This window comes from Arvicola amphibius, chromosome 6, assembly GCF_903992535.2.
Source record: "Arvicola amphibius chromosome 6, mArvAmp1.2, whole genome shotgun sequence".
Classification (NCBI taxonomy): domain Eukaryota; kingdom Metazoa; phylum Chordata; class Mammalia; order Rodentia; family Cricetidae; genus Arvicola; species Arvicola amphibius.
The window spans coordinates 129,930,989-130,064,112 of NC_052052.2; the positions used below are offsets into that span (position 1 = coordinate 129,930,989).

At 43.2% G+C, this 133,124-nt stretch overlaps 1 protein-coding gene across 4 annotated transcripts; it reads left to right on the top strand.

Moving 5' to 3' along the window:
- Positions 1-64,357: 64,357 nt before the first annotated feature.
- On the top strand, positions 64,358-120,570 carry Dusp22 (dual specificity phosphatase 22). 4 transcript variants are annotated; one of them, XM_038335387.1, is made up of 8 exons: positions 64,358-64,427; positions 73,559-73,592; positions 77,115-77,197; positions 101,140-101,189; positions 114,318-114,392; positions 117,118-117,289; positions 118,082-118,154; positions 118,243-120,570. In XM_038335387.1, the coding sequence occupies exons 1-8, from the start codon at positions 64,407-64,409 to the stop codon at positions 118,374-118,376; spliced, it is 642 nt and encodes a 213-aa protein (XP_038191315.1). In that variant the 5' UTR covers positions 64,358-64,406; the 3' UTR covers positions 118,377-120,570. The 4 variants fall into 4 exon arrangements, with proteins under 4 accessions (XP_038191315.1, XP_038191318.1, XP_038191316.1 ...); XM_038335390.1 differs by having other exon boundaries at positions 120,054-120,570; XM_038335388.1 differs by having other exon boundaries at positions 118,082-120,570.
- The last annotated feature ends 12,554 nt before the right edge of the window (positions 120,571-133,124 follow it).

Genomic DNA, 133,124 nt, shown 5'->3' on the forward strand with positions numbered 1-133,124 from the left:
AGAATTTTTTTTCCATCCATTTGCCTGAAAATTCCAAGACGTTATTGATTTTTACCATTGAGTAGTATTCCATTGCATAAATGTACCACATTTTCTTTATCCAATCTTCGGTTGAGGGACTTTGAGGTTGTTTTCAGGTTCCAGCTATTACAAATAATGATGCTGTGAATGTAGTTGAGCAAATGTTCTTGTGGTATGAATGTGCATCCTTTGGGTATGTGCCTAAGAGTGGTATTGTTGGGTCTTGAAGTAGACTGATTCCCACCCAATATTCTGGGAAACTGCCATACTGATTTCCAAAGTGGCTGTGTAAATTTACACTCCCACTAGCAATAGTGGGTTGTTCCCCTTACTCCACATCCTCTCCAGCATAAGCTAACATCAGTGTTTTTGATATTAGTAGTTCTAACAGGTATAAGATGGTATCTCAGAGTCATTTTGATTTGCATTTCCCTGATGGCTAAGAGTAGTGAGCAATTTCTTACATGCCGTTTGCCCATTTGAATTTTTTTCTGTTGAGAATTCTCTATTTAGATCTGTGCCCCATTTTTTCAATTGAATTATTTGGTATTTTGATGCCTAGTTTCTTGAGTTCTTTATATATTTTGGAGATCAGCCTTCTGTCAGATGTGGGGTTGATGTGGGGTTTATTTAGAAGTTGTTTTTATTTTTATACCAACCACAGTTCCCCTCCCTACCCTCCTCCCGCTCCCCAACTTCACAGCTTTGACCCACCCAAGCCCTCATCCACTCCTCAGAGAAGATGAGGCCTCCCATGGGAAGTCAATGCAGTCTGGCATATCAAATTGAGCCAGGACCAAAACCCTCTCTCTTGTACTGTGACTGAGCAAGGTATCCTACCATAGGGAATGTGCTCCAAAAAGCCAGTTCCTGTACTGGCAAAAAATTCTGGTCCCACTGTCAGTGGTCCCACAGACTGCCCAAGCCACACAACTGTCACCCACATTCAGAGGGTCTAGTTTGGTCCTATGCAGGTTCCCAGCTGTCAGTCCATAGTGCATAAACTCCCACCAGCCAGGGTCAGCTGTCTTCTCCCATTCTATAGGCTGCCAATTTGTCTTATTGACCATGTTCTTGGCCTTACAGAATCTTCTCAGTTTCAGAGGGTCCCATTTATTAATTGTTGCTCTCAGTGTCTGTGCTACTGGTGTTATATTTAGGAAGTAGTCTCCTGTGCTAGTGTGTTCAAGGTTACTTCCCACTTTCTCTTCTATCAGGTTCTGTGTAACTGGATTTATGTTGAGGTCTTTGTTCCACTTGGCCTTGACTTTTGTGAATGGTGATAGGTAAAGATCTAACTGCATATTTTTTATGTGTTGATATCCAGTTATGCCAGCACCATTTGTTGAAGACAGACACTTTCTTTTTTTTTCCATTGTACCATTTTGGCTTCTTTCTCAAAAATCATTCATAAGGCCGGGCGGTGGTGGCGCATGCCTTTAATCCCAGCACTCGGGAGGCAGAGGCAGGCGGATCTCTGTGAGTTCGAGGCCAGCCTGGTCTACAAGAGCTAGTTCCAGGACAGGCTCTAAAAAAGCTGCAGAGAAACCCTGTCTCGAAAAACCAAAAAAAAAAAAAAATCATTCATAGGCATGTGGGTTAATGTCAGGGTCTTCAATTTGAGTCCATTGATCCACATGTCTAATTTTCTGCCAATACCAAGATGTTTTTATTACTATAACTATATAGCAGAGCTTGAAGTCAGGGATGGTAATGCCTTTGCAGGTTCCTTTATTGTATAGGTTTGTTTTGGCTATCCTGGGTTTTTTGTTTTTTAATATGAAGTTGGGTAATATTATTTTGAGATCTGTGGAGAATTCTTATGGGATTTTGATGGGGATTGCATTGAATCTATAGATTGCTTTTGGTAAGATTGCCATTTTTACTAGGTTGATCCTTCCTATCCAAGAGCATGGGAGATTTTCCATTTTCTGACATCTTCTTCAATTTCTCTCTTCAGAGACTTAAAGTTCTTGTTAAACAGGTCTTTCTTTCACTTGTTTAGTTACCCTAAGATATTTTATGTATTTATGGCTATTGTAAAGGACTGGGCTCTCAGTAGTCACATAGCAACTAATAACCTCCTGTAAATTCCAGTTTTGGGGGATCTGACACCTTCTTTTGGCCTTTGCAGGTATGGAATGCATGTAATGCACAGACATACAAGCAGACAAAACACCTGTACATGTAATATGAAAATAAATAAATCTAAAGTCCAAAAGAACTGGCTGCAATCTTGAAGATCTAGTTAACTCAGCTCTCCTTACTAGTCAGCAAAAACAACCGAAGGCCAGAGATGTGGAGGGACATGTGAAATAACCTTTCTGGTGTTTGTATTTCACAATTATCTCTGTAGTGATGTCTCATTTGTATTGTAATAAATAAAGCTTGCCTGAAGTTCAGAGAGTAAAACAGCCCCACTGGTCAGCCTTACAGACCAGGCAGTGGTGGCACACACCTTTAATCCCAGTAGTCACACTAGTTTGCCATAGAAACTGGGGAGTGTGGTGCATGCCTTTAATCCCAGTACCAGAGAGGAATATAAGATGGGAAGAGACCGCTCACACACACAGTCTCATTCTGAGATTCCTGGAGGCAGGATCGCCATTTCGGACTGAGGTAGAGATAAGAGCCAGCGTTCTTTGCTTTTCTGACCTTTGGGGTGAATCCCAGTTTCTATCTCCGGGTTTTTATTAATCGTGCTACATATCTCCTCTCACATAAGTATAAAAAAGTATGTTAATTTAAAAGCTCTGCCCCACTTCTTGCCAACCTGAGAAAAGAATCAATATATGTCCCTGGTGTTTGAACCTTTTAAAAGTAATTTGTGAGCCTGGCTACACAGATAAAGTCAGTCTCTAAAAACCAAAGTAAATAAATAAATAATAAGCAAACAAACAAACAAACAAAGTGATCTGTGAACAAGCAAGTGAAGTAACTTGATTAGAGCAGTCTGCCAGAGCTCTATCCCACGGCGGCGGCAGGAAACTCAGGACTTCATTTTCCACACTACTCATTTGAAAGTCCACTGTGTTTTTAAACAACCATAAAATTCCCCCCAAGTCCAGCTGAAATTCAACCCCCACCCCGTAATGAAGGAAATATAAACTGGTAACTCACCAGTGTGAACGAACAACATCACACTTTAAAAGTAGAGAGACACTTAATTGAAATGATTTTAAAATGTCAAGATCAGAAACTGATATTTAAGAAAATTGCAAACACTATTTTTTTCAGATAAAAATTTATTTCTAACAATAACATTAGAAACAACACGAAGGATGTCTGCTCGCCCGACAAATGAGGTGGAGCTCTTGTGAGCCTTTGTCATATTTGTGCTTCCTGTCTGCTTCTGTCTCTGCCTTACAACCTTCTGAAAGTTGTCTAAGTCTCCTCGTACAGCCCACACTACACATTAGTATTGCTCTTCTTAATTACAAGAACATTCTGCTGCATAACACGATACTATGATCACATCCAAGACATCTCATGTATACGTACGATATAATTTAATGCAGAGAAGAATGTCCTGAAAGAGAACTGGACATTCACAGCCTACCTCTGGTTAGCTGCCGGGACGTTCAACTTTCTGTGCCTTCAGCATGGTTGACCTGAATTGGCACAGTCTTGGTTCTGTTTCAATGCAAGCCTGTGACTCCAAGACCCTGTTGCTTCATTTCATTCCAGGGGTTGAACTTCTCACACCTTAGACTCGTGGGCTCTGAAGAAGCAAATGGAAGCGAGGCTTTACGCCGTCTCGTCCTTCATGCACCTGGAGCAATAGAATGACATACTAATTGAAGACAGGCTTTGGATAAATCTGGTAGTCATCAGGGAAATAAGATAATTATTGTTGGTTTCAAAAACCATATGACTATGTATAAAAGCGAGAGCTGTGACAATCAATGTGTTTTCCTGTAGTGGTGGGTGTGTTTTGGTCCCACCGTCCACAGGGCCACGTGTCACTTCGAGGGTTCTAGTTAAATCACCTGGTTTCCAGTAAATGCACCATGAGGACCAGTTACCTCATAATGTGAAACCAAAGCTGACCAGTGAGGACAGGCAGAGTGATACCAGAGGAAGAAAGAGAACAACAACCTTAAATGACTGCATTTTAAGATGGCCAAAGCATGCCCCAGGATCACTCATTAAGAGAAAGATACTTCTGTTTTTTTTTTCTTTTCTGTCTGTCTCTGTGTGTATTTGTTTGCTTTGCTTGGTTTTGGTTTGCTGAGACAGGGTCTACCCTTGTGCCTCCGGCTGAACTGGAACTCATTGGGTAGACCAGGTATACACACTGAGCTTTCTATTAAATGCTTCCCAAGTTCTAGGGTTACAGGTGTGTGCCACTCTGCCTTCCCAGAGAACTGATGCTTGCTCTTTAAAATGCAGCAAAACTGTCAAAGGCTCAGGGACCTCATGTCCGTCTACTTCAGTGCACATTCCTGGGGCACTCTTGTCTTTGGCTTCCCCAAGAAGATAGCCATTTAGTTGTTAATGTGGATATAGTTTCAGGGATGACCACTTTATACTAGATAAGCAGTTATGAATCAGAGGGTTATGTTTACATATCGGTGCATCTATCTGTGTAGGTGTTTAACAATAATAAGCAAAGAAAAAGAAGCCATCAATTTGAGAGGGAGTGAGGAGGGGTTCTGAGGAAGATTGAAGGAGGGAACCCAGAAGGAGCTGGAAGAGAATAAAGGGAAGGAAGGAAGGAAGGATAAAATTATATTTTAATTGAAAATATGTTTTAAAAAGATGACAGCCATGGTCGATTGGAGGTGAATCCTTGCCTGCCTTAAAGGACGGGGATGCTTCATGGTGATGGAGAACTATTGGAGAAAGGGCCTCACAGTCAGCTGTGACCGTGCTTGCTGAATCAACTCATTCAGTTTTAGCTGTGCAAACGTAAACAGTGGTATAGAGAAGAGAATGCACGTTCTGATGAAAATAGAACATATTTCCCCCCCCCGAAACTTAAAATGGTGAAGTGTTTGTGGTTCCCCAAATTGAAAGCTCTTCTGCCAAAAGACGTATTTTATTTCTGTGTGTGCAAGATGACTAACAAGTACAAAACAAAACTGAATTCATGTCATTTTGATAGACAGGGACCAATGTAAAGATTTCACTTAGGCTTCTTAGCCATTGTTCACCTGTGTCTTTACGATTTCTGCAAAAACAAACAAACAAACAAACAAACAAACAAATAAATAAATAAGCACGCACAAATGAGATACCAGGCATCCGCTGAGGAAGAGACCATGGTGGCCAAGGGTGATTTATGGTGGCCAAAGGGACACACTCTATTTGAAGTTGGAAAACTGGAGACTTTTACTATTTTACAAACTTTATTAAAGAAGAAATAAAAACATCACAGACGAAACTTAAGCAGATCTAAAGTCTATACAGGTCAATCAATGCATGTCTTCTACACAGGTAGAGCAAACACTTGGAGCAGAAACTGTGGCTTTTTAAATGGAATGACTCTGTTAAACATGCACACCCCAGATAGTTTTAACTTAATTTCCATAACGAAATGCACACTGACTGAGAAGATATGTGTTTATGAGATTCTTTCAGTGAATATGAACAGTCAATGTCCTTTTCGTTCTGGATGGAAAATGTCATAATGATAAATCCAACTGAATAATTGCCTACCTTAATGCATTTGTCTCAAACCTCACATTTGAATTTTCATGCCTTTGTGTGGTCCCAGGAATAAAAGGTCTAAGAAAGTCTTACATGGGAAGTCCCCTTTCTTCCCATCCTGTCACAGCCAGCAAGTCATTGTTCCTGATAGTCTTTGCTTTGAAAGGTAGACTTCTTATTTTATGAATTTTCTTTAAAATGATGATATGGTTTACTTTTGATGAAAAGTTTCAGAAAAGTGCTTTAATGAAAAGCACACTGGAATTAAGATAGACTTGTGCTTTTAATAAACTTGTAGCTGTCATAATGCAAGGATGACAATAACCTTTCTCGAAGGACACAGGGAAAAGCCACCAGCGCCTTTTCCCTCTCCCCTCTACTGCCTCTTACAACAGAACAAGTCACCCAGATCACAGAACAAACCGACAGAGGGTTTCATCTTACCTATTTGATTATTGAAGTCCTTTGTGGAGGTCACTTTCTAATGAGCAAGGGGCATGAGTATCTACATAACTTTCACCTATTTGGAGAAATTTATCTATATGTTTGTTCCCCAAGTGTCTTTCTCACTATTGTTCCAATCATGCTCCTTTGGAGTCCTCAACCATTTAGCCAAATGAATTACAGCCATAGATCAATATATAACCATACATATTGACCATTTTGCCTTCCAAGTGAACTACAAGACGATGCATACTGCCTGAAGTTCTGCCCGCTGCAAAGCTTTCCCCTCACAAATCTCCGTCAGACTTGTCCCAGAAAGGAACCATAACGTCGCTGCTGTCTACTTCTTGGTGGTGCCTGCTTAGCATGTGGAACCATCTGTAAGCCAGACTAGTCTAATCACCTAGGCTTCTAGGTAGTCTTCTTGTCTTCTCAGTCAACAGCTTACAGGGCACTTCATCTTTCAGTTACTCTCAGCTGTCACTCAACACAGCCTGCAATTATAAGAGAGAATCAAAATTGATCAATTTGACCTGCAGGCACATCTATGGGGCATTTTGATTGCTATTTGAGAGAGGGACCAAATCCACCATGGGTGGACTTACTTCTGGGTTCTGAGTTGTGTAAGAAAGACATCTGAACACAAACACAAAGCAAGCTAGTAAGTCGCCTTCCCCCTACTTAGTTCTTGCCTTTAGTTCCTGTAACTGCTATCTGGATGTATAAGATGAAATAAATTCTTTCCTCCCAAACTTGTTTTTTGGTCATGGTGTTTATTTTCAGCAACAGAAAGAAAATGCAAGCTCTCTGTGGAACCATGGGTTCACGCTTGGAGACAGAAAGCATTATAGCAGGAGCAGGGGCCACAGGCACTTGGATCCCTTCTTCATATAACTCACTTGTGCCTTTAGGACTTGCTCATGCCTGATCATGGATTCAGTACTTCCCTTTGATGGTAGAATGCTTCTAGACACGTCCAGATTTACCTTGGCAGATGAATAATGCCCAGCTCCTGATGTGCAGTTCAGGTTGCACGGTAACTGCCTGAAGAATCATTAACTGAAAACAAAAGCTCTCGGCCACATAACATTCTGCCTCTTTCAGAATTCTTTAAACCGATTGAGAATGAACACACTTTCTAAACACAGCAGCTATCAACAAAACTCTTCTTAGAAAAATCAAAGAACAGAGATCTCTCCAGATTAAATCCCAAGTATCCATGATAATAGGGTGCTGCATCCCAAGTCAATGCCCCTGATCCCACCAACTGGACTCTCAAAACTTTCCTCCAATAACTGGGAACAAGCAGGCAAAGGTCTATCAGAATGTGGACCCTAGGGCATTTAGCCTTTTCACTGACTTGGTGGTGTTCATACCTTGTTCTTGGAATTGCTGCGGAAACAGTTTTACATTGGATATTTGCACTGGAATACCATGGAGGAGAATTTGCAGAGCAGGTGGAGAGCTAAGGAGTTTACTGTCCTCTTGTCATACAACACATTCATCAAATTTAGTCTGAGGGTAAAGCTGATGCTTTGCACAGTATCTCCGCAAGAATATCTTCCTCAAGGGTGCATGCTGGTTTCTCCTCTCAATGCATGTCTTGGCCACGGTGGTACCACCTCGACAACACCCATTCATCATGAATTCCCCCCCAACTACAGAATGCTCCTGTTCTCCTTCAAAGTCTGAATCCCTGGAGGTGGATCTCTGTTATGCTCAACATGCAATTCTAACGGACACCCAGAGTTCAGAACTGCTGGGCTGGGCTGGAGAGATGGATCAGTGGTTAAAAAGCCTCTGCTCACAACCATCAGCATAAGAAGCCCTGAGCTAAAACACTCACAGTCATGCCAAGTAGCTTACCCCTTACTGATACACACAACACTACCTTAGCCATTGAGTCACGAGGCAAGGACTTTGACAAGCTTAGAGAAGAGGCCATTATTCCTGATACCTGGTAGATTTGCAATTTAGAAGACACTAGAGTCTCAAGAGTCAAACATGAGGCCATATCTCAGTGAGTAGTGTTTGGCCCTTGCTAAAGCTCTGGGCTTCTTGTGAGGAGTGATGATTATACTTCATTACTCAGTCCAGTTTGACGGTTGTGAGTAATTTGTAATGAAGAACTTTCTCAGAAATTCCTGGAGGAAGAGTGTAGAAGCCAAGTTCCTAGTGCAGGCATGTGCTTTCTCTTAAACACATACAATCATCCACTCTCCACTTTCATAGCAGGAGAATAACAGCTTAGCCACAATCTACATTCTAGAGGTTTTTGGAGGCCTCCTACTGTTGTGGCTGCATGCTGGGAAGAGGGAACGGTGTTTTCCCCTGTATGTAGATAGCCAGTTGGCCACCCGAGGTAGGATCTGACTGTATTTCAGGTTCTGGATTAGACTCTGTGGATAAATTATGCTTGTACATCTTTAAGGAAGATGTGGTTAGCATTCCATGCTCGGACGAGGAAGAAGAGGATCAGAGAGGGTGCATTTGGAGGTGAAGCAAGAGTCGGTGTACTTTTAAGTACAGCACAACAAGTAGGCATTTGCTGGATGCTCTCAAGATGCCCAGGAGGTGTGAGCGCCGGGGCAGTGGCTGTGAGACCATTGTGATGCAGAGTGAAAGTCACTCTCCAGAAAAATCTACCCCACGTTTTATCAAGCAAAAGCAACCGGTGCTTGGCAAGTTACAAGGATCTTCATCTCTCCACAGGGCAGAAAGCTGCTCAAATGTGAACATGTCTCAACCTAAGAGGTAAACAAGGCAAAAATAATAAGGATGTAGATGCCAGAGAGAAGCAACGGAGGACAGATTCTCGGGAATCTGAGCAGATAAAGGCTTTGGGTCCTTCCTCACTCGGCTGCCCTACTCAGAAGGGACACCAAGGCCAGTCCCACTCTAGATTGCTACCTTCTTGGCACAGGGCTGGTTGGATACACTCGCTGGATGGATACAGGGCTGGCACGCGGGAAGTACGGTTGGCTGATGGCTTTGCTATCTGTGACTCAGGTTTAAAATTGTTGACTCGATCAAATGGCCCCATCTCTAAGTGGAGCTATTTCCAGAAATCACTCAGATCCTTCATCGTCGTTGTCTTGCATGTGAACATCTTGACAGCGCCTTTCGCGAAAATAGGCTCGGGGAGGGCGGGTTGAGTCATATCGCAAGCCTGATTCAGCCCTCGCTGTCAGGGTCAGCGGACCACTCACTGCCTTCCTCATGTACCCAGGAGGTGGCAGAGTGACTATTGTTACTCAGGACTTGCTACTGGCTGCGTTCCCACCCTGATGTCTCAGAGGCTGGGGAAAAAAATAACAATAATAATAAAATATAAAACTGGTTCTCCGTAACGCGGAAATCCCCCTGGTATTTATCTGTGTTCCTTGTTCTGTTGGCTGCCTGGTGGAACTTAACAGAGACACCAATTGAGCGGCACTGATTTCCAGGGCTTGAAAGTGTGGCACCCAGACTATCAGAAACAGACGTGGGTAATAGGGACACTGAACCCTGAGACGTGAAACTCCTCAGAGTGTGTAGTGTTTCTCACAACTCTATGCATGAGTGTTTTTCAGCTATGTGTTAGATTGTTAAATACTATGTGACCGCTTGCTTTGTGCTCAGTACTATATCATGTTCACAGTTGCTCTTAATGCCTGCTTGAATAGCAACGTTAATAACCAGTCTTACATCTCCACCATAGAGACCCAGACCAAAGCTGAGCACACTTTAATCCAAGAATCTTAAAAACAGTATACACTAGTCTTCCTTTACATTTTTTTTTGCTTATGATAGTGGTACATTAATACTGGGATCTCTTATGGAATTTTCATACATATTTATTTTTATCTCACTCTTTCAACATTATCTGCAGTTTTGCTTTAAAAGTTTCAGTCACCTGATCTTAACTATGATCTATGAATATTAAATGTAAAGTTCTGGATGCAAACAATCAACTTCAATAAGTTTTGCTATAGTTTATTATCTTCCTATTTCATGATTCTTATTATCACTCCCTGACTGTGTCTAATTTGTAAGTTAAACTTTTGTAAGAGTATACATAACAGAGTTCTGTGGCATCTGTGACTTCAGGTATCCATTAAAGGTCTGGTACCTACATGGATAAGGGAGAGCCCTGGGTACCTTATCCAGCCCACTCAGTCTTTGACTTCTTCCTTCCTCCATGGCTGTGTTACTGCCTCTTATTATTATTTTTTTTTAGTTTAGGTAAAAAGAAAAAAATCTAATTTCCATATCCCTCCTTCAAGTCTTGGCCAAAAATGTCTGCACTTATCCTGGTAATCTGAGGACAGCTCCTGCTTTCACAGGTAGGCGTGACAGCACCTACTCAGGAAAGAGCATCCATCTACCTCTCTGGGATCCGGAGCACAGGCTGTAAAAAAAGGACCCAGCCCTTTGAGTGTTTCTTGTTCCTCTACTGCCCCTCCCAGACCTACTCTCCTGATGCTGAGCTCGCTGGCCAGGCATTGGCCACTCCAGTGAACACAGCTTCATAGGGAAGTGAGTTGGGAGAGCCTGAGAGGGAAGAAAAAGCGGAGAGGCAAGGCAAGAGAAAAGTTTACCAGGTGCCCCAGCGTCTGTGATTCATTGCAAGGCCTCACAAACAGGAGGCTTTCAGGGTAAAGACAACTCAGCACTATGGTACTCAGACCTTGGTCCTGCTGACATTCGGAGCTAGAGTCTCAGAAAGAGCTCCTGAAGGGATGCTCAACCTGGACCCTTTACACAACAGAAAAGCATCTCTGAGAAGATTCATTATCAAAATGACCCAGTCTGCCCACCAAGGTTGTTTGGCACCTTATTCATTCTTTCCGCTCATTAGATGACAGTCATTATTTACTCTAAAAACATGGATTTGAACCATGGAAGGAATGTTTGAGCCTTGGCTGTGATAGCACGCATCGTGATGCCACTTTATGGAGTAACAGTGAGCCACATTCAAGGGCTACACCCAGGATGGCACTGGTTTTCCAGTCTTTCTCCCAGGTCTCTTCACTTCCATCCTTTGTGTTCATTGTGTCCAAACACCAAGTGTTTTGTTTGTTATGTTTGTTTTCTTGAAGCAGCAGTCAATCTACAGACTTGGGCTGCAGAGAAGCCCTGCCAGTCCCAGGGTTTGAGATTCTATAGCCCAGGTTCCTTGAACTTTGGCTCTAGCTTTGAAGCACCTTGTGTGCTCAAGATACGTCACCTGCTACAGCATCATCATGTTGGCCAGTGAGTTCTGCCACGTCTTCTTGTCTAGCGCTTTTACATTAGTTCTTCAGCACCCATGCTTGATGGAACCATTGGCCATGTGGTTGAACCGCGTTTCAAGACACCGCCACATGTACAGCAGTCAGGCTCAAAGGCTCAAAACTCTAATACATAGGTGATCTTTCCAGCATGACCGATCCCAGTGAATAGTCTGATTAGCGTTCATGGTCCATCACAAAGATCCAAGGCACTCACAATCCCTGGGAGCTAGGAGCTCCCTGCCGAGAGCTGGAAACAATAGCTGATGAAATTTTTTATTAAATAGGAGTGCAAATACACACACACACACACACACACACACACACATCCTTGTTACTGAGAGGATAAAATCATAGCTACCAAAAATGTACCACAAAACTTAGCATCACCCGGCTTCCATTTCCTTTCCAGCTTTCTTCCCATGGCCTCAAACTTCTCTCCCAGGTCCTGCAGGACCTCCACCTTCTGAATGAAATGAGACTTCTTCAAGACTCCCTGGAGAGGACTGCTGTCCAATTCTTGTTATAATCAATGCTTAAGGTCATAGTTACATAATCATACTTACTATGACTTACTCTAATTTTTCTGTTCAACACATTTTTCCATTTGTTTTTGAGTCTGGGTCTATATTAAGGTGATTTTTTTTTCTTTTTTTTTAGATTCAGGCTGAAAGTAGCATAAAAACATGACTTAAAATATAAGGACATTCTATTTACTTAAGAAGTCTTAAGAAAGCCAGACAACAGACTTCACAATGCCAGTGAGAACTGGCTCTTTCTGTCGTGGTTTAATGTGGAAGTTAGTGGCTCTGATCTGGCCTTTCTCCTATGGTACCCATCTCCCTTGTCAGGAAGGAGAGTGTTTCTGAGTCACTCCCAGCAAACTTCCTTTTATATCTCATTTGTCGGCACAAGATGATACAGACTCTCCTAGACCAGCCCCTGAGAAAAGAATAATTTTTATGTTTGTTTCAGCCAGTGATACCTGAACATAAGCAGGTTCCCTGGAAAAAAATATGGTGAGAAATACAGTCAAGGGTCTGAGTAGTTGTGGAAATATGGGGAAGGAAGTAGGGAACCAGGCAAGGGCAGGAGGGAGCATGAAAATCAAGAAAGATGCAAACCAAACAGCCACAGTAAACAATATTTTTTAAATATTTTTAAACTCAACGTGCTTTCCAGCAAACATGGTGTAAGATCATGTTCATTCATCATCATGATTTATTCTAGCTTACTGGTGGTCAGATGTTTTTAGGTAAACTTTTATTTAAAAAAAAATACCAAAGCTTGTCTTTTCATTTGTTTGATTAATATAAAGCAAGGGCCTTTGTTTACCCAGAAGTACTCAAATTACATTGGGAGGGGCAGTAAATTAATTCCTTTTTGTTCTCTATTGAAAATACTCTTCACTCTTCTGGATTGAGGAGATATGCTTTCTTTAGTTATTGATATAAGCCAGAATAGAATTAAAGTAATGTGCTCTGGAAACCTAAATGTTTTTCAAAGGAGAGAAAGTTTCTCTTTCTCTCAATGTGTGAAGACCTCGGTGAAACCCCGAGCTGGGTCATCTTAGCATCCCTACTCAGGGAAACCTTCCTTTGGTGGTGGGGGCTTTGGAAAGAGAGCAAATGGAAGGTCCACAATTCTGCCACAGAAACCAAGGAACCGAGTGGTGGGATTGTACTGCTCCCATGGTATCTGAATGTGAATGAGGCCTCTGGCTGCCTGTGGGAGGGGTGTGCGGATCCAAACCAGTTTCAATGGTTTGAACAATGAAACTCACCTGTGAGTGTGTGGTTGACGTTGTCCCTCGGGTTTAAGAGCTCATTAAAGTCATATCGAAACCCTCCAGCGTGTATGGTCCATGAGGCTGACCCTTCAGTACTATGCGCTTCAAGCCGTGTGAACTGAAACCTGGGGACTTCTCACAGCTTTTCAGGACCCAACTTCCAAGTCGATAGCTCCAGGAGTCAGCATTTGACAAGGTGGTTCTGGTGTTTGATGTTGTCCAGATAAAGAACACCTTGAATCCTTATTAAATTCCATTCACTTTAGATACCACATTCTTAATATTTATTTTACAATACTGAGAGATAATGTAAATGCTTCAAAGCACACACACATACACACACACACACACACACACACACACACACACGGTTAAAACATTAACTTTTTTGTACTTAATGATCTGATTTCAGAGCTTCCTTATACATCCACATTCTCCTTGATGGCTGTAAAATGTGTGTCTAGCTTCTTTCCTCTTGATGGATGCCGAGTTCTCCTGCCATCTTTTCTGGTTTTGGAAGTGATGCTGCAGTCAGCTAGAAAGTTGCCCGTCAGTGAAGCACTGCCCTCGCAAGCACAGGACCCAGGTTTGTTTTTCAGAACCCACATAAGAAATTCTGGAAATGGTAGCAAATCTCAGGGCTGAGGGGGCAGAGCAGATGGATCCCTTGAGACTCACTTATGGGCCATTCGTATTTTGTGAGTTCCAACGGGAGACTATTTCAAAAACATTAACGTAGCTGGCACCCGAGGAACAATATCAGAGCTTATCTGCTGGCCTTGGCATGCACTTGCACACATGTGTTTACCTTTACATACACACAATCATACACACACACACACACACACACACACAAAAGGAAAAGAAAGACATCCACTCACAAGGTGAATTTCTTTTATATACCCAGAGTGCTCTACAGGCTTATCTTCTTGTCAATTGCATGATAGCTATGTGGTAAACCTCACACATACTAAATTTACCCATGTGTTGCTTGCCAATGGTTTGTCACTAGCCATAATGCTTTGGCAATTTGACTTGCATTTCTTTTCCTCTTCTTCTTCTTTTTTTTGAGACAGGGTTTCTCTGTAGCTTTGGAACCTGTCCTGGAAATAGCTCTTGTAGACCAGGCTGGCCTCGAAGTCACAGAGATCCACCTGCCTCTGCCTCCTGAGTGCTGGGATTAAAGGTGTGTGCCACCACTGCCCAACTGGACTTGCATTTCTTTAAATTAATTATCTCACTGAGCTTCAACTCCAACATAACTATTTTTGAAATCCTTACACATCCTTATACAGGTCTTTTCTCAGAACCTGTGGTCCATTTTACTATAGGGCGCAGCTTTTAAAAGGTGACAATCTCTAAAGCTAAGGACTGCTAAGGACAATCTTGTGAAGTGTTTGGTGGCTGCAGATTGACTTTTGTCTACAGTACCCTTGCCAAGCCCAAAGCTGCCAGCACTCATCTTCCCCATGGTCACACCAGAATACAGAAAGACCACAAGTTAATAACATTGAAAGGTTGATAACTGTGAACAACTATCAGATTTTATAATTTTTGACTCTGAGATGCCTGGACTGTAGTAACCCTAAAAAGTTTGCAGTTTAGTTATTCAATGACAGTGATAACTGCCTTTTTGGTTCAGTTAAGGTAATATCCCTTTCATTATCATATTTTGAAGAATCATTGGGACGACTATTAAGAAATTCTCTGTGCAAAGCTATGTTGCCGCTGAAGAGGGGAACCCGCTATTGCCTAGTCAAAACCAAACATCTAAAATATTTTGCTTGTTATAACATGAAATAATTTAAAAATCTTACTTGGATCTTAGATCCCACTCACACTTCCAACACACAGACACAGAAACACACACACGCACACATACATACACACACACATGCTCATGCACCCATTTCTAAAGAATTGGAAATTACTCAGAATGCCTTCAGCTGAAAACACCAGGACACAGCTATCAACAGCTTACGTAATCAGGCATTCTCTTCATTAGCCAGGGATGCCACAAGAAAATATAAATGACAGACATCTACTAAACTGAAATTCACTTCTCAGCAGGGCTGAGAGCTGCAGTCCACAATTCTAGAGCCAGCAGGGCTGGTGACATCTGAGGCCTTTTTCTTGGTTCATAGTGGCTATCTTCAAACTGTGTCCTCACCGGATCTTCCTTCATTTCTTAATTTCTTCTTACACTAGCCAGATTGGATTATGGTTCAGTCTAACTCACGAATTTTAACTTAGTTATCTTTTAAAGTCTATCTCTAAAGACAATTTTATCATAAGCTACTGGCATTAAAATTTCAACATATGAATTTTATGGGGACACAATTCAGTCACAACAGTCTTTTAAAACACAATAGAGAAGCAGTCTCTTGCCATTCCAGGTATTATAGGCAAGGGGAAGAAAAAATAAGAAAAGTTGATGCTATGTTTTCTGTTTCTTTTAGTAAAATAGCAGGAATTATCATGGGAGATGATTGGCTCATTTCTTTTACCACTTCAATAACCAGAATTGTGCTCACATGGCCGTGCAGGAGGCAAGAGAGAGGATGAACAGTTTCAGTGCTTATGGCTAGAACAGAGGTGGGTACAGGAGACTGACAGCTGGCTGGACCTATAGTGTCTGCCACACAGATTATCCATGATGCCCTGCCCATGCTTCCTTCTTTGGTTTTGGTCTACAATTTGTGGTTTCTTGGTGCCCTTTAAGTGTGACTAAAGTTATGCTAAAGGTTACCATGGTGAGAACATTTAGTCACTGTCAATGGCAATAACTCTTTAATCCTATTGACTTTCTATGATTTTAAATTTATTTTTCCATAATTTTGCAATCCTTACAAAATCAACATGCATCAATTTTATATTTCAAAAGAACAATGGATGTGAAACAAATCAAGTCATGATGTGGGAAAAACAACCCTTGTTGAAGGAACAAAAAAAGATTCCTGAGCTCATTTTTTATGAGAGCAACATGGAAATATGAGAATGCTTAATCTAGAGCCATGCTCCTACCAGGGAACCTAGGGAGACCATTTGTCAATACCTTTGATCTTTTCAGAGCCATAGCGTTGACCAGGGCTACTGAATCAGTGCCATGCTCCAGCAAATGCCCAAATGTATCCACTACTGGAAGAGTAATTCCTCCTCTCCATCTTCTTTTGTACATGGGAAGGTGTTGCTTTAAATGCCAAGAAGCCTCAGTCTCCCAGATAATAAATACACTAGCTTCTTTTGAGAAAAGACCTTTTTTCTGTGAAGGTGGGCCCACAGAAGCTTTCTGGAGATGCTGAGGCCTATCAAGGCCTAATGCCTTGTTCCTGGCCTGCTCTACACAGATCAGGGGCCCCACGGTAGTAAGAGAGGCTGCCATCATTGCACACCTGTGATGGCTGCTGACCTCAACCACTTTTGATCTAAAAAGGGCAGGTCACAAGCTCCACTTTGTGTAGAGTACATTATTAGGAGCTGAATCCTGTCCTCTAAAATGACACATCCTGTCCTCTAAAATGACACATCAACATTCTAACCTCCAGTATGTGACCTTATTTGGAAACAGGGTCATTGCCATTGTAATTAGTAAAGTTCAGATGAGGTCATGCTGTACTAGGACAATGACTGTTGTCCTGGTGAGAAGAGGACACAGATGCTCAGAGAAAGGTCACATGATAACCAAGGTAGAAGCTTGAGCGACCCATCTATCAGACAGAGGGCACCAAGGTTTGCCAGCCACTAGCGGAAAGTGGGAGAGAGTGGGGACTTTTCAGCATCTTCTTCTCAGGTTTCTGATCTCCAAAACTGTGAGGGCGGAGAATGAATGTAGCTTTGGCTTTAAGGCCCCACGTTTGTGGTGACTTATTAGGATAGCTGTATGGAACAAAGGCAGGTGCTCACAGAGTATGAGTTATGGGTTATGAGCCACGCACAAAACCCTCGCGAGGACCTGGATTGAGGTCATCATATTCCGAGGGAACCAGACATGTTACTTCCCTCTCTACACCATGTTCAGATGACTGAAGGAGTCTGGTGCCCCAGCCGCTGCTGCTCCAGCAAAGAGTTCACAGGGTGGGTGGGGAGAGGAAGGAGCTGAGGGGAGCTCTCTTCCTCCTTTGACCTTATACAGGCAGTGGCCAGAGCAGCCCTTATTCCATAGAATCATTACCATGACATTATGCATACCAAGACGTAATCAACCCAGGGAAACAGTGATGCCTTGTAGCATGGACTGTCCCCACCCAAGATCCGTGGAAGGCCCAGAGTGACATTGGAAGGTGGTGGAATCTTTAGGAGGGTCCTAGTAGGAAGTCTTCAAGTCACTAGAGGTGTTCTTAAAAGAGACTGTGGGGATTCAGTGCTTCCTCTTCTTCCTCCTCCTCTTCTTCCTTTCCTTTATCCCTCTCCTCATCCCCCTCCTCTGCCTCAATAAGATAAACTTCTCCTCCTCCTCCTCCTTCTCCTCTTCCTTTATCCCTCTCCTCATCCCCCTCCTCTGCCTCAATAAGATAAACTTCTCCTCCTCCTCCTCCTTCTCCTCTTCCTTTATCCCTCTCCTCATCCCCCTCCTCTGCCTCAATAAGATAAACTTCTCCTCCTCCTCCTCCTTCTCCTCTTCCTTTATCCCTCTCCTCCTCATCCCCCTCCTCTGCCTCAATAAGATAAACTTCTCCTCCTCCTCCTCCTTCTCCTCTTCCTTTATCCCTCTCCTCATCCCCCTCCTCTGCCTCAATAAGATAAACTTCTCCTCCTCCTCCTCCTTCTCCTCTTCCTTTATCCCTCTCCCTCATCCCCCTCCTCTGCCTCAATAAGATAAACTTCTCCTCCCCCTCCTCCTTCTCCTCTTCCTTTATCCCTCTCCTCCTCATCCCCCTCCTCTGCCTCAATAAGATAAACTTCTCCTCCTCCTCCTCCTTCTCCTCTTCCTTTATCCCTCTCCTCATCCCCCTCCTCTGCCTCAATAAGATAAACTTCTCCTCCTCCTCCTTCTCCTCCTCCTCCTCCTCCTTCTGGTTTTTTTTTGAGACAAGGTTTCTTTGTAGCTTTGGAGCCTGTCCCGGAACTAGCTCTTGTAGACCAGGCTGGCCTCGAACACACAGAGATCCACCTGCCTCTGCCTCCTGAGTGCTGGGATTAAAGGCGTGCACCACCACCACTGGCTAAGTGTCTTCTACTCTTACAGACTCCTGGTTATGTGCTGTGTTGCCACAAAAGTAATAGTGCCAAGCAACCATGAACTGAACCCATGGACCAAAATAAACATTTCTGTTAGTTCATGCATTCTGTTCCAGTGGTAAAAAGCTGACTAACAGAAGTTCAGAGGAGTTAGATAAGGCTTAATACCGATAACAGCAATAACAACAATGCTAAGAATTAGGAGCCTACTATGGGGCCTTTGTCTTTCGCATCATTTTGGTTTTAAAGCTGATGCTTTGTGAGACACACATGGCAAGGAAGCATGGCTTCAATTTCTCATATTAGAAAGCTGAGAGGTAAATTAACTTTTTATTTTTTATTCTTGTTTGTCTGTGTTTTTGTTTGTTTGTTTGTTTGTTTGGAGACAGAGTTTTTCTGTGTAGCCCTGATTGTCCTGGAACTCGCTCTGTAGACCAAGTCAACCTCAAACTTGCAGAGATCTACCTGCCTCTGCATCCAGTGTGATGGTATTAAAAACATGCACCACTGCTGCCTGGCTGGTAAATTACTTTCTTAATGTTACACAATGGCGCAGTTTGGGGCTGAACATCGGTTGAAGCACGAGGAATGGTTCTGTACTCTGTGTTTCCCTAATAGAAAAGCTTGGGAGGGAAGCTTGGGACCTGGACTCACTGTGTGCAATGGATGGCTTGTTTTTATGTAGGTTCTCTTGAGACCACACTATCAGCTTCTAGGGAAGATGCACTTATTCTTTTGAACTTCTCCCCCACCCTTTTCGATGGCACTGGAGTTGGGCCCAGAGCCTCAAATGTTTAGAAAATGTGTGGCCACTGAGTTCTGCATCTACTGGTCCAGGTTCTTCATTAATGATGGTAACCAGAAAAAAAATGCCAGTAGCAACAGTGAAGATATGGAATCAGCCTAGATGACTGTCAACAGAAGATCAGATTTTTAAAAAACGAGCATTACACACAATACAGTTTTAAATGTAAAGAATAAAATCATGTCACTCGCAAGAAAATGTACGGACAGGGAATGATCATGCGAGCAAAATAAGATAAGCCCAACTCAGAAAAGCAAACATTACATCTCTCATATGTGGAATCTTGACATGTGTGTGTATGCATATAAACACAAACACCATATTATATATCAACACACACATACTTTGTGGAAAAGCAAAGAATGAGCAAGATGAGGGAAAGAGGAAAAGGACCATCCTGGGGCTTGTGACTATTAGCAAGGCACATGATAAGCATGCAGAAATGTTACAGCGAAGCCCGTTATTTTATACACCAATTAGGACTTTTTGAAAAGAAAGTGCCTGTTGTAAACTGTAGGGTTCCCTGGGAATCCACTGCTGCAGAGAGACAGGTAGGAGAGAAGGAACGGGGATGGAGGTAAAGATGCTCTCTCCTCCTGCTAGCACACACAGTTCTGAGCACCTAGAATTTGTTACTCGGTCCAAAGCACCTCAGTTTCTTTATCCCCTCCACCTTCTGTTTCCGTGGAGCTGAAACCTTTGCTGTGGGCGGTGCCAGGATAGAAGCAGTCAGGCGGGAGCATGGTTCATCTTGGGAGCAGGGGCTGTGGTTTTTCTGAGGCATGCCCACTTGGGGACATATCCTTTAGCAATTTCCACTGTCAGTGAATTGTCCACCAAACCTTAGGTGGGAATTCACGTCTTCTTCAAAAGTCCCTCCTTCATGTCTGTGCATGTTACGCACATGAACAGTGAATCCAGCTAAGTCTGAAAAATAATAGACTCACTGCTTCGGATAAGTAAACACATAGTATCTTCCCACTCAAAAAAGCAAAATTAAAAGAAAGGAGTTTAGAAACTTTCCTAGAATGAGTTGGTTTCCCTCCAACTGCTCCCCCCCTTCCCCCCCCCCCCCGTCTGTCTCAGTCTCACCCTCTCACTCTTTAGGCCTTTGTTTCCCTTCACGTTTCTTTCTCCTTCTGTCTCTCTCAGGCGTATTCTCTGTCTCTTTGTCTCCCTGTGGATATATCTGTCTCTCTGTCTCGGAGCCTCATTTCTCGGTTTATGTTTCTCTCCCTGACATCAAAGGGCAGAAAAGAAACTTAACTTATGTATAGTGACCAGGACAGAGCACCCACCCACACACTGACAAGTGTGAAGAGGTGTGGTTAATGACTTTACAGAAAGGACTTCCTACTGGGGGGAACGGAGAGAGGGGGTCAAATTATTCATCTAATCTAATCTGACAAGAGATAAGTGGGGTCTATAAGGCAAGGTTAGAAAACCAAAGCATTGAAGGATAACCACAGGGCCAGCCTCACCAGTTGAGGTCTTTGCCACCATAGTGCACTTCCACCACGTCCTGGGAAAGCGGGGTGGTATGGAATCCCATCCCCGGTAGGAAGGGAAGAAGAGTGTTCTGGAGAGAACTGTTCTAGGCATGTGGAAGCTTTGCTTCTGCCCCCCAAGGCCACGAGAACAGAAAGTGCCACTGTCTGGCTCTCCCGAGGCTGCTGCTGGCTTCTGTGAATGTTTTTTCTCCTCTTGGCATAGGCGTGCTCTCTCAGGTCTGTCTTCTACCGACTCTCCATTCCGAGACTGTGCTTATGCCCAAGAACCAAGCTCATTTCAGAGCTATTGGCTCTGATGGGGCATTAGTAGGCTGTTTGCTGCTGGTGCCATGCGGGCACCCACACAAAACCCAAGGCTGTGCTCTCCTGTCTTCTCAGACACACCAGTTTTATGCTTTTCTTTCCTGGCAATTTTCTTTGACCCTTAGCTAATCCGACCCCATTTCTGTTGTCATTGACTACAGGTCACCCAGGACTCGGGCATAACTGTCCAAGGTAGGAAGTCATATATGCTCCTGTGGCACTTGGGTGCATCTAGAAACTTCTGCCTTATTTGATGTCTGCATTATTTTTTTGTGCTTCTAGGTCCAACATTTCGATCTCTTGTATAACAGTGTCCTCTGATATTGAAACATCCTATCCTTCAAGGAAGCACTTTAAGCAGGCAGGTAAGCAACTCAAAATAGCTTTTGGGAGTCCCTGAAACTGATCAGATTCACTAGGCCTGTGTGTGCCAGAGTAAGCAATAAAAAGTCGAGAGTGCTCTCAGAAAAGACAACTTGGGGCCAGACCAGAGCCTGGAAGAAGCAGAGATTAGCTGAGCTGCCTGGAAGAGGTTTGAGACCAGAATCACTCCCTGACCTGTTGAGCTGCCTGCAGGCTGTGCAGTGTGCTCCAGATTCCCATGTTTACCCAAGCTGGGGTGGGCGTTGATGATGCAGCTGTCTTTATTTCATTTCTGCTCCTGTGAGTAACCCCTCCCATATTCCTGTAAATAACCCCAATAAAGCTCATTGGCTCACCAAGTTGGACTTTTTTGGTGTCTGTATTTTGGTCTGAGTTTCCTATCAGGGGTAGATAGACTTGTGTGTTGCAGTTCCCAGGAAAAGTTTTGACACACATTACATATTTCAGCACAGAACAAAATATAAATATACCATTTCTTTTGAACACAGTGGTTGATAAACTCCCATCCTAGTTGCCACTGTGAGCATGCAGCAGTGTGTTCCCGCCCATCCCACCCTCATTTCTAACAGGAGGATGGTCTGTTGTTCCTGTGATGGGTGATTTGATGACAGACAAAACATCTTAATGCCTGAACATCTTTCAATCCTTTTGAGAAGAATTCAATCTTCATTTTGACATTATATACACATACACACACACACACACACACACACATTTCACATGGATTTAGTCCACCATGTTGGGTGCCAATTTGTTACAGGGGGTGGGGGCTGCTTGTTGGTTCCTAGCCGCTTAGCTCTGAAATAATCTCACAGAAACTGTATTAATTAAATCATTGTTTGGTCCATTAGCTCTAGCTTCTTATTGGCTAACTCTTACATATTAATTTAACCCATTTCTATTAATCTGTGTATTGCCACGTGGCTGTGGCTTACTGGCTAAAGTTCCATCTGGTTCCAGTGGGATACATGGCTTCTCTTTGACTCCACCCTTCTTTCTCCCAGCATTCTGTTTAGTTTTCCCCACTTAGTTCTGTTTCCCTAAAGCTCTGCTATAGGCCCAAAGCAGTTTCGTTATTTATTAATGGTAATCACAGCATTCAGAGTAAAATTCCACCTCTCTCTCTCTCTCTCTCTCTCTCTCTCTCTCTCTCTCACACACACACACACACACACATATGTATATATATGTATATATACATATATATACATACATACATATATATATATATATATATATATATATATATATATATATATAGCAAGTCAGTAAGCAGTACTCCACAGCTCAGTTACGGCTTGAAGGCTCCTAAGCTAAAATAAACCTTTCCCTACTCAGGGTGGCTTTGGTCTGTGTTTTATCATTGCAACCAAAAAGTATCTAAAACAAATATGCTCATTTACAATTTTTAATTAAGAATAAGTTATTCATGAATGTTTTAATTTTAGTAATAAATTATCCTTCAGTAAGAGACAAAAACTGTGTGGGTCAGGCTTGTGGTTGTCATTGTGGATGAGACTTCCAAGGGCTTTAGTGCTTCTAGGCCCTAGACCTCACATTTCACTATGTTTAGACAGAGCATCCTCACTGGAACTACCAAGAGAAGGAGCCACTGTGTTTGTCTGGCTTGTCTGGTGCCTGGAGAACTCAGATCAAGATTAGTTCTGGACCTCCCTGGGGCTTTGGCCCTTATCTTCTGAGAGGAAGAATTATAGTCATCATTGTCTCTGTATTGTTGGGGGAGGAGGAAAACAGACAGGTTTTTTTTTTTTTTTTTTTTAGTTTTGTTTTTAAAGCTCTTATTTTTTGCAGAAGCAGGTTGTAACTACAATTTCTATGCAAACCTTCAGGATGAATTGATATTAGCAATATCAAGGTCTCTTCCTTACCCTCTCAGTCAACTTTTGACCGCCTGGCATGTCAACCAGACAGAGACACAAAGCATCTTCTGGGCCGTGAAAGAGCACCAGTGGGTTATTTTTATGAGTCCCGGGCTGTTTTCCATTCCACACCTCTCATGATTTCAATGTCGACAGAGTGCAATTTTCTCTGTGCCTTATAAATGTGGCCACAATTTGGCAGCTCCATAGCCCTTGGGCAGAACCCCGCTATCAGTCCTTGCCAGCATCCTTTCCAAAGCGTTAGAGAATTTCCTTGTTCTTGTATCCAGCATTGCCTTGTGAAAGAATAGTTTTAAAACTTTGTAAAATCACTTTATAATTCCTAATTCCCTCCATACATATGTCGAGTTCCTGGAATTCTTCATGAAATAACAGCTCCTTTTTCTTTTCAAAGGGAATTAATCAAAACCTCCCTTCCGGCCTGCTGAATAATGTATACGGTGCCAGAAGTGGTTAGGCAGGCTACTAAGTTAAAAAAAACTTACAGCACGTCACCTAAATGTGGACCCTGTGTGCCATACCAACCTGCTGGGCAAGAAGGGACCACTGCTGCAATACTGGCTCAGCTGTCATGAGGCTAACTAGCCGTTGTGTGAGTGGATTAGAACCCTGCTGCATAGGAAAGAATTCAGACCTAGCCTTGCAAAACCCGTGGCTGACGAGATCATAGGCTGTAGGGGAGAACCTCGGTTATTTTGCTAAGTTGGCGTGGTATCAAATCATCTTTGAAATATTCATGTTTATACTCATAGTCTAGTGATGCTCTCAGCCTCAATAAGATAATCTTTTCTTTATATGAATGGATGTGGATGCAGACACCCATGGTTGCTCAGAATGCTGAGAATAATCGATAACTAATTGTGCAGCCCTATACAGGATATTTACTCCACCCTTTCTAAGGCTTGAGGAACATCTCAGAAGACGGGGCAGAAAAGAAAATGAATGAAAAGCTGTAAAATTCTTTCTCCTGGACATGACACAGACATGACAGTCATAACACTCACAGCAACTAGTTCACTGTCATCAGACTAATTTATTGCCCTCAACCGTGTGCCTGCTGGTGACCTCCGCATTCTGTAGTGGATACTACAACACGTATGGTCATATGGATGTCCCCAGTTAGGTCCAGTGAATCACAAAACAAAACAAAAAGACATGGATATGTGAAAGAGGCTATGGAGGGGGCGATGGTAGGAGAGAGATAAGAGAAAATGAGGTAAGAATAATCAGAATATCTTATTTAGATGTGTGACACTGCCAGATAATAAATTTAACTTAAAATACAATGTGTGTTCATTGCATATTTACACAAGAGTTTATTTAACAGTATTTCCTCCCCCCTGATGGAATTTCCTTATGTAACCTAGGTGTTGACAGAGGCTGCTTGTTTGTTTCCCAGCTGCCCAGACCTGAAATAATTACCCAGAAACTGTATTAATTAGAACACTGCTTGGCCTATTAGCTCTGGCTTTTTATTAACTAACTCTTACATCTTAAATTAACCCATTCCTATTATTTTGTATTTTACCACGAAGCTTGTGGTTTACTAGTAAGACTACGGGTCCTCTCCTTCAGCAGCTATATGGCATCTCCTTGACTCCGCCTACTTTTCTCCTCTATCTCTGCTTGGAATTTTTGCCTTGTTCTATTCTGCACTGCAATTGGCCCAAAGCAGCTTTTTTTTTTTAACCAATGGTAGTAAAACATATTCACAGCATACAGAGGGTAATGCCACATCACCTAGGCTGGCCTCAAATTTATGGTCCTTCTGCCTCAGCCTCCCAAGGACTGGGATTACAGGTGTGTGTATTTTGTTGCCATATGTGACTTGACCTTACCCCTTCTAAAAAGTTATGTAAAAGAAAATCATCATTTAACCCATTTTATCACTGTTCATACATAACTCTTTCCTTTCTCACAGGCTTGTCACTTCCTGAGATGGTGATAAATCTCAAAAGGCCCCTTGAAGTTCCATGCCTGTGATATGCTGAGATGATCCGACAGTAGGAAAGGGTACCAGACGGGACAAATGTTATACCATGAGCAACTTCTTTGTGGAAATCTAACCTCTTGGTACTTTCTTGGAGTCATCAAATTTTCATACCCTCCTTTTGCAGACTTTTAGATTGTGCAGGACTTTTGAGTTGAGCCATATTTACTTAATATTTTCTAAGGAAATGGAAAAATACCAGCAAATCCAAATGATTCAATCTAGTGTGTCTATGTATGTGTGTATATATACATCTATACTCTATCTAGACTATAAATACATAAATATATAGATCATGCCTATATGCTTAATACATACACATATATACAAATTTATATACACACTTACACCAAGGGAAACCTACACGATTAAAGAGTTCTCTGGTTACTTGGCAATGAGAAGAAAGCCATATAAACTTTGTGGTTTTTTTTCTCTGTTTCTTTAAGCTCTCCTTTCTGAAAGTTTTCTGAAATGTCATGAGGGGAGGTGACATAGTGTTCTTGGCATTTATAAGCTCAGGAACTGGGAGAACATGAGCCCAACTATTGCTCTGAAATGCAGTCACCCCATCAGAAGACACCACCTTTTTTTTTCTTCAATCTTAGAGGTTTTGCGTGTCTCATTCACGATTCAGAATGAATATGAGATGGTTGAGATACAACTTGAAATTCTGTCTTCTCGCTGCTTTGTTTCAGGTTTTGAATAAAATAAAAATGATTTGAATAAAAATAATTTCAAGAGAGGAATTTCTTTCCCGTTTCTTTTTAAAATCTGAATTCTCTCTTCCTACCAAAATGAAAAAGTAGACAAAACATGGCTGTGATTCTTCATATCAGGGTTCCAGAGATTCTGAACTTGGCTCTCTTACATTGTACACCCCTCACACCCCAACCACATAGCAACCCACGCTCTCCCACATCCATCACAGCTGAGGTGCCACCCATGATGACACAGGTTCAGGAGGGTGATACTCATGCTGCTCTTACCAGTTGTGTTCTCACCTTTGAATGTCACTCTGCCATGTGTGTGACATGCAAGCACACATTCCGGTCCTCGGAATCTATAAGCCTAATATGACCTTTCAAGTAAGAGAAGAAAGCACTGCTTAGCAGGGACATGATTTGTGAAGTTTACTATTGAGTATAGAGAAACTTGAGTGTTCTCCAGCTATTAGGAGTAAAAACATGAGGAAGGAGGAGGAGAAAAAGCTCCTTAGTGGAGTAGTCATTATGGAACATGGAATAATTCAAGAAATACACATTTAAGGTCGAGCATGATAGAGGAACAAAAGAGAAAGAGTGCAGGCATTTTTATACAATAATTTTGAAATATTATTTGCATACCATAAATCACCTTTTGAGAGCATGAAACTCGAAACTCAGTGATTATCATACTCAAATTATTGTGCAACTATCAGCACTGCATAATTTAAATACTTTTTATCTCTCAATAAATTTCATATCTATTATCATTTAGTCTCTAATTTCTCACCATTCCAATCACTGACAATCAGTCATTTGTTCTCTGTGCCGACGGATTTGCTTATTCTAAACATCCCTGGTACATGTTTTATATAGTATGTGGCCTTTAATGTCTGATTTCCTTCACTCTGCACAAAGTCTTCAGAGTTCACCATGTTCAGCATATATCAGACATCTCAATCTTAGTCAGGCATGGTCACACACCTACAGTCCCAGCACCCTCAAGGCCACGTCAAGAGAACTTTGAGTCTGAGGCCATTCTGGGGCCAATTTAATTTTCAGTTTTGGTGAAACATTATTAACTTCGTTCTTTTGTTATGAATCTTACCTAATATATATGTCTGTCTGCTATCTATCTATCTATCTATCTATCTATCTATCTATCTATCTCTATTCATCTATCTACCTATCATCTATCTATCTATCTATCTATCTATCTATTCATCTATCTGTCTGTCTGTCTGTTTATCTATCTATCCATCCATTCATATATCTTTCTTTCTATCTACCCAACCATCCATCTAGAGATAGACAGTCCTTTGGGGGCTAGAAAAAAACATCAGTGGTTAAGAGCACTTGCTGCTCTTTCAGAGGACACAGCTTTGATTTTTATCACCCATGTGGTGGCACACAACCATCCATAACTCCAGTTCCAGGGGATCCAGTGCCCTCTTCTGGCCTCTTCAGGCACCAGATACATGTGTGGTGCTCAAAAATACATTCAGGAGAATTCAGGCGAACATACATATATTCATACACATAAAATAAATTTAAAAAGTACTCATTTTATTTCTCCAAATTATATAATTTCGGCTCATATAACAATGTTTATGAGTTTAAGTTAAATCTTACATAAAAAGAAGTTCAATTTCATTTATTTACACTTGGCAGTCAGTTATTCCAGACTATTTATTAAAGATGTTTTTTATCCTTGAGTCATTGTAGAAACCACATCAAAATCAATTGACAACAAATGAAAGTTTATTTATGAGTTCTCAATTCTTTCCTATATTTACATCCTCAGCAGTATGCTGATACCATACTGCATTGCTTACTGTAACTTTGTGATAGGCTTTGAAATCAGGGTGTGTGAGTCCTCTAACTTTAGTGTTCAAAATTGCTCTGGATTTTCTAGATCTTTCGAAATTTTCTTATGTTTTTTTTGAAATCAGCATCTCAGTTCCTATGAAATATGGAGCTCTGAGAGGGGTGGTATTGAATGTCCAGGAAAAACTGAGATGTGCTGTCATCCCGATAACAACCAGCAACATTCCATTCTGCAATAATGGGTGGTTTCCCATTGACTTAAGTTTTTCCTAATTCTTTAGTGAACTTTTAAATTTTATATTTAAGTCTAAATGCCTCCTTGTTTTGCTACTGTTGTTAAATGTATATCTTACTTTTTTTAAAAAAAAAAAAATCTGTCCTCATTTAATCCTTCAGTACACTGTGGAATTGACATTTTGGTCTTGTTACTGATCATACAGATACTCTGTGTTGGGGTATTTGAGAAAGTTCCCTTCCTTCCTTAGTTTTTTTTTTGCGGGGGGGGGGTGGGGTTGGCAGATATTAGGAAAAGTTATTAGATTTTGTAAAATGCCCCATCTCTGGAAAGACCCAGGATTTTGCTGTTCTATTTCATCCCTGTCTATGAACTGATTTTTAATAGTAAACCAATTTCCTATTCCATCAAAAAAAAAACCCTCCTAAATATAACACTTTCTATCTTGTGACAAATTAAACTGACTATTAAAATTTAAATTCTTTTTTTGTTTCTTTTTGAGATTGTATTTTCATTACAGCATTTCCTTCTTCCCATTTCTTCCTCCAAACCTTTCCACATTCCCCTCCTTACTCTCCTTCAAATTTATGGCATCTTTTTTTTACTAATTGTTATGCTTGCATATATGTTTTTGTATGTATATGTATTAGGCATTATATGGACTCAACAGCTTATATTTACAAATGTGTGTGTGTGTGTGTGTGTGTGTGTGTGTGTGTGTGTGTGCATTCCATACAGTGTTACTTGCATGTATGTTGTATGCATCTTTTCAGGGCTGATCATTTGGCAGCGGACACCCAATTGATGTGCCCCTCCTTGGGGAGGACCACCTCTCCCAGCTTTACTCAGTTGCCCACAATTCTTTGAAATGAATACCTTTTTTATGCTACTGGACTCGGTAGTTCATTGAGGGCTTTTTTTGTCTATATTCACAATGGATATGTCTGAATTTTTTCTTTCCTGTGGTGATGTGGCTTGGTGTTGATGTCTGTAATACTGGCTTCCTGGAATGCGATAGGAAATGCTCCCTAATGTTCCTTTTTTTGAAAGAGTTCATGAGAGGTTCTCACTACGTCTATTTTAAATATTAAGAATTTGGCAGTGAAGCCATTTGAAGCTGAGCTTTCCTTGGGAGAAGGGTTTTCTTCTTGTAATTTCGTCAACCTCCAGATTTCTATTTCTTCCATCAGTTTTGGCAGTTTATATTGGCATACAAGTTAAAATTTTAACAACTTACTTGACTTTCTCTTTCTTCATGTCATTCACTCATTTTCTTTATTAATTAGGCTCACCTTTTGGACGGTGAAAACTGGGGAAAGCAAAAATGTTCCATATTACAGATCTGTGTAGGTTAGATGTCTGTGACTTCCTTCCACATGAACAACCTCTTAAATCCTCTCTTGAATTCCACTAAGAAGAAACACAAAAATGAGAGAAGGAGAGATATTATCCTGCTGAAGTATGAATCCACTTTGTAAGGTCTCATGGGTAAAAGAGGAGGAGTATCAGATTTCACCGACTGGCCTGGCCCAGGAGAACACTGGAAAGCACTCCTAAAATACAGTGCCATTGTGAGCAAGGCTGTGATGATTCATAACTTCAACAGAATTGAGAATATGAAGTTCAACACTTCCTTCCTCATTAGAATTGTTCATAAGAGAAATGCCACTTTCCTGAAAGTTAATTGCGAGTTTCTCTCCTCTCCTGTTGAATAAAATGTTTCACGTGTTGATGGAGAACTACTTTCAGAGAGAGCAAAGTCAAGACTTGCATCTTTTCGTTTCACCGTAACTGACTAGATATAGAAGGTAATCCATCCTTTTACACTGCGAGAGAGGTCTCAGTTCTGTCATTTAAAGGGGATGCATTAGTCACTTCTCTTCTGCCGTGGTAAAACACAATGCCAAGGAAGGGTTCACTTGAACTTGCGGTTCCAGACAGCAGGCATGGCAGCAGAAGCTGAAGCTGACAGCTCCCATCTTGAACTGCAAGCTTAAAGAAGAGAAAGAACTTGAAATGGAATGAGTCTGTGAACTCTCAGATTCTGCCTCCAGTCTCCAGTGACATAGCTCTTCCAAAAAAGCCACACTTCTTAAGCCTTCCCACAGAGCACCACCAACTGGGGACCAAGTATTCAAATGCCTCAGACTACAAGGGACACCTCATTCAAACCACTAGAGAGATAAATATTTCCCCCTAATGTACCTTAGGAAAAAAAAAACCCACCACCAATTAATGCCAGCACCATTTGTTGAAGGTGCTTACTTTTTTTCATTGTATAATTTTAGCTTCTTTGTCAAAAATCAGATGTTCATAAGTTTGTGGATTAATATCAGGGTCTTCAATTCCATTCCATTGGTCAACCTGTCTGTTTTTATGCCAATACCAAGCTGTTTTCATTACTGTAGCTCGATAATAGAGCTTGATGTCAGGGATAGTGATGCCTTCAGAAGTTCAGGATTGTTATGACTAACCTGGGCTTCTTGTTTTTCCATATGAATTTGAGTATTGTTCTTTGGAGGTTCACGAAGAATTGCATTGGGATTTTGATGAGGACTGTGCTGTACTGAATCTGTAGATTGCTTTTGTTAGGATTGCCATTTTTATTTTGTCGATCCTATTTATCCAAGAGGATGGGATATCTTTCCATTTTCTGATATTTTCTTTAATTTTTTCAGAGACTTAAAGTTCTTGTTATACAGGTCTTTTACATCTTTGGTTAATGTTACCCAAAGATATTTTATGTTTATTTATTGTAAATGGTGATGCTTCTCTGATTTCTTTTTAGCCCCTTTATCATATGTATCTAGGAAGGCTACTGATTTTTTTGAATTGATCCTGTATCCTGCCACTGAAACAGCTTACCTGAGCTAATGGGAGCTCACTGACCCTGGACTGACAGTAGGGGAACCAGCATAGGACCAAACTAGGCCCTTTGAATGTGGCTGACGCTTGTATGGCTGGGGCAGCCTATGGGATCACTAGTAGTGGGACCAAGTTTTACCCCTCCTGCCGGAATTGGCTTTTTGGAGCCCATTCTCTTTGGCAAGATACCTTGCTCAGCCTAGATACAGTAGGGAGGGCCTTGATCCTGTTTCAAAGGCATGTGCTAGACTTGTTGACTCTCCATGGAAAGTCTTACCCTCTCTGAGGAGTGGATGGAGGGTAGGGTATGTGGGGAGGTGAAGAGAATGGGAGGAGGGAAGGGGGTGGAAACTGGGATTGGTATGTATAATGAGAAAAGACTGTGTTTTAAGAAATAAATAAATTTTCAAAAGTCACCAATAACAACTAACATACCTCACTAACTTGTATTCAAAATGAAGTGAGAAAAGCTAACCCTCTCAACTGAGCTGCCCTTTTTCCTCAGCATGGCAATGCTTGCCATTACCTCAATTATTTACCTATAACCCTGATGCCAAAAGGATTTCAGACTTATACAAAAGCTTCAAAACTAGTGTCCTCAGTCCCCATAGCCCCTTTATCCAGAGACCCAATTTCTTACTAGATTCACCTGTCTACATTAATATTTCTGAGCAGGCTGCGATCTCTAGAGTGGATTGTGGACTGTGGGCTCTCATTCCCCCACACAATAGGCATCAGCCAGGTCCGGAGTGGTCGCAAGCAGATTTGTTGCTGCTCAGAACTCACCTCTGGCTTTCTAATCCTGTTTCAGAATGTCTTAGACACATCTCTCCTTATACCATTAAACACGTTGAAGGGCCGGAAAAGCCTGCTTTCAATTATTTCACAACTGAAACTAAAGCACTCTGAGCATCAGTCGGGTCCTGTAAGCCACACACAGGAAGCCCAAGTTCAGCGGAGAGTCTAGCTCTAGACTGGTAAACCAGGGATGGCCGCACTCTGTAAATCAGGGCTGTGACTCGTGGATTCACATCAGTGGCTTAGCTCAGATACAAAGCAAATTAAGGACAGTTTGTTCCTACCTGTGGCAAAGTGACTATCTCAACATGCAACATATCAACAAAATTCCAAAGACTTAAAATGCCATGATTGATAGCTTGAGAGAAATACAAAGATATTATATTGACATCACAATTATAGTTTCTTTGCCTTGTCCTTTTTATCCATAGGCTTCAATCAGACAAAACTGGATTATTCATTTTCTTTGATCCGTAACTGGTTTTCACTTTGGGTCTACACAGGGTCCATTTTTATTCATTTTTCTCATATGCTTATTTCTAATAACATAAAAAGGACCCATAAACCCTCCCACCAATATAAAAGTCAGTGCTGAAATAACTAAATTCTAGTTTACTGATCTTCCTTTCTTAATTTCTGCTTCTCCCAATCCAACATTGAAAATGGTAACTATTACCCTGGGTCCTTTGTTCATTATCACGCTGTTTTGTTTGTTTGATTTAGCTTGGTTGTTTTGCTTGGTCTGTTGTATTTTTGAGACAAAGTCCCATGATATAGCCCATGCTAACCTCAAACCCACCATCCTTGCTTCATGGTCTTCCTAGTGCTGGAAATATAAACACCATGCATACTGGTTTATTTTTTTCTCCTCATTTCAGTATTGGCAATGAAATCCGGAGCTTCATATTCACTAGGCAAGCACTCCATCACCGGAGCCACATCCTCAGCCCACCTCTTTTTTTTTTTTTTTAACTTTCACTGTGCATCTTTTGACTAGAAAGTTGACTGGTTGTTTGACTTTAAGTCCCTCCCAGGTCCTACTGGGATGCACTTTACAACCGTTGCATTTGAGTGAATGCTTTGCTCATTGGTTTGGGGATGATTTGCTCTATGTTTATCTATCTGACTAGAAAAGTCTGAGAACAATCCCGTTTCAGTTGTTCATAAAACTGATTGGCATGTCTATGGGTTGCCTTGGTAACTTCCTATTGGGACCTTCCATGACATGATAACTCTGGGTAAGATATCTGAACAGCATCTGTGATTGGCAGAGCCCCGTTGAAGGCAGCACCGTGAGCTGTCCTGAGTGGCAGCCAAATTAAGAATCTGTACTGTGCAGAGGAAGGGGAGGCCGAGTAGGGACACCCTGGCTCAGGGAGGCTGTGGGTGCTGATGAGGCAGGTATCCCAGGCCAGGGTGAAGTTCAGTGGGAGATTAGAGACACTGAGTGTACTTTCAGTTCTGCTGGGAACTAGCTGTGTGACCTTGCAGATCATTTTTACCTCTCTGGGCCCCAAGTTCCTCTTCTGGGGAAGAAATACTTCAACGTTATGTATAAAGGTCCTTCCAGATGAGGAGCCTAGGGGAAGAGTGGTGAAGAACCTGTCCAACGTACCCCTGTTCCTCCTGCACCAGCTTGGTCACAGGGTCAACGTCCATCCACAGGGCCCCTCCCTGTGCCTCAGCACATGAGGAAATAGTTCAGTGAGCTTTTCCATCCTGCACATGGGCAAGGCTATGCTTCGATTATCAACACAAAAGGCATGTACTAGAGCTAACTTCAGGGACACCCAGTAGCACAAAAACGTCATTGGAAACAGTTCCACTGGGACTCAGCACAGTTCCACACCTCAGCGGAAGTGTGCAACAAAACCAGACATTTATCCCACCCATCTCTCTGGCCTAGCGGGGACAAGGTCCTGGATTGTATCCCCAGTGCTGAGGAGAAGAAGAGGATAAGGTGGAGAAAGAAGGGGGGAGAGGGAAGGAGGAGGAGGAAGAGGAAGAGAAAGAGAGAGAGAGAGAGAGAGAGAGAGAGAGAGAGAGAGAGAGAGAGGGTAAGGAAGGGAGGGGGAAAGATAGCTATTTCACCCCGGTTGTCTCATTTCTTTTTGTCAGCGTTCTTCATTCTCTCCCTCCGCTCAGTTCTCTACTCGATAGAAAATAGCTTCGACAAAAACATTTTATATGGGGAGAGACAAACCTCCTCTCACTCTCTATTCTGAATTTCTAAGAAGGGTAAATGACTAATTTTGTACCGGTCACCTCCACCTCCGTCCTACTCTACTAAAACAAGTCGGAGTGGAGGTTGAGGTGGCTTCCGGAGCATCTACTCACAAGACTGGGATGGGAGAGACTCCTGCCCAGCTCTGTCAGGGCCCACGGTGAATGCTAGTTTACTCCAATCTCTGAGCCCCAAATGAACACTCATTACATGCGTTCTGAGTGGATGCACAGAAGAAGATAACCACGTAAAAGCGAAATTACTGGGAAAGAGAGGTTCACCAAGTGAACCCTACCTTTTGACTTTAAAAAGAAACTAAAAGGATATTAGCTGCAGAACATAGCAAGTCACCCGGCTTTTGAAATGAGGTTCCTAGAAGGCAGTGAAACTTGGCACTAAACACTGACCACACCAATGTGTTCGCAGCTCACAATCGGCAGCCGGCACACTCCTGCTGCAGGCCTGCATTTTCTCCTGAGGAGAGAACAAGGGGGAACTGACAATGGGATGACATTGGTTTTTGACTTTTCCGTGACTTTTAGGGCTTCTTACAGATTTTCACATCCCTTTAAAAGCACTGACATCAGTAAGGAACAGACAGAGCCTACAAAAAGGACGCTTTTGCGTTTGCTTGCTCGTGGTTAAAAGTCTGAAGAAAGTATCTCATGGAAAACGGTGGCATTTAAAAGCTCAGATGAGCCTAATCTTGCAATCAGCCCTTCCTCATTTTACAAGAGGCTAAAAGCTCTCCATTGACTGGAGGCAGGGGGACCCCCCCCCAACTTCCTGTTCTGGGGAATATCAATCTTCAGTTGTCACTAATGTTACATGTATACAGTGCCTCAGGGCACACATTCTTTCAGAGTTTAAAGTCAGACTCAAACCAAGTTTGTGTTAGGGTCATTCATGGCTTAGTCACCCAGGTGCTGGTTCTGAATCCATCTGCAGCTGGGCCGGGTGGTCACACATCAAATTATCTGTTGGTCTTTTCTACATTGTCCTTCCATGGTGATGTTTTGACCTGGCTTGTGGTTCTCACTGTCTCCAAATTTGACTGATGAGTGCAGTGTTGAAACTGGCATGTGTTGCCTGAGTCTGACTCCTCAGTAGGTGCCTGATTAAAAATGCCAGATGGACACCTGTGTGGACAGCCATGCAGACAGAGTGAAGAGGCACAGTGGGAGGGGAGTTGTGACATGCTATGTTAAATTATTCACGCTTAACAGATATTTACAGAAATATTTGTATCACGTTTGTATAAATGTATCCTACTTAGTGTCAAATTATATTTAATATTATAAAATACTAACTCTGACAAATGTACATTTTCCCTAGATTTTGTCTTGTTCATGTCTTATGATGGATGCCCTCTAAAGTGAAGAAGTTGTTGGTGTTGTCTTCTTTAAAATTTAAGAAAATCATCTTTTTAAAAACGTCGAAAGTGGATAAATCCATAGAGTGTATTTGATACTAAAAGTGTCAATCTAATGTGGACCTTCACAACGTTTTTACTGAATGCATGTTCCTACTGTGTAGAGAAGTCCATTGAGTTGTTTAGACTTTGAAGTCTCTGTAATTTTGATGTATGATGTTTTTGTTTATTTTTAGGTTTTTGTAAGAACAAAGTTTATTTTGAAATTAAAATAAATAAAAGACATTCCCTGTGGATAAAAATTTTGGGGAAATTTTTAGCACCAGAATTCTACTCATGTTACTGTAGCCTGCCTGTTAGTAAAGTCAACACATCCCCTAAAGCACTGAAGGTATTCTAAAAAAAAAAAAAAACAAAAAAAAACATACTTCCTGAGACAGCTCCTTTTTAAAAATTAACTCGATCTTCCTCTGACTGCTTTTGGTTGACTAATCATAAGAAATCTCCCCGTGATGAGATAGTTCCAATTCTGATTTTATCATCATGGGGAAAAGGAAACTTTCATTTTTTTCCCCATCAGAGACAGCCAATGCTTCACACAGACAGCCTTTCCCTTCAAGAACACATTTCCCAAGATGCAGAATTGTTTACACTTAGACAATTAGTTATTCAGTTGTTTAAAATGCAAAGGTATTTCTAGAACTAATGCAGTGGACATGATTAAAGATTACTCTTGTAAGTTAGATGCTAGCATGGAGGAAATTAAAATAGAGCTAAGTCTTGTTGCAAAATTATTTCTTATTATTTTGAAAAAAGAAACACATCTATGGGTTTGAAGAATGGGTTCTGGGATGGACTTCTAAGGAATTCTTCCTGTGAGCATAAGGCGCAAACAAGTCCTTTAGAAATGGTCCTAAAAATGTCCTTGTAGTTGGTCAGAGGTTTGTGTGTTGAGTGTACACACAAGGAATCTGTAACCCCGAATATTGTGTGCTTCACTGCAGGTAAGTTAGGCTTCAACAGGAAAAAGACTGTAAGCAAGTGTCATGGCACTGCTCTCCTGGCTTCCGACATCCACCTCTTGTGCCTGCTCTTGTTCCTGGCTCTGAATTCACCTGGCACTCGGCTCAGCTTTTTGCTAGTCTCCGAGGACGGCTGGCATGTCTCCGGGTGTGTTTGTGGTCACTCCTGACATTTTCTTCCATCAGGAGGGTTGTCTGTTAGTGTACTGTGAAGGGTGCTCATATCCATCCCATCACAACCCCTCACCTAGTTAGCTTGGAGAAACCTAAACCCGGAGCTGTCCATCTTCCTTCGTCTCAGTCTCATGACCAAGATGCCCACTGGAAGCCTTAGGTCAGTAGAAAGTCTTATCTGCTCAGACCTCCTCTGAGGTCTATCAATGATCAGTTTTAGAAATAATTTTGGATGAGTTTTGGATATGGTTTGTCATTACCAAAACTCAAGTAGAATCTGGTTACCACGGTGGCAGTGTTGGAAGGTGAAGCCTGTAAGAGGTGATTAAGTTCTTTGTTCTCATAAGACTGGATCAGTCCTGGCAGGAAGCAAACAGTTATCTCAAGAGTGGATTGTTACAAAGAAACTTTCTTTGTTCTTTGTTCATGTCTATCTGAGCTTCTATTGTGAGTTACAGAAACCGAGACCCTCACTAGAAACCAAGAAGGCATACACTGTGAAGCTCCAGCATTGTGAGCAGAATGAACCTTTTTTCTTTGTAAATTACCCAATCTCAGAAAATGGACTAAGATAAGGACGCTGTGACATTGCCCAAGAAGAGGTGGGAAAGCCTGACGTAACAACTCATCAACTTTACCACTTCCATAGTTCCAGTCAGCAATTAGGCTCCTATAGACCCCAACACTGGCAAGAAATGATAAAAATCTCTTTCTTCTCTAAAACTAAACCTGACATACTTGATTTCAGCCACGGGAAAGCTCTTTACAGAAGGATAGAGACTGGGTTTCTATTTGTTTACTTTTAAATGTCTCTCATTCTTAAGGGACATCAAACCCACTGTTGTGGTTTGGTTTTGAGAATGCAAATTCATCATCTTTCTTTCCTGTGAAGGCTTTATAAATTAGTTTTAAAAATGCAGAAATCAGATACAAGGAATCAAACTCTTGACTTGGATACAGAGTCCAAAAGATCTTCAGAGAATTCACCCCAAACCACTCTTCACAGGCAAGATAGCTGTTGCCTCCCACGGCATGGACAGCACCTGGCTCCTTGGGCTTACATACCCCTGGAGGGGGAGGACAGGTGCTTCCTGTTTTAAAAAAAAAAAAGACTAGAGAGAAGAGGGTGGGAGAGACAGAGAAGAGGGGAGTGCACACCAAAGCGGAAGGGGAACAGTGGCCTTCCACAGCAGCCCCGACCCTTAGTGAGCAGCACAGTTAGCCACCACGTGAACGGAGGGGTGCTGGGGAGGGGTAGGGGCGGTGGTGGGGGAGGGAGACAAACGTCCCTTCTACCACGTCACAGAAGTTATGAGTTTCTTCTCCTGGCTGAAGCAGGAGCAGGAGGGACAGGAAGGTTACAGGTCCCGTAGAATGTTGTGACAAGGCCAAGGGTCTGACCTGATTTGACTACTGAGGTTTTGTCCCAGGGCACCAGCATCTGAAATCCAAGAAGTATTTAGTGCAGATTTGTGAAAGTCACTTAATCCCATCTCGGTAAGAACTACCACACTAGGCCAGGGTGGGCACTAAGTGTTGAGTGGAGCTGGAGACCAAGGGCCGCTATAGAGATGCAGCTTCCTCCTCTATCCCCTTCCCTTGTCAGTCTGTAAACACCAGGAGCTCTCTTGATTTATAGTGTTCTTGTCCAAAAGTCAAAATGTCTGGCCAGGCAGAGATGAAGTGGAAGGTGGACTTCATCAAAATAGATCATATGTATGTGTGAAATTCTCAATTAGATTAAGAAAGAAAAAAATAAAAGAAAAAAGAAAGAAGTTAAAGGTAGAAGGAGTTTATTTAAATAAGTTAAAATTCTCAATGGGGATACTGGTGAGGAGAAAGGAGGACATAGCTCACTTGGTAGAAGGCTGACTAGCATGCCCAAGGTCATGGATTTAATCCCCAGCAGTGGGTAAAACCAGGCATGGTAGCTCATTCCTGTAACCCCAGCATTCAGAGGCAAAGGTGGGAGGACCAAGAGCTCAAGGTCATCCTCAGCTACAATCTACCAGTATGAGACCAGTCTGGACTACATGGGACCTTGTCTCAGAACAAAACAAAACAACAACACACCAAAAAAATCTCTCAACATTTCTTAGTGTGCTACGTGTTACTCTTGGGTTATTGTAAGGAAGAATGAACAAAAGGGAGCTCACACGTTCTGGTGAGAACTGTGATGACCGTGGAATTTCTCTTTGGAGAGAATTTTGCCTACTCACCTTGGCTGTCCAAGCTTCCCTGTAAACCAGCATGGCAGCAAGCCTGCTACAGCCACCTGGAAGATATTGAGACAATTGTTACAAGGGTTAACAGCTGTAGGAAAGGCAAGAGTCACAGATAAGATGTTGGCCCAGCAGGGTTGTACAGTGACTTTTTTCACTAAATGAGCGATTCTGCCTCCTCTGCCTCCTTTGAGCTGGGGTTACAGGTGTATTGCCTAGCACACTTGGCTTTAGACACTTGCGTGCTAATGCAGGAAACATACCACAACCACAAATTAACTACTTCTTTAGTGATGAAAAAAAGCATTGAACTCTCTGAATGCAAAGCATTGAATTCTGCTTTGTTTTAACCAGGTAGTCAAAAGGCAGTAGCAAAGGATCTGGTTTTTTTTTTTTAATTGTTCGTTTGTTTGCTTGCTTTTTGTTTGTTTTGTTTCCACTCCAGCTGCTGCATCTTAAATTCTCATCAGCAGCATATAAGGGTGCTGAATTATCTGTGTCCTCGCCAGCACTCATTTATTACAGCTTTAATTGGCGCATCCCTAGTGATTAGTGGTGTTAATAACGATTCATGAGCTTATTGCCAACTTCTATATCTCCTTTTGAGGAACATGCTTAGCCTTTTTAAAAAAAAGTCATTGGGCATTTTGTCTTTGTCTTTCTGACAAAAATAAATAGTTGGGTTCTAGGAGTTTTTATTTCAAGACTTATTTTAATTTCCTTTGATACTTTAAAAAAATTTTATCTATATTTCATGTGCATGAGTGTTTTGCCTACATATATGTTTGTGTATTATGTGTGTGGTGCCCAAGGTGGCCAAAAGGAAGTGTCAGGTGCCCTGGAACTGGACTTACAGAAAATTATAAGCTGTCAACTAGTAGTGAGGATTTGATCCCAGGTCTTCTACAAGAACAGTAAGCATTCTTAACCACCAAACAATCTCTCCAGCTTGCTGTTATCCTCCTCCTTCAAAGTTTTAGGTTCACAGAAAAAATTTAGAAGAAGGTAAAAGATGTTCATTCTAGTCCCAGCATCCACCATTACTGAAATCCTTCCACAGGTGGTGCACACAGTTTGTGAACCCACATGGGACATCATCGTTACTCAAAGTCCACAATGTACCTTGGTGATTACTTTTGGCATTGTAACATCTACAGGTATCTGTCATTTCATCTATTTTCAATTCCTTAAAACACCTCAGTATTTCAAAGAGTTTAATGGTTGGGGCTCTTCATTCAGTTCATCCATCCATCGCAAGTAAAGTCTGGATGCACACAAGTCAGGGTCTAATTTCTTTTACTTGCTGTAGTTGACCTAGCATCACTTGTGAAAGAAAGTGTTTTCCTCCCGTTGAATGAGACTGGCACCTGTAATCAAAAGCGATTGGCTATGGATGATGGATTTAATTTGGGAGCCTTAATTCTACTCTGTAAGTTTATATGCTTATGCTTATGTTAGTATAACTTTCTATCACAAGTTATAACAAAGATGCTTACTGCATCTTTGATGGAAGTTTTACATGGGAAGTATGAGTCCTCTGTTTGAACGTGAAATGTCCCTCATAGGCTAATGTGTTGGAACACTTAATCCTCAAGTGGCGGTGCTGTTTTAGGAAGTCACGGAACCTTCAGTATGCAAGATATGACTGGTACTGGCAGAGGTGGGTCATGCTGATGTGCCTTTGATGTCGATACCCACTTTTGCTTCCCACCCAAGCTCTCTGTATCTTCGTCCTTGACATTAGTTACTATGGCTCTATGGGCTGACCCCATGACATAGTGGGCTTGAAGTTCCTCAAACCAAGAGATAAAATAAATGTTTCTTCCTTCAAGTTAAAATAGGTTTTTCTTTCTCAAGATAATTTTGGAGACTGTGGGCCACTTGAACTTCTCTGTAAATTTCAGTATCAGTGTTCCCACATTCTCAGTGGAGGCTGTCAGAACACTGAAGGAATGACATGAACTTGGGTGGATATTAATATATTATATTAATATATTATATATATTATATATATTAGCACTATTGCACTTTCCAATCCATAAGCATAAGACATCTTTGTACTTTTTCAAAAAAATATAATTTTCAGTAAGTCTTTTATCTCTTTGGTTAAATTTATTGGCAAGCAAATGCATTGCAATGATATGTTTAAAAGCTGGATTGTTTTTCAGAATGTGGTGGTTTTGATTATTCTTTGCTGGAATGTATTATCTGCTGGAAACATTATTTCTGCATGTTGACCTTATAACCTCCTACTATGCCTCTACCGAGGATACGGGAAAGCTGATACTGAAATTATAGAGAATTTCAGGTGACCCACAGTAGCCAAAAGCATCTTGTAAAAGAAAACTTGTGTTCTAGCAGACTCTTCAGAACTTTCTGTCTCCTGCCAGTGCAGACAGTTGACTTCTTCTTCCTTTGCATTTCTGTTCTGTCCTTGTCTGATTTCTCTGACTAGAATCTATGATGCTGAATACAGAGGCAGAAGCAGACATCCTTGTCTTGAATGGAAATTGGCAAATCTAGAAGGGAAAGGCTTTCATCTTTCATTTACTGAATTTGATGTCATCTGCATTTTCCACATACGGCTCTTAACATATTCAACAAGTTCCATACAAACTCTAGTTTGCTGAGTTATTTTTAATCTTGAAACCATGTTGAATATTACCAAATCCTCTTTTCCATCCAATGAAATGATCACATGTTCTTTTCTCCTCTGTCCTGTTAATTTTAGCTTTTTAGTGAGCATACAAAGTGATGGCCAAATTGTGACCTTTTCATTAAGCTATTCCTATTCCCCATGCCGCCTTCCCCTCCACCACCTCCTTCATGTTCTACTAATTTAATAAATTTAATACAGTGATTACTTTAAATGTTTTTTTCCAACTGCCTTTGCCCTTGTTGGGTAATTCTGATTCAATGTGTAATCTTTCTAATACGTAGTACAATTTCATTTGTTAGCAATAGTGTAGTAGGGGGCGGGGCCCCTTGTTCCGTCTTGCCCAGCTAGCTTACACCTGAAATAATCACACAGAAATTGTATTAATTAAATTACTGCTTGGCCCATAAACTCTAGCTTCTTATTGGCTAACTCTCACATCTTGATTCAACCCATTTCTAATAATCTGTATGTCACCACGAGGTCATGGCTTACCAGAAAAGATTCAGCATGTCTGACCTGGCAGCTTCATGGTGGCTCTCTCTGACTCTGCTTTCTTCCTCCCAGAATTCAGTTCTGTCTTCCTTGCCTACCTCAGTTTTGCCCTATGAAAAGGCCAAAGCAGTTTCTTTATTCAACCAGAGAAAGCAACACAAATACAGAAGGACCTCCTACACCACAGAAGGTTGTTGCATCTACATTTTTGAAAGTTGTTGCAATTATCTTGTGTTTTCTTAGCTTTGCTATCTAGGCAATGCTGGATTCTTGCAGCACATTAAGATGGCTTTCCTCCTCTTTCATTGTCTCCTCCTTCTCCTTGTCTTCTTTCTCATTCTCCTTTGCCCTTCCTCCTTCTTTTGCAAGAGTTTGTAAAGAATTAGTAATGATTTCTCTTAAACATAGAATTCACTAGTGAAGCTATGTGGTCTTGGATACTTTATTGAGAGGTTTTCACTGTTGATTCAATTGCTGGTGACAAAATTATAGAGTTTTCTATTTCTTTGTATGTCAGTTTTTTATCATTTGTGTTTCTAGGAATGCGTCCATTTCATTTAATTAACTTATCTCATCTGTTGTCACATACTGTTCCTAGAATCCATGTATAATATTTCATTACTGTAAAACTGATACGAATTTCTCTACTCTCATTTCTGATTTCATTCATTTGTGTCTTCTATTTTTCCTTTTCAGACAGTAATTTTGCTATAAACTATAGTTTATTGACTCTATTTTTCTGTTCTCAGTTTCACTTATCACTAATCTCATCTTCGCTATTTCCTTCCTCCTTCTAGCTGTGCAGACGAAAGCACAGTTTTCTCTTTTGTGGTGTATATCCTCAAGACGTAAAGGTGCTTTGTTCGCTGATCTTTTAAAAGGCACTTGGAGCTCTAGAGTTGCCTGTAAGCTTTGTCTTTGCTGTGTTCTGAGATTTGGTGCACTGCTCCTGCTTTCGGCCACTTCTGAGTGTTTTCCCATTTCCCTCTGATTTCTTCTTTGACTCTGTTGTAGTTTTGTAACAGGTGGTTACTTTTTATACACTTAACGATCTTTCTCTTGCTCTCTCCTGCTCTGGGTTTCTTCATTCCACTATGGTTGGAGTAGACATGGTCTATCTTGGAGAACATTCCTTGTACACTTGAGAAGAAAGCATATTTTGTATTTGTTGGGTGTTTTGTATGAATGTTGGATTTAATTGACTTAGTGTGTTATTCAAGTTTTCTGTTTGCAAAGTCGCTTTCTGTCTGATTGAAACAACCATCATTTTAATGAAATACTAAAGTCTACAGCTCTTCAGTATTTTATTCTTCAATTTATTAGTTTGCTCCTTATATATATACATGTATATAATTGCTTTATTATGAACTAACTCATATTTGAGCCAACACAAGGGTCACTACTAAATTTTCCATTGTCCCAATATTCTTCAAGATTGCTCATTGTGAAGCTATAGAATAAATGTTTTTCTTCTCTACAAGCTCTCTGCTCATCGCCTTAGCTTAGCTTATTTTTCTGCTGTTTTAAAATTGTTGTTTTGCATGATCTGTCAGTAGTTACCCAAGGATGGGAACTGGGCAGGGTGCAGCAAAAGGGAGGGATTTAAAGCATAATAGACTGGAGAAATGGCTCAGCAGTTAAAGGTACTTGCTGCTTTTTCAGAGGACTCAGAGTTTGGTTTCCAGCACCTACATGGCAGTTTATAGCCAGAGGATCCAAATGCACTCTTCTGATATCCATTGGCACCAGGAACACACATGGTAACACGGATGCAAGCAAAGACACTTATACACATAACATAAAATAAATATATTAATAAAATAAAATGTAGCATGCTGAGGCAGGAAAAATGGCTCAGTGGTTAAGAATGCATACTGCTCTTGCAGGGAGCTGAGTTCTGTTTCCAGCACCCATGTCATGCAGTTCACAATACCTTGTAACTCCAGCTTCATGGGATCCAATGACTTTTCCTGAACTCTGTGGGCACAAAGACTAATATGTGTGTATATCCACGCCTGCACAGATATATACAAAATTAAAATAAGTCTTTAAAAAGAATATTTATGGCATAAGAAAAGTTAGAGAGTATGTATACATTTATTCACTGTCAGGGATGCAGAAATGGCTTCACGAGTATATACATACTTGCACATACCCACAGATGTAGATGTATGTCAAAATGGAAAATTGTGCCTTTCAGGTATCTATAGATTATTGTATACCAGTTATGCCTATATCCAAGAAGTTGTTACTACTAGCCTGAGTTTAAAAGAGACATATTAATGAGAATTCTGCAATGGCAGAAGTTGGGGAAACCTCTGGTGCAAAGCTGAGACTCATGGTGCTGTTTTGATGGCATCTTAAAATTAAATGTAAAGCCATACCTGGTGTGAAGTATGTAATGTGGATATAGTTGGAACACCAGCACAAACTTATGTTTAGCTAAGAACACATGGGTAGTGTAGAAATGATTAGAGATATTTTGTGTTTGCCCTGACTCTGGAAGGGGTGTGCTTGAACAGAAGTGACTACACTCCATGCTGCCATGATTTCTAAACATTCTTCAACAAAAGAAAAAAAGAGAGAGGGTAAGGGAGGGAGGGAGAGAAAGGGAAAAGAAACTATAACCAAATTTTAATACCAAAAGATTACAAGGAGTTCACAGTGTGGACCCAATATAACCACAAGTAAATATCAGAGTAACCCAAATCGAGGATCAATCTGCAAATACGTGATAAGTATGTCTCCCAGTTACCAAGGTTGCTATAAACAAACTCTCAACATCTCTCATAGATGCACTGCATTCTGGGACAAGTGATTCTTCCTTTCTACTCCTGCTCTTCTGCTGAATAGGGGCTTTGTTCCATGACTTGTGCAGGGAAGAAGAGGGACAATGTTACTGCGGGAAAACTGGAAAACACTGTCCATTTGCCAAGGCCGACATCATCAGCGATGAGTCATGCTGAAAGAAAGTACTCCAGGCATAATACAATGAGGATGACACCTAACCCCTGTGTTCTCCTCTTCAAATCCAGTAAACCCAATGTAACCACAAGTAAATATCAGAGAAACCCAAATTGAGGAACAGTGTACAAAACACCTGACCAATAGGTCTCCCAGTTGTCAAGGTTATCAAAACAAAGTCTGAAATCTTCTCACAGACCAGAAGAGGCAGCTAAAAGTGATGATGCTATTGCTCCTGTGATCCCAGAACAAAGAAGAGACATTCATGAAGAACCTAGTAAAATCTAAATAAAATAAGCCATTCATTTTGTAGTGATGGAGCTTTTAAGTTTGGGGGGAGCATATTATTGTTTATGTCCTGGTTGGGTTTGGTTTGCTTGTTTGTTTTGGTTTATTGTTGACTCGACACAAGCTAGAGTTATCTGGGATGAACCTAAATTGAGAACATGCTTCCATCAGATTACCCATAGGCAAATCTATGGTGAATTTTCTTGATTGATGATTGACGGAGGAGGGACCTGTTGACTGGAAGTGGTACCAACCCCTGGGCAGATGGTCCTGGGTTGATAAGAAAGTAGGCTGAGCAATCCATTTTCCCATGGCTTGTTCTCCAGTCCCTGCCACCAGGATTCTGTCTTTCATTCCTTCCATGACTTCCCTCAATGACAGACTGTCACCTACCAAGTATGAGATGAAATAAAACGTTTCCTCCCTAACTTTTTTTCGGTCATGATGTTTTATCACAGCATTAGAAACCTTAACTATACAGACATACACATTGAGAAATAAGCTGCAAGATCAACACATTCATGTTTTATACTGGAAAATTCACAGCCCTCCAGAATTTCTCCCTGCAGCACAATTCCCTTTTGATAATGCCCTTCTGGGCACAACTAATTATCAGTAGCTGAATGTATCTTAATCATTACAACTGCTTCTGTTTGTTTTCTCGTTAACAAAGGTTAACATAAGTTGTTAGCATATAGTTTCTTTGTACCCACTGTTTATGTCTGAATCATTTGTAACAGGAGAATATGTACTGATGAGATTCTAAATTTATGGGGTTTTCTTTTTTTCTTTTTCTTTTTGCAAAGGAAAGAAAAGCTAAATGCATTTCACTGCTGTCTGCAAGTTTCTTTCAGATTACTGTTCATTGGTCTGTGTGTGCACAATATAAAGAATGGTCTGAAGTCATTGTGCTGTATTTATGTTTATTCACCAGTCTTTGATTAAATAAAAAGGAAAACCAGGGGAAAAAGAAACCCTAACTGATATGGTCTTTCTTTATGAAATTAAGAAATGTTAGATCTCCAACAGTTTCTTGTTCAAGATCCCTTGGCTTGCCCATAACCCTCACAATGTTGCGTGAATTTTAGGATGTATCTTCATATTTCTGAAAAAAAATATAATTTTTTGTAGAAGTGGCATTCAATCTGTGGACCATTGTAAGTGATTCTGATATTTGTGTTAGCTAGCCTTTTGTATCTTTTACAAAATACCTGAAGCCAACAATAACAAGAAAACCTAAAGGAGGGAAGAGGCTTTAAGCCACAGTCACATGGTCCAGTTGTTATAGGCCTGTCATGAGGCAAAATATCATGGTGGAGAGAGCATGACAGAACAAAGCTGCTCACTTTATGTGTCCAGGGAGCAGAGAGAGACAGAAAGAAGGAGTTGGTGACAAGAGATGCATTCAAAGGCAGGGCCCAGTGACCTACTTCCTATAGCTAAGTCTAAGCCCTAACAATGAACTCACCAACAGATTAACTCATTGATGGATGAGTCAGTTCCCAACAGCACCACCAGCTGGTGATTAAGTCTTTAACGTGGGCCTTTTGGAGGGATACAAAAATATCTTAACAATATTAAGTCATAGTCCATAAACATGGGGTGTCTTTGCATTTATTTAATATATATGGAATGTTTTATAGTTTTAAAAAAGCCTTTCATCTTCTTGGTTGCTATTATTTTATGCTTGTCAATATTATTATTAATGAAATTATTCGCTTGATTTGCATTATAGGTGGCTTATTTTAGCATATAATATTTGTATGTTTACTTTTTAAAAAAGATGTATTTTATGTGTGAGTGCACCATGTGCATTTCTGCTGCTGAAGGAGGACAGAAGAAGGTATTGAATGCCCCAGAACTGAAGATATAAGTGGTTGTGAGCCACTATGAGGGTGCTGGGATCCAAAACCAGGCTCTCTGTAATAGCAACAAGTACTCTTTACTACTGAGCAGTCTCTCCAGCCTGTGTGTGTTGACTTTTATATATTGCTGTTTATATGGTAGTTCTAACTCTGTTAGATCCTATTTTGTCATGGTTTGTAATCCCTTAACAGTGCTTTTAAATGTGTTTGAATAGAACTTTGTTGAGGCTATTTGTATCTGTCTTTATAACAGATTCTATCTAGTTCTCTTTTAGTGTTGTTGTCTGACTTTGGAATTCATTAAATAGTGGCATCCTGAAACAAATTAGAACCCCTTTCCAATGTTCTAGATAGGTTAGAGGATTATTTGTGGTGTTTCTTTAAATATTTGAAAGACTATGTCAGTGAAGCCACCCTAAACCTTTCTTCAATGGGAGGTATTTGAATGCTGGTTTAATCTTATCACAAAATATAGAGTTTCTTCATGATTCATTCCTGGAAGGCTTTGTGTCTGTGGGTATTTGTCCATTCATTTAGATTATCCAACTTGTTGGTGTCTTGTTCATAGTTCTCTTTTGTAATCTTTTATCTTTCTGCAGAATTGGCAGTAATGACCCTACTGTCATTTCTGATTTTAGTAATCTGTGTCTACTTTCTTTTGTTCTGAGTCAATCTAGTTAAAGTTTTATTGGTTTTGTTGATCTTTTTAAAGAGCCAACTCTTGGCTTTCCTGATTTTCTCTATTGTTTTTCTATTCTCTATTTTGTTTATCTCTACTGTAATCTTTATTATTTCCTTCCTTCTGCTGGCTTTGGGGTTAGTTTGTTCTTCTTTTTCTAGTTCCTTAAAGTATAAATTTAGGTTGTTGATTTGAGATCTTTCTTAATGTAAGCATTTATAGCTATAAATTTCCTGTTCGGCAGTATTTTCACTGGCTCCCGTAAATTTAAATGCTATATTCGAATTGCTCTTGTCATTTCTTCCCTGAGTCGTTGGGGATTTTTTTTTCAAGTGTACAGTCTAATTTACACATATTGTGAAGTTTTCAGTTTTCTTTTTGTTTTAATCGAGTAGGGAACCGAGCTTGGGGTCAAACCACGACCTCTCATTCGCTAGGCAAGAATGGTGCCCTCATAAGCTAGGCAAGAATGGTGCCCTCATAAACTAGGCAAGAATTGTGCCCTCAGCATCCTTTTATTGGTCTCTAACCTCTAGTGCATCCATAGGAGAGATTTTGTCTGGTACAATTTATTTTTTTGGACTGGAAAGAAATTTATTTTACATACCAAACCCAGTTCCCTCTCCTTCACCTCCTCCCAGTCTCTCGACTCCTCCACATTCTACTCCTCAGAGAAGGTGAAGCCTCCCATGAAGAGTCAACAAAGTCTGTCACATCACTTGAGGCAAGACAAAGGCCCTTCTTTCTGCGTGTAGGCTAAGCAAGGTATCCCTCCATAGGGAATGGACTTCAAAAAAACCAGTTCATGTACTAGGGATACATACTAGTTCCATTGCCAGTTGCTCCACAAATTGCCCAAACCACACAACTGTCACTCACATTCAGACGGCCTAGTTTAGTCCTATGCAGGTTACCCAGCTGTCAGTCCAGAGTCAATGAGCTCCCACTAGCTTGGATCAGCTGTTTCTGTGGGTTCCCCTGTCATGGTCTTGACCCGTTTGCTCGTATTATCACTCTTCCCTTTCTACGACAGAACTCCAGGAACTTGGCCCAGTGCTCACTTGTGGATCTCTGCATCTGCTTCTGTCAGTTACTGGATGAAGGCTCTATGATGACAACTAAGGTAGTCATCAGTCTGATTATAAGGGAAGAACAGTTAAGGCACTCTATCCACCTTTGCTTAGATTCTTAGCTGGGGTCATCCTTGCAGATTCCTGGGAATTTCCCTAAGGTAGTAAGGAGGCTGCTTGTTTGTCCTGGCCGCTAGTCAGTTCTTGGCCACTTAGCCCTGAAATAATCACATAGAACCTGTATTATTTAAAACACCACTTGGCCTATTAGCTCTAGCTTTTTATTGCCTAACCCTTACATCTTAATTTAATTCATCTCCTTTAATTTGTGTATCGCCACATGGCTATGACTTACCGGGTAAAGTTTCCAGCATCTGTCTCTGGCAGGGGCTATATGGCTTCTCTCTGACTCCCCCCTTTTTTCTCCCAGCATTCAGTTTAGTTTCCCTCACCTACCTACATTTTGCCCTATCAACAGGCCAAGGCAGTTTTGTTATTCATTAACCAATAAAAGCAACACATAGACAAAAGGCCTTCCCACATCACCCTAGTTTCAGGTTTGTCACTAAACCCATAATGGCTCTATCAAGATACTGCTTTCTTGCTCTCCCTCTTTGACCTTCTCCGACCTTCCCAATCCCTCATGTTCTCCTCCCCTTCCCCTTCAGCCCTCCACCTTCTCCCCACCTTCCCAATTTACTCAGGATATCTTGTCTATTTCCCCTTCCCAGAGGGATCCATGTATGTCTCTCTTAGGGACCTCCTTGTTTCCTAGCTTCTCTGGGGTTGTTATCTGGTTATTCTTTGCTTTATGTTTAATATCCACTTATGATTGAGTACATACCATGTTTGTCTTTCTGGGTCTGTATTACTCAGGATGTTTTTTTTTCTAGTTCCATCCACTTGCCTGAAAATTTCAAGATGTCATTTTTTTTACCATTGAGTAGTATTTCATTGTGTAAATGTACCACATATCCTTTATCCATTCTTCAACTTTGCCCAACAAAAAGCAAAAAGCAGTTTAAAAGAACTATGCCCCAACTACCTAAATGATTGTTTATAACTGTTTGTTTACATTTAAAGGGGGGTATGCATCTTGGTTTATTGATACAAATTTAAGGCCAACTTTGTTCTATGTATATTTCTGCTCTTGATTAAGGTATTGTGTTTGTGCAGCTACTTAAAAATGTAATGCATAATTAAGAAATACAGGTTAATATCTAGTCATCTATAATAGTCAAGCTTGTACTAATGTTAGGTTTTCTAGATATATAGAGATATATTTCAATTAGATAGATAATCTTCAAACCTTTCAAAGACCTACAGAATATGGCATTTAAAATTTTTTAAGAACTTAGGACTTTTCATCACAATGAAACTCCTCGTAGCACCAATCTATTTCAAAAGGATGATGGTTATAGAAGAGGTTCCCTATGTTGTTTATCAGCCATTTGGGCAAGAAACTGCTCTTGTCTGGACTGCTTGATATTATGGATATTATGCTGTATGAACTAGACATGCAGGACCCACAGAAAAAATGGCTGCTAAACTTGCCTAAAGGTGAGACAATCCTTCGGGGTTCCTGCTTCATGAAAGAGTCTGCCAGACATTCTGCAGGACACACACAAAAGCAACTAATGGACTTTGCCATTTCAAGGAAAAACAAATCTTCATATTTCCTGCTTCATAAGAAAGTCTGCTGAATACTATGCGCCTGTAGGCTAAAAATGGATGCCACAACAGTACAAAAGAACTTTGAGTGACCGTCCAGATAGCGAGATGTCTCTGTCATTTCTAGAGTTTAGAAGTTACATACAATGCACTTTCTGTTAACTTAGGTAATATATCCTTCTGGGGTCTTTGATGGAATTAAAAATAGATAATTATACTTACAGTTTTCCTTATTTATAAAAGATAAAGTAGATATAAATATTGTAACTGTAATTCTTACTTGATACCTGTTTTGTTATATATAATTTTATTATATTAAAGTTAAAACTTTCCTTTTTATTTGAACAGAAAAGGGGAAATGGTGTGGGAAGTCTTTCTGTATAGGTGTTCTTTTTATATTTAATGAATAAAGCTCTTTCAGCCAGTGGCTTAGCAGGATAAAGCAAGGTGGGAATCTCAAGCAGTTAGAGGAAGAAAAAAGGATAGAGTCAGTGAGATGCCATGTAGACACTGCCGGAGACAGAAGGTGGACAAAACCCTGCTGGTAGGCCACCACCTTGTGGTGATGCACAGATTAATAGAGATAGGTTAATTTAAGATACAAGAGCTAGCTGGCAATACTTAAGCTATTGACCAAGCAGTGCTTTAAATAATATAGTTTCTGTGTAATTATTTCAGGTCTGGGTAGCCGGGAAACAAACGAGCAGCCTCTGTCTTCAGCATCATTATTAGTAATAGCCAGAACCTAGAAACAGTCTAGATGCCCCTCAGCTGAAAGCTGAAGAATGGATAAAGGATATGTGGTACATTTACACAATGAAATACTACTCAGTGGTAAAAAAAAAAAATGACATCTTGAAATTTGCAGGCAAGTGAATCGAAAATTGGACAGAGTTAAAATGGCAAGTGCAGCTCCTACCTGGTGGTCCCAGAGCTGATGGTAATGGCACCTCCACCATGTTAAAAGTTGGAGAGAGGTAGAGTCAGCATCCAGAGCTGCTGCAACCAAGCTTCTTACCATTTTAAAAGTGTCCCTGATCAAAAAATGATTACAGATGCATAATAAATACAAATTCAGATAAAAAAAAGACCTCTAAATGGGTCACAGTATTAGATAAATATATGTAACCTTGGAAGAAAAAAACAGAGTTATAAAAATTATTTAAAAAAGAAAACAAAGTCTATAAAAAGAGTATTAAAAGGGAAGTGAGTCAGATGCGATGAAGCTCCTACCCAAGATGGATGTAGGCTAGAATCTTCCCGGTAAGCCACCACCTCATGGTGCTACACAGATTACTAAATATGGGTTAATCAAGATGTGAGAGTCAGCCAGTAAGAGGCTAGAGCTAATGGGCCAAGCAGTGTTTAAAAGAATACAATTTGTGTGTTGTTATTTCGGGTGTAAAGCTAGCCATGTGGGATCCGGGCAGGATGAAAAGCAGACCTGCTCGCCTCATCACTACACATCTTGATTAAAGGAGTTAAAAAATAAGCCACATAAAGACAAAATATATATAATCTAGGTTATATATATTATTATATTTTCTTTAAGCTTTTTGATTGTAAATGAATAGAGCACATAGAGACATTTCATTGTACAAGCTGCTAAGATACATTTTAAGGGTGTCTTGACTTCAAAATTTGGGTCTAAGGATATGTTGCTTTAAAAAAAGAGATTCTTCTTTTGTTTTCACAGAGAATGAGAATCTGTGGATTCCTTCCAGACTAATGTTGTTTGATGGACAAAGACCCCACAAAAGGTATGTGTGCAATTTTCAACTCCAGAACTTTTTTTTCTTAACACTATACATTTCTTTACTGCTATTAACAGTTTGTTCTTTGTCACTTCCCTGGATTTGCCCATGTCTTCACTTCTCTGAATATCTTTAAGACAGTCATTTTAATTTCTTTGTCTAGTAAGTCTGCCACTTAGCTTTCTTCAGGGATAACTTCTGTCTGTTTGCTTTCCTTCTCTTAATCTGTCCAATTTTTTCTATGAACAGAATATACTTTCCTGTTCCTTTGTATTTCTTGATCTTATTGCTGTTATTGAAAACCACATGTGTGAAATTAGTAGGGCCCTTGGGGATCAGCTTGAGCTCTGAACTTAAGGTCTTGTTGTTTTGCTCTGAGATTTCATATATTTATGAATATGCATAATGACTTTCTAAATTCTTTCATATAACCAGTTTCTTGTATACACACACACACACACACACACACAGATGTGGTAGAGGGCAGAATTTAAAAATAGTGATCCTTATCTGTCACTTGTGAGGTTGAATCAGGATTCCAAGTTCAAGCCATCCCTAGATACATACCAAGATCTTTTCTCAAAAAAAGTGTGTGTGTGTGTGTGTGTGTGTGTGTGTGTGTATGCCTAGTAAAATTATTGTTTTTGCTATTATTCATTTTAATACTCTGGTATTTATAAAACTTGATGACTATTAAAAATGAAAACGCCAAAATCAGAATTTAATAGTTCTTTAAAAGATACCTTTGTGGGGTGGTGGTGATGCACACCTTTAATCCCAACATTTGGGAGGCAGAGGCAGGCGGATCTCTGTGAGTTCGAGGCCAGCCTGGTCTACAAGAGCTAGTTCCAGGACAGCTGAGGCTGTTGACATAGAAGCCCTGTGTAGAAAGAACAAAAAAAAATACACTTGTGAAGAGAAGCGGTGACTTGTTGCACAAATAGTTGTCCTGATGTTTTACTGCCAGACCACTGTGTCCCTGCTATTGACTCAAAACTCAGAATCCTCCCAGAAGTAGTGTTTTCAGTGGGATGAAAAGAAAACAGTAAACATTACTACTTTTCAGATGTTGCTAGTGAGAAACCTTAGCCATACACACTAATTATCGGCAGATTCATCAATCTGTAGTCTTTATACTGCCACATTAACAAGCTGGGATGAAAACATTGATTTAGTATACATACTTTAAAATCATTTGGAGAAACTGCTGCTGCATCACATTGTATTAGTCATGAATATCACATACAAATATAAATTATGCAATGGTATACATGGTGTATGTCCATTTACTTAGATAAGTTTTACTTTGGGACCTTCACATGTTGAGAATACCAAATACACCTATCATATTGATTGCATTAACTTAACCAGGGTGTCATCCAGTTTGGTTGTCATTTTTCATACTCCTGAGACTGACTGGGTCTTGTGGCTTCTGCTACCACAAAGAACCAAGAGAAGATGGCATTGCATAGCTATAGTACAAGAAAAGACAAAGACTCACAATTTGAGATCTATTTTCTATCTAATACCCATTACTGTGGCATTATGATGGGAAAACCAACAAATGAAACCCAGTGTCACCATAGGCTCCTTCTCCTTTTCATCTCTTACTTCCAGCTAGTCTCCATACCTAGTGAGTCTCCTGCCTTATCCTCTGCATCCCCTCATTTTCTCCCACCCCTAATGCCCATCTTGATTGAAGGCCTCATGACTTTTCTTCATCTGACTTTCTGTACTGATTTTCTCACTGATTATACTCCCTTCAGGATCAATGTACTCTTTTGGTCACAAGGTGTTTATCCTATAACCAAAGTCTTTGCAAAGTTTTTGGAATTGAGTTTGGGAGCACTGAGGACATGTCCAGGCCTCCTCTCTATCCATTTCCTGCCTCCATGCTTAGGCCCCAAAGCACAGAGTCTCTCTTGCTAGCAGGCTTTTATAGAGATGCCTCTCCTTTTGGAACTGTCCTTTTCTCAGGCTTCCTTACCTAGTTAGTGACTGGCACTCATGGGCTGCAACCTGGATTGGTGGCTCATCGGCAGACAGGCCTGGGTGTGAATGCCACCTTGATTATTTGCTTGGCTTCCTAGAACTTAATGTTCCTATTCATTAGTAGGAGAATATAATAGCAATCATATGAGATTGTTAGGAACTAAAATAGTAACACAAAGGGTCTTGTAGTTTAAAGTACAACACTATGAAACCTTGAAGATACAGAAAGGAAAATGCCATGCTGTATCATGTCCTACCCCAAAGGCCTTGCTTTACCTTAATTACCTTGATAAAAGCTTTGACTCTGAATTCGATCTTAAATGTGAGCAAACTCAGGTACTAGTCTAGGATTTCAACACATGAATTCAAAGGGACACATCAGATCAACACAACACTCCTCAACTCTGGTCCCTACTGGGCTCCTACCCATCTGTTCTAACCCATCCATTCTTTCTCTGAAATGGACTTAGAGAATCAGCTCATGGCTACCGGTCTCTGAAGCCTTTGGCTGCTTAGGTTCTTTCAAACCGGGTCACTTAAGTAAATCCTCTCTAAAGTTCTGCAGCCTCTGGGTGGGTTCACTTTCCTGCCTGGATGTTGCCTTTCCTGATCTACTCCAACACTTAGTGATACAGCCGATGCCTCCTCTATGTCCCTTGTGGTGCTAAAAGCTCTTTAGAAGTAAAAACCATGATGCTTACCTTTGTATCTTTGTACCTGCTGTAGGTAATCAATATTTGTGGACCAATTTCCCCGCTGACTAAGGCGCTGCTCTTCATGCTAGCCTGGCACCCTCACCCTCACTGACAAAACTACAGAAGATAAGCTTAGAGCCGGCAGACTCTACGGTGTGTCGGACAAGGACCCTTTCATTGCACTAAAACTAGAAGAGGGAGGGTTTCCAAGGAGGGGCCGGTGATTGAGTAAAAATTTAGGACAACAAACATTTCTATTACTCCTTACTTTGTGTGGCCTGAAAAAAATGTCACTTCACACTTCATTAGCCTGCTGGTTTAGACTAGAATGTGATGAGTGGTGAAGGCCTTCTAGCCCTACAATTTGATTTCTGTTCATAACTGCAAAGGCGAATTTGCTGACTTAGCTTATTGTTTCTAATCAGGTCCTAAAGCCGGGTTTTCCTCCGTTAATGTAGGATAAAAGGCTTCTCTTTAAAATGTTGAGCACTACCGACCTGTGCCTGTATAATAAGCCACCTTTGCTGCCTAAATTTGCGGCCTCTCTAAAGTCCGAAAGCTTTTCTTAGCGATGTACCTCTGAAGGCCCCATGAAAGGGAAGGCAAATGGGTGAGGATGGGAACCCACAAAATCAGCTTTGACTTCCAAGCAAGAGCACATTCTATACAGCCCTTACTCTTCCAGGTATGATGCCTGCCTCCTTAGATCCCCTTTGGAAAATATCATTTATTAATGAAGATCTCCAGAACACAGCATGAGGATGTGCCAATCTTACCTCTCTATCCGTTGGTCACCAAAGTTGTTGAACTTGAAACCCAAATGGGAGTGTATGTTTGAAAATTTCCTGCATAGAAAAAATAAACGGGGTCATGGAGGCAGTTTTAAAGTTTGGCAAACTCAAGATAGATCAGACTATATAGAGATTAATTGTGCACGTGTCCTTCTTTCGGTAGACTTATCGCTGGATATGTACTAAACATGGAAGACATTTTGTTTTCATATTTGTGTCTCCAGATTCGGACACAAAGCCCAGAACATGGCAGGTTCTTGCTAAATATTGGTTGAATGACTATAAAAGACTCTCAGTGCTTGAGATGGGCACTGTGCCTGGGGTATTTGACACCAAGTCATTGAGTGAGCTGTGGGCAGCAGGCAGCAAAAGAATTTCAGTAAATATGATTAATGGAGGCTTTTATGCGCTAACCCACCACACTCTGGCCCTCTGAAAGGCTGTAGGAGAGTGGTAGTGTTCTTTAAACTGTCCTTTTAAGCACCATAATCTCCATTTGACATCATCAGGCTCCCGGGCTCTCTCATACTGATTCTGTGAGGGTTTCTAAAGAAAACACTCACAAGGAAGCAGACACAAATGTTGGCTTACTGTGACAGAGATCAAAATACACTTCTCTCCATCTACAAATACTGATTCCAGCTTTCCCTAGCAGCCAGTACTTCCTTTCCAGAAAGCAAAAGCATGAGCCCCAGGCCAGTGTTGCCGGCGCTGTTCAGTGATTGAAGGCCGTCATTCTCTCCCCACACTTTACAGGTGAGATTTTCGTAAATGAAAAGGAAAGTGCTTAAATGATAGTTTTGTTTCTCATTTAAAGGCAATCCCTATTTCACCAAAACACACCACAGATTTAAGGGAACCAGCTGTCCTGTATTGCTCAGGACCAAAGTGGTTCCTGGTACATTGGGTTTTCAGTTTGAAAATGAGGAAAAATGTTTGACAAACCAGAACAAATAAGTAACCTCACATGACAGGCACCCTATATCAAATCAAAGAGCCAAATTATTTCCTCTTTGCCCCTGAAAAACCAAACATCAAGAAATGTTACTAAGTTTAAGATAAAGAGGGCAATCTTGCAAACAAAAACCAGATTTATGTACACATAAAATATTCATATATAACATTATATATATATATCTTTAAACAAATACAAAAAGAGTGGTAAGGGATTATTACTCTACTTAGCAGAACTACTACATTTAATAACTGACTAGATTGTTGGAGGAGGCTGCTAATTAGTTCCCAGCATCTTGGCCCCAAAATAATCACATAGAAACTATATTAATTAAATCACTACTTAGCCCATTGTCTCTAGCTTTTGATTGGCTAATTCTTTCATATTAATTTAACCCATTTCTATTAATCTGTGTATTGCCACGTGGCAGTGGCTTACCGGGTAAGTTTTGTCTGGCTCCGGTGGAAGTTACATGGCTTCTCTCTGACTTCGCCCTCTTTTCTCCCAGCATTCAGCTTAGTTTTTCCTGCCTAGCTCTGCTCCCCTATAGCTCTGCTATAGGCGTAAAGCAGTTCTTATTTATCAATGGTATTCAAGTACACAGAGGGAAATCCCACATCACTAGATGGCAGATGTCCTGTTTAAAACGCTAGCTCTGTCCACCACTTCATTAAGCATTTGCTTCTGTTGCTCTATGGTGCTGAGACACACAACTGTAGACTTTGAAATCAGCACCACCACTGGCCCTCAAGTGCCAGAGTTGCAATCAATCAAGAGAAAAACTAAACTTTCTTTTGTAGTAAGAAGCAGTTGCCTGCAATGGTATAAAGAAAATTCCAGCAATACTGAGAGCCTGCGACTGTTCACTTAGCAGTTAAACACTGCAAAATGACAAGAGTTCATCTCACATTATGCCTGTTTGTAAAAGCATTGTGATGGGGAAGGCGGCAGCATACCACCTAAGTTATGTACCAGGTCATCATCCTGCCACCCACTCTATATCAGCATCCCTACCTGCATCTTTCCCTGTCATTGGACTGCCCTTCAACCCCTTGAAAAGTAGAATGGGGAACTGATACTTCAAAGTCACAAGTTTGCGTCTGGAGAAACAGAGATCTCACATCACCTTGGAGACAGAATGGACCGTCATTTGAGAAAAATCACCATCAGCTACCCTTTAGTAACATACAAGAAGAAACATTCTCTTGCATTTTGTAGTGAAGCAAAAGAGGAGTCGAGGCTATGATTAAACTAAATATAAATATTCTAGTCTGTTCAGTGACACATGATAAGCAAGCCAAATAGGGCACTCTGCCATAGACTTCTCAGGTCCTCATGGAGGTATAAGAAAAATCAATAATAATCTTCTGTGACTCACATATACCTCAGGCCTCACTTGCTTAATTCTCTGTGCAACAGCTCTTCTTGTGCTAGTTGGTGTCTGGAGAAAGGTTACGAAGGTATAACAAAGCTATTAAAAACCCAGGGCAACTAGTACTTTATTGATGGGAAGCCCTTTTCAAGAAAACACAAATTACTGGCACTGGGTGGCTGCTGTGGGTGAGATTGTGGCTTTTCGGCCCCATCCTTGAAAACAGGCAGCGCTCTGTATAAAAGTAAATCTGAGTGTAGCGGAGTGGATAGTGGATTGTTGGCCCACCATCAACCGGAGATGTGTTCACTGTGCGATGAGCTTATCAAACTTATAGGACGTCGGTGATGACTAACTAGTCAAAACAATGGTAGCTATTAACAAAGGTAAAACCCAAGATAGAATGTCCAATAACAACAGTGTTATTTCATGCTAAATGGACTTCCCCATCACAGTGAGTGAAATTTCTTTTGGGACATTCCATTCTCTCAGGAAAGCCCCTCCTCCCTCTGATCCTATCTAGGCTGTGTGTGTCTTCACTTCCAATTCGATTTTGGTTTCACATAGAGAAAATAATTTTTTTTTGTGAGCAAAACAAAGCTCAAGTCCTTCTTTTGGGAAGAGTTCCAAAATTACATCCAGTAGACCAGTGCAAGATGGCTAAAGCCACCAGAATCACTGCCCGGAACCACTCTGACTCAAGACGCCCCTTGCTGCCTGCACTTCTAAGCTAAGCCTCTACCCTTCTGGGCATGGGAAGAAGCAGAAGTGAGTCTCAGTGCAGGTGCAGTAAGTGCCAACGTATGGAGTTCTCTGACGAGGGACACTTAGGGGATATCCTACACTCCCCCACATTGCAGCTTTTAGGGTCAGTTTGAAGAGGGTTTGATGAATATCTAGAGACTGTGCCTAGTGTACTGGAGAGAGGCAGAGTTGGTAAGAATCCTGGGTGTGTCTTAAGCCCAAGCGAAATAGAGTGCTGGCAGGGGGGTGGGTAGGTAGCAAAGCAAGACTCAAGTTTGATCTTACGTCGATTCTGCCCGGCCAAATACCAAGATAAAGTCAAATATTCTACAGGGGCTAAGAAGACACCAGTGGTTCAGATATTGCTAGTTGTTTGGATATAGAGTTACCAGCCGTAAAAGGTTTTGTTTATGCATTACACATTTTAAAGGAACACGTTCATTGTTGCTGAACCTTTCTTGGCAGGCATAGAGAAGGGCTTGGGTCAAAGCATTTCCTGCAGGGAAAATAACCACAAACAATATGCGCGATGGAAGTGACTAGGCCAGGCAAAGTTTCTTACGCAAGGCTCAGACAACAGACTATCAAGGACTGGAACTCCAGAGAGCCCAGGGATCTGATCTGATACATCAGCACTGCACCGGTGGAGCCCAGCAGTGTGGAAAGCACCCTCACAAGAGTAGCACTCTACTCCCCAGTCAGTCGGCCTCCTCCTCTCTCTTCTCTGCCTTTCTATCCCCTTTCCTTGTTCTACCTCTCCTTACCACCCCTCCCCTTTTCTCTATTAGATCACATTGCATCTGTTTTTCAAATGGAAAGTCAATAGGAGTTTGGTTACTATTGGATCATAGAGCCATCACTGTATGGCTTTAGGGACATTGATACTTGCTCTAGGGAGAAAAGAAAAAGAGAGTTGAGTGGTACATACATCCTCCCAGCACTTGGGAGGCAGAGGCAGGAAAATTGTGAATCCGAAGAGAGCCTTGGCTATAGAGAAACTTGTGGGCTAGCTTGGGCTACAAAGCAAGATCATATCTCTGACCAAAAAAACCTAAAAAACAAAAACTGTAGAAAGGAAGAAGAAAGGGAGGCTGGGGAGCGAAAGGAGGAAGACAGTAGCTTCACGGTTGACCGAGTGTCTGGTGTATGAAGGATTAGTGAAGAATTAGTGGAATTTATGCCTGCGACAGTTTAACAGCATCCTGGCTCTGCTTCTTTCCTTACCTAACAGAAATTTCCCTAGAGTGGAGATCTGACCAAGAAAGGCCCCCTTATATGTTTGTATACTTGGTCCCCAGTTGGTGGAATTGTTCAGGAAGGAGGTGTGGCCTTTTTAAAGGAGGTGTGTCACTAGGGGTAGGCTTTGGGGTTTAAAAAGACCACGCCTTTCCACATAGCCTGCTCTGCCTTGTCCTTGTGGGTGAGGATGCAAGCTTTCAGCTGCTGCTCCCGTGCCACTCCTTCTTGCCTGCTGCCTCACTCCCAGCCTACCATGATCTCCATAAACGCTAACCTGAAACCATGAGCCCCAAATTAAACACTTTCTTTTATAAGCTGTGTTAGTCATGGTGCCTTATCGCAGCAACAGAAACGTATCTAAGACAGAAATTTAACAACATCCTGGCTCTGCATGCTCCTTTCCTTACCTAACACAAATCTTCTTGGATTAGGAACTATTTTGTGTGCCTGGTGCCAAGTTCAACAACAACTTTTCCTGGGAATGGCAGTATAACTCAGTGTAAGAATAAGTTTGAGGCCCTGGGTTCAGTCATTAACGTCAAAACAAATAAAGAAGTAAACAAGCCGCTGGCCTCTGCCTTCAAGAAATGACAGTTTTGGCAGTGGCTGGTTGTGTTAACGGTGCCAGGCATGTAGTCATGACTGTGTGTCCACCCACTGTTAGGAAGCAGTCTTCTGTCATTTCAGGACATTGATCTATAATCTGCTCACAATTTCATTCCTTCTAGGTCTTGCCAGTATTTCTGGACTCTACAGGTCAACACCCTTAACGCTCAGATAAAAGCCTGGCAGCATCTCCACAGATCCCAAGCCCTGCTCACTGCTCCACCAGTCACTGGGGAACCAGGCCTCTTTCCTCTCTTCTCTGAATCACACTAGACCTACATGAAGTTCTGAGATCCGAGCTCTGTAAGCCTCTTGTCCGAAAGAAGGAAGCTGCATTGAGTAGACTGCCTGAGAGCTGGGAACAGGTGACATTCTGAAGGATAAGGTCATCTTCTACAGAGGCCAATTCTGTGGCTAGTCTGCCATGTAGGCTCAGAGGCCTAAGTGATCAGCTGAGCATCTTTCCTCTGGACAGAGCTACAGAAACAGAGAAAGCAATCTGTGATTTTCTTCAGAAGTTCTGGGCTCTGCCTTGTTTCTCCATTCCACACCAGCTGGTGTCTGCCTTTCTGTTTCTTTTAGTGCTTTGGCCAAGGCATATTACACAACTAATCACTCGAGTAGAGGTTCCTCTGAATTCTCTGAAATTATCATTAACATACATAATGGCCTGACTTGTTCTCTTGAAGTTCTGCTTGTGGACTTTATATGTCATAACAAGTGTTATTGCAATCCACATGCAAATATGGGGTGGTGACATTTATTGTGTCATGAATTCTTTACTCATCCGGGATGTTGGCAATGCTGCAGGTGGGGGGAATGGAAGGAAGAAAGGTTATGAATGGAATCCTTTTATGGGGTGGAAATATACTTTGTTTCTGGCCTTTAAAACTTTTATGAGTGTGTGAAAACACAAGGGAACAAGCACATTGTATATGGGATATGAAATACACTAGGTCTGTTTAGATTTTCCCTCCTTTTCATAATGAGAAGCTACAGAGAGGAAAACTCATACAACTGCAAGAGTTGGAAAGCAGATCTTAATCATGATGGAGGGAGATGGCCTTAGGTTCTAGAATGAAGGTAGGAGATGAGGAGAGGCAGAAAATCTTGTTAGGGAACTCTCTCTCACACACACACACACAAAACCACTCTCTTTGACTTCTGACGTTAATCATCTTTTCCTCCTCTTCTCAAACATGAAATTTGAGGATTTGAGATGAATTCTAGGCATGTGAGTATTCTAGAAAGGGCCCTCTCCTACCTTCATTCTAGAACCCAAGGTCATCTCCCTCCATCATAACATGATTAAGATCTGGTTTTCAACTCTTTGTAGCTTTTCATGATGAAAAGGAGGGAACACTTAAACAAACCTAGTGTATTTCATATCCAATATAGAATGTGCTTGTTCGCTTGTATTCTCAAAAGAGCCAAGGCAAATGCAGGCAAGACTACTAACTCTGTCAGGAGACAGATATGAGGAACTGTGAGCTCATGATCTAAGCTGTGATAGTAATATTAATAATAACAGAAGCATAGGCACACAAAGAAGTAGCACAGATATATGGCAGAAGAAAAACCTCACATGTTTGCATTTGTCAATTATGTGTGTGCACCAACTGACAAGCTAATTGTGTTTTGAGAAACCGGCTTTTCTACGGGAATCAATGACCTAAGGACAGTGAGGAAGATTAAGTAATTTGCCGATCGCCTTCATAAACTCATAGCCCAGTGAACCCATTTTAAAGAGGGAAACGCTAAGAAAGTGCATCGTCTTGCCCAAGATGTTCCTAAGGATTGGGAATAGAAGCTGATCATGTGACTCCCCTAGGAGAGTCCATTAACCATGCTGACCCTAAACAGCAGGAGTGATGACGTAATGGCAGGATGGGGCAGAGGGAAGAGGGTAGGCTGCCCCGGTGGCAGGAGGAAGAAGACACGAGGGTGACAGGACAGGAAGAAGCCCATACAGGGAGCAGAAGCAGGTCACGGGCTCATCCTGCGGGCAAAGACAATACAAGTGCACACGGAGGGAGGGAATGCCTTTTATTGCCCAGAACAGGGGTGTCAAAGGGGAGAAACGACACTAGACGAGCTCTTCCCACATTTTTTTTTAGCATTCTTTAAAAACTTTTAAAATATTTTTCACATATGTTTGCTTGCTATTTGTGCATGAGAGGGCACATGTCTTGTGTGTGTATGCGTGTGAACACTCACAGGTGTTGTCAGAGGCCAACTTACAGAACTTGGTTCTGTCTTTCCACCATGTGGCTCCCAGGGATGGAACTCAGAGGATCTGGCTTGGTAGCAAGAGCCTTTACCAGCTGGTCCAACTCAACGGCATCTCTTTTTTTCTGATTTTTTGTTTGTTTGTTTTTAGAACCTCCCCACTGGTTTCTCAGCCAAGAATTCATGAATTGATTTAACAACTGTTTAGTCTATTTTGTGCTAGTTGCTTTCCCAGGTCCTATGGCTAAGTAGTGAATAAGACAGAAACACCCTTTTCAGGAGGTTGCTTACCTTACGGGATAAATCAATATTAAGCAATTAAGTATAATTTCTGATCCTAAGTGCTATGAAAAAAATAAAATGCAGTAATGTTATAGCTACCTGGGGTATCCCTTATAAATATGGTGGCTTAATAGAAAGAATGCTCTTTAAGATGGCCTTTGTTCTGAGACCTCAAAGGAAGCTATGCAAAGACTTGGGGACTGAGATGTCAGGAGCACAGGACCCTGGGACAGATCTAGCATAGGAAGCCTAAGAAAGAGCAGGGCAGCCTCTGAGGCTGATTCCAAGTGGGCAGAGGGGCAGCAGAATCAGACCTGCAGAATCAGACCTGTCGCATCAGTAAGCATGTCTTCACTCAACAAGTACTTTCTATGAATCTACTGAGTGCAGGGCATTGTCAAGAACACAAAATGAAAACGAGAAACCTCTAGCTCAGAGGTTCTTGCCCTTCCTAATGTTGCAACTCTTAAATACAGGTCCTCATGTTGTGGTGCCCCCAATCATAAAATGATTTTCCTCTCTACTTCATAACTGTAATTTGGCGAGTTATGAATCATAACATAAATATGTGTTTTCTGATGGTTTTAAAACAACCCCTGTGAGAAGGTCATTTGACCCCCCCCCCCCCCAGGTTGAGAACCACTGCTTTAGATGAAGAAGTTTTGTGCTTGTAAAAGGAAATTTAAAATTTAGGATGGGTGATAGATGGTCCTCAAATAATTTTATTACATGCTAGAATGCAACCTACCCTAGAGACAGGTATATGGGGTGGGGGGCTTTCTGGGAGCAGTGATCTCAATATACTTTCCTCCACCACTTAGTGCCTCCAGTTGCCTTCCTCTCCTCGATCTGGGTTATATCTCCGCAGAGGTGAGTCACCTAGCCCACCTTTCCCAGAGCACGCGCCTTCTCGGTCTGGGTTGGGTGGGGCAGGGCCACAGGAATCCCCACCCGCCTAAAACTGTCGGCTCAGAAAACCCAGACAGGGGAGCCCCTGAGTCCAGGCTCCGTTTAGCACCTGATTCACCCAGGGAGTCAAGGCCCCGCATGCTGCCGGTAATAGGCTTCAGGGAGCCCCAGGGGAAAACGCCTTTGGGGACATGGGGCCCCCCCCCCCCACGGTAGCTACCGCCTCCACACACATCCCTCCCCGCGCCCTCCCCACCTCGCGCGCGCGTGCGCGAACTGCAGGTTTAGGTGCGCGTGCGCACTGGGCGTCCGGCCGTGGGGGCGAGGACCCGTCTCCCAGACCAGCCGGGCAGCCATGCGGTGTCTCCGGCGGAGCGCGCTGCGAGCGCCGCCCTGGCGCCGCCTCCCGCCGCCCCGCCCGCCCGGCCGTCCGCGCGCTGTCTCCTCCCGCGAGCGCGGAGCGGCGAGCGCGGTACGGCCATGGGGAGTGGGATGAGCCAGGTAACGTCCGGGCCCGGCCGCCCCTTCCCTCTGCGGCTTCAGCAGCCAGGCCCGGCTCTGCACCGTCTGCCCTTTGAGAGCTGGTCCCCGTGCTGGATGTGGTCTGTTCCTCCCTCCCTTGAGACCGGGCCCCTTGACGCCTGCCACCCACAGCATTGGCGAATCGGGCCAGATGGGCGGTTTCTGTAATTTCCTCTTCTCTTCCCCAGATTTGTGTGCGCGTGCACAGAAAAGCCGCTCTGGTGGGGAAGTTCACGGAAATCCTAGAACTGACCTGGCTTTCGGTTTCTGGAGTATTTGACCTCAGGTTGTGGGGCTTCCGTAGGGCAACCTGTTGGTTGGTTGTTGTGCGCACTAGGCCTTTTAGAAAATCTTTCCTTAACCCTGTTGCAGCGCAAACCCTCTGAGACGGTATCTTCACCCCCACCCTCTAGGCTGAGGATGGTCTGGCGGAGACAGCCCTCTGGGGTCTATTTGTGCCAGCCTCAAGATTAGGAACTCGCAGGTTTAAAGAGAAATCTTACTATGTAGATGCCCGGGACTAAAACAAACACATCTGTATAAGGATTTTAAATATTCCTGGCTTTGGTGAGCTTCTGGCCTCCAACCCCCACCTCGTCTCCATGTTTATGGGCACTAATGGTGTGGATTGCTTTCTCCCTTCTCTTCCCTTCCTCTTCCCCCTTTCCCGTTTGTCTCTGCTATGGGGTGAGGGACACTGCAGTGGTTTAGTTATTTCCATGAGAATGAATGTTGTGGCAGGGATCCAAGACAGGGAACTTAATGAACATGCCCTTGGTGGAATCTTCCACGCTCCTTGACTCTTCCCACAGTCTCCGCGCTTTTGCATGTTGTAGACCAGTATCTCACCGAGGTATTTTGGTAGCTAGGATTTAGTTCACTTAAAATTTCTTTTGCCAGTGATCAAATTTGAAACAAGCTCCCCCTCTTGGATATATGCTTGCATTATGTTCCCATTAGCGCGGGGATCCCGCAGCAGAGACATCAGTCTGGGCTTGGGGGCTCTGTTTGCTTTCCCACTAACCGTGGCTGTGCCTCAGCTTTCTTTTGGTATTTCTAGTTTGTTCCAGTGTTCACTGCTCCTTTCTGCATTTGGTTTCTAGTATTTTATACTATAATTGAAAGACTAGATTTAAATGTGCAAACGATCACCTAAGGAATATTAATTTCACATTCTCAGTAAAAGTGGTAATATTCATATCCACATTGTGCTGTTTACCTTTCAAAGGAATGGATTTCTTGTCTATTTTGTTATCATAACTGTCTTGTGCAGAAACAATTTCCAGTGTAGAAATGGAAAACGATAAATGCACAGAGAGATTTAGATGCTCCAGTGCTCCAGCACAGACTGACTGTGTACTGTGTATGGGCCAGGTGTAGTGCTTTTGGGGACAGAGGGAGGAAGCCAGTGCAAATGACAGAGAAGTCAGAGAAGTCCTTCCCAGGCCTTCTCAGTGTAGGCCACTGCTTGTCCAGTAGAAATATAACATGAGCCAGATATATCATTTAAAATTCTCTAATAAAATTTCTTTGAAATGTATAAGCAGATGGTGATCACCTTAAGAACATTATTAAACTTAGTATATTTAAAGCATTTTAACGTGTAACCTATAAGTAAAATTATTCTTCCAATACATTTTTTTCCTGCCATGCCTTAAATTCTCACTAGGTAATTGCTACACTTTAGATGCTCAGGAGTCGCTGGCTAACGACCACGGTGTGACACAGATTGCTGTGTCTCTGTACCTGGCTGTGACTCTGTGGTGATGGAGCCGGGAGGGGTGGCTCACAAGGTGGAGGACTAGAGGCTCTAAAGATAATTCCCAGAGTGTGGGGAAAGTAGGTGTCATTGTAAACGGTACCTTCAGCCCAGTAAAAGATACCTGCTAGAGTAAAAATACTTAATCTGAAATAGAATTACCCAAGTTACAAGGCAAGGCAGTGGAGGAGTGAATTGTTGGATGCTGGTGACCAAGATCTTTCTCTTCTGTGCATTGCTGTCTGACTTTAGACAGGGTTCCCTTGTTTCCCTATCTGTGGAGAGAAGAAAAGAACAGTTTGTTTACAGAATTGGCAGAAGGTGCTAACAGTGGAGATATGATTCGAAGAACATAAGTAAAAATGATGCCTTGGAATTTAGGAGTATCGCTTAGAGGGTGTTTACGTGAGGTTCTTGGGGCAGAGTTCTTCATCACATACAAATTGGTCATCTTTGGCAAAGAATTACGGACAATGCACACTCCACCCTGACCCTTTGGGCTAGCAGTTTTTACCCTTTGCCCTCGTGGTAGATCTTGTCCCGGTTTCCTCACTGTCACTCGGAGGATGAAAGGGACATGGCCCATGTCTTCTGTCCAGTTACAGATGGGAGAAAAGAGCAACAGAGAACAGGCAGTGGGGCCATTCTTTATGAGCTTCATTTCGTGTGCCTATACTTTACATGCTCTAAGGAAGCTGCTTGCCTCTTGGTGCAGATTGGGAACGGAGATTTGGAGAGTCTAGATAAGACAATACATTGTGATTCAAGATGTAGGACTGGGTTTGGATCCCAGTTCCCATGGATTAGAGGAGAGGAGAGTTCTCTTTCCTTTGACCAAGGCTGCCAGTTTGTCTCTAATAAATCCTAAAATCTCTTTTTTTTTTTTAAAAAAAAAAAAAGCCAGAAAAGAAGACCACCATAGATTAAGATTCATTGCAAAACAATGTCACTCTCTTCCTTCATGTTCGACTTTGATAAAGGAGGCGTTAAAGGCAAGCAGCTCCAGCTGCCTTTTTTTTTTTTTTTCTGACTTTTTATCTAAGTCCCCATAGATGTTCTGAGCCTGCCAGGATTGCAGTCTGTGCTGCCTGGGCCTTTTAGCAGTGCTTTGTTGCCCTGCAGTAACTTGCATGTTCTTCAGCAGCTGGGTGACGTGGTGCTGCTTGTTCTGTGCCTGTCTTTCACACGAGGCGCACAAAGAGTAAGGAACCAGGGGCAGGAGAGATGACTCACTACACAGGCACGAGGATCCAGGTTTGATTCTCGACACCTGTCCCAAAAGCCAGGCATGGTAGCATGTGCTTAGGACCCCAGCCCTGGGAAGGGGGAGACAGCAGGATCTCTGGGGCTTGATGCTCAGCCCCCCTCACTAAGTTGTGATCCTGTCTCAAAAAAACAGGTGTTGAGTAACTATTGATTAAATTTAAATAAGCCACTTTTACGCTCTGTATACACACATGTTTCACATACCCCCACACACATATACATGTGTGTTCATGCTCACAAATACACATACATGTACATAGAAGGAACTGGCCGAGTTACCCACCTAATGAGTGGCAGAGCCTGCACTCAGAACTGGTTGGTCGGGCTCACAACCACAGAGCAGAGGGCCTCATGGCATGACTGAGGGACCAGCCTACTAAATGATTCTGGTAATAGTGGGACTAACTAAGCACACTGTTGTATGTACATGTCTTTTTTTCCGTGAAGTCTCTGAAAGGCAGTTGACTCAGTTTTCTCAAGGGTTTGGATCAACATGTTTTTAAGAGGGAGGACCTATAAATAGACCTCTGTCCTCACTGTCTCTTCTTAGTTTTAAAAACTGTGATACATCATTAAAAACAAAATAAGGCCAAAATGCTGCTCTCTTTATTAAGTTTGATATCACAGAGAGCTGCCCCACATGCTTCTGTGTTTGTCTTTAGCTTGATCAGCCTAAGATAACGACAGGTGGGCAGAAGCTGTGCCACTGTAGGTCAGGAATGAAGACCCTCAGACTCTGGCATCTTGTCCTCTGGGACCTGCCAGTATTGTTTAGCTCTTTAGCTTTCACCGGACTGGTCTGGCGGCCTCTTCCTCCCCTGTGCCTTGTCTGGTGAACGAGGATATTGTCTTGACATTTTGTGGGAAGCCTGCTATGGCTTCTGTTGGTATTTTGCACGAGAAGTCCTCTTGGCAGGAATGTCAAAAAGCCTGATTTTCTCTTCCTGGATTCATAAATACTTTGAAAGACCTTCAGTGGTTAGCACAATCCAGCCTGCATTTCCTCTAAAATGGGTGGAACAGTGCCTCTCCAGTTACGACTCACATTCTTGGGAGAAGCAAAAGCAAATTTTAGGTGACATTTTTACAAACTGTAAAACGCGTATGCGCGCCCTGTGGTTAGTGTTCTTGGGTTTGTCTGCTGCTGAGCACAGGGATGTATCAGGCTGGGATATGACTAACGTCTTCTCTGTGAGAAGATAGAGGAGTGAAGAAAGATATGTGCCCCCTAGTAGAGAATGGTCCCTCAACCACCACCCAGTTTACACTGGACTTGATATTTGTGTGCTCTGCAAGAATCATAGTGACCTAAATGGCTTGTCAGGCCTCTACCAGTGGGTGGCATTTGCATCTTCCCCTACACTGGGACAGCCCCCAAATCTTGATGTATCTCCTGGGGTCAAACTTGTTCCCGGTTGTCAACCTCAGGCCTAGTGTTCTTTGTGTTAGGTCCCCTGAGGCTCATTTGACCTGGGACTGGGAAGTTCTCAGGAGTGGACCTAACACTGCAGGAAGTACTGTTCAGTGTGGGAAGAGACCGGAAGTCTCACATCTCTGTCCTGCTAAACACTGTTTCCACTGTCACCGGGTACCTTGGCTGTTGTTCATGCATCCGTCCATCCATCCACCATTTAAATTGTACATTCCACATCTGCTGCTGCCAAGCCCCAGTGCTAGTCCCTATAATAGGGTTTAAAAATACTGAAACAGGAAGACGCTCCCCCTAGGCATTGGTTCTCTCATGGAGGACTCCAGTTCAGAAGGTTAACCCTAACAGTATGCCTTTCCTCTACCCCCCTGAATCTTGTCCTCACTCATTTTCTCTCAATCTCTTGTACTGGGCATTGATCTTAGGTCCTCACATATACTAGGCAGGTGCTCTACCACCCGAGGTTCATCTCCAATCCTTTTTGATTTATTTTGACTTAGGACCTTGCTGTGCCCGGGCTGGCCTTGAACTTGTGATCCACCTGCTCTAGCCTCCCAGGTAGCCGGAATCACAGGCGTGCACTAACATGCCTGCTCTTTTCTGCTTTAGCATTACATTTTCATTTCATGTTTCGCAGTACAGATGCTTAAGGTAGAGTTGTAAGAATGGACAGGGCACACTTAGATTTTTTTTTTTAATTGCTGCATAAATCTATGACCAAAAGACATTGAGAAGTCTGTGATATTTCTCTCTTCATGGAATTCACCAAAGTTTTTTCAGATGTCCTTGGATTTGAAACCCAGAAGTCCTTTTGACCTTGGAAGAATCCAGAAGCCACACCTACTTGAAATACAGCTTTTGAGCCAACTGCTTGATCAGGAGTTTCCTCTCTTACATCTTTTGGATAGGGTTCTCAGATTTTGTGGCATCCTAAAATACCAAGAAATGTTTAAAAGTAAATTCCAAGCATTTCTTGCCTCAGAAGCAGAATTCATTTGGATATAAGTATGTTTTGAGGCAAAATATTTGAGACTTTTGCACCTCTCTGAGGCTGATGTTGGAGCTGAGTAATGTGTGGCTATGAAGGGGGTTGACCAAGAGACACTTGGAACCCCTGGGGTCATGTGATCCCAGAGTGCTTCTGCCATCTAGGGTTCTGCTTTTGTTACATTGTATGTTGTCTGGTGACAGACAAGCATCTTTCTGACCAGGGGCTTCCAGAGAGTCCATTCCTCTGGGGTAGGTATTGTTGCCTCACGAGTTCCAGTGCTGCATGGTAGAAAGGGCTATGCCTTGCGTTGGTTTGAACATGGTTTGTGCCCACACAAACGTTTGTCAGATCCCGATCCTCAGTATGTCAGTGCAGAGAGGTGGTAGGTCCTTTAGGAGGCATCTGAGACCAAAGTCAGCGCTCTCATCAGGGAATTGGTGTTTTCTTCCCAGGAATGGGCTAGCTGTTGTAATTCGGTCTCTCTTCCGCATGCCCCAGCTTGCCTTCTCACCTCAAGCTCCAGAAGCTGAGCAAAGTGCCGGGGCCATGCTGTGGGGTCCAGAACACTGAGGCAAATAAACACCGCCCCTCTGTCAACTACTCAGTCTTCAGTGTTCTGCTGGAGCAGTGGACCTAGAGCAGACACCTGCCTGGTTCTTCATCGTCAGTCCCGAAAGTAAAGGAATAAACATCTGAGTACTGAGTACTATGGTAGAGAAAGTAGACAAGACAGACGAGGAGAGTGTGGTAAGGAGTTTGTGACCAGAAGAGACCTCTCTGTAAAGAACCCCTAGGCAAATGGTAGGGAAGGCGGCCCATCCTAGACATAATGATGACTCTATAGGCAGAGATGATCAGGGCCAATTCTCTACTTACTCTTCTGGAGAAGTCAAACGTCCCCAAGTTACATGACTCCTTTCTGACCTATCTTTGCCACCGACCAGGTAATGTCTGTTCTTACTCCCTGTTTGTGTTCACCATGGTCTCCTGTGTTGTCCCGAAGAACACTGCTCTGCAGGCTCCTCTTTAAACCATCCTTTTGCTGGAAACTCATTCCAGCTGATTGACTTCCTTGTCTCTTTCTCCGTGCCCAAATGTTACCAACCATAACAGTATCAGCCAAGTAGGTGAGTCAGCCATATTGAATGTCATGTTTAAATTACAAAGCTGGCCGGGCGGTGGTGGCGCACGCCTTTAATCCCAGCACTTGGTAGGCAGAGGCAGGCGGATCTCTGTGAGTTCGAGGCCAGCCTGGTCTACAAGAGCTAGCTCCAGGACAGGCTCCAAAGCCACAGAGAAACTCTGTCTCGAAAAACAAAACAAACAAACAAAAAAAAACCAAAAATAAAATAAATAAATTATAAAGCTGGCTGCTTGAGACGTTTTCCCAAGTACTTCTAATCTATCCGAAACCAGCCTTCCTTGATTTTGTTTTATAGTTCTGTGTGGAAGAGAGCCAGAACCCAACTACAGAAATGGGTGGGTACAGCCCCCGGAAGTCTAACTCACTGTCCTGTCTAGAAAATAAAGTCAAAAGATGGCTGACACAATTCTGTTCTTTCCTTACAGTTTTCAAAACGTTTGTAAAATCCTCATCTTCCATTATTTTCATTGAACAGCTTCTTTATCCACGCTCTCTGATGCCCTATTCTAGCCGCTCTCTGGGCCCCCGAGCTTCTTCCATGCTGGCCAAGCCCTGCAGATGCTGCTGTCACTGTCCCCTGCATGGGAGCTTCCCAGGCAAGGGAAAGCCTTTGACCACTGGCTAGGCCTGATTTAGGCTTTGCCAACTATGACCTTTATGCCCCCTCTTTCTTTGATTTGCTTCTTTCTACCCTATTGATGTTTATTTGTTTGTTTGTTTGAAGAAGTATTTCCTTAACTATCTATGACAGAAACAATCAGATTTAGGAAAAATGTAGTCAGCCCTTGGTATCTGTGGTTCCACATCCATAGATTAAATCAACCTTGGATTTTTTTTTTTTAGATCCTCTATTTTTATTGTTTAAGGTTGATAGTTTTCCTTTCAATATTTTAAAAGTCAAATTATAATTACATCAGTTCCCCCCTTCATTTCTTCCCTCCCTCCAACTCCTCTCATTCCCCACCCCCATACTGTGTAAAAATCATGGCCTCTTTTTCTTTAGTTTTTATTGTTATGTGTGTCTGTATACATTTGTGTGTGTGTGTGTACACATACACCTAAATATGTAAATACAACCTGCTCAATCCACCTAATATTACACACACACACACACACGAATGAATGATTTCATGGAGATTGAACAAAAAATTGCAAAATTCCAAATTTTTATTTGTACCAGCCTCTTTATGGCCTGTTTAACTCCACATAGCTTCCAGTAAGAAATGTAAATCTTGTAGCCTGACAGAAAGACCTATCAGGATAAAGCTCCTCTGTGTCTTAATCCTCAGTCCCATACTGATGGGTACCTTCCCAGTCTCATCCACATCCCAGAAAGTGACTGTGATGTACCGTTAATACAGCTTCAAGGACATGAACACTGGGTCCACTAATGAATCATAGCCTACCGTTTTATAGATCCTTGCTATTTTCATAACATTCATTGCTTAGGCACCATTCATTCACCTGTGTCTCATTCCAGTACTATGTAGTAGGCCTGTGATGGTTGCTTCTATCCTGAGGATGTATAGCTTTCTTTTCAGTGTTGATTGTAAACGTCTCCATTTCTGTATGGTTGAATTATGATAGTCCACAGCCATTTGTTGGTCCAGTATCACAGTGTGTAACTCGGCCAAAACAAAAGAAAACAAAAAAAACATATTCTTTAGTATTTGGTGTTATATTCTAATAAAGACCAGAGACCCTGAGGAATGGGCCATGAAGGTGGAAAGGCTCCAGGCAGCCAAAAGCTGCGAGGGAACCTCAGCTTGGTCCAGCTCCAGGGTGAACACACATTATTATATTGTTTTACAACAGGAATGCTATGGTACCTGTTCCGCCCTGCTTCATAAAAATAGGGACCTTGAGAGGCTGACACTGAGGAGGCAGGGGACAGGACTGTGTGACTATAGCATTTGCGTGTGTGCAGAACCAGCAAGCCAAGGGTAACTGGAAATTGCAGCAAGGAGGTCATTGGACATACTTTTATTTTCCAGAGCATTTTTGTAATTGGATTTTACTGTCTTTGCAAAAGACTGACAAGGATTTGCTTGGTACTTTGAAAGTCATCGGGTGTTTGTGAAAAGTACCTTCTCTATGTAGCATCTCAGCCCTTTGAGGCCTTCATGGGGGCATGGGAAATTTTCTAGTGCCGCAGAGAAGCCGGCCTGCCACAGCATTACTGAATGGGCTCTGAGAACACTGTGGTGCTGTTAGTGGCACTTGGCAATGAGCGCTGTGTACAAAGATCTTGAGCTTTGAGCACATGTTTGCCAAGGCAGTGAGGGAGGTGCAACGGGGAGAAGGTAGTGCTGTCTCTGAGTACCATCGCGGCCCTAAGCTTAGGGAGCCAAAGGGAGCTGCAGTTATGGTCTGTTCTCAGGGAGGTGTGGTGTGGGAACTGGGTATGGAAGGTGAGGGGCCCCAGGTCTGGCTGGGAAACTTTGTGAGAGCCTCACCACTTTAGGCAGCAACACTGCCCGCTTGGCGCTCAGTGACAGTCATGCCTATGTCTCTCTTCCAGATCCTGCCTGGCCTGTTCATTGGCAACTTCAAAGGTGAGTGCTTTGGGTTTTGTTGTTGTTTTGTTTTATGGCGGTAAATACATATATATCACAGAGTGTAGCACTGCAGCCATCTCCATGTACAGGTCAGAAAGCTCTAAGTTTTGCACATGGCTGTGTAGCTGTCACGACCATCTATTTCCAGAACTTCCCCTTTTCCCAGATTGAAAATCTGAGCCCCTAGCCCTTCAGAGCTCAATGGGTTGGGCATATGTCACTCTGGTTTGAGACGTCTGACACCTGCCAGGTGATACCTTTCTGAAGGCGCCCAGGAAGATCTGATTTCAGACTTACAGGCTTGTGAGTTAGTGAGCTACTGTGCGCGCGTGCACAGCCCACTGCCACGGTGGCTCTGGTATCTTCTGAGGCAGCAGCAGGAAGGCAGGTGTGGCAGGAGCAGCTTCCCTGCCTTCAGGGACCTGCAGCCCATTGGGTCATGTGTGGTAGAGTGGGCCTCTTTACTCGCAGATTTAGAAGTCTTACCACCAAACCACAATTTAAATGGTAATCTGTTATAAAATGTATTTCATGGCTAATGAGAAATTTTAAGTTGATTATGGTCATAGTTACACAACTCTAAATGCACTAAAGAACCGCTGACATGTATGTATGAGTCTATGGTGTGTGAGTCATGCTTTTGTTTGACCATAGCCAAAGGCTGAGATGCTGCTGTGTATTACAGCATGATAAAGCAAAATAACAGATTAAAATACACTGTCCCTCCATAGGGGCTGGCTCTAGGACCCTCACAGAAACCAAAAACCAAAGTCAAGTCCTTTATTTAAAGTAATACAGCACCCTCCTAGAATCCCAGTTGTTGAGATGGGGACTAGCCAGCCACAGGCCAGTCAGGATCCTCAAGGCACTGGCTGGTAGGAAGAAATCCATGCCCTACCTGATGCAGTTCTGCTGAAGGAGGGTCTAGCCATCAGGGTCCTCAAGACCCTGGCTGGTGGGAAAACATCCATGGGCCCCATTATGGTAATGTTTCATGTGCTGTGGGAAGAGGCAGAAAGGAAGAAATGAAGACCGTGAGGGGTAGGCTGATATTGGAGCCTTGCATGCCACCTGGGGTCATGGTGAAGGCCGTGAGGAGTAGGCTGATGGGGAGGTCTGCTTGCCACCCAGGGCCATGGTGATGTCCAGACCAGGCTGCTGCCAAGGGCCATGTCTGGGTCACTGATCCAAAGCAGCCAGGGTCAGTGCTGACGTTCATGGCTCCTGTTGCCATCAAGGGCCGTGTTTATTCCAAGGGTCTGTGCTGCAACCTGGCTGGCTGTGTTAGGGACCAGGGACCACACTGCTTCTGGGGCTGTGACAATCTGGGTGGCCTTTGCTGCTGCCTGGGGCCATGGTGGCAGTCAGACCCAGGCTGCTTGTAAGGACTGCTTCTATATGTCTGTGATTCTACTGCAGGCAAGGTCTGAGTTGAAGTCTGTGGTCCATGTTGCTACCAAAGGCCACATGAAGGCTGGGGTTTAAGCCCCAACATGTGGCCTTGTTCATGTCTGGGGCCATGTTGGAGTGGCTGGGGCTACCACCAGGAGCTAGGATGTGAACCGGGCTATACTGCTGCCTGGAGCATGTCAGGGTATGTTGTTCAGCTTCAGCTGGAGTCTGTGTTAAAGTCTGTGACCCAGGTGGCCACTAGGGCCCACACGGAGGCCCAGGATCTTAGCCACAGCCTGTGGCCTTGCTGGAGTCTGGGGGTCATGGTGCAGCCAGGGACCATACAGATCTGGGTGGCCTGTGTTGCCACCAGGGACCATGACGTCATCCAGGCCCAGGCTGTTAGCCTAACAACTGCTAGATCATTGTAATTAAATCTTTTTCTTAAAAAAAGAAAGTTAAATTAAAAGAAGAATAGGAATCCCCATTGTCTAATCTATACGTAAGCCATCTCTAGGTGGTTACCTAACACAGGACGGATGTTGTGTGAGACTTGTACTCTAATTGTTTAGGGAACAATGACAAGAACAAATGTCTGTATATGTTCAGTCCAAATGCAAGTTTTTCAGAATCTTTGATCCAATTTTGGTTGAACCTGTGGATACATTTCTTATGACTACAGGGAAGCAGATTTGTACGAGGCCAAGCAATGATTGCTAAAATTTAAATCTTGTTGAAGTGGGAGATCCTCATGTTAAGTGAAATAGCCGGGCTCAGAAGGACAAGTGTATCCTCTCATGTGGAAATAGAGGAAAGTGGAGCGGGATTGGTGAAAGGACGGGAGATGAAGCACAGGACAGGAGTGGGGAGTAGACTGGAATTTGAAACCCAGGGTGGTTACATCAATGAGGAGAATCTTCAGATTAAAAACAAACATTTTAATATTACATTTAAAGACTTTTCCTGACATTGACAAATATTTAGAAGATTGTTGCTTGGTTTTTGCTCTGTCCCAGGGCTTGTTGGGAATGTAAATGACCTAGTTTGACCGTAGACCTGGAACTAGACTGGAACTCAGAACTAGTCTTTCCAGTGTGACACCTAGAGAGATTGTGCATGGTAAACCCTTAGATGCTCACGCAGAGCACTAGAGAGAGGAGACATTCCCTCTTTATTCCACATCTTAATAAGTGTGTTTACTGCTTACCCCACATATACATTTCTAGCTGTACATGTTTGTACAAACTGAGTTTCTAGTGTACTTAAATTTGGTGCCTCAGTTTTTCCCTTGCCCAACAGATTTTCCCATGTCAACAGATATTCTTAAGGAACAGTGTCATCGAGTACTTGCTTTCTGGTTCTTTTTCTCTTGTATCCCTTTGAAGAGCTTGGTGAAGGCCCAAAACTCAGAAGAGTGGGTCTTCTTCTCCTTGCTGGACTGTTTTGTAGATTACACAAGATTTCTAACTCAGAATATGCCCCAAATTAGTCTTTCTCCTATAGCTGAAAGCATGAGAAAGTGTCCCAGTTCCTTATGAAGATGACATAATAGCCAGCTGGTAACTCTGTGTGGAATTTCTGGAAAACGTTCTGGAGTTTTGTTTATTTGCTTTATAGATAGAGATATTGTAAACCGTAGTGGATGTGATGTGGATAGAGATATTGTAAACCGTAGTCCTATCTCAAGCTTTATCACTGTCGGGGGAATAACTGTCCAGTGTGCTCCTCTGTCTCCTACAACAAGTGGGCCCTTGGATTTTACTTTCAACTTAAGTGATCATTAAGAGGTGACTTTTTCAAATATGTTTATTATATGTATCTCATGTAAAAACATACTAGTGCATTATAACGTCTTGCATTTCCTTCTTTTAACAGCCTCCCGATTACAATGTTTTTTTTTTAATTTGAGTTCTATACTTGAGCTCTGAAGTTGTATTAGTCAGAAATAAATTAAGGCAAAATACATAAAAGCAGTAGTCCTAAATATACCAATCTACAGAATTCTGGAGATGGTCAATTATGAAGTATCAACAAAAAATCTGTAAGTCATGTGCTGTTTTCTGCCTAGACTTTAAGAGTGATGAACTCACAGAAACTATTAAAATGTCCTTTTATTTTTGATGGCAGATGCAAGAGATGCAGACCAATTGAGCAGGAACAAGGTGACGCACATTCTTTCTGTGCACGACAGTGCCAGGCCCATGATGGAGGTAAGAATTGTGTTTGTGTGTCTCTGTGTATCTGTACATGAGTGTGCCTTTGTTTGTGTGTCTCTCTCTCTCTGTGTGTCAATATGTTTATACTCTGTAGAGTGTATATGACATTAGTGAAAGCAGCCATGTTTTGACGTCAGCATGCCCCTGTGGTCACTGGCTGGATTACTTTGTACTCAAGTTGAATTTACTCCTGTGTCCAGTTTGGACATCCTTCGGCCTGGTGGAGAAGGCATCCTTATTATGCCCCTGCTGTATTGCTTGCTTGCCCCTTTTCCCAAATTCCAGAAACTAAACCGATGTTCCATTCCCTTTGAATATGAAGGATATTTAAAACATAATATATGGTGGTTTATACATATGCTCCCAGCCCTCAGGAAAGAAGATGGCTTTGAGTTCAAGGCCAAGGCTATACAGTGAATTCCAGCTTGGCTTAGGCTATAGAGTGAGACACTATGTCCAAAAATAAAATAAAATTCAGGCTGAGGGTGTCTTGGTGGTAGTGTAGCCCAGCACCTACAAAGAGTTCCATCACTAGGACTTCAGGAAAAACTGCTAAGTCAGTACGACCTATTGTTGCTTTCAAAATTATTTCTGACTTAGGAGGATGCTAAGGAATTCAAGTTGCTCATTTCCTGATGTTTTCCACAACAGTTCTAATACCATCTGTGTTCAGGAGGAAAGGACAAAGGAAGGCAAAGCATCCCTGTGATTTTCCCAGGCGTGGTCTGAACAGGCACAGTCAGTGGAAAGCTGTTGTTTTAGATTCATTAGTAAACAGGGTGTGTCTGCTTGTACACTAATTCCAAAAACATCTTCAATTTTACCCTGACGGACGGTTTGAGCTGTTGCTCAGGACCAAATCTATTTCTGTTTCTACTGTGACACAGCCCAGGTTAACCTCTTTTTAGAAAGCAATGCCTGTGTGGTTGTGATACATGGTTTCTTCTATTTTAGGGTGGGGTGTTGGGAAGGGAGGGGTACTTGTTCTGAAAGAAAGAATCCTGGCTTAAGCTGTTTTTATTGAAAGTCATATCATGCAAGAATAGCTAGTGATTATTTATGTATTTTCCACAGCCTTTGGAGCGTCCAGGTTTTAGCTAGTGCAAACTAGTCTAACCTAGATAGATGAAAATAGAGGCTGAGAAGTGGCTCCTAAGTATGACTGCAGCAGCTATCACTGCTGCCCAGATGCCTCCTTCACTCCATCTTCCCGGCTGGAAGCTCACACTTCCCTCTGCTGTTCCCCTGGGTGCTTGCTGGGCCCTGCGTTAGCTTCAGTGGGAATGACAACACTTTTTTTTTTTCCCAAGTCCAGCAGTTACTTTGAAAATAATTATTCCATTTTAAAATCTGTTAATGATAGTTTGTGTTTAAAATATTGACAAGTTAAACTGCAAAGTGGTCATGGCTGACTTCCTCTTAAATCACAAGATGAGGCTTGAGGTTTCCTTTATTTTAATAAATTGCACAGCCGTCCTTCCCACCCTCAGCTACTAGGTCTGCCTTCTATTGTCTGCTCATTTTAATGGAATACATTGTCATATGAACAATGCTCCTAATCTTCTAACTTCTGTCTACATACAAGGTCTCAAAGTGTTAGAAGCCCAGCCTTTCTGTCAAAACCCCCTTCTACAGACAGAAACTCTGGCTGGGCTGGAAAGTAAAACAGGTGGGATTGTAACCCAGGTATAAAGAAGGCACAGTATGCATGAAATGTCAGAGCTCTTGGCAGACCGTGTGCCTCCATTCTTAGCACACTGCATGTCCATTGGGTTCTGTGTATTTTGTCTACAGGTACAGATTTTGCCTTTCCAAAGAGAAGAGGGAAATGAAGAGAGAGGGAAGTCAGTGTGCTCCTTTGTTAGTGTTTATTGTTCCCCAAAGCATCATCATCTTACACCCACAGTTTACCAGCTGTGCTTTCAGGATCTCCAGAATATTCTGTCATAGCCGCTGGATACTATTACTACCTCAGCTTGATAATAAGTACTCCTGCAGCGTCTCATGTTTACTAAAGGTTACACTGCATTTCCACAGCATAACATGGTTTAACATTGTCCGTGTTATTGCAGTCACTGCTTATGTCTTGGGTGATCCCTTCAGCAGTTCTTATAAAGCTGTTTAATAGCCTCTGTAGCTGCAAGTGTGGGAGCTGTGTGGTGTGAAGAATACACAGTATGTTACTGAAATCCCAAAGGTTTGGGGACTCATTTAGTCATCTCTCTGAAATTCCAAGGTCAGCTCCAGAATCCACGGCCTAACCAATCTGGAGAAGAGGCTGGGAAGTTATTGGGCTGTGGTCTTCCACAACTCTGGGTTCTGATAGCCCTGATCCTTGAAGGTGGAATTCTGTACAAGGCTACATAAGTGCACTAAGCAGATCCTCTGCTTAGGGGGGAGCTGTACCAAAGGGTAGAGGATGGGGTAAAAAAAAAAAAAGAAAGAGCCAAGACTGCATTTTCTGAGAACTTCAAAACCAGGCATGTGTATGAAATGCCCCTAGCTTACTCTGGACAGCCTTTCTCTGGAGTGAATAGGTAATAAGGAGATGGCCGCTTCCCCAAATCAAGAAATTTTAGTCCCACAATATCCAGACAGGACTTCCAGAGCATGCCTACCTTAGAGCCATATATGAGGCTCTACAGTGTGGATACTTCTTGGGTCATCTCAATAAATACCTCAAGGGTTTTAAAACATTAAAGTTATTATCAACAAGGACTTTAGAGTCTTCAGACAAGCTTATTGCAAGAGAAGCCATGTGAGAGCATGTGGTCCCATCACTGAACATGCTTCAGGAATTGATGAGGGGATCTGAGAATTCTCTGAGGATGAACTTCTGTGAGAATGGAGTGTAATGCTTTGGGGAAACAAGTTAAGGAAATTGAGTATGCCATAGACTCCTGTGAAGTCCTGGCAAGGCTGAGAAGATAAACATTCACAAGCTACAATGTAGACACATACTGTCATTGTCTCTGAGCAAGGATTTTGTGTGTATGCCCGTGATGGGACACGTGACCTGCTCCAGTCTTGTGTAACTGTATTATCAGAGTGACCAAAGAGTACTCAAGCATCTGCCGCACTAAGGCCGGAGAGACCGTATTCAGACCTGCCAGCTAAGACTGCCTTTGTACAGCTTGAGCCTCTCCACACTGCTTTACTTGTATGTCTGTGAGAATCTGCTGTAGGTAGAAGGGGAGGCTCTGTAGGTCTAGTACGTATCGGATGTCCATCCTCTCTGAAGGTCACAGCTCGTGGCTAGTACAGTATCCTGCACTGCATCCACCACAGGTCACATGAAAACGTGGCTAGTCATTATGCATTACATATGCATTACAGATTTTATTTTTCAGCCAAATAAAGAGCTCATGCTTTGTTAGATTTTAGCTTGACTGCGTACAACTTGCCATTATTTGATTAGTTTTAGAGAAAGTTCCCAAAAGTGTCTAACACTCATATCAGAGTGCCTGGAGGGAAAGATAGGAAACCACTGATATCAGGCCTCCAAAGGGACTGAGCCATTGTCTTTGGTCAGTGGAAGAAGTGTTCCCACAGGGTTTGTGTGGCCTCTGGTGCATGGAATAAGATAATCCAGGAAAAGAGGTCTGGGACTCCAGTTATGGCTCTCAGAAGAGTCTCTGAGATTGTCTTCCAGAATGAAGACACTTTGCTTGCTTGCTTGCTTGCTTGCTTGCTTGCTTGCTTGCTTGCTTGCTTGCTTGCTTGCTTGCTTATTGAAACTCAAGAACAACCGCAGTGCAGGCAAGCTACGGGTCTCAGTAATTGCTTGGAGGAGGAGAATGGAAGAGAGAAGGAAAAAGCCATGCCGTCACGTGGGAATGGAAATCAGACAAATATCTACAGTTTTAAAGAAGGGAGCCTGGTGTCAGAGAACACTTTGAACACACAGAAGGAAGGCAAGGAGAACGTAGCCTTCCTAAGTAATTCAAGAAGATGCACAGAGCTGCACAGCTATGGCCCTGTAAGCTGCTGTGCTATATGGACACAGATTCTGGAAAGGGAAGGTATCTCATCCGAGGACTGATTCTTCTGCCTGTTTCTAAGGTGAATCTGCCTTTCTAAGAATGGTCCCATGGCCAGGAAATTGGCCAGGACCAACTGGACTGTTAGGTCTCTATCCAGGACAGAGATTCTGTTCTCTTTACCAAAAGTTTTCCCTTAATGGGCCTTCATTGCTGCTTTAACACCTTCCCCATCCCCTGTCTCTGAAGAGGTAACTCTAAAATCATTTAGGAACCAGGTCAGGCTCATAACAGAATGAAAACCCCCAAAAACCTCACAAAAGGGGCTAAGGAGATGGCTCGCTCAGCAAAGTGCTTGCTTTGCAAGCATAAAGACTTGAATATGGATCCCCCGGTATCCATCTAAAAACATCAGGTCCAGCAGTGTATGCACTGGAAAGGCAGAGATGGAAGGATACCTGGAACTTGTTATCAGCCAGTTTAGCTGAACCCATGGACTCCAGGTTCCAGGTAGTAACCCTGTCTCAGAAAATAAGGTGAAGGGTTATTAAGACATCTAACTTTGATCTCTGGACTCTACTTGCACACACATACATGCACAAACCTGGACAAGCATTTCACACACAAATTAAAAATAAAGCAGCACATAGAGTAACTCCAACTCCCTCTGGGGTTCTAAAGAGCTACAATTCCCTTTTTGTTCCTACCACCCCTGCCCCTGTGCATTGCTGGAAATCAGATTCAGGCTAGGCAGGTGCTGTAACACCGAGCCACACCCTAGCCCAGCCCTGTCTTTTGTGTGACAGTTCCCAGCAGAACTGGGTTCCCACAGATGCTCTTTCCTGACTTCTTCATTGTAAATGTAAACAGCCCTAAGGCATCAAGGCTCCATGCCTACTTTCGGTAGTTTGATGAGAAATTAGTCTTTCTGTCTTAGGCCAGAGATTTTTTTCCCAGCATGCTCCTTGTCGCAGTCCTTTGCTGCCATGGCCAATGTTTTTAATGGCAGTGTTTAGAGATATTTCCACATTAGGGAAGAGGTATACCAATTGAGCTCTCACTAGCAGTGTGAAAATATGCCTGTTTCCCAGTACCAGCACACTTTTATTTTTAAGCACATATTAATTGTACAAACTAATGGATTTCATTGTGATATTTCCATGCCTGATTGTAATATACTTTGATAATATTTACTACCCTCTTTTACCCTCCTTTGCATTTAGCAAAATTTCTGTTTTATTTTATTTTTTGGTCAAAGTCTTATTCCTTTCCAAGACAGCTCTTCCCCGTGGAGGCTGGGAGTCAATGGCATATTTGCTACTTTAGCATATGGTATGTGCAAGGACAGGGACAGACACTGAAGACACTGCAAGTGTGCTCACCATCTATCTGGGCAGAACCTTTATTCCATAGGCAAGATTACATTCTGATTATTTTATAAGTATTCACAGTTATTGCAGCCTGGTGGAAGAAGAGCTATGCTCGTGGTAGGTTCCAGTCAAACAGGAACAGCAGACCTGAAGGCCTGAGGGCGAGTTCTGTTCCCACCTGTCAATCTGCAGTTGTTTCACTGAGCACACATTTGAACGGCTGTAAGCAATGACTAGGAATTCATATAATCTTCTTATGGTGTTATGGCCAGAAAAAAAACTGGTAGAGAGAACCAGAATGTAAGCCCCTCTGCGTGGTCCAGACACTTCACTGTGATTTTGTGAACCTTCAAGACTTCCAAGCCTAGCAAACAGACTGCACTATCCTTACTTTTTATGATATAACTTATCTGGATAACTCCATCTGTCAGCAAATGGGCCCTGACCAGGGTTAGACTCTGGGGTCTTCTCATTATAAAGGCAAGGGTCTTTCTCCTAGACATAATCATTTAGGATTATGATTTGGTGTCAATCAAATCATACATACATGTTACTAATGCATTTATAGGGAGAAACTATCAACACATAGATTAATTTCAAATAACAACCCTCTAGATCTGTAGTTACAGTATTTAGGGTATAAAAATTCTTCATCTGATTCTATGCTTGGGCTGTGGCTGGGAACTGCTTGCATTTATTAAGTGTTTCCTTGATGGATTGCAGGAATAGTAAGTGCTTGAAAGTCAATACAATGCTTGCAAAAGGACTTGAGTTTTATCTCCTGAACTGATGTTAAAACCAGGCATGGTGGTATCTATGTGTCATTCCAGCACTGGGGAGGCAGACAGATCCCTGGAGCACACTGGGCAGCTAGCCTAGTCTTGTTGGCAAGCTCCAGGCTAAAGAGACACCTTGTTTTAAAAAATGGTGGACATAACCTGAAGAATAGCACCTGAGATCATCCTTCTACCTCCACTTACATGCTCACACATGTGCAACAGCATATACACAAATACAATCAAACACACACACACGGAAGTGTTTCCTTATTTGAGAGACTAGCATTAGCTTGGTGTCTTCAGAACCTTAAGATCGCTTCAGCATTGAGGAGAGGTTAACAATGGTAATTTTTTTCCAATTAGAAGCTCAATAATGTTCGTGGGTGCTGAGGAAGTAATATTGAGCAATGAAAGGTTTCTCCCTTCCCCTGAGAAAAGAAACAGCAGCCTGTCTTTCTGATGTAAAAATTCAGAGTTTGTTTCATTTTTCGTTCTGTGTATTTGCCGGCACCTGCAGGGAACAACTACTTTTCACTATTAATAGAAATGTTTACCAGTGTCCTCCTTCCCTCACACAGCTTCTTCATATCAAAGAATTTAATTTTGCATTGATGAACTCGATAGAGGAACAAAATTTATATATTTGTGTGTTATGTGTTTAGCAGGTAGATTGTATTAGCTGGAATTTGGTTTGAATGTTTTTGTTTTTAAGCTTGAGTTTTGTATTTTGAACCCTTTTAGTATATATGTTAGGTAATAACCATCATGATATCATAGATAGGCATTTGTGCATTCATTCATTCATTCATTCATTCATTCATTCATTGTGTGATCTATTCTCACTGTGAATCCCAGTCTGGTTTACATTCCCTATTCTGTCTCAGTCTCCTAAGAAGGCTTCTGAAATATGAAGCAAGGCAGAACCAGTGTTAAATGTTGTTTAAAGTTTAAGGGAAAATGCTCCTGTTTGTCCCTTCTTGCCAGTGTGGCTCAGAATGATATGAATGTAGGGAATACTGCTGCAGTCCAGCCCCTGTCTCCAGCTTTGGTAATCACTGCTGCATTTGCTCATCTCCCTGGACAAGAGAATGAGACCATACGGTACTCCTGTCTTCATCTTGTCTCCTTTCCTTCAAAGTCCCGTCTTAGGCTTCTTTCCATTTCTGTAGTGTCTATACTTTGTCTTCTTAGTTGGAACATGAAATTTGTCCATCTGTGACATTTGTTTGATGCTCAAAGTCTTTTTGGTCCATGTAACAGTCTTGAACTGGCAGGTAGGCGGTTGCCTTTGTGGCAGCTTTCTTTGGTTCCAGTGGTATGCAGCTTAGTCTGGCACACAGGGATGTAGATGCTGGTCAAAGAACTGTGTCTATTTTAAGCCCCATCCCAAAGTGAGAAACCATGTGTTTGGTCACATGTGGCTCATTGGTGTAGGAAAGCAGGCCTGTGTCAACAGTGATTTCCTCATGTCCGGAGTTTGTGGTGCCAGAGGTTCTGATTAGTGTGTTATAGCCTCCCTCACATGGGCTGCTGTTGCAGTTCCCACCTTGCCAGAAAGTAGTGGTGTACACGGTATTTGGTTTTGTGGTGCTGCCCAGGCCTCTATTGCAGAACCACTAACCTATAATCCCCTCAGAAGAGTCAGTGACTTTCTCATGACCTTTGGTTGGCAATGGAATATTGAATCTATAAAAGAGATCACGCATCTACATAATAGTCAGTCCATAGAAACTTTGCCATGTTTAAAGTAGGCACATGGAGTTGAAGGAGATGGTCTCAGACTTCGTGGAGCCTACAGTAAAATCATAGAATTGAAGTAGAAATTTGTGTTCTGGATAAGAAAGGCAGCTACCCAGGCACACACCCAGGTGTTACCTCCCCATCAGCCTCTCCTGTCTGGTGATCACTGCACTCCTCTGTGTGTTAGGCCACAGAGACCTAGCGGGCAGAGTGCATGTTCAGGCTTATCCCAAGTTGTGGAAACTGTTAAGTTTCTCCTAGGAGAATAGACTCCCAAAGCCATTCATTTAAAACACACAGAGGTGTGCAGATGTTTGGGTGCTGAAGTTCATGAACACGCTTGGTAATGATGTAGCAGTGGAGCCAGTCTCAGCCAATGCATATGCAAAAGTACTTGAAGCAATTCCAAAAGAGGGGATGTCTGTGCATTTAAAGAAAGATCTCAATGCCGGGCGGTAATGGCGCATGCCTTTAATCCCAGCACTTGGGAGGCAGAGGCAGGCAGATCTCTGAGTTCGAGGCCAACCTGGTCTACAAGAGTTAGTTCCATGACAGGCTCTAGAAACTACAGGGAAACCCTGTCTCGAAAAAAAACAAAAAAAAAAAAAAGAAGAAAGATCTCATTAGATCTCATTAAGAAACAGAAACAATAGTAGCAAATATCTACAGTATGATCTCATTTATGTAAATTTCAAAATCAGCATATATTTATATTACATATATAAAGTTGTAAATACACAGGCAAGGTTTTAAAAGGATGGTGCCAGACTCCCAAGAATGGGGTATTGTTTTATTATGTTCTCTTACTCCTTTCTTTACTTGTTCCAATAAGAGCAGTGGTTCTCAACCTTTCTAATGCTGCGACCCTTTGATACAGTTTCTCATGTTGCAGTGACTCCCAACCATAAAATTATTTCATTGTTACTTCATACCTGAAGTTCTGCTACGGTTCTGAGTTGTATGTAAATTCTGATATGCAGGTGGTTTTAGGCAGCCTGTGGTGGGAAGGAAAGGTTGCTGAGCCAGTGTTCTCAGTGCCTGTGGCAACAGCAGGTAGATACTTGTGCACACCGATCGGACTCAGCTTGACAAGGTACTGCATTATTTTATCACCATGTGCCGTGGACACGTGTGATGTGTGGCATCAAACATCCTTTGTGGTCTGTGGTCAGCAGATGCAAAGAAAGTACATCACCCACTTCAAGTTGTCTTAATCTTCAAAGGCAGAAGCTAGCCCAGGACATGTCTGTCATGATAGAGGCTTTATTTTGAACATCAAAACAGTGTTTCTACTGGGCTGCCTAGATATGAGTGCATTTATGCTTTTCTTTTGAGGTTCACAGATTGGCCTAGTGCTGCAGCTTAAAGCACTGGACCAGGGTTCCTGCTTTGGATGGCCACTGTCTCCACTAACCTGGGTGGTTTTGTTTCCTATTAGCATTGCACATCCACCAGTCTCCCCAGCTGGTAGTGAAGCCCAGTGCCTTTGGAAACAAGCCGCTGTTTGCCCTGGGATTATGTTCTGATTGATGGTTGTTTCTAGCAACCTCAGCTGGTTCTCACTTCTCTAGGAGAATTTCGAGTGTCATCTAAAAATCAGTGGTACCTATTCTGCTCAGAGATTGCAGGGCCTTTCGTGTGTTCAAGCAAATTTGTTTGAAGTTAACCCCAGACTTAAATAGATATGACTCAAATAGAAATAATTACTGTAAGGATCGAAAACTGTCTAGTAATTGCCCTTTCTTAAATCCAGCTGTCTGAGTTTCTTATGTGGGGGCAGCCAAGTACAGAAGAGATTTACTCCTATCTGCCTGTTTCTGCTAGCAGCTGATTTGCAAACGGAGCACTAGTATAAGGCTGCATGGGGCAAAAGAAAGGCTGGAGCCCCAATACCAGACTGGTTCTTGGGGAAAAATGATGTTTTTTAACCCTCTAGAATGAAGGAGCTCCATGTCTGTCTCCTGGCAGTGGAGCCAGATGTTTTACAAGCACATTGTCCCTCTTCTTCAAACTTCTCTGTAATATTCTTGCTCACGAGCCTACCTTGTATAGGGAGCACGGTTACAAAGAGAAATAAGGGCTTCCATACTGATACAGGCATACATATTTTCATAGTGCTGCAGAGTTGCAAGTATCTACCAGATATAAGGGGCAACAAGACACCCAGGAGGATATGGCAGTCGACAAGATTATACCAACCAAAGGGTTCGCTTCTGAAAGATAATCAGTTTGCTAGGTGGTGATGGAGAGGATGTTTGAGTTTATGTTCCCTAGTAAAGAACAGTACATGTGGTGATATGGGTATGCAGAGGCAGGTTTGTCCTGGCCTGCAAAAGCCCAGCAGAACACATTTTAAAGGTGGCCAGGCTGGAAAAGCAACCTCACAGGCGATCAGTTGTTCATTAGGCTTAAGAGTCATGTGGGAAATAAAGGCTTGCCCAAGATTTGTGCACCAAGTCAAGTGACTCCGGCAGACTGCTTTTCCAGTGTTATCGATGCAGAAATAGAATGGAAGGAAGGAGTTTCATGTCCTGGAGACCCTTGGAAGCTCTTGCCTTATTCCTAGTTAGAAATAAGGGCTTGACCTGGAATGCTGGGGAGTCATATTTGTTTTCTAGAAATAACAGATACGATTGGATCTGGGACTCTCCCACAAAATGATACAGCAATGTTGAAAATGAAAGAATAGGGAAAAATTTGGAAGCAAAATGATCCAAAAGAAGGAAGGACCAACAGCAGTCTTATTAGACATACACATGATATGTGTATAAAAGCCAAGAGGTCCACCACATAAAGAACAGAAGGAATAATCCATCAGAAAGTTGTAACAAACTTTAACCTTTAGACACCTCATAAACGACTTTGAAAACTAGAAAGCCATTTCTCAGGTAGAGTGGGAAGGAATTATCTAGTGTTTAGTTATGGGGTGGGGCACTGGAGGTGTCAGAGTAGCTTACATAATAGCTTCATGGGGCAGGCACTTGGACCACGGGTGGATATGCACACACCCTAGATCTCTGGATGACATGCCTCTGCTGTATTCCAAAGTTTGTTGGAAATGCAGGTCCATTCATTGCTCCAGAGAAAGTGTTGGTTGAACATAAATATTTGAGCCTCTTTTCTGTAAAATATACAGCCACTTCATTCGTTTTTGAATAAAACTATAGAAGAAAATGCCAAGCTAGGAAGACCAGAAAATCGTTTGTTACATTATTGTGTTGGAAGCATAGCAGAGAATGTCATTAGCCCCCAAATCCACACTGTGAGGTAGCTCTATGTGTGTCATTCCTGTTAATTCCTTGTACATTCTAGTTTATCCCCATTATTCTGGTTATAATCTTTGGGATTCTCTGCAGGTGCATCACAGGGTAGTCTGACCCTGGACTAGGTGTAGGGTTTACATTTTGTTTTACCTAAGAGTCTCTAGTTCCTTAGTTATGGACCCTCAGCTTGGGAGACCCTTATACATGTGGCTATTACAGGTAACCAAAATAAGAAGTTATGTTACATATAAAGCAAATGGGACAGGGTTTAATGGGCATGTGATGTCTAAAGGTGTTTAAAGACTGGCTCAGTTTGGTGGAAGTAATCAGATAGCATCTAGAGAGGGAAAGTGTGTCTCTGTCTCTGGATTGGGATGGTACAGTGTATGACTGGCACCACGAGACACCCTGAGCACGGTGATGAGCAGGCCAGTGTCTATCCTAAGGGGCTCTATGTGCTGTAGGCTCTTTAGGAAGAGGCCTCAGAATCTACAATCAGAAGTTCGAAGGGCAAGTGGAAACTGTTCAGTGGTGAGAGCTAAATCGGGGCTCGAGGTTACTATGAACACCATTATTGTTCTTCACCATAGGAAAGATGGTTGTTAAAATGGATCCAGGTTTACTTAAGATTAGTTTAAGCAAATTTGCTGTTTTCGGGTTCTCATAATAATTCATTGCTGGATAGTGACACAGGTGGATCAGTTTCTGCCCACACCTGCAAGGGAAGTGGTGCAGTCTTATTTAAACTTCTGAATGTGAAGCAACAGGGGTTCCTCAGTGCAGGCCCGACAAACAAGCTGTGTCCAGAATGCTTTTGAAGTGTGCACCCTCCCTGTACCCAAGTCCCTGGGATGTTCTGGGGACGTGTGTGTGTTGGGGAGGATGGCATCCGCTCCTGGATGAGCATTGAGACATTGCTTGCCCCTTTCAGTTGCTACCATAACCGCAACAGTTATCAATTTCTAGCCTTGGTTACAGACCAGGAGGAGTATTGGCCACCTCTTTACCTCTTTGATGGGAAAGAAAACAATGCAAGGTCAAAGTTATAGAAAGTCAAACTGCCATGGTTCACAGCGCTGGACTCACTATGTTCCCAATATCTTAAAACCTCTCTCTTTTCTTAGTTCTTTCCCTCCTTCTCTCCCTCCCTTCATTTCTTTTTTTTTTTTCATTTTTTCTTTTGTCTTACTAAGGATTTAACCTAGGACTTCTGCAAACTAGGCAAGTACTCCTCCCCCCACTAAATTACATCTCCAAAACCATTTTCAGGCAGTGTCTCATTAAGTAGCTGAGACTGGCTACGCTTTGAATTTATCCTAGCCCAGTTAGACCTTGAACTTGTGATCCTGCCTCGGCCCTGCAAGTAGCTGGGGTTACAGGACTGCACCACCAGGTCTGGCGTGGAACTTCTCTTTCTTCCCCCAGACTTTCTTGCAGCTAAAGTGAGATGAGCCGCAGCACCCTTGGCTCCTCTGCCGAGAACCTCCGTCCGTGCCGAAACAGGGAGGCTGTGAGTGAGAACCAGCTGCCTCCCTTGTCACTTGGTGATTCTGAGTAAGGTAGCCTGGGTGGACAGAACCAAGCCAGCACATCGAGAGTCCCACTCTTAGGAACTTGCTAGCATGATGGAGCAAATACAACCTCATTTCCCTAAGTTAGAACTCCTTTTCCAAGGAGCCGGCTCTGTGGTCCCAGGGAAAGGCAATTGCTTACTAAGGATGGTGAACTTCAGCTGCACTAGGTGTGAGGTCTACCCTCAAGAAGAATGCCTCTGGCTAACCTGGGAGGAGCAGGTGTCCTGAACATCTCTTTTGTTTGCTGCTCCTTTAAACTAAGATTCCCTGCCTTTTCTTATGAAAACTGTTCTTCCTGCTTCTGCATGAGCAATGATGTTACAATCAGTGTCTCTAACTGGTCATTCTGAGACCCTGGTGACCCTCTGCCTCCTTGGTGCTCTCTGTCCTGGGGCTTCCCCAAAGTGAGCTCTGCCCACGGTGGCCTGGGGCTTCCATCTGTGTCCAGTGTTAGAGTACACAGGTGTCAAAATAAAAATAGCCTATCAGATTACTCAGAGTGGAAGGGGGAGGGGTGTGATAAAGCACTGCCCATCAAAGGGAGGCCCGAGGACACTGGTGCCTACGCTAGAGTGCAGGTGCCCTTCCAGCTGCGCCTACCATGTTGTAAACCTCAGGCAGTACCATGACAACCCTGGCAGCATTCACAATTGACCACATTGCAGAAGGATGCTGCTCTTTGTATGGAGGAGAAATGACAGAATGCCAGCCTCTCCTTACATCTCCCTAACTGCTCAGCTCCTGAATCCTTTCTACTCCGAAAGCTCATTGCCCTGCTCATGTTGTTCAAACACTTGCTAAATTTGACCTCTACTTTTGGGAGCCTGAACCCCACAATCAAGGAATTGATCAGCCCTTACAAGCAACACCCAGTTCTGAGTCAATCTTTACCTCCTTCTAAAACATCCAAGGTGTGGCCCAGAGAAGGAACAGTGAGCCAGACTAGGGTGTCATGGATGCTGTTTAAAAGAGGCTTCGACAGCATTGTACATATCCACACCCAAACCCCTAGGTGGTGGCACATCTGTAAGCCAGACCGTCATTCTGGCTTTCTCGGGAGAGGCACTTCAAGAACTAATTGTCTGTGGCATCTGAGAAGAGGCACCAATATTGTTCCACACTGTGTTCTGTGCCCTCTGGAACACATGGGCTTAACGGGCAGCCGTGTCCCACTGAGAGAGTGAGGCTGGCTGGGCAGATATCTCTCCTGGGGACACACTGCTGGTTCACTTCCTAGTCTGTGTGGTACTGTTTGCTGATAGCTGAGCAGATAGGTAGGACCACCGTCAAGTAGAGCCACTGATCACACACCTGGTGTCAGCCATTTTTTGAGCACCTATTTTATATTAGCATTGTACTTGGGGTCATTCACATTTTGACCTTAGTTCCTCATTTTATAAAAGCCCCTCCTCCCACTCAACAGCAGAGTAAAGAAGAGAATGGAGTGCAGCTATTGTCCCTGAAGAATGCAGTTCTGAACCAGCAGTATGCTGAGTCAGACACCATGAAGTTGGGAACGAAAGTGAGCCTGGAAGATGAGTTTCATGTCCTCTGAATGGGTGTATGAAAAGGGTCTGCCTAGACCAGGGCTCAGTGCCCTTTTGTCTGTCAAGGCCAGGAGAATAAGGATTTGGGGTGTCGAGGTTCTGTTAAAGCTTCTCCACTCTTCTGTAAGCATGGAACCAGGGATGGTATATAAGCAACAAGTTTGACTATGCTAGGCAAACACAGGCCTCAGTTTGCCCTCCTTGCCTTTACTGTCAGTGCCTAATAGGTCTCTGCTACAGTGGGCATGCATGATTCCTGAGGCTAGCTGGCATAAAGCTTGAGCTGTGTTATCCCAGTTGAATGGCTTCTGAGAATATGCAAATGGTTTTGCCTTATACTTAATACTCACCTGTTGCAATTTTCCATTCTTTTTGAAATTAAAATATAATTACATCATTTTCTCCATCATTTTTTCTTGCCCCAAACCTTTTTCTCATATCCTCCCTTTAAAATTTATGGCCTCTATTTCTTTAATTGTTGTGTTTTATATATACATCCATATATATATATATATATATATATATATATATATACCCATAATTTCAGGGCTGACCACTTGGTGTTGGATAACCAATTTCGGGTCTCTTCCCTGGAGAAACCTTTTTCTCCTGCTCTCAGTATTCCTTAGTTCCTTAGTTGCCTGTAAGGAATTCTTTGTCTAGAGTTGATGCCCCATGAGATTTCCCCATTCCATGTTCTCATGTCTATTGCTGTCATCCTTGTTCATATCTTCTCTAGGCAGCCATTGCAATAAATGGCAACCATTACAGAGAGCCACAGTTCATCAAAATAGAGAGAATAAGTGACTCCCTGCTGATGTATCTGCAGCACATCCCTACCTAAAGCTCAGGCATCATAGCAGAGAAGGGGTGGGGAGGTTGTAAGAGCCAGAGAAACAGGGTATTTCTGAGACTTTTTCACAGAGAAACTAGATCCATGACAACTCATTCTAATGGCTGCCAAAAGTTTTCATTCTTGATGAGCATGTTTACCATCTGTCCCGCTGATACCATTAGTATCAGGCAGTGAAAGCTGGAGTTGAGGCATTCTAAGAGAAGGAACCAGTGTGGCTGCATGGAACCATTGATTCTAGAGCCAGCTCCAACTTTCATAGCCAGCTTAAGGGCTGTGCCTATAGGATGTACAGGTTTGAAATTCTAAAGATGCATCCCTTTCAAAGAATCTTTTTTTTTTCACTCAAAGGCATTTGCTACTGGTTTTCAAAGAGCAATTGCTGAGAGACTGAGAAAAAGGCTACCACTGTAAGAATCTGGAATAAAGCAGCCCAAGTCTGGCATGCTGGGCTAAGGCACCTACATTCTAGGGTCTTGGAGACACTGGGAACCCTGAAGTCTCTGTAAGCCAACATGGTCAGAGAAGCCTGCAAAGAGGCCCTGTGCTATGTTGAAGTTCTGTTGAGGAAAGGCCATTGGGAGGAGCCAGAGAGAGAAGGAATCACAGAGACTGGAAACCAGAGCTCTGGAGGAGTGTGGGTCACATGCAGGCCAAGCTGGGGATGGAGATACGCCGGGGCTGTGGTCACACTCCAGGACTTAAATTTTGATCTCTGAGTATTTTTTAGGCAAACGTGGTCAGATAAATATATATCTTTTACAGAAATAATGTTTTCCTTATTGATGTTCTCTTACTAGTTTCTGAGTAGCAGTTTCTCCACAATCACTTTTTTTTTCCACAATCACTTTTTGATGTGATTGGATGGCACTTCCTCTTCACAAGGGTACACTGCAGGATTCCTGGGTTTGGAGCACATAGAAAACTGGCCCCAGATTTTCTGAATCACAGCTGTACACCAGTAAACTCTCACACTGAAGCAAACTCCAAAGAGGTGGGGAGGTGGGGCAGCCCGGATTTCCCTCATTGCCTTCCTATAATCCATCCCGTGTGGGCCAGAGGAAACCCCTTGTACTGAGGCCACTGTGGTCTGTCTTTGAAATACCTTAAACAAAAATAAACGTCAGAATCCTCTTCTGTCTCTCTGACAAGTCAAATGTATGTCGTTTTTTGACTAACCTGAAAGAAGCAGCAGGTGTAGAGACTTCTTATTTGCATCTTGGCTCACAAAATCAAGCCCAAGGCTAAATCTTACCTCTCTGCTCTGACCGTCCCACTCCCCCCAAACCCCACCAAGTACCACAGTGTTCTTGGAAGTTGTTATTTGTAGTATAGTGCCTAAATTTAGCCTGCAGGAAGAATCAGTGGCAAATGAGTACTTTCAGAAAACGTCTTTTCAGTTCAGAATCTAGACTTAAGTCTTGCATTGTGGAGTATCACTACAAGGCTGTGTTTATCTTCAGAAGGGATTTAGTAATTCCATTGACATTTTTGCCACGATACTAGAAATTTAAAAAGAAAGTGACGAAGAATCTAGACCTTACCGTCTATTGTTTACTTTCTATACTGACTTCTGATTCCTTCTCAGATGGCCCTTAGAGTGTTTCTAGATTATTCTTCCTGGGGAAGTAACTTTGACTTATACTTTTCTATTTGATACAGCGTAGTTTTTTTTCAGCTGTTATGGATTGTGGGTAAATCCTTAGATTGAAGAAAGACATCAATCAAAACTCATCGACCAGGCACTGAATTTGGCTTGCACACACACCATAGAGGTCTCAGTCTCCAGTGCCTCTCTGGAATAAACACTCTTGCGGGGGGGGGGGGGGGGGGCATGTGAAGGGAACTAAAGTGGTCTCACCTGGAATGTGCATGTAATGTAAGTTTCAAGTCAGCAGTTGTCGTCTCTGGGTCTGTGGTCTCTAAGAATTCAGTTTTTCCCAGTTTTTATTACCTTTCAGTTTAGATGAAATGCAGAAGTACTCAGATCCACAGAGGTAAAGGAAAGACTGGTTGTCTGCGGGGGTAATGGATAAGAAGGAAAAGGAGTTGGTGTGTAATGGGAACCCAGATATGCATGGTGTTGATGATGTGCAGCCATGAAGATGTTCACTTGGGAAATATCAGTATGGTACCTGGTATGTGACTACATCTGTGGTCATGGATATTTAAAAGATGAGACAAGGAATTCCCTTAAGTCCATAAGTTCAAGGCCAGCTTGGGTAACATAGAGAGTCTCCACTTCAAACAAACACTAACAAACAAACCAAACCTGTAACTACAGCTACTCAGGGGACAAGGCAGAAGGATAAAATTTAAAGCCAATCTTGACAACTTCGTAGGACCCTGTCTCAAAATAGAAAATAAAAGGAGGGTAGGAATGGTGATTTAGTAGTATGGCATTTGCCTTGCCTCGATCTCCAGCTCTGCCAAAATAAAAAAAGTAAAATAAATTTAAGGTGGTAAGTTTGCATTCTGTATGCTTATTTTACCATACTAGAGATGAGTGTGGTGCTGATACTTGTGTAGTATGCGTGTTGGGTGTTTCCAGGTTTTTGACTTCTAATCCAAAGGATTGAAAGTGAGTGCATACACAGATTTGCAAACGTAGGAAGGAAAATTTTTAGAGAAAAGTAGAAAAGATCAGAATACATTGCAAGAAAGCAGGGGTACAGATACTCAAGGACCCCCGAATATTATTCAGGGCTTTCTTTATGAACTCAAGAAGAACTTTGACTACTTTAGGTGTAATTTGGATGGTTCTCTGTTGAACGATAGACTATTTTTCTACTGTTTATGTCCCCATATGTGTCTCATTTTAAATATATGCATGCCCAATTTTGCATAGGCATAAGATGCTAAGTAGAGGATTCTCCCTGAAAGTTTACTTGAGTGTACAGTTTTGCGTTACTGTGTATATTCTTCGTACTAGATACACTGGGACTATACTTGGATAGAAACTATCTAAATTTGTTTGTCTTAGGGGTAGAAAAAACAATTTTTGCTACTGTTCAGAAAGGGGATGTACATGTATCCTAGTGCAGGTAGGGATCCAAAGTTGCTATGTGCTTTATTCAGAGAGGGCTATATGTACATCTACACAGGTAAGGGGTCGAGGCTAACCAGCACATTACTAGAGTGTGGAGGTGTGTATAATCCGAACCAGGTAGGCTCCCAGATTGCTAAACTATTTCATCGCCTTCTTTAGTTCTGTGGGTTGTTTCCACCAGTGAAACACACCTTTGCTACACGATTTTGGGGTTTTGATTGTTTCTGTTTTGAGGCAGAGTCTCATGTAGCTCAGGCTAGCCTCAGACAAGCTAGATAGCTGAACATGGCCTTGAACTCTGGTCCTTCTGCTTCTGCCTCCAAGAACTGAGGTCAAAAACATGTACCATGGCACCAAGCTGGCTTTGTGGTTTCGTAGCAGTGCATAAAGTTGTGGTCTGGCTTCTGATCAAGTGAGGTCAGTTTTCCTTTTAATTTTATTTTTTCTTTCTGGGAGTGAAGAATTGGTCATTGGGGACAGTGGTGAAATTAGTTCTTGCTGGGGTTACAGGCTTATTCTATCCTTGTTTTATTAGGATTTGCGTGTTACGAACTGAAAGATCTGCTTAGCTTGCCTCCTGGAACTCTGGATGGGCTTGTTTATCAAAGAAAATATGCCGTATTTGTAGGAGGAAGCCCTTTGATTCACCCATCCTGTCTCTGGTACTAAATTCTAATAATAACATCCTTTTTTGACAGCTAAAATAACTTTTCCATTCTGTGGAGTTCTAGCCCCTTCTAGAAATTACTCTCTTGCATCTGTTTTTAATATTTCTACAAGGATTTAGTTGTGTTATTTTATTTAAAACAGGTACATAGCATTTGTGCGTATTTTGCCACATGCATATAATGTGCAATAATCATAGAAACAGCTTATGTCACCTCCATCCTCTCTGCTGTTGCCACATTTGTTTCCCTGCCAAACCCTGGAGTCCTTGTCTCCGACATCCCCTTTGCCAGTCTTCACCACATCCCTCCACCCCACTGCCTGCCTGGCTTCTAATATCCACTAGGCCTCTCATATGAGAAGAACAGCTTTATCTCCTGTGTAAGGAAGAGCCTATGTGCTGTCTGTAATGCCCTCAGGGTCTGGCCATTTGCTGTAGATGTGAGACAGGGCTCTGTTCCTAAGTGTTTCATCTTAGTGTCCCTGTGAGAAAGAGCATGGCCCTTGTCAGCTGCATCTTCTGAAAACAGGTCTCTGGATTCTCAGCAGACTTTACCGTCTGGGTGTCTGGTAGTTTTTGAAATCACATTTGAAACAAGGAAGAGTTTGGCCTCTTTCCTGGTTTTGCCCTGCTTCTCAGGTCTATCATTTTAAGTGTGATTTTTTATTTTCGGTCCAAAGAAAGACAAAAACCCTACCTTTTAGTGGTTGTTATACTTGCTGAAACAGAAAACTGAAAAACTGTGGAACTCTTGAGAATATGACAGTTCTGGCTTATTCAGATCAAGCCTCTGGTGTGCTTTCTGAACTTTCTTCTTCCCCAGTGATGTCTGTTGATGTAATTTCTCTCTGAACTTTCTTCTTGACCCAGTATTGTCTATTGACGTAATTTTAAAACCCAAATACAAGAATTTCAGCAGGAGCTTCTCAGGGCAGTTCCCTTGTAACTCTTTTACTTCTGTCCTGTGTTTTCTGATGTTTGTACCATGTGGTCCCTGGAGTGGTGAATATCCAACACGTGCAGTCTTTCACTGTGGGCACTGAGCGTTTGCACCTTCCCTTGTCTCTTGATTGTGATGCTCACATCATCCGTATTGCTGCTGCTGCCGCCACCCAGAAGGCCACGCTAGGCAAAGAAATAGCTCTTCCAACATTCCTATAGGAACTGTGACCCTTGAAGCTCAGGTAGATCACTAACTATTTCTGTGTTTCAGTACAACATGAAACTAACTCCTCTGTGGTTTGAACAGTTGTGACTTGATATTTAATAGCTCCAGAAGTGCTAACTGGCTTCCCAGCAGCCCACTATTCTGAAACATCATAGAAAGGGCTCAGTGTTTTAGTTTTCTTTATTCTTTAAGCATCTTATTTCAAGGAACAGAAAAGCAATTTTATTACTATGTATTCCAAAACATTAGAGGAAACATGAGGCGGAAAATGCGTAGCAAACGGCATACTACTGGAAACACTGTAGATTTTTCAGATTGTTGGAGTTTTCTAAGTTCCTTTTTAACCTCCTTTTTGCTATTCTTTCCATAATGTCAGTAAATACATCCTGCCCTCCATCTGTCTCTCTATGAAGCTCTCCGGAGTACAATCCTCCGTATAGATCAGAGAGGAAACATCTAGTCCACACATTGGTCCAAGGGTGATTTTAAGTCAGCACAGCTTTCTGGTGGCACAGGGGTCTCAGTGCTGCTTTCTGAATTAGTAACTAACTGTTAAAAGCTGTGCACATGTGCAGGCATCTGACGCCTGTTTTAGGTAGCTGTAGTTCTGCCTTTTGTGGCCTCAAAGATATCTGTGCTTTGTTAATGACTAAGTCACGATAAATATATGCTCTTGGGGGCAAACAGCTAAGCCTTTTTGACAGTTTTGACTCTTCCATGACTGGATTTGCATATTTTTTATTGTAGGTCATAGTGAGGTGGTTTGTGTTCTTTTTGAGTGTCACTCGAGCGTATGTAGACAACGTGCCCTTTGCATGGCCTGAAACCCAGCTCTCCCCCTTTCCTGATGGTACTTACCAGCACATACTCACCCTGCACTCTTTTCATGCCGCCGTCTTTACAGATCTGATTAGCATTTAGCCTCAGCATGCAAACTTGGAGTGAATGCCTACCATGGGCATCCATCCAGGAAGTTAACGTTCTTGTGCTTATATGTACAGTCTTTGATGCTACACTGTCTTGTCTTTTTCTCTGCTTTGCTTTAACAGCACAGGGTACTCAAATGTAATTGAGAGCCACATGTTAATCTTTGCAAGTTGCATGAGTGGGAAGCTGCTACCTGCCTGTCTCAGCTATGAGGGCAAGGAGCCTGGAATGACAACATGTTACTTCTTATGCTGTGACTCACACAGAGAGAATGCCTTCCACCTGCTTCCTATGGCTGGTAGATTTTCCTGAATGCTGGGCAGGTTCTACTTCGTGGGTCCAAGCTTATTTCCTTCTGTGCATCGGGCAGCACAGACATGAATCTGGTCCCTATTCAGCACAACCTAACGGAAGCACAATGACTCCCATTTACCCTAATGACAAGTGTTCCAGGTGTATGCACTCTTAGTAGGCCAAGTGCTGTTTGGCCTAACCTCTGTCCATTCTCTTCGCTGTCTCTATTTTTGCTTATCTTCTTAGAACATAGACTGGGCTGACTTTAGACTCTACTAGAATGTGGTGGCTAGCCATGAACATTGAGAGAGGTAGACATTTTTTTGTGCTGTCCTTGGAGGGTCCACTTAGCCCTTTGCCTGACTGGAGTTGCTAAGTTGAGGTGGCAGTAGTGCACTTGAGAACCCTGTCCTCTGGACGTCTGAACTACCCTGAGGATGGAGGGAGTATGCGGGAAGAAGGATTCCACAGGGTTTGAACCTGACCACCTAACTGCCTGCTTTCACTCAAGAGAGGGAGAGAGAGAGAGAAAGAGAGAGAGAGAGAGAGAGAGAGAGAGAGAGAGAGAGAGAGAGAGAGAGAGAGTCCCGTGGCAGCTATAGGGAGCAATGGGTGTATGTATTTGACAGCAGGCTTGTTTATCTCAGTGAAAGAGAGGACAGAAAGGACCTTTTTGGCAGAAGCACTTCCTTTCTTTTCAAATTATGCTTTTAATATGCCATAAGGTTTGGAAGAGCTTTAAATGTTTAAAATAACTGGTCAGTGTTCCCAGCATAACACAGCCTCAAGAGCCTAGGAAACCTGAAGAGAAGGGGCCAGTGGGCTGCAAGTGTAGTCATACAAGGAAGAGCCTACCGCCTCCCTCCCCTTTCCTGCCCGTGAGCTTCCACTCTTGGCAAAGTGCTGCACACCAAGGCCACCATCTGTGCTCTATGCGCTAGAGCCCAGTTCGCGAGCTTCGGGCAAGGGGCTGGAGGTTGTGGAAACACACGCAGAGACAGACCGACATGCAGACCTTAATCACTGGTACCAAAAGCCCCCCCTTTAATAGCACCATGGAGGCTTAAATACACTGCACTCAATAGCCAACAGGTGAAAATCCTATCCTCTGATCCTCTAGGTAAAGCACAGCTTTTAGTAACTTCAATTAGAAGGCTCTAGACAGGGAAGAGCAGCTGAAGGCCAGGACTCATTAGTCCCAGCAGCAAAGTACCATTTGCTCTTGGGTGAAATGTCCTTATTTGCGTAAACAGAGGTAAAACTCATCTCTAAGACTCAATCCTTTTTCAAATCCTGATTAAATAATTTGATTCTTTTTTTCAAAGTTTGAAAAGCTGCACAGAAATGGTGAGAGAAAATTAATCTTTAAATTTGAGGGTTTTTTTCCTGATGATTTCCTCCCCCCCCCCCAATAATGGCAGATGGGAAGGAAGGGGGTTGTATCTTTCAGGTTTTTATTTGCTGACAGCATGTCATTCTCTGAGCCAGTGTCAGCAGAAAGGGCAGATTAAGAGGCAGTTGGAGACTTCTGTTTTACTCATAAGAGCTGGAGAATTGGGTTCTATGCTGAAGTCCCAGGACCAGCTCAACCTTCTCATTATACAACTTTCCCATATTCTGCCTCCACCTGTCCCTGCAAAGCCTGAGCTGCTGTACTCTATCTCTGCCTTCTGTAAGCCTGCCGGACCTAGAGGGCCTGGTCCCAGGGTGGGTAGGCAAGATGCCTGTACTGTACTGTCTAGTTACAGCTCCAGGACACCTCCCGGGGAACCAGATGAACACTAAAAATACAGAAAGACTTCAAGCAAATCTACAAAGCAGGTTGCGTTGTCACCTGCTCTCCCAGGGAACTTGGCTACCCCTGTATCATTATTGTACATCAGGCCGACCTCTCGTACTAGCTAGTTCTTCTCTGGCTGTCCAGGACTTAGTGACAAGATTCTGTGACGTTTGCCAGATATGAGAGAAAACTCATGAATGGTTTGTCTGTCCTTTACCACACTCCATTGCCAAGGTTGATAAGATCTGTGTGCCCTGTGCTGATTGACACTGAAGACTTAGAGCCACTGTGTCCGTCTTTTCTGTAGAAAAAGTAAAGCACTTGTTTCTTTTATAAAACTCTAGCTCAGCATGATTTTATATCATTACCTTTGGTAGTTTTTCCCCTTAAATTAGGGGGAAATAAATATAGTAGTTTATTATACAAGCCTTCAGTGTTCTGCAAAGCAAGCGACTTCGTTTTCAAGTTTCAAAGGCCTAGTAGTGGAACTGTAGTTCTTACAACACTAAAATGACACAGAAGGCTACGGCAGGACATCACAGCCCTCAGCCCTTCTTAAGTCATAGGCTGAGAGTGCCTCCTCTGGGGATATTCGGGATCCAAAGGAAACAGTATGATAGCAAACGTTATGGTGAGTTGTGAACGTCAACACTGAAGTGCTCAACTCCTGTTTTCAGTCCCTCAAATGTTGTCTAAATTCGTTACATATGCTGCTTGCAAGCCAAAGCATGAATATTGAGATGCCCGTGGAAAAGAATCAGGAACCTGAATTAAAGAGTTTTTCCTTGGTTCCTTGGCAACAAAAGATGATTAAAAACTTCTCCTTTTTATTTTCTTGTTTTTTGACCTAAGTAAATGGTTCCTTTTAAGTCTTTACTCCCCTGTGTAGCATCTTTTTTTAGTTTTATTTATATACATGTATATATATTTTTTATCCTTCTACAGGGAGTTAAATACCTGTGCATTCCAGCAGCGGACTCACCATCTCAAAACCTGTAAGTTTTTACTGTTATTTGAAGAAATTAAGAACAAGTGCAGTGTGTGCTCCAGCAGTACTTGGGCCAGCTGAAAAGCAAATGTGGGATTCTGAAGGAAATAAGCAAACGCTTGGGATCGCCTGTGCAGTTGCTGCCGTCCTGGCATAGCTGCTCTCCTGAGGTGGAGGGCGGGAGTCTGCAGAAACCCTAACTGGCTAGGCCACTGCAAGCTGCGGATGGCGGCCTTGTTATTCCCCAGTGCTGCTGTGAAGCATGAAGGCTGACTGCCCCCGGGATGCTCTTTTAAGAAGACTTGAAATCTAGGGAGACGGGCCAGTCAGTAAAGTGCCTGCTGGGCGAGCCTGAGGACCCGAGTTCAGGACCCCAGCACCATGTAAAAACTAACACAGGCGCATATCTATAACCTCCGTGCTAGGAACCTAGAAATAAACTGATCTTCAGAGCTCATTGCTCAGCTAGTCCAGCCAAATTATGGAGCCCCAGATTCAGGGAGAGACTTTGTTTCCAAAAAAAAAAAAAAATGAGGTGGGGGAGAAAACACTGGCCATCTACCTCTAGTCTCCACATACATGTACTCATGTGCATGCACAGCACACACATACACACACACACACAGACACACACACAGAGACACACACAGACACACACACACACAGACACACACAGACACAGACACACACAGAGAGACACACACACAGAGACACACAGACACACACACAGACACACACACAGAGACACACACACACAGACACACACACACACAAAATACCTGCAGTGTAGAGAAGATGGCTTAGTAAAATATTTGCCTTGCAAGCATGAGGACCTGAGTTCTACTCTCCGGAGCCTACATAAAATGGAAGGTGTTTGCAAATCTTTGGAAACTCATAGCCATGATTGTCTGACCTACATGGTGAAATCCTAGGCCAAATGAGAGACTCCATCTTAAATCAGAAGTGGAAGTTCTTGAAGGTCAACCGATACCCAGTACCCAAGTAAAGAAACAGGCAGCATTAAATTGATTCTAATATTTTATTAATCTATCTAAAATGTGGTTATTATATGTAAAAATATACATACTAACTATAAAAATTCTCAAGATACTTCTCACGCATGCCCTCACACTGTCACAGCAGTCTGATGTGCATCCTCTGCCCTGAGAGCTCTTCTCTGTTGATCGCATGCAGTCTACATCCCCTGCAGGACGGTCTAGACCTCAAGCCTGGCCGATCAGAGTGACCTGCTCTTTCCTGTTTGCCAGTCCGTTGTGTTGTCATAACTGTATAAACCTTTGACATCATGTTAGTCCTGTTTATCTTTTTTCACTCCAAAATATATGCCTATGCTTTATTTTATTTGTGCATATGTGTGTGTGTTTAACATGGGCGTGAGTGTGGGCGTGTGTGTGCCATGCTGTACACTTGGGAGATCACAGGACAGCTTCCAGGAGTGAGCTTTCTTCTTCCATCCTGGACTCCAGGGATCTAATCCAGGGTTCAGGCTTGTGCAGAAACATGTTGACCCGCCAGCCTGTCTCACGAGGTCGTCTTTGTCATTTTAACCATCTAAGAGCAATTAACAATTGTAGCTCACCTCATTGACAGCATCCACATTGAGCAGCCTCAGTAGAATGGGATGGCGCGCTGGAGACACAGTTACAAATGCAGCAAACACCCTTGGTCCCAACTGAGGCCTAGCATGAATAGGTGATAGTTCCCTCAGGCCTGCATTTGACCCTTGTAGGCTGAGATGCTAGGAACCCCATTACTTTACTTATCCTGCTGAACCTGGCTTTTGACCTGGATATTGGGTGCCAGCATGACAGCTCTCCTGGAACTAACTATATGTTACTGTTTCATCAAAAGTGCCCCAGATTCAAATGGTATTGTTAAGTCTGAAAGACCACAGGGTTCATCTTCCATTGTAAACGAGCTGGTTTATACAGATCTTTGTCAGTGAGGCAGACAACATACTTGTATTTTCTATCTCGACTGACAGGCTTCTTTAAAAGTTGTTGGAATATCAGCCATCCTTAAGTCTTCACTGCCAGAGAACAGGGAAATCATGGATCAGGCTGTAACTTTATAAGACCTCCCTGTTGCAGGAGGGGCAGGGTAGGTCTACAGTTCAGTGGGGAGTCAGACAGGGGACAGGGGACAGCGGAAATAGAGTTAGACCAGGAAAGCACTGCATAAATGGGAAGTTGGTCCAAGCTTGTTCTGCCCAGGCCAGGGGTTGTTTCTACCCCCGACTCTTGATATTTCACAGAGAGATGAGACTTTAAAAGTGAGAAAGAGAGAGGCAAGATTTTACTAGGAAAACAAAGTAGTAGCCTACCCTGGAAGGAGAAGCAGCAACTTTAGAGAACTTCCTTGGTTACCAGTCGTGTCAAGAAACAGAAGTGGTTGGAAGGGCATGGTCCCTGCGGAAGGAAGTGGGGCTCTGCCTTTCTCCGAAGACCACAGCAATCTTCTGCCCTTGTTTTGGTGACTATTTTTGGGATGATTGCTTTGCTCTCATCTCTAACCACGATTCAACCATGCAATTGAATGTGTCAGTACCTGATTGGCAGGAATCAAGCTGAACCTATCCAGGGTATGTGCTGCCAGGACGCGTGGTCCCTGGTCTTTGAGCAGCTATAAGATTTTAGCTTTTCTAGGAGCTAAGTGCCATCTTCAACTTCCATAACGGTGATCTAACACAAGTACTGACAGTCCTGCATTGTAGACCAGTGGACGAGACAAAGCAGTCATTTTAACTAGTCTACACTTACGTTCTCTCATCTGAAAACATCCATCTCTAGGATTCGGAGAGGCAGTTTTGCCCATGAGCATATCTCTGTGTCTTTCTGGCACTTTGAAAAGTGAGGATCTATCTCTACTATGCTGAGTGTCTTCAGAGTTACAGGAATGATTGTAGAAATAAGTTTTGGTGACGTAGGTTTTGTTTATCTGTTGCCAGTGAAGGTGGTTGAGTGTTTTCATGTCTTTTCTGTTGTGCTATAACAGAACATCTGAGATTGGGTAATTAATACAGAAAACAAATAAGTTTTATCCCACAGTTCAGCTTGAAGTCCAAGATTAGGCAGCCATATCTGTTGAGAGACTTGTGCTGCTTCCTAATACTATGATGGAAAGACAAAAAGAGTGAGTGTGTGTGTAGAAGAGATGAAAGGAGGGCCGGGTGCTTGAGACATTCGTGGAGGCTCTGTGCCCATGACCTAGACACTTATACCTGGCCTGCCTCCCAGTATTGCCAGATTTAGGAATTAAGGTTCCAATAAACACATTAGAAGAAGAAGCATTCAGACTATAACAGTGAGTGTGACTCCATGATAGAATCAAATGATTCACCTTAAGTTGGCAGTTGGAATGCTTACCTCTGTATGTTCTAACTTGTTTAGGGTTTCCTGTGTTACTACTCTCTAAATACGAGGAGTTCACAGTGAACCTTCACTTTCTGTATCATTGACTAATGTGGATGGCCAGGAGATCAGTCTACTTTTTTATTTAAATAGATCTAAAGATTTATTTTAATTTTATGTATATGAGTATTTTGCCTGTTTGTATGTCTGTGTACCAGGTACATGCAATACCCACAGAGGCTAAAAAAAATGGTTTTGAATCCCCTGGAGCTAGAGTTGTTAGCTTCCGCGTAGGCACTGGGAATTGAACCCATGTCTTTCAGAAGATCAGCCAATGCTCTACCACTGAGCAGTCTCTCCAAACCAGTATAAATATTCTTAATTTGGGGGGCAAAAAATAAATAAATAAGCCAAGAGAAAAACTTGAGTAGTTTGTAAAACTTTGGATTGGTAACCCAGACAGCTATCAACAGACAATCTTCAGTCTGACCACATTAACTTCTTGTGCCTGATCCCTCTCTTCAATGACAGAACAGATCCTGGAAGTCTGCACTGCTTCGTGTTTTAAACTTAGATGCTGGTTAAAAAATGATTTTCAACTTTGAATGAAATGCTTTATTTCCTAAATCTTGGACTGGGGACATACTCAGTGCTAGAATGCTTACCCTATCTGGTAAGATAAAAATTAAATATTTCTTTTTCTGCAAAGTCCTGAACAGCATGAATTCTGGCTGCTTTGCTTAGTAAGAAGTGTGTGACCTTTGACACTTCAGTCACCTGATAGCCACTTGCTGTGAACTTCAGAAAAGTTAGTTTTTTGTCTTGGCCTCAATCCTAGAGAATCTCCCCCATTTGACCTTCCATGAACTTAAAATGCAGAAACCTGGTTTGAGATAACATTAACACAAAATTTTAGCTCAGTTCCCCCAACCACCTATTCTGCCCAAGTCAGGAAATATAAAAGTTCAAGTTCTCCGTGTCCCATTAACCCCACAACCCTAGTGTGGTATGTTTTGCATGATGTTGTCATAAGAGATATGCTAGAGTGGGTGTTTGCACATTGCCATGCATGTGTGTCAAGTGGCCAGTGCCAGGGCTTAGTACATGAAGGTTTGCAAACCCATTTGCGTTTGTTTTCTCTATGGTTTCTCTAGAGCAAGTCATTTTAACCTTCTCGCTTAATAATCTGTTCATCTCCCTGAAGATTTAGAGTATTGAGATGATTATGAAATTGGATATTTTATTAGTTCTTTAGTACTTATAAAAATAAGATTGTATTCTCTCTGTATTCAAAGTAAGGAATGCTAATGTGTTTAGAAAATAGATGCTAGATATGTATTCACTTGCATTTGCTTATTCTGTTTTTATTACACAGTAGTTGGTGTTTGTAGTCAGGCAGCACTAAGCTGATAATTCCTTCCTTTTCTGCAAAGTCTGAGGGAGCTCTGACGTAGGCTCTGGAGTCTATAGCATTGCGTCGTTACAGTAGTTGCTGGTGTTCTGTGGCTTCAGAACCAAGTGGGTGTCGGTGTTTCTTGAGATTTTGTGGAGAGGTGAGCATGAGCACTACACGGAGCTCTGTAGGGGATCAGGGAATACTCTGGTCTTAGTTCACCACCCTGTCATTCTGTCTGTGTCGTCTGTGTATAGCTGACATTGTCTGTATTCCCGTTTTTCTTTCATTTGCCGTTTTTCTGTTGTGTCTGAGCAGCTTTTCAAGATCAGAGGTAGATGAGCCCTGCAGCACTGTAGCTGTGGGTCCAGAAGGTTCTTGAGGTCTTTGCGTCACTTACTCAGTGATGCACTCCTGCTCCTGGAGAAGATACAATCAGTGTTTGCTGCAATGCCGTCAGAGTCCTCTGGTCTCAGACTGTCCTTGTTACTCTTGAATTAAACTCTTCTTTTGTCAAATGATTCTGTCTTAAAGGGTAGAGAGATCTGTTTGTTTTTAAGCTATCTTTTTAAATGGATGTATCTAGCAAAGGAAAAGTGTGGTGTACATATCCTCCAATTCTTGTGTAATGGTGGCAGTTCCTGAGCATAAAGTTTGGGAGTCACTGTTAACAAGTGCTGGTTGTCTGTGTTTAATGCGCGGGGGGTGGGGGTTGCCTTCAGAGATCTAGCCGAGAGATGGGCATGGGATCCTGGGGTGTCTGGACCAATTTGGCCCCAGGAAGAATATCCCGTCATAGAGTGCTCAACCACTTTGCTTTTAAAAAGGGGGGGGGGAGGACTATAAAGTGCTTGTCTTTGCTGGGATTTTCTCATCACACATTTGGATTCAGGGGGTGAGGAGAAACATTGTATATGCCTGTAACCTTTGCTGTCAGCACAACCTTATTTGATACCACCAGCTTTGAAGTAAGATCCACCACCATTCCAGGTGGCCAGGTCACTGGCCTGGCCTCCAGCTCCAATAAGCAAAGGGTGTTGTAGGGGGCTGCTCGTTAGTCCCAGCCGTCCAGAACCAAAATAATTACACAGAAACTGTATTATTTAAATCACTGCTCAGCTGATTAGGTCTAGCTTCTTATTGGCTAACTCCTACATATTAATTTAACCCATATCTTATTAATCTGTGTATTGCCATGTGGCTGTGGCTTACCAGGTAAAGTTTCGGCATCTGGTTTCTGGTGGGGCTACAAGGCTTCTCTCTGACTCTGCCCTTCTTTCTCCCAGCATTCAGTTTAGTTTTCCCGCCTAGCTAAGTTTTGGCCTGCTATAGGTCCAAAGCAGTTTCTTTATTCATTAATGGTAATCACAACATACAGAGAGAAATCCCACATCAAAAGGGCTGAGCCTAAGGACTGTCAAATCACACCCAGGATCATGGCATCTAAGATCATGGGTCTTAGAGCAGCAGGAAGTCTCCACATGAGAGTGTCATGTGGTGACTTGCTCTATCTACCATCTTTTATTGATCTGGTCACTCATAGCCTCTGAAATGGAGAGAGAGTGGTTGAGGTACTGGTCAGTGAGAAGTAAGACCTGGCCCCCCTGGTTAATCCACATAAAGAGCATCTCTCCACCAGAGCTCCTCTCCTCCCTGAGCTGTTCTCTTAGGCTGTTGGCACTGCTGGATGAGTATGCACTTGTAGACATGCTTCCTTCTGCAGACAGGCCTGTGGCAGTCTTTGTATGGAAGTGAAGGCCAACTGTCAGCCAAGTGCGGAGCGCGAAGAGGGAACTGGGGTTCATGTAAACAGCATGCGGTGGGATGGTACTGCAGATGTGTGCTTCTGCTTCACACTGCAGCGGAAAAGAAAAGAGCCTAGACTGTGGGTATTTCCCACTGTGGAGGAGGGAGTTTAGTGACCAGAGCTTGGATTTATGTCATTTTTCCCTGGAAATAACCCCCCCCACACACACACACAACTCTGTCTGCATCACCCAGTTTTAAACCAGAGTAGCACTGGGCCAGCCCACCTCCTGGTCTTTCTTGTAAAAGGCATTTCTAGGAATGTCTGCCTGGCTTGGCCCAGTGCCTGGTTTTGTATCTGAGTCAAGTCTCAGGGTGGAGTGTTCCATCATCTCTGTGGGCATTATTGTCTCTCAGACTGAGACAGCTGGTGTCCTCATTACAGATGCTTGCCCTGCAGCCATAGTCTGTACCCCCAGCACAGTGCTGGCCATTAACAGCATCCTGTATGCTGTTCTTGATTTAGCACCTGTCACATGCAGACATGCAAACCAAAGGAAGGAAATGCTATTTGGGGGGAATAAGTGAGGCCACCTCCCCAGGCCTCGCAAGGCTCCTCAACACACTGTTGTGAGCTTGGTGCAGGTTTGAGTATTATTCAGTCCACTGTGGCAAGCTTAACTCTTTTTGTTTTTTTTTTTTTTTTTTTTTTGGTTTTTCGAGACAGGGTTTCTCTGTAGCTTTGAAGCCTATCCTGGAACTAGCTCTTGTAGACCAGGCTGGTCTTGAACTCACAGAGATCCTCCTGCCTCTGCCTCCCGAGTGCTGGGATTAAAGGCGTGCGCCACCACCGCCCGGCCAAGCTTAACTCTTGAATCTACGTCACAGTATATAGGAAGCCTGATTTCATAATGCATGAGTCTGTGACATGCAGGTGTGAGAAACAGATTTAAAAAGTTGCTGCCAGCGTGGCCTCAGTAGAAGAACTGACCTGCCCTCTGAGCCTGTAGAACAACCCCTCCCTGAAGACTCCAAGTCCTGTGTGCACTCAGAGGAGTTCTGCTGGCTTTGCCCCAACTGTGCTCACGGCAGAGTGTTCTGAGGGGTCTGTGGCTTCTTCCTCCATCTGGGTGGCACTCATTCGTTGCTTTCTGGTTTGCTTTTGTGGCTCTCTCTGGTACTCTTTTCCTCTTTCGTGCTTATAGACCAGGGATTCCCTAACAAGAGGCAGGACCTGTAGCTAGGAGAGAACTCGTGCATACTGCTGACAACCAGAGTGTGAGCAGCCTGGTGGGCAAAGGAATGTACATCTGGTCTGCAGGAACTTTAGAGTCAGGATAGCCTGTCAAGTCTGAGGTCTGGAGTCCAGTTCCTATCTACTGCAAGGAGAATGGACACCTCTGTATAAGCCATGAGGCATGTTGCAGCCTAGTAGCTTGGGTCTGTGCCTTGGTTGGGATCTTATTGCCTTAATAAAAGACCAAAACCAAAAGCAACTTGGGGAGGAAAGGGTTTAAGTCATCTTACAGCTTGTTCATCATCCTTGGAAGTCAGGGCAGGAACTGATGTCGAGATCGTGGAGGAACAAAGCTTACTGGTTTGCTCCTCATGGCTTGCTCAGCCTGCTTTTGTATAACACACAGGACAACCTGCCCAGGGGTGGCACTGCCCACAGTGAGCTATGCCTTCCCACGTCAATTATCAGTCAGGAAACTACACTACAGGTTTGCCCACAGGGCCAATCTGGTGAGGACATTTTCTCAGGTGAGGTTCCCTTTGCCGAAGACTCTAGCCTGTGTCAAGTTGGCATAAAGCTAGCCATAACAGGACACTTCTGGCCTAGGTGAGGTGGCGTGGACTTTTTTAATTCTTGAGTTAGTTTCTGATATGAGAGGGTGCATTTGGCCGTAAGTAGACTGTCTCTAATGGTGTCTCAGGGAGAGATGATGTGGAGAAGCCTGAGTGGTACTCCCAGGGGTGGCAGCAAAACTCTGTCATCCTGTGAGAACCTGGCTTCCCTTGCCGCACTTTACCCCAGAGTTCTGTGTTTCCGCTACAGCTCTTAATGTGACTTTTGTAGCTTTCTGGTTGGAGGCTAGACATGGCACATTTCTTTTGTCAGAAAGAGCAACCTTTGCAGAAATCCTCTCCCATAGCCTTCCCTCCCTCCCCCTCTTTCTTTCGTTCATCCTTCCTTCCTTCCTTCCTTCCTTCCTTCCTTCCTTTCTTTTTTTCTTTCTCTGTGGCTACAGCTGGCAGAAGCAGAATATTCTCAGAACTTGAACACTGTGCTACCCAAAACCGAATCGGTGTACTTAGCCTGTTTTGCTATGGTGTCAGAGCAGTGTCAGGGACGTCCTGGTTTGACCTGTAACTTGGGAGGCTCTGCCCTTCTGCTTCAGTTCTCCAGCACATGCACCATGCCTGGAGACACCCTCCCCACCAGCTGTTAGATTGCTCCTGCACCTTCCCTCCCCACCAGATACTGCACTGGGATTCTGATTACTAGTGTTGCCAGGTGTACAGTTTTAGCAAGGACACATTTGTGCCTGCTTTGGGCCATTTGAAAACAAGACTGCAGTTCTCTGAACCCTGTGTTTACATCTAGAAGTCTTTTCCCTGGGAAATTATCAGAAACTGGTATGCTATGCTATGCTATGCTATGCCATGCCATGCCATGCTAGAGACTTCTATAGCAGTCTTGTGTCTTTAGGTTGGTATACTTGGAATCTCTACTTTCAGTGACTCTTGTGGTTGTTGGCAGGCATGGTGTGTGTGTTGTGTGTGTATTCACTTTAGTAAAAAATGATTCCTACCTCTCTTAGGATTTTTGTTGCTATGAAGAGGTACCATGACCACATTAACTCTTATAAAGGAAAACATTTAATTGGGGCTGGCTTACAGTTTCAGAGGTTTAGTCCATTATCACCATGCCATGAAAAATGGTGGCATGCAGGCATTCATGATAGAGAAGAGGATGAGAGTTCTGTGTCTGCAGGCAACAGGAAGTGAACTCTCACAATGGGCATGGTTTGAGCATATATGATTCCTCAAAGCTCGCCTCCAGTGACACACTTCCTCCAGTAAAGCCACACCTACCTCAGTACCTCCTAATAGTGCCACTCCCTATGAACCAAGCATTCAAACACGTGAGTCTATGGGGGCTATACCCTTTCAATCCACCACATTTTACTCCCTGGCCACCATAGGCTTGTAGTGATAACATAATACAAAATGCATTTAGTCCAACTTCAAAAATCACCATGTTCTGTAACAATCTCAAACTTGTTTAAAGTCTCTTCTGAGACTCATCCAATCTTTTAGCTGTAGTCCTCTGTAAAATCAAAATCAAAACAGATCACATATTTTTCAATATAAGGCACAGGATATACATTCCTGTTCCAAAATGGAGGGAAGGGAGGATAGTACAGAAATACTGGACCAAAGCAAGACTGAAAACCGGATGGGCAAACTCCAAACTCTGCATCTCCATGTCTGATGTCAAAGAACCCTTCTGATCTCCAACTCCTGCCAGCTCTGTTGACAACACAAACTCTTCTTTTTATTGGTTTATTTCTGAGATTACCTGGTGTGAGTGAGAAGGAAACACAGAACACACAACGAACCCACTTAGGAGTTTATTAGAGGGGCGTGTACAGGCCTGGGGAATTCAGTGTGCAGAGAGAGAGAGGAAGATGGCGCATCCAGCTTTTAAAAGCTGCCTAGCACATGCGCACAGAGGGTTGATGTGGCTACGTCATACGCAGACGTCGGGCTCATGCATGCAGGCAAGGGCTTAGCTGAGTCATACGTGGAGGATGTAATATGCCTGCGCGTGGGTCCCTTTAATATCCCCAGGGGCCATTAGGCACTTGTGCCTGAGGGCTTGTCTGCATATGCATGGCCTCTAGGACCCGGAAGTATCAACCTTATTATGGCTAAAATCATTACAATTTCTACTTCCTGTTAGCAGCTCCCGTGGCAAGTATCCATTGACTCTGGCATCTCCAACATTTTGGGGGTCTCCAAGTCAATCCAGGCTTCACCTTCACAGCTTCACACAATAACCTTTCTGGATCTCCATGCAAAGATACCCTTGCCACATGCCTGGCCTCAGCAGCTTTCCTTAGTTTTGAAGGCGATTCCATAACCCCTTTATTCTGTTCTTGACCTCTAAAGTCAGAACTGCTTTGCCAAGCTGCCAAGTTCTGCTGCTTCCTGGGGCAGGAACATGGTCTCCTTATTCAGTTTCATCTTCACCAGCCTTCCGTTTTCCATAGCTTCCTTTGCTGCCTAAGCTTGTTCTGGAACTTGCTCTTTAGACCAGGTTGGCCTTGTACTCATAGATCTGAGACCTGTCTCCTGAGTACTGGGCTTAAAGGCATGTGCTGCCATGCCCAGACCTAAGCTCTTCTTTAATTCCTTTCCACACGTCGGAAGCTTAGCTGTATTGGATCTTGCCATGAGGTCTCCACTCCCTTTATTCAATTCATTCTTTCTTTTCATCTGTTTATCTCCTTGAACACAGGATTTAACTCCATTCTACTTCCTGGTGCTGCTTTTCTCCTCAAACTGTACATTTTATATTTTTCTTTGCTCAGCTTGCTCCTTTTCATTTTAGATCTTCATAAGAGTGAGTGCTAGTAACTGTACAACAGAGTCTATGCTAGGCTGTTTTGAGATTTCCTCTGCCAATGGAATTAATCCAAGACTCTTAATTTAGCCTCAAGCAGACTTTACAGACAATGGCAAAAGCAGCCACATTCTTATCCAAAGCATCACAAGAACTAGTCTCTAGGCCACAAACTAAAATTCTAATCCTCTGTAACCTCTTGAGCCAGGCCCACACAGTTCGGGTCACCTCAGCACCACTGTCTTCCGTGCTCTTTTGGGTATGGCCCATTAAGCCTCACTTAAAGGATATAACAGTGTTTCTAATCCAAACTCCCGAAGTCCACATTCTTCCATCACATACTTCCTAACAAAAACATGGTCTGGCCTATCACAGCAATTCCCCAGCCCTTGGTATTTACTTCTGTCTTAGCTGTGAAGAGACACAACACAAGAACTCTTATAAAGGAAAACATTTCATTGGGGCTGGCTTACAGTTTCATAAGCTTAGTCCATTATCATCTTGGTGAGAAGCATGGTGGCATGCAGGCAGACTTGGTGCTGGAGAAGGAGGTAAGAGTTCTAATCTTGATCTGTAAGCAACAGGGAGTAAACGCTCACACTGGGTGTGACTTGTGCATATATGAGCCCTCAAAGCTGGCTTCCACAGTGACACACTGACACACTTCTTCCAACAAGGCCATACCTACTCCAACAAGGGCACACCTATTGGCCAGGCACTTAACACATGAGTCTCTGGGGCTATTCCTGTTCAAACCAGCACACTACCGCTTGCCAACATAACCCCACGGAGTTTTTCTGTAGTGTAGCAGTAGCTGGGCGTCATTTGCCCTGTCCTTCTGTAGGGAGAATTATTCCTCACCATCTGTCTCTGAACCTTTCATAATCCTGGTAAATGGCCAGTACTCAGTGCTTATAGAGAAATAAATGGGGCACAAAGGCAGGTTTGGGGGTTTCAGTGCTTTAGAAACAACCTGAAGGTAGAATACACCTGGTAAAAGGTTTGAGCCTACCCATCGCAACCTTTGCTTGGCCCATGCAAGGGGCCAGTCAGCTTCCAGGGAACTTGACTGTGGTCTCCTGAATAGTTGTATGCTGAACAAGTGCACAGAAAAGAAGGGACCCAACATATAAGGCTCAGAAGAAAGAACTGTGACATTCACCATCATTGCAAACTGCAGAGTTTGCAAAGCTTACTGATATTTTACCATGTCACCTCTGTGAGCCATCATCCGTGCTTTCTAAGTCATGCTTCTAAGGCCACACACAGTGGCAGAACGGGTTGAAACTAAACTCTCCTTTTCCCATAGGTCCAGTGATAAGAATGGCCAGCGTGGGTTCTCTAGGGAGATCATTACAACCAGTGTCTCCAAGATTTCCAGGGTGTCAGAAATAAGCCGGCTTCTAAGACTTGGGAAGTCCACATAACAGGGATACTTCCCTTATTCGAGCTCTGAGGCCATACAGTGTTCACAGCCAGTGTGAGAGGCAGATGAAATAAGAAGTTAAACAAGAACTCCATGTGTCTGTCAGCAGCAACCATGTGATTCAGGGATGACTTGAAGATAAAATCTGGAAAATTCTGATGATTGGAGGCCTTTAAAGCCTCACTGTGCCTATTGAACAACTAAGGCTTAAATAGCCCTGGTCCCAGTATGGTTCAGCTCTAGATGGGGCAGACTCTAAGACAGTGGCTCTCATCTGTGGGTCATGACCCCTTTGGGGTCAAAAGATCCTTTCACAGGGGTAACCTAAGATCATCAGAAAACACAGGTATTTACGTTATGATTGATAACAGTAGCAAAATTACAGTTATGAAGTAGCAATGAAAATAATTTTATAGATGGGAGTCACTACAACATGAGGAACTATATTAAGGGTCTGTATTAGGAAGGTTGAGAGCCACTGCTCTAAGACATCTTAGGAAATCCCAGATGTTTCTTTTCATCAGATGATAAATAGTAAATATCACTTCTCACTTTTTTGTGCATAGGACAAGACATTTTAAAGAAAGTATCAAGTTCATTCACGAGTGCCGACTCCAGGGTGAGGGCTGTCTTGTACACTGGTAGGTGTGCTGTCTCTTGATAATGTTGTCATAAGTTTGCTTTCTAGTTGGAGTCTTTTCATCTTGGTTGCCTTTATAATGCTATAATAAAATGCTATGACCCACACAGCTTACAAAGTAAAGCATTTAACTGGGGGCTCATGGTTACAGAAAGTTAGAGTTCATAACCGTCATGATGAGGAGCATGGCAGCAGGCAGGAAGGCATGGTGCGGGAGCAGCAAAGGGAGGCTTAGGACACGAGGAGAGAGCTAACTGGAATGGCCTGGGCTTCCGCACCCAGACAGAGTCACTGTCATCCCCAGTGACACCTCCTCCAACAAGGCATGCTTCCCAATCCTTCTCAAACTGTTCCACCAGGTGGGTACCAAGAATTTAAATATATGAGCCTATGAGGGCCTTTTTTATTCAGACTGTCATACCTCCTCTGTGTGGTTCACCAGTCCGTGTCCTCACAGCACTCGGTAAATTCTAGATCTCAGATGCACACACTGCATTGCTGCCCTGCTCTGCTGAGTCCTTGTTTCCTTTGGCAGAAAGAAAACTGACTGGTTTTGCTTTAGTTTTTGCTTCAGTCACTGCTAGGATTTCTAGGGGTTGTTGTCAAGGTTCGCAGGCACAAAACACTGTCATTATCCGCTTGACATTTTATTAGAACAGCATCTTGTGTCTCAGCTTATCTGTTAGACTCATACCAGACCCCATGGTGACCATTCCACAGCCCTGCTTCCTCCTGCAGACTCTGGTAGCAGCTGTGGCTGTGTAGAGACACATAATAACACCAGAATATTTCCTTTCCACTTTCAGGATGGGGCTTCTGTTGTGTGTGTTTGTCTCTAGAGCTCTAAAGTGATCCAAGCAGACTGGGAATTAAGTATTTTATTGACAGGGCCCCACCTTCAGTCTGCTGTACTTTGTATCATAAACGGAAACTCAGCGCTCCATATCCATTGCTTCCAAATCCATGATTGCAACCATGAGTCAGGAATATCCAGGAAAAGTATGTCTATACCAAGTCTGTACACGCTTTTCTCGTCCTTATTTCCTAAACAATTTAGGATAGCAGCAGGAGCTGCTGAGCCAGCATTTGCATTGCTGTGTGCTGCAGTGTCACCCAGAGATGCATGAAAGCGTTTGGGAGGATTACACAGATGGCACCCAGTGCTGTGCCCTTTATGACACCTTGAACACCATGAATCCACAGTGAGTCCTGAGACTAGTGACCGTGATCAGAAAGGTCACCTGTACATGCATACAAACACACACATGGACATGAAAGGCAAGCCAGCATAATTAGTAGTGTTCGTATGCTATTCTGATTTTCACCGGGTGGGCCCTAGGTGATTATTACCCTTGGAGTGATAATAGCTTGCAACATTGTGGAGCTGTGGCTCTGTCATAGTTAAAGTGGAGATTGATCATATCTCCTCTGTTTTGAATGATGTGTGATACTAATTAACTGAAAGTGTGAGTCTTTGAGTGAAAGCACTCCCTCCCCCACTTGCAGCACAAGCAGTGTGCAATGGTGGTTCTCGGAGCTTGTGCTGGCGTGGGTCAGAGAAGCCCATCCAAAAGCTGTGGGCCGGTAGTCCACAAACAAACGCAGAAAAGGGCATGAGATGGCTCCGTAGCTTTAACAATAGTGTTTTTCAGATTTACACAGATTTATGTTTTGACATTAAATAATGCACAGTACCTTTTTTTGCTGTAGTGTTTTAAAAAGCAGGTAGTGATATTTGTTTCAACCTTCCATTCCATTGAGTTTAAAGTGCCTTGGGAGTGCAATTAGAGGCACTTGATAGAGATTCTGAAGCCCCAGTCCCGGGGTCTCTCTAGGCTTCTGGTGAATTCATAGCAAGCCTAAGGGGATATATTTGTTTAAAATTCCCTTGCACTTCCTAACAAAAAGCCCTGGTGATTAGATAGTGCTTAAGAGGAAAGTTTATTATTGTCACTAGAATATTCTAGTCCTGATATTCTAAGAATTCCTGTTTAATGTATTTATGTATATCTGAAATTTTTCAGAAAACAAGAATATTCTCCAAGCTTCCCTATGTTTATTCATTGATAGAGCACTCCTAGGAGGCACAATCTTCTATGTCTTAATTTGCACGTGCATTTAAAATTAACCCCTTGATGGTATGAACCACCCAACAAACACCCTCTGAGTTCATTCTGCTCACCATAGTGCTCTGCCTGGCTATAACAAAGCAAATCTAGACGCTAAGGTTTAGAAAGGGCTTCTGTAGTCCATGTTGGAAGACAGGTACCCAAACCTTGAGCATGCTAGGCAAGTGATCTACCATTGAGCTGCATTCCCAGCCCTTTCGTGAGCCTTAAATATTTGCTTTTTATATATATGGAAGGCCATGAAGCCTTCAGGTTCTGAGTGGAATTGTTGCAGAGGGTTGGAAGCTCTCAGCCCCTCACCATGCTGCAGTTACATTAGTGCCCAAGGAAATAGAAAATATCAGGCTGTATCCTATAGAAAAACTATGGAAAATGAGGCCGAGATGCCTATAGAATGGTTAAGATCCAGTAGAACTGGAGTAGAGCAAAGTTCTTGGTATATTTCTGAGTAATTCTCTGGTAAGCCCTTGCCTGCTTCTATGAAAGCCTCGGGGCAGACAGACTTTCTTCAATGAGGTCCTTTGTTTGGATGGATGGAGGGGTGGGTCTGCAGTTCTTAAACGGTCCTTGCAACACGTAGCTGTCTCGGTTCTACAGCTTGGCTGGGGTCTCCAGGAGTGTGACACTGGTGATCGCGTACATCATGACGGTCACTGACTTGGGTTGGGAAGATGCCTTGCACACCGTCCGAGCAGGGAGGTCCTGTGCCAACCCCAACCTGGGCTTCCAAAGGCAGCTGCAGGAGTTTGAGAAGTGTGAGGTGAGCCAGGTGAGTGTTCCTTGGGGAAGTTTTCAAATGTAGTCAGCCACCCTGGGCCACGCCTCACCCTCTGAGCATTGTGACACTGCAACTGAACGGTGCACAGGTGTCACCAGGCCCAAGGTTTCCCTGCACCCCTGGGGGAGTTGTCCTGCACGCCCTGTGCTCCGGCACGGCGGCTTTGCCACTTTGCTGTGCCAGGTTCTCCATATCTGCTTGTTTCTCTCCCTCTGGGTATAGTTAGCATTTCCTGGTTTGGCCTACTTTCTTCTTATTTTTTCTTTTTCATATCTCAGCCTTTGAGCTATTAGAGTTATAACCAACCAGATGAGAGGGAGTATTTCCCATACTAATTATATTAACTCAAGTATCAGGTTCTTGGCTAGCATAAATGTGGTCACCTTTCTAGGCAGTGATTCTGAATTGCAAACCTTAACTCGTGCTGTTTTCTCCCTGAATTCTTTTCATCAGTCCTGGCTGTCATAGGCAGATGGCACAAGAACACATTTTTCTTGCATGCATTTTAGATTCCTTAGCAGCAGACAGTAACTGCTCAAAGTTTGCTAAATAGATGGATAGTTCAGCAGATTTTCAAGTCTCGAGCTCAACTGTTGAAGGAACAGCTCTTTCTCTTGCTTGCCATTGGCTGCCAACCGCAAAGCTATGATTACCTGATGCCCTTTTATTTCCATGCTTATATGTGGAAACTTCACCATTGCTTAAGAAGTGAAAGTTACTGTGCGCGCGCGCGTGCGGGCGTGCGCGTGCGTGACATTGGGGATTTGTTTCTAACTCTTCCAGTATCGTCAGTGGCTGAAAGAAGAGTACGGAGAGAACCCTTTGCGAGATGCAGAAGAAGCCAAAAGTATTCTGGGTAAATATAAAGAGCAAGGGCGCATGGAGCCCCGGCCTAGCACCAGGCGGTGGAGCAGCTTCTCAGCCCTGTCTCCTCTGACCTACAGTAACTACACGACAGAGACCTAACAGAGAGATCTGGTGTTTTCCTTCCGGCTACGGGTCTTCTGGGTTGCCTTTAGGCTGGTGTGCCTGGTTACTGGCTTCTGCCTCTGAGGACTACAAAAGGAGGCCAGAGTGAGGTGGACCACTCAGAGCTCCTCCCCAGCCCCCTGCCCTGCCCTGCTCAAGGCCTTTTCACTCTGCCCATCTCCACCCAATCTTGGCCTCACCCGAGCTTGCTGTGCCTCGGATACCGCTGGGCTGCTGTGTATTTTATTGTATGCGTGCAGGAGTGTATATGTGCATGCATGTGTGTAAGAGTGTGCCTGTGTGCCTGCAAATGTATGCAGTGTAAAAGGGGATATTGTCAAGGTGTCTCGGCCTGTGAGAACTGAGTGTTCGTGGTGCTGAAAGTCATAAATCCCCTGCCACCACAACTGGGATGGCCACATGGAAGTCATTTGAACTTGGCCTCTGAAAAACTCCTCACCGAGTAACAGCCTGTACCTGTGATGAGTGGGAACTCAGGGCATGAGCAGCTGGAAACAGTGGTGTTCCGGAACCTGAGATGATGCAGAGGAAGAAGGGTGACGTGATCCCTGAAAAAATTATGTCTGGAGGGGCAGGGTAGGGGACTTCAGAGACTTGCCTTGGGCTTGCTGGGTGTATCAGGCCAGCTCCCTGCGGCTTCCCGCCATGCTCTACTTGCCAGCCAGGCATATCCCTGAGTTTCACTTGGTGCCTGCTCTGTCTGGGAGCAGTGTCATTTGAGTTGATGGTGACAAGGAAGACCTTAGCCACAGTAACCCTGCACCAGAGGTCTGGCCTGCCCCTGTTTGCTTTTACACACTCCAGCCTCTGGTTGGCCTCATGTGCAGGGACCCATCTCAGGTTTGCATGGGCCTGCAGCAATTGGGAAGGAGAAAGTTGTTTAACACCATAGCAGTTTGTGTTTGAAAATGCCTGAGCATTTCCTGAGCTCATTGGTATAGGCTGTGGACGTGATCTTTGACCTCAGCTACCTCACTAGATTTATTTCTCTCTTCCTTTCTTCTTTAAGGCTAGGGTTGCTTTGGTATCCCTGTCAACTCTGCTTCATAGTTGAAAATGTTAGTTATGTTGTTTTTGTTTTTGAAACCAAAGAGAAAGACATTTATGTCATTGAGCTATTTAAAATTTTCAGTTTGGACTTCCATGAGGTTTTCTAGTGGGTCAAACCCCAGATTCTGGCCATGAGAACTCCTCAGCTTGAAATTTGTGGCAGCGTGCACCCCAAGAAGCTATGCATGGTCTAGTCCATTATGCCAACTCATATTCCATAAGCACGCAGAGCCATGTGAATGAATGAATGCACTCAACCTCTCCTACAAAGACGCTGACACCTGGTCTCTCTGAATTCCATCACCAAAAGAGCCCCCAAATATGAAGAACAATCTTTCTGTGTGTGTTGAGCATGTCAAATTTGAGCCCTTTAGGGCCCAGCAAAAGTAAGGTAACCAACTCTCCATGTGTGTGTGTGTGTGTGTGTGTGTGTGTGTGTGTGGTGAGATGAGGTATCCGTGAACTAACTCAGCATCTTCAATTAAAACAACGTGTTTTAGAAAGGAGTATGACTGCTGGGTAGGAAAGCAGAGGGGAGAGCTGCCAGAGCACCAGGGTGGATGTGAAGCCTGGCACTGGAGAGAGAAAGACAAGCAGAACAGTAGGGTGGTAAAGTGAATCCCAAACATGTGTACACACGTGTGAACAGCTACACGTATTCCATAGGTTCTCAACTGTCTTAACTTTTGTTGCCAGTAACATTCTTTCTTCACAGCTGCCCCGGGAATTCTGAAGTACTGGGCCTTTCTCAGAAGACTGTAATGTACCTGAAGTTTCTGAAATATTGCAAAGTTCAGGCTGGTGCTGCCAAAAAGAAAAGTGACATAGAGTTTATTTTTAAGTGTCCAGCAGTAATTTGTAAACTTGTTTGTATTTTCATTTTAAATTGAAAGCATGTATAATCATGTTGGAATACATTAAGAACTATGGAGACTCTGTAGCAAGAGAAAATCTTTGCCTTAACTCCACTACTGTGGTTGTTCCTTTGATGGATGCTCGCCCAACATGTCTCAAGAGCTCTGTCACACTGCTGCGTTCTGTTCCATGAAGGAACTGCCACAGGGAGGAAAGCTGGCGCCTGGGAAGTGTAGTGCAATCTCTGCCCTCCTGCTAAGTTGTCCAGCTCAAGACATGGCCCAGTGTGTTATTTCATCCATGGCTGTTGTTCTCCATGGTAGAATTACCAAAAGCTGCTCATGTTTGTCAATAAAGGACACGTCAACCAAGTTTAATGTCGTGTGCCGTGTGTTCTTCTGTGAATGTGAAGGTCACATATATTTGTGGAGGGTCACAGTGCACCTGGTCTTGGCACAGGAGACATGTTCCCCTCCAGAAGGCAGGCAGCATGCATTAGGAGGGGCACATAACACCATTGTCTGACTACTGAAAGATAAATAAAAATGTCTTGGAATTGTTGGGGCTGGAGGTGTCACTCAGAGTAAAGCCCTTACCTTCTGTCCTTTTTCCCTGGCACCAAAAAAAAAAAACCTCATCATGTGTGGGTGTAAAGAAATTCAGATGCAGAAGTGAAACTTGCCCTGCAAAATGAAGATTGAGTATTTGGATTCTGGTGAGTGCATGTACCACAGGGGTGCATTGTCCAGGCAATCCACAAACTCATTCCAAATTCATTTTCAGCTCGTACTGTGAAGGCTCACAAAACTCACCGAACAATTTAAGGCCAGCTCCTGAATTTTCCTTGTCTAAATCTGGTGAGGGTTAACTTAGAGGAAAGGCGGGTGATATCGGGAGCCTTGGGCATGCCTCCCAAACCAGCTGTGAGACTGTGGGGACACTGAGACAGCAGAAGCCAGGCCCCATCACAGTCCCAGGAGAACTGTCATGCCTACACAGGGGAAAGAAAACACAGCAGGAGAACAGGTTCATGGGCCACAGACCCAGTCTGCCCGAGCCAATAGCACCTGTAGCTTGACATCCCTTCCTGCCTGTTCCTCGCCATGTAACCACATCTGATGCTAATACCAACTCCTCCACTTTCTAAGCTTAGGAAAGGAAGTATTTCACGCCCTGCAGGCTCAAACCTGAAACCTGCAGCTCCCCTCATGGTGAGTTCCTGGGTTGTAGTCATACTGTTTTTATCTGGAAGCTCCCTGCCCTAAGATGGCATTGATGTGGTTAGACAAGAAGCCCAAACACTTTCTCTTCGTGACCAAACTGAGTACTTGAAGGTAGACCAAGATGCTGAAGATGAGACCTGGGATCTGCACACATACGTGGGACTTTGGCTTGTAAGATTGGGTGGATCATGGTCCAGGGCAGTTCTCGGGCTGGTGTTCTGCAACACAGATGTATTGCAGCCTGTCCCTCAACATCACAGAGGGAAACAGGATCCACCTCGTTCCTTCTCTGACCTGATGCATCTGTCTTCACCACAGCTGGGCCCCAGAACAGTAAACTGAGGCAGTGATGGCCAAACAGTGGGGTAGTGTAGTCGGACCCTTTCATCAGGACCGCCACACCCCAATATTGACATGGAGACTTATTAATTATAAAAACTGTGCCAATAACTTAGGCTTGTTACTAACTAGCTCTTACAACTTAAATTAACCCATTCTTTTAATCAATCTACTTTTTGTCTTGTGGCTTTATTACCTTTGTATTGTCCATGCTGCTTCCTCTCCATCTGGCTGGTGACTCCCACCTTCTTCCCAGCGTCCTGTGTGCTTAAAAATCCTGCCTAGCTGTTGGCCATTCATCATTTTATTAAGCCAATCAGAATGACACGTCTTTACAGTGTACAAAAAGATTATTTCACAACAGGGTAGAACCAGTACAGCTGCCCTTGGTTCCATGCAGGAGTTGAAACACTATTCCCATTTAAGGGGGGTAAGAGGGCTAAGGGAAGGCATCGTAAAAACACTGCAGCCTCATTTGAGACCTGACATCTAAGTCAGTGTCAGTGTGATGTGAAGGTATGAGCACTCGGTATTGGGAGCAACATGTGAGCCATCCCCGGGGACAAGAAAGCAGCAGAGCAGAGGCTGTAGTGAGGAACTGTAAGCCAGGCTATGAAAGGCCTGGCCTGGCCAGTCTAGTGCTGTTATAGGCTCAAATCCCTGGCCTGAAATGCTAGCGCCTGGAACTGGTTTGGATTTGGGGTGATTCACTGATTAGAACATTTTTATGACCATCATAAACTAACTGTCTTAGGCACAGAGCCCTCCATAAATCTAAAATACTTTTGCTTCATATGAACTTGAGTACATAGACATGACCTACAGAGTCTGTAGGTAATTTTTTTTATACATTATTGTCAGCACATCTGCATTTTGACTGTTGCTGTTTGCTCGAGATATCAAGTCTGGGATTTCCCATTTGTGGAAAATACCAATGCTCAACCGAGTTGGATGTAGGAACATTGTGGGTTTCACATTTTTTTAAAGTTGCATGCAGTCAAACTGGCAGCCAGTTGTCACTTGCAGAGGTCCCACGACCCCAACGCTTCTCACTGGCTTCTCCTGACCTTCTGTGACTTAATCCTGAACTGAGAGCATCACAAGGAGCTGCCGATTAGTTCCCTGGACACTACAGGAGCTCATTGAATGGAGCCGGATAAGCAGGTCTGTGACCTGTGTGCACGTGGAAGGCTCTCTAGTGTCCTTACAAATGAAATGGGAAATAGTTTATTCTGAGCCAGATTAGAGTGTCCATGGCTCTAGAACAGGTTCAGGTTGTCCTGAATGACATGTTCCACCCTGAAGTCAGTTACATTAATGCTGTTTTGTAGTTTGAAAAAATGAAAGTCAAATTAGTGCATATACCAAACCCGTTAGCAGCGACATCGGATGTGCAGGTCTCAGGAAAGTGGGGCGATCGCTGCTGTAGGTCTCAGATGATATCCAATGATATTCTTAGCTGAGTGATGGACGCTGTGGGTCTGCTAAGTCAATTTAATCCAGATGTTTCCCCTGATCGAATGATGTCAGATATAGAGGTGGGCAATAAATAACTACTGTGGGGACTAAAGAGAGCCCAAGATGACTTGGGCTCTGGATCTCCAGCATTCCGTGTCTCTGCCGTCCATCACTCAGTCTAAGAGACTTTCACTTCACACTCGGGTGTTGTTGAGAATGGACGGGAGGCCCATGCAGAGACAGCTGTGGCCACCATCCAGGTGAGAGAAGCCAGGTCAAGCAAGCAAGCAAGGAGACTGGAGTTGAGGGAGACTGGGTGAGACAGGCACTGAGTGGTTGTGTGGGGGGAGTTTGAGCTTAGGGACCTGTCTGCTCTCTGGGAGCATGCTCTCAACACTGGTACTTTCGTACTGTCTCCTGCGCAGCATGGCAGTGTGCCTCTGCCGTGTTCAGGTTAGATGTAGGGAATGCTAAGGAAGAAACTGATAGATCTCCAAGAAGGCTTGTCCCTGTGTGCAAACAACTTGTCCACCCACTCAAAACACAGTCCCCGGAGCCAGACTCATCCACCTTAATGTACAAGTCAGTCTCCAGTTTCCAAATTTTGGGAAAGGAAATACTAAAAGATTGATTTCTCTCTCTCTCTCTCTCTCTCTCTCTCTCTCTCTCTCTCTCTCTCTCTCTCTCTCTCTCTCTCTCTCTCTCTCTCTCTCTCTCTCTCCTGCCTCCTGGGAGATCAACTAGGTCACTGGGCTTCTGTGCTGATTACACTTGTCAGCTTCACAGAAGATGAGGTCACCTGGAAAGAAAGTACCTCATTCAAGAAAATTCCTCCATCAGATTATCGTGGAAGGAATTCTGTGGGACGTTTTCTTGATTAATGTGGGAGGGCCCAGATCACTATGGGTGATGCAAGCCCTGGACACATGGTCCCTGGACTATAAGAAAGTAACGCCTTCAATCCCAACACTCAGGAGGCAGAAACAGGTGGATTCCCGTGAGTTGGAGGCCAGTCTGGTCTACAAGAGCTAGTTCCAGGACAGTTGGGACTGTTACACAGAGAAACCCTGTCTCAACAGAAAAAGCAAAAACCAAAAGAGTAAATTGAACAAGTCATGGGGAGCAAGCCAGTAAGCAAGCAAGCAACATCCCCCGTTGCCTCTACTGCAGTTTGCCCCCTGATGCTACCTTGAGTTCCTGTCCTGACTTCTCAGGGTGGTGGACAACAAATCGTGAGATGACATAATCCCTTTCCTCCCCAAGTTGCTTCTGATCATGGTGTTTGTCTCAGCCATGGGAAACAAAGTAGGACAGGCCTGTGCAGTAAGCATGGAGTCACCTTGCCCTGAACTGGCTGCATACCCTAGCCCGAGTGCTGCTGCTGCAGCCAGTGCTGTACGTTTGCCTGCAGAAGGGAAGACCTGCATGGTTCCCGAAGGCTCCATCTCCTCCTGCTAGGCAAGTCTGCTTGTTCCAGCAAGACACCTCTGCTGGGTTGCAGGCAGATCCCCCACGTCCATACCACTTCCTCTACCAAAGCTGCCGACAATATGTCCTATTTCTCAGAGTCCCAACCATAAGCTTTGGCCCTTGCACTTGCCCCTGAGAGAAAGCTCCTACTAGTGGCCTTTTAGTTTACTGAGCAATGGTTCTTTCTCGTTTCTGTCTTGACAGGAAACCTGTTATTTATCCACAAGTCAATTCAGTTGATGGGGTTGGGGCACACATGCATGCACTCAGGGTATTTGTTTTTATTGCTGCTCTTTTGTTTCTTTATTCATTTCAAAGAAATCCTTAACCCCCAGTGGAGTGGCATGTGCCATGTCTAGGACATGCTAAGCCCAAATACCTGGACATTCAGGTAGTACCTGTCAGTGGCCTAGAAAGCATATGAGCCCATATCCTGCAGCCAGAGCTGGTAACCAACCAAAGTGTTGCATGCCAGCTCTCTGGTCATAGAAATAAGGAACACACATAGAGAGTCACACCCTTGCCATCCCACATCATCTGGCTCCTCCCATCCTGACCCTGAGTTATTAATAATTTTATTAAGAATGTGCTTTCAACACTCTGGTATTTATATATATACTTAACAAGAAATCACCAAGACTGCAGAGGGTGGTTCCGCTTCCCTTATTGCCAGAGAAAAGGGAGAAACAAGAAATGTGCCCTTGGCTCCCTACTTGGAAACTTCTTTCCTTCTTCCATTCAGTGGCATCTCCTGGTCCTCAGATGTGCCAGAACACAGCCAAGGGCATGGGCAGTGTTACACATGAGCACGATCCCACGCACTGAGGGCTGGTCCCTTTGCTTTCTTGTCTCCCTGTCACAGCTCAAGACCTTGAGACTGGTGATGCCAAGTAGCGGGGTGAGATTCCGTCAGTGTGGCTGTTGCCAGTGTCATAAATTTTCGCAGCTCAGGGGACTGCAGGAAGCATCTGATGGTGCTCTGGGTGCTGAGCCCTGGGCCCGCATCTTTCCATCATGGGAAAGACCTGCCAGCACGTGTCTGAACATCTGCAAGCTGGGGTTTATTTTGGCTCTAGGTCTCTATGCAAACTATTGATCATAAGAGTTAGTAGCTCACAGTTAATTTTCCTGAAGCTTTTATTTCAGTTATTAGAATCTGGTCACCAAAGGAGCTATTTTAGCAGGTGTTTGAAAGTATGGGCAGTTCAGTATTCTCATTGTGAGAGGTACTTAATTTCTGCAAGAGGTGTTTAGACTGGATGTTCTTGGACATACCCATGTGCAAAGGTCTGTTTTGAAAAATGGTATCAGTGCTTGGGGAAGGGTCTTACTGGGACAGTTACTTTTAGGAATAATGCTCTTTGGGACTGTTCTGGGGAACCATGCTGACTGGTGCAAAGAACAAAAACTGTCCAGGGGTCGCTGCTTGCTGCTCAGCACACATATTAGCTATAAACTTCATGTGCATGGAACACGTCAGCACATATTAGCTATAAACTCCATGTGCAAGGAACACGTCAAAAGCAGGACAACTGACCACCTTGCCTCTCAGAATCCTCTTAACCTGGTGTGCCCTACTCTCAGCCTTAGCTCTTGTCCCCAGCAGCTGCTAAGGCAGTCTAAACAGGAACCAGACTTTCTGACGAGGTGCTGTGCCCTGGGGAAACCCAGAGCACTGGTTGGAAGCCATGTTGGAAAATGAAAATCAGAAAGGTTTGTACGTGCATCAGAGAAATGTTGCTTTCTGCTCGGCGAAGGGTGTGGCCTTCAAGCTCAAAGGGTACGCATTTCCCTCAGACCTTGAGTTTAGAAGAACCTGGTTGTGTGCCTGGGCCCCAAGCTTAGGATCCTCCTTGGTCTTGTGTGAAGACCAAGAGGGAAGGCAGAGGGAAGTCAGAGAGGTGTGAGGAGAGGGGCACTTGGCTGAACTGTATGTGTTAGCTGCTTGCAGATTCAGATTCTGTCTGACAGTGTGGTGTGAGGTGGCCTGAAATGGCCCCACAGGGTTATCGTCACGGCCCTCCCACAGAATGCCCTGTCCTGTGCATTCGCAACCTCCTCTGGTCATCTCCTACCTGCCTAGGAGGGAGAGGCATAGGTCCAGGTGATAGAGCCGAGTGAAGGCGTTTCCTTGGCAGATGAACTGAGACTCATGGGGGTTGACCAGATAGGCAGGCTTGACTGAGACCCAGTTTGATCCAGTTCTCTGGAACACTTGGGGGAGTCCCAGAAGAGTCCACCCATCCATGTGAGGAATTTCTCCTGTAGTCTACTGCAGCAGAAACTCCCTCTGAGAGGAGAGAGGGGCCAGATGATGCCATACCTCTACTGGAACAATGATGTGGCCGGAGCCGGTTTCCTAGGTAGCGTTTGTGTTTGTGAATCTTCTCATTCCCAGACACATTCCCTCTAGAGGGTAGGAAAGTCGCTGAGTAATGGGCAGCTATCATTGAGCATTAAATGCACACCCTCACAGCAGGGACTGAGGCCTTTTCTTTGGGAATATCATCACGGCAGTCTTGTGAGTCAGGCCTTACTATTATCCTCATTTAACAAATGAAATTTAATTCTGGCGTCACAACCAGAAAACAACAAAGTCAGGGCTAGAATTCAAGCAGTGAAATTTGCTGGCTAGATGTGCCCCAAACTTTAAAGTCCAATGGTTTTCAACCTGTGGATCATGAATGACCCTTTGGAGGTTGCGCAACCCTTTCACCGGGGTCACATATCAGATATTTACATTACAATTCATCATCGTAGCAAAATGACAGTTATGAGGTAGCAATGAAATAAATTTATGGTCGGGGTCACCACGATATGCATTGAAGTGACCCCAATAGGAAGTCACAGCAATAGGAAGGTTAAGAACCACTGGCCTTATCCATTTAAGGTGCAAACACCATCTGGGGGCCTGGGGAACTTGACTCTTGCTAGCTAGCAGTGTTCAGCTGTGAGCTTTCTGTTACCCATGCTCCATTGTCACTGCAAGGTAAGGGATGGATTATAGAAACTTGGAGAGTCCTGGCAGGAAATAGATCCCTCTGGGACGATTACCAAGGACAGAGCTAAAGGAAGCAAGGGCTGCTGCAGCTAGAACCTTCCACCCCTGGGTCCAAGGGAAACACTAAGAGGTGGTGTCCTTAGAACCCAGTAAGCTTTGGTCCCCGTGTAGAGGTATCCACAGGATGTCCCTTGAGAAGCACAGTGAGGGGGAAGAGCTGGGTGGATAGAAGCTCACTGTCTGGTGCCTCCTGTCTGTTTCATGTGGTTGGGATTAGCAATGGCATGTGTGGGGCCAGGGATGTGATAAAAGCCTTAAGTGCTGCCAGCTTCCAAGAAACACCTTGGAGTCAACCAACTAACTGCTAAAAGTTATCAGGGGTGGGGGTTTTTATTTGCTTTCGTTAGAGCTCTCAGATACCTAGGACTTGACCAGCGGGTCCCAGTTCATTGTCTCTACAGAGAGAAATGAAAATTCTCTGACTTTCCATTGGCCCTTTCAGTTTCCTGACCATTCCTCAGGTTCAGTTGTTTTGAGTATGACTTTGGTTATTTTGGAGACCTTGGTGAAGAAGCTGCCGTTCTCTGTGCAGGGCTCCTGTGGTTTCCCGTTCTGTCAATGAAGAGAGCAAGCAGGCCTAGCACAGCCTAGCTCACAGGAAGAAAGGCTGCCCCTTGCCCCCTTCTCTTTGGCAAAGAATGCCTATTGCTGTGGTTTAAAATCAGTGTGTTCTCTGGAATATTGCAGAGTTGCATTTAGAATTTCTGTGTGGATACAACTTAGCAAGACTGCCACTCCCACAACAGAAATGGCTATAATCCTGAGTCTGGAATTGTCGCGCTTACGCCTCTGGTGTAGGACACCAGCCTTTCCAGAGACCTCATGCCTTTGAGGGAGGGCCTGGGTCTAATCCACTATTTAGGATGGCCTGGAACATGGGAAGAGCTTGATGAGGAATTCCAGAGCTCCGTACCCCACCTCCCTTTACCTATAGTCAGTTAAGGTTAATGGCTCCCCATCCCCACCCCCCTGTGCACTGGGAGTGTGTCAGATCCCCTGAGCTGGTTTATTTATACTCAGGAGAGTGTCAGGGCGATATCTAGGCAGAAGGGAGGCCCAGCACCGTGGGCTCCCTTGGGCTCCATTTCCTCAGCCACACTCTGGCTTCTCCGCCACCTGACCTTTGACATTACTTTGGGCACCTTTCACTCACATCCACGCGTGTACTGTGTGACGGCCTCAGCTTCCTTGTGGACCGCTCTCCTTCACTGCCTGTCTCACAGTCTGCGTCCCTTTCTCCCAAGAGCCTGTGCTGACTGTTTGCTCTGAGGCTGGCTGTGGACAGAGTCCACTGTGCCGGTTCCCAGCACTCCTGGAAGCAGCTTTTCCTTTAGGAATACTCAGAGCTCTGCTCTGTAGAGGACCGGAAGGGACACTGGAGCATCCGGGCTCCATCCTGAAGCCGACACAGACACCCACACAGGCTCCTTCAAGTGCCTATACACGTAGCAGGGTCACATGGCCCAGGTACAGAGCTATTCACAGTATACTTCACTCAGGGATCTTTGGCGGGGAGGGGGGGACTTAATTCTGGGTTTACTGTTAACTTCCTTCTGAGACTTTTTTTATTTTAGAAAATAAAAAAAAAATCCATTTTGGGATTGAGAAAACTAGTTTCGTTTGGTCCATTCTGCATGCTCTGTTAACTGTTTTCCATGTATGGAGCACATTCACGTGGACCCGTCCTTTCCCATGTGTGGAGCACATTCACGTGGACCCGTCCTTTCCCATGTGTGGAGCACATTCACGTGGACCGGTCCTTTTTTGAAGTCAGTAAACACAAACTGTAGAAGAAAGCACTGCTAGCTCATGTGTGGAGCTATGTGGGTGGGATCCAAGGCCCAGGAGCTACTCAGGCAGGAATGGGCTGTGACTTGGGTCAGCAGGAGCCCCAGCTACAGGGTACTTCCCCACAACCACTGCCAGGGAGGACAGTGCCCAGCTATGTTTTAAGAAATTAAAACTATCCTATCTAATGTAAAGCCATCAATCAACTGAAAACATTTGTAAAACCACAATGAAGGTCCTCTAGTCTCAGAGGTGACATTATTTTGCTCCAAAACAAAAATAATAATAACTTTTTAAAAAACAAAAACCTCTAGTCCCTGAAAAAACATGATTTTTTTCAGAGAACTTCACAGGTAAGAAAAAGTGCAGTGTTTCCCAGTGAGTTATGCCACAAACAGCTTTAAAGAGAACTCCTCTGTGAGTTCAAGGTGTGGTAGCATACACCTTTAATCTCAATGCCTGGGAGGCAGAGACAGACAGATCTCTGTGAGTTCAAGGTGTGGTAGCAAACACCTTTAATCCCAGCACTTGGGAAGCAAAGGCAAGTGGATTTCTGAGAGTTCAAGGACAGCCTGGTCTAAAGAGTTATTCCAGGACAATGATATACAGAGAACCTGTCTTAAAAAAATAAAAGTAAAAATAAACGAAATAGAGGTAAAAATAAAGCCGCACAAAGATGGAAAATACACAGAGAACCTTGATACTGTATGCTATTATGCTCTCTTTGAATTGTTTGAATGCTGAGGAAGGAGCAACAGCTGTTAAAAGATATTTGTTTACAAATGCTGCTGAACTAATCCAAGATAGATATTTTGAAAATACCTTGACTTCAGAATTTGGATCTAAGGATATGATACTTTGGAAAAGAGATTCTTCTTTTATTTTTACAGAAAATGAGACCCATTGGATTGCTGTCATCCCAATATGGTATGATAGACCACGCCCTCCTGAAAGGTTGCTGTGAACACCTTCAGAAAATTACTTCACCCAAATGATGACTGAGATGAACCTGGCACACAGATTAACAGCATCCCCATTCAGCAGAAAGCAGTTTGGAGAGAAATAACTACGTCCATATTCCCAAATATTGTTTATAAATGTTCTTTTACATTTAAAGGGGGAAATGATATAGATATGAATAATTTACATTGGTATAAATTTTGCTCTATTGATATAAATTTAAGGTCAACTTTGTTATATGTATATGTATTTCTGATACTGATTAAGGTATTGTGATTGTGTAGTTCATTTTAAAAATGTAATGTATAAATAAGAAATATAGGTTGTTAATGGATAATCATCGATAATAGTAAAGCTTATAGTCATGTTAGTTAGATTTTCTAGATATATAGAGATATATTTCAGTTTGATAGGCATTCTTAATATCTTTCAAAGACTACAGAATATGGCATTTAAATGTTTTAATAACGTAGGGTTTTTCATGACTATCAGACATGTCTGCTCCTGGCAGCACCAGCTACTTCAAGAGGAAGATGGGCATCGAAGAGGCTCCTTATGGAGTTTGATAGCCATTTGGGCAAGAAACTGCTCTTGCCTGGACTGTTGCATAAACTGGACACAGAGAACCCTCAAAGAGAGGACTGCTGAACTTGCCTAATTGTGAGATGATTCTTTGGGGTTCCTGATTCATGAAAGAGTCTGCGAGACATTCTACAGGACACAGCAGATACTGACTGAACTGCCTTTGAAATTTCCTGCTTTATGGAAATGTCTGCTGGAAACTATGGGCCTGTAGGCCGAAGATGGATGCCCCAATGGTACAGAGGAACTTTGGGTGACTGTCCAGGCAGCGAGATGTCTCTGTCATTTCTAGAGTTTGGAAGTTGCTTATTTCTTGTTTACTTAGGTAATATTATATCCTTCTGGAGTCTTTGATGGAGTTGAAGAATAGATTATAAGAATAGTTATAGTTGTTTTCCTTTGTTATGATAAAAGATAATATATATATGTATATATATATATATATATATATATAGTAACTAATTCTTACTTGATAACTGTTTTGTTATATGTAATTCTGCTGTTAAAGTTAAAGCCTTCTTTTTTGTTTAAACAGAAAAAGGGGAAATAATGTGGGAGGGTCTTCTGTTTTAATAAAAAAAACTGCCTGGCTCATTTGATTGGCCAGCCCTTAGGTGGGTGGAGTAGACAGAACAGGAAGAAGGAAGTGAGGTAGATGGCTCAGTCAGATGCCATACCTCTCCTAAGTTAGTTAGATGCCATGCCTCTCCTCAGGGAGAAATGTAATGAAGCCAGCCACCAGGTCAGATGTGCTGAATCTTTCCCAGTAAGACACCATTCGTGGTGTTACACAGATTATTTGATATGGGTTAGTCAAGATGTGAGTAAGAGGCTGAAAATAATGGGCCAGGCAGTGTTTAAATGAATACAGTTTCCGTGTAATTATTTCGGGGCATAAACTAGCCAGGTGGCCTGGAGCAGGGCAGCGGGAACGCAGCCCGCAGCTCATTATTACTACAAGCCATCACCAAGAAATAAAGGTATGCAGTTTTCACAGACAGTGCCTGGCAGAAGCCTTGCTGTGTGGAGACCACACCGTTTGCTGACCATGAAAATCCAAAAGAATGTCTTCCTGCCATTTCCTGGAAACTGATACTATCTATGGATTAGCCGATAGCCCTCTTAACTCCAGATTTTCAAATCAAGCTTACTCAGGAATGTCTCTTACCACATTGGCTTTTTCAGAAGTGTTGCCAGGCACTAGGTGGGCTCTTTGCCTCCCTGGCTGCCTCCTCCTCCTCCTCAAACAGACCAGAACTGCAGGCCTCAGTTTGCAGAGCCAAGGAATGGGGCCTGCCTTCTTCAGTTTCGGTTTTCAGCTCGTGTCTATCAGATAGACAGCAAAAGAAGACAGTGTCTTTCTCTGTGTGACTGTTCAGTTTCTACCTTACTTCTTCTCTTCAATGCCCACAATTGCTGCCAGCTAAAGGGATGAAATGAATTTGCCCTGGTTACCTTTTTTTTAACCTCAAACTTTACGAAAGTGAGGTCTTGGGGAAAAAATGTCCCTATTCCCCAATTTCTAATCCATTTCTCACTTCATTTAAGGATCATACCAAAGATGCTAAAAATACTTGAGTGTTCCTCTCCTGGGGGCTTTGTCTTTAGTTAGGTTAGTATCTATAACCAGGCCAGGAGAAACACGCACACACACACACACACACACACACACACACATACACACACACACACACACACTCCACCAGCGTCCCAGTCCCCCCTCTCCCACCTTGAATGTTTTTATAGTAATTTTGATAGCAGCTAACATTCTCCAGAAAAACATGTACTGCATCATTTATAGGGAACGTCCCCAGAGTTTTTTTGAATAATGAGAACAGCTGCCATTTAAACCAAAGGACAGAGAAAGAGAAAACAACTGTCTTTGGGGTTTGTTTTTGATTTTGTCTGGCTACGGCAATGGGCAGTGGGGAATTCTGCGTGGCCTCTGACCCTCTTCCTTCTTCAGATAGCATGTCGTACTAGATATACTGAATCACTGGTTTGAGTTAATTCATATTCTAACAGAGAATACAGGCTGTCTATAAGACAC

What these genes read in the sequence shown, in the direction of transcription:
- Dusp22 (XM_038335387.1), top strand. Translation starts at nt 64,407, where the DNA reads ATGGGGAGTGGGATGAGCCAG. An exon ending in GTTCATTGGCAACTTCAAAG is followed by an intron (nt 73,593 to 77,114) that starts GTGAGTGCTTTG and finishes TTTTGATGGCAG; the next exon opens with ATGCAAGAGATGCAGACCAA. An exon ending in GAGGGCTGTCTTGTACACTG is followed by an intron (nt 114,393 to 117,117) that starts GTAGGTGTGCTG and finishes TCGGTTCTACAG; the next exon opens with CTTGGCTGGGGTCTCCAGGA.